Source organism: Sylvia atricapilla, chromosome 8 (genome assembly GCF_009819655.1).
Source record: "Sylvia atricapilla isolate bSylAtr1 chromosome 8, bSylAtr1.pri, whole genome shotgun sequence".
Classification (NCBI taxonomy): Eukaryota; Metazoa; Chordata; class Aves; order Passeriformes; family Sylviidae; genus Sylvia; species Sylvia atricapilla.
In genome coordinates this window covers 8,620,962-8,765,140 of record NC_089147.1, presented here as the reverse complement: position 1 = coordinate 8,765,140, position 144,179 = coordinate 8,620,962, and the positions used below count along the sequence as shown (strand labels likewise).

Below are 144,179 nucleotides of genomic sequence, written 5' to 3'. Positions count from 1 at the left end.
CAGGAGAGGAAGATGGTTCAGATTTACAGTGGTGAAAACTCCAACGCTTTTCATGCAAACAATTCACTCTGCTGCCTCAAAAACTACTATCTCTTCTGGCAACAGCTTTGAAATTAGAAGGAGCTATAGCAGAGCCTTAAGTGACTGCTGGCAGCACTTGTTGTTTTGTGACACCTGGGCTAGGAAATACATTGTGTGAAACTGAATTCCGTTCGGATGCGAGGAAGTGGGAGAGTATCCTGAGCACAGCCAGATGTGACCCTCAACCCTGCTCGTGCAGTAATCCACATACACACATCTCACAGATTTTCTGTCAGGTCCTGATCCTGAGGAGAATGTCAGTGTACTGCTGTAGGCTTGAGATATAAAGGACTTCAGCTGTTTGATTTGGGGTTTTTTGGTGGGTTTTTTTGTATTTTGGTTTTTTTTTTTTTTTTTTTTTTTTTTTTTTTGGTTGGTTGGTCGGTTTTGTTTTTTGTTTTTGTTTGGGTTTCGTTTTGTTGTGGGTTTTTTGTTGTTGTTGTTGGTTGTTTTTTAGGTATTTGGTTTTTAACTATTTTTCCCCAGAAAAGAATAGTCCTGCTGTGTAAGCCCTTCACTAGAAAACTAGAGTCAGACATGCTGCCTGGTGGGCTCTGACACAACTTGTACTTTTACTGAGAACTTGCCAAAAAGGCTAACTCAGGCAGCATCAAAATTCAACAGAAAAAAAAAATTAGGAAGATGAAGATATAAAATATCTTTTCTGTGCCTGTATTATGGAAAACAAAGTGACAAAAAACCATGCAGGTAGTATGGGAATGAAGGAAAACTACTAGACTTCTCCAAGGCTCAAAAGATGAAGATTTTGTGATAAGATGAAAGTTTTTTTGTGCTTACAAGTCACATGAAGAGTTGAAGTAAAAAAAGTTTCTCATGCAGCCATAGAAAACTATTTCTCCATTCCTTTATCTTTTTCTGTGTCTTTAACTGCACATCTTTTCACCTTTTTAATTTTAAAACGCATGTGTGTTAAGCCTAGAATTTCCCGTGGCTACGAGGAATGGGGTCTGATTGATCGTAATTAGGGACAGTCTAAATGAAGTGCTTGGACTTGCCCCGGGCACTTCTATCTGCAGGTGCTGGGAGCCCTTGCCAATGTGAATGACTGTTTGGAGCACAAGTGATTATTTACTGCTGAAGCAAGCCAAAGGCTATGCTTCTCCTTGCAGCTCACAGCCCTTGGCCTCCAACAGGAAATGTATTTCGTTTTCAAATCCCTCTCCGACCAAAAAAGAAATTCCAGCAAAGCAGCAATAAACATTCAGAGAGTCTCATCTTCTGGAGGAAAAAAAAACAAACTCATGAGCTTGGGTTTAAAATGAAATATCCTGTGACTAATCTATTTTAGGACCAGGCTGGGGTCAGTTTGTTGTATGTGGAGAGTCAGCAAGATGACCTGGGAGAAGGTTGCCACACCTTCTTTGTCACCCATCCCACTTTTAGAAACTCCAAGTATCACCAACACGATGTTTTCAAACAAGGATTGCAAAAGGGTTCGCTGTTTGATCCTCCTCTTCTCAGTTTGTCATTGATTTCCCCCATCAAAATAGTTTGTGCAACGAATCCCAGCTGTATTGCTGGCACTTTACTAGCCAGCAAATACAATCCAAATGTTAATTCTTTGGAGCCGGGAGCTGCGTGCCAAGAAAGGAATAATCTGTGGAAGGCTAAACAAACAGTTTATTGACGGGGTGGGGAGGGGTGCAGGTGGGGGGTGGCTGGGCTCAGAAGCATCCGAGCCCAACCAGAAGGACATCAAAGCTGCTTCTGTCACAAGACTCAGTCACATGTGATTTGTTTTCTCCCCCTGCTAATTCAGTTACATGTTGAACTACCAATATTCCCAGGCAAGAGTGTGAGAGCTTTCCAACCCAAACACAGCAGGCAGGCAAAGCAGATGTTTGCACCCTGCTCATCCCAAGTTGGCCTCTTTGTCTTTTTTGGGAGGTAAGAGTGCAATGGACACACTCAGGTCCAGCAGCCAGGCACTCTCCACTCTTGTGTCTGCTTTATAAATGGAGCACATGAGGCAATTTGGAAGTTAACAGTGGCATTCCTGTGGCAGCTGATGGGAGTGTGTCAGGGCTATTCTGATGAGATTTAAACCAATAGATTTCAATTACCTTGTTAAATCTTTGTACCTTCTGCCTTTCTCTCCCACATTATCCAGGAGGTCAAGACCAGAAGCAGGATTAAAGCCTAAATCCCCTGAGTCCCAAGCCAGCAACAGTGCAGACCACTCATTGGAAATGCTACTAGATCCTGACCCCAGCTATCTGCTGTAGTAATCCACTTTGCAAATTTTGGGCCAAAGCCAGGGCAGGATCCTGGGGATGCTGCACAGACAGGTCCCATTCCTCTTCCAACCTGCTGCAATGTTGCAGCATGCTGTCTGGACTTTCTGGACTTTTTTTTCTTTTTTTGCAGGGGTAGGAGAGAGGTGGGGGAAAGGACTGGATTGTACTTGAAACCTGAACCCAGTAAAATACACAGACAGAAATTCGAGTCTTTATTTTTAAAATAAAAGATCTACTCAAATTTACAAGAGCCACACGCTGAGGAGATTATAGGAACAGGCCTCTGCTTCTTATTCCACTTCCCAGATGCACTGTATCTCCACTTTTCCATTTCTCCCCATTGCAAAGAGGGAGTGTGCCTTCACTGGCAGCATCCCTGCTGGAGACAGTCATTGTGCAGATGGAGCTGCCCAGGCTGCAGCTCAGAGGAGATGGAGGGATTCCCTGGCCACCCTCAACACCTGTCATTGCACAGACAGGGGAAGGTGAAGGCCTGCAGCATGATGGTTTAATAAGTAAAAGGCAGGAAAAGTCACAGGTGAGGGCGTTGTGATGACAGGATATGGAGCTGCATGCACAAGCAGTTAAGTCTGTCGGGGTTAATCTAACACAGGTACTGATGTGGGCATTTAGATAGTGGATAACTCATGCTGTCATTAACCTGTCAGCATTACAGCAGGAAGATTATATCTTCACAAGTATGTATTGATCCGGAAAGGGACGTGTTAGGCATGACCAAGCTTTTTATATACTGTCTTTTACCACCTGCTTTTCCCCTGATCAAAGATGCTTGATGTGTGTGGTCAGTGCAAAGAAAGCCATGTTTTCCTCTAGGCTAGAGAGATGTTTTTCTTTGTCCCCTTCGCATTATCTTGGGTGCAATCTAAATATCTGGTTACTTACACAGCCCCTTCTTTTTCATGCTGATGGAGCAGAGAAGATGAGGTTGGTGTCTCTTCCACAGCACACCAGAAAAGAAAAGTTGATGACCTTAATTTGGGAGAGGCTGGGCAACAATGTGCATGAAACAAGGAGAAACAAGGGCTACAGCCAAGAGTTACAGCCAAAAATGTTGTCATATTTAAGTGCACCAAAAAGCTAAAATTAAGGACCATTGCACTGGCAATTCCACCTAGGGTAAATGGTCTTTCACAGGCAACAGCATTCTTCTGATGGCATAACATATCCATTCCCAACTGTTCCCAAACTAGGGCAGATGAACTAGAGATGGTCCCAAAACCATGGCAGAGTCATTTGTGCAGTGCTTTTGGCTCACTACCCAAGGACAGGACCATGTGGTGGCCCGCAGGAATGTTGGGCAGTTGGCAGATATACAAAGACTAAAAGTTCAGGAAGGAAACAGCCTTACCAACAGGATAATATGTCCTGCTATAGACTGGCATCAGAACTTCTCACAGCATAGTGGCATTAGCTAAAATTAGGGGTTTTTTCCCACCTTACATCATGTGCATTGGCAAACTTTCCAAAGAAAATTTTGCAGTATGAAATCAACAAAATTTGCTAGCACTGGCATAAAAATGCTGATATTGGCATTTCTTATACTGGGTAGGAGACTAAATTTCTGTGAGCCATGCTAGTGGAACTTCGAAAGGCAGGTAAGTTTTTCTTTCATTTCCTGGTTCCCTTGCTTTGGAGTTGGAGACAAAAAGGAAGGAGTTGTGCTTCCTTTCCCTATGTTCACCCCAAAGTGCTGTGAGAGATGTGAGCAGCATTTAAACACTTTCCTCTTTCATTTTCCTACAAGTGTCCACTCATCACAACCTTGTGCTTCCAGGGTCTGAACTGGAGATACCTAGGGAAACACGAGAGGCCAAAAAGTCTCCCAAGAACTGTCTAATCTGGCATCAAAATACTGACAGTGTTTACTGACAAATCCTTGCTCAAAGCATCCTGAGAAGAATTTGTTTTCAACACTGCAGTGGAAAGTGGCAGCTCTTGGATGGGAGGCAGGTGGGAGTTCAATGGATATGTTTCCATTTAGGACTGCTGGTCCTAAATCCTCCTGCCTTAGACTGGGAGTCTCTACCATCTGTTGGGTTTTGGAGAGCTAATGGATGTGTGCAGGGCATTGAGCACACAGGCATATAGGTGCACACACTGTTGCAGTGCTCATAAAAGGTGCCTGCCCTTCATTTATTCAAGCTGAACCACAGTTCTGGACAGATGACAAAATGGCTCTTCCTCTCCCCTTAAATACATCCACAGATTAGGACTTAATGTTGAGAACAGAGCAAAAAGTTCACTGACTCCTGTGTCTGCACAACACCCCTGGAGAAAGCTCCCCAAGCTCCCAGCTCCCCCAGCCCCTTTTGGGGAGGCAGCACTGCCTTACTGGGGGCTGTACAGTCATGGCTCTTGCTTGTGCACGGGCCACACCAAAAATGAATGGTGATATGACACCAAAAATAAGAAAAAAAAATTGAGGGAGAAAGAGAAACGATCATTCTTAACAAAAACACAATAATACGCTAAAGGCAGGGCTGTTTGTGATGTGCTGTTTGAAGGCAGGAGGGCACTGAGCTGTCGTTACCAGCCTCCATCATTTGAGGGCACCCCAGCCTTTGATGCAGGCTGCAATCGGCGGCGGGAGAGGGGCTGCAGCACCCACCCCTGGTCCTGGCAGGGCTGCCTTTCACTGCACTGCTCCCTTCCCTCCAGCCCTCCGGGTCAATGCTGCCCGGACTTGCCTCTTTACTGACGGCAGGAGCACATGCTGGGCTCGCAGGTCACCAGTCTTATTGGTGGGGGGGGGATTGGAGGTGAATTGCCTAAAGGAGTGATGCACTGGCATGCCAACGCTGCCATTGATTAATGCTAATTATCATTTAATTTAACCTCCAATTAGTTTTAATCAATTGCCACATACCTTCTCCCTGAGTATGGTTGCAAAGATAGTGTACAATAAGGAGGATAATTATCTTGAGCTTTTCCTTACTTGCCAGATGGCTATTTTCTATCCCTTTGTTTTTCTTTTAATGGAGCTGGGTGAATAATTTGTTTGCCAGATTTAGTTGCTGCTGCTGCTTCTTGTCCCTTGCTTCTTGTCTATCTGTAAGCATAGTTTGAGCCTGATGCCTGGTCCAAAATTTCTCATCACAGAATACTGGTTCTTGGTCTGTAGGATGCATTACAGCCATTTGATCCTGAAAAATCAAGCAAGGTGGTTTCACTTTAATCAGGCATGTGGTGGAGTCTCATGGCCCTGGTCCCACTGTTGCTGTCAGTCATAACTCTGGGGATCCATTTTTGCATTCATTTTCTACAAGTGTTTCTTTAAAAAGTGATCACAGTCATGTTTCTGTCACCCAGAGTGTTTCCCTTCTAAGGGGGAAAGCAGGGAGAAGGAGCAGTTACATCTATCCTTCTGGATCATCATCTCCAGAGTCTGAATGCAGGCTATAGCGATAAGAGAACGCCAACTCAGCTTCTTCTCCCAAGGGGCCAGCTCCTCTCTGTTACAGCACCAGCCCTCTTAACATTCTCCTCTGTGGTCTTCCCACTGAAGCAGGAGAGACTGGTTTCGTCTGAATATTGCCATGACAGCCTGGCCTTTCCATGTTGCATTTGAATGGATGGTCACAGAATATATATATAATCAGAGGCACTCGTCCAATGCTAATAATAGCTCTGTCTGTCCAAGAGAATTACAAAAAAAGTATCAATTTATTAATCACCCCCACTGTTTTTGTGTACATTACTGATGAAGCATCAGGCAGTGTTCCCTGAAGGTCAATAAACTGGGGCAGTTATCCAAAATTACCTTCTGAGATCTCTCTGAAAGCTAAGGGAAAAGTGAGCAGAGCACAGTCCCATCTATTCTTGCCGAGGATCAAAAGCAACTCAACAATACCTCAGGGCATCAAAGACAGCTGATAGATCTAACAATAACATCTTGGAGCCCTGATATTCATCTGTAACCTGGACTGCCCGTGCAGTGCAGTCTCTGTGCTCCACTCTGTCTGTAGCCAGACCAACACGGGTCAGGAAAGGCTGAAACTGTCAGGCACTCGGGGAATTCGCTTCCCTTCACAACTTTCTCATTAACCATGCCCACACTTGAAGAACAGAAACAACACAGCCCCATGGCCAGCATCCAGCAATAGCTTGTTTTGGCACCTTCTCTGCACCTTCCAGAGATGTCTCCCACCCGTCCTGTCGCGGTTTGAGGTGGGGAAGTTCCTTCCCCCAGCCCTGCCACCAGGTATCTGCAACGCTGATCAAAAGCCTTGCTGGACAATGCAGGTTCATTGCAGCTGGTGGGCAGGTCACGTCCCTGCCACCAGTGCCACTGCTCATCTTTGAGCCTCTTCTGTCACCTGAAGTGAGGCAGTGGCAGTGTGGGCAGGTGGATGTGGCCATGGCCCCTCTGCTCTCTGCTGGCCAGGCTCTCCACATGGGCACTTGGCCTCCAGGGCATTTCCTCCCTTCCTCCCTTCCCTTCCCAGGAGAGCCTCATTGCTGGAGTACTCAGAACCTCCCCTGCAACAGAAATCCAAAAGATTTGGGTGCTTTGTAGGAAACATATAATTCACCCCAGGATTATGATCTGACTTGGTTTTTTTGTTTTTTTGTTTTTGTTTTTTTTTTTTAAGTTTTATTTTAGAAAATAAAAGGACAGCTTATGTGTACAGCTGAGCTCTTCTTCCTCCTACCCAGCCCATTCTGTCCCCACTGGGTCAAGTGATGTGGGCTCACATGTCCCAGGCAGATAGTTGTGTCTTGGTTCAATGTTATTTTATTATAATCGTTTAAGTTACAGGAGAACTTCAGTGAAAAATAAAACTATGGTAAAGCAAATCCATTGCTCCATCGAAACAAAAGCTGACCCCTTGCTCGCCTTTGTGCATGGGCTGGATAACAAACCCATTGTAAGATTAAAATGAAAAAAGAAGGAAAGCCAGAGCTTGTTTTGTTCATATAAACACGGGACTTTCAATTTACTTTTCACAGAGCTTTGACTGGGCAACAGAAGAAATGTGAGATATCTCACAATGTTCCCTTGGCATAACACGGTGCTTTCAGTCTCATTATTATTGCATTATATGTAGCACATCTGTTACTGGTCAGGAGCCAAACTATTTAATTCTATTAGATACATCTATACAGCTAAGTGATAATCTACACCAGGTTTATGGAACAAGCACTTAATTCTTGGCAGGGAGCAGCTCAAGACTTGATACAAGAGCAACAGAATATATGCAGTGTAGTTGTAGATCAGTGTCAGAAACTGGCCAGAAATCATTTCTGCATTCTTCAGCATGCAGGCATTCCAGTGTGGGAAACTATTCATTCAATTTATTGTTCTAACATCTGTAAGTTATTGGGTGAGGGGGAGGGGAGAGGGAGAAGAGGAAAATGCTCAGAGGGAAAAACGTTTACCTAACAAAATACTAACTCTTTCAGGGGGTTTCATGTCAGCACTCTGTAAATAATAGGAGGCTTTTAATGCACATATGGTAGTATTTACTTTGTGGAGAGGTACACAGAATCTTGCCTTGCTCAGAAAGTTTTGTGCCCCAATGCTTTTTGCTTAACATATTTTGTCTTAATCCATCTTTTATCTTGCTGAACACAACTACCAAAAGCAAAGTCACGTTGCATCGCCTCTGCTCACAAGCAGCCCTAGAGCAGGCTGAACATCAGGATATGGGGTTGAAAGAGCTCAGCTCCTCAGCTCTGCTTCCCTTGCAGGGCACAATGCAGCTCCAATATTTGATGGCTGGCAGTTTGGATCCTGGTGCTTTTTCCCTCCCCTCTCTGCAAGACCCTTCCAAACTTTGGAAGGAAGAAGCCCCAAGCCATGTGTCCTTCCCAGAAACAAGTAAACATGGTTTTAACCCATTTTGGAGGGGAGGAGGAAGGGCACTGGGAGGTGATGACTTGCTCAGGGTTGCACAGGATGTCTGCAGCAGGGTGGAATAGGGGCCAATTCTGAACTGTCAACAGTTCCTCTAACTTTATCCACAGGCCATCCTTCCTTCCTTTATGCTGAAGAGTTGAAACAATTCTGAAAAGAAAAAAAAAGAAAGGGAAAAGAATAAAAAGAAAGAAGAAAAAGAAAGACAGAGTCTCCACCTGCAGACATTTCTGACCTTCCACTGACAGGGCTTTTCTTTTCCTTTCCTCCTTCCCCCCATCCATTTTTTGGTCTCTCAGCAGAATTAATTGGATCTATTTCTCAAGGAAGTGATGTCAGGAGACCTGGGTGTTCCAGGAATAGTTATTTCCATATGATTTGAGCAGGTTCTTACATACTGTGACACGTGCATTGTAATTTAAACAGATCTGCTTCTTCGGACTGAAGGCCATTTATAAGAGTCTCCAGCTGGAGAGGAATTCATTTACCCATGGCCTTTGGGGAGCAGCAGCATCCTTAACTCTCTGCTGTCTCCTCCAATACCTGGTGTCTGAAATTTCCCTGAACTGTCTTATCCTGAGCCTGACCCTACCTGGGTAAGAACACCTATTGATTTCAGAGGTCCTGCTCTGCTGTGGGTGAACGTGGCTGAGCTGCACATTGCAGGAAGCAGGCTCATAATACCAGTGAAATAATTCCTGGTCGTCACTGGTGGTACTCGAGCTTTTATAAGAAAACACAGTCCTTGCACCTGAATTGGCAAGCTGAATCCAGGAGGATAAAAGCAAGGCTCTGAATGAAGGCAAAAGGCTGTAATGCTGAACTGTATTTAGGCTGTGAGCTTTGGGGACAAGTGCTGCATTTATTTTTCCCATGGAGTCGTACAGCATCTAATACAGTCGGGTTCTGGTTCAGTACAGATGTCTGACATGCAACTATAGTGCCAAAATAATATCATTAAATACCAGTAATGACATCAGGAGGCAATAAATAGTAATAAAACCTTGGATGGAGGCCAAGTAGAAGGGTCTTCAAAGGCTGTACTGCCCCTTGCTACTCTTGATTCTGAATTGTACATGGTCTTCAACCCTAAGTGAAGTGGAGACGTGTCAAAGAAACAAGGCTCTTGCTTAGTGTGTGGTCACAGCACCTGGGGATGGGATGAGGAGAGAGAAAGGTCTGTGCCTTGCTGAGCCCCTACACCTTCCTCTTCTGCCCAGTACAAGGTCCTTCTGACCATCCAGAGCAGTGCCAGGTCTTGTCACTGGTTTGGGGACTTTCAGGGATCATTTTAAAATCTCATGATTTAGCATTATACTTGTATTTCCCAAGTGCTGCTCATGTCAGGGATGCCAAAAGCAAAGCCAGTGGCTTGCTGAGGCTTATTAGGTCTCAAACACAGCCCTGATTTGTCTTCTCCCTTTAGCTGAAGGCCTTGGGCAGGGCCAGTAAGGAGAAACAGATCACTGCTGACAACAGCAATTTGTACCACATTTATCAACACATGGACTTGGAGAAGTTAATTTCCCAGCACGTGGCTTTCTGTCCCTTAAACAAATGGCTCACAGCCCCACATGGCCTGGACACACCCTTCAGGGGACTGACTGAAGGAAGGAGTCACTGCTGGCTGAACCTCTGACTTCCAGCCAGGTTCTTCCAGGGGAGCTTCGATCTCTGTGGAGCAGAGAGCAGAACAGACACATCCTTTGTATTGACCAGCCTGCTCCCACCACTGATTCTCCGAGCCACTGTGGAGAAGGATTTATAAGGACTCCAGATACTTTCTTGAGAATGGGGAAATCAAAAATCCCAAATTCAAATGGTGAGAAAAGTCGAGTGTGTTTTTTACTCTTTATTTGCCATTAGCTTTGATAATTGCTCCAGAGTGCTGTACCTTGTGACAGTGTCCCCTGGAGTTACTGCTGCCCATGCTGAACGTGTATGCTGATATCCAGAGGTTTAGAGCAGCAGCTCTGGCATCACACAAACTAGCAGTAGTGGCAAAACTCCTATTCAAAATGTTGAAATCATTGCCAGTTATCCCACCATAATCACTCTGTGCATTTCAGCAACATTTCTCTCCTTCCTCCTTAGAGCTCTTCAACTATACCAATGAAGCGCCCTGAAGTTAGGAGTGAGCTGGCTTTTTGGAGTTACTTTTCAAAATAAAGGATTTTTTAAAAATTGATTTGGGTTTTTTTTTTCCTGGGTTTTGGGTTGGGTTGGTTTTTGTCCCTTTCGTGAAACCTGGTGAGATGCTGGTAGCACAGGCATTGCTTACTAAAGTTAGGTGATTTTTGCAGGCTGGGAAAATCTTACATTTCTTATAAAAATAATACCCACTATGCCCTTGAAGCCTGTTCCCCATTTTAAAACTACCCATGTGATGATATGAATTCCTGATGCTAGGTATCAAAGAAAGAGCTCTCACCCACCTTCTATGCAATCTTCCTTTTGCATGTTATTTGCATATACACTTGACAGACAGCTGTAATCCCTGCAAAAAAAATATTTTGTCTACTATTTTCTTGCCATGGTCCAGAGCAGAGGACTAGGGATGTGATCTCAAAACACCATTGCAAAAAGATGAGTAACAGGCATTTCATTTCAAGGGCTGCTCATTAGGTATTTTTTCTTGCTCTCTTCCCATGAGAGAGAAAATTATGTAAATGGAAAACCTTAATGGGAGTAGTTTGCGGTGATTTAGATTATGCCTGGGAAATGGACAGGGGTTCTAAGACACAGGTATTTCACCTAGCAGAGCTCACCGTGTTCCTGGAGCTGTAGTTGGATAAAGCCTTGGCTTTGATGCCATCCCAAACCCACCTTTGGAGACATGAAGTGTTTCTGTCACCCACTCTTGTCACTTTCAATCCACTGGGACCATTTGTAGGAGTATGGCCAGCCCCTGTAAGAAACATTAATCTGCCCATCTACAAATAACAGGACACGATTCCCCTCTCTAAAATCAGCATGAGACCGTGTAGGAAGCACCAGGACAGGAAAAGCCCAGCAGAACAACCCCTGAGGCCAGTGCAGATCTGCTGACAGTTCACACTGCTTGCTGCTAGTGATAGCTCATTGCTCCTGGTGTTGGACAAGGTTTTGAGAGGTCTGACTTTGTTTCCTGGTTTTCCATAATGTTTTAGTGCTCTAATTCCCCACTTCTGAAAGCAAAGTTGGTAGGGGAATGTGCATCCTTCTTGAATGTTGTGAGGGGTATGGCCCTATAAATCCCACTCATTTATAGGCTCAGTCACACTGCACTGTTCTTAGACCCTACAAGTTCTCCACATGCAGTATAAAATAACCATTAAATCATCTGTAATGAAGCCAACTTAACTGTAACTCTATAAGGCGTGGATTGAGGACATGTAACTAACAGATCTGGTTAGGAAATGTGGGAAACTTTTCAAGGGAGAATTAAAAATAACCTTACATTTATTTTTATCCAAATTTACTTGTTTGCTTTTAGTTAAATGAACTTTTCCTTCCTCCTTTAAGCAGACTTAATTCTGTCTTTCTTTTCTATTTCTCATTTTTTTCTTTAGAAAGAGTGTAGAAGAAGGGGATAAAAATTAATAGGAAAAAGCAAAAACCTGTAAATCTTCAAACCTTGCTGGTTATTTTTTTGAGGTCATTGAGTTTGGGATTTTTGTTTGTCTCAAAAATGAATATTTATGCAAATGCCAGAATTTTCTGTTTCATCAAATGGATTGTTTGTCACTGAAAAGTATGGCTGAATTGAAGAGGCTCAGGCTTTATCTTCTCCATTGGAGCTGGGAAACCTCAAGTGAAACACCAGGGTGAGGATCCTGAGGCCATGTGGTGGGGGTCAGTGTCAGAAAAGATATTTAGACCAGAGGAATCCCCTGGCTCCTCTCCCAGGTCTGGACCATCGCTGCTCACACAGCAGCTACGTGTGGTCTTCTGCTGCAACACAACCACGCTGTGCACGAGGAAAACCTAGAGGGCTTCCCTTTCCCTTTCCTCACAAAAAAAAAAGTCCCTGCATCTCAAGATTACTTTTCAGAGCCCCTTCTGCAGCAGTGTGGTGAGGGAGCACTCCAGCATGGTCTTGGTGATGGGTGTAGGAGGCAGAAGGCTGGTGCTGGGGACAGGTGGCAGGTGGGACAGGGGACCGGCGTGGGGCACAGCCGGGAACGCGGCGAAGGACCGCGCACATAGATCTACAGATGCCTGAATTAATTGCCTGCTGTTTACAGCTCGGGTTTATTGCTCAGCTTTTAATTAACTGTTTCCGGATTTAATCTCACAAATGTTCTGTCTTGGTCCTTGTTTAATCCGGCAGTCTAATGGCAGGCTGATTTATGCAGATCAATACTGTTTACAAACATGAAAGCCGCCCGTCGGCGTTTGAACTTTCGGCGTGATGGCATTGGTTATCAATAGCTGAAGCAGCCTCAGCAGGTGGCCTGTCAATATGCAGCCAGTCAATAAGCATGGAGCAGCCAAGATTAAAACTTTTTTTTTTTTTTTTTTTTAAGCAGGAGTAGGAGGGAGCTGCCTAAACTCCTCATCATATTCATACATTGAGGATTTACTACCCGCTCCTGCCCCTATTTTCTTTTATTCATTTGCAGCCATCCGAATGCAGCGCTAATGAGAATAATCAGGTTATTTGAGAACACAGGTGGTGCTGGAGGAAATAACTGTTCCCACAATCTGCTTCAGACTCTCCCTCTCCCTGAGCCAGCTCACCTGCAAAGGTGTTTCCCCTATATTAAACTATTAAAAGTAGTAGCAAGGGAGATCTGGCTTGGTCTTTGCACCTAGTTTACCATAGATTTAAATGGAAATTAACGAAGGTATTAGAGTATTTTCAACTTACTCTATTGACTTCAGTAGGCATGGAAGAACCATTCAGCAAATGCTTTCCTGAAAATAAAGAATGAAAACCCAGTGGCCAGGAACTTTTGGTGAGTGGGGGCACGGACAGAGCAGCTGCTGATGTGAACATGATTCTGCAGCCTTGTATCTCCTTGGACTTGTTCTTCTGCTTGTACCTTGGGCAGCTGTTGGCATAATTGTGAAAGGGGAAAAGGGTGTTTTCCCTCTGAATTTCACAGGTTTGAATAGCACAGATTCTGAACCCTTAAAGGACTGACCCATGCTCATCTTGTTGCTCTCATCTCTGTTAAGGTCAGTGGCCCTGTTTTTACCTGGCCAGGTTAATCATGTGCAAACCTCTGAAAGAGCAGAGCTGAAGTTAGTCACTAGTCAGGGCTAGTAAAAGCTTTCCGTGGTAAGAGTTATAGACCTAAGCATGGAACACAGAGCCTCAGCCTGATTTTATCTAATACAACCTTAACCCACCAAGGTAAATGAGATCAGGCTTGCCTGTGCCTTCTCTTTATTTGTGCAGTACTCCCAACACCAGCTGCATTCAGGGGCCAAGGCCCTGCTGTGCTGGAGACGGTACAAGCAAAGCTAATTGCATGTTGGCTAAAAACACAGCTCTTACACAGTTGTTACACCTTTCATAAATGCATTTCTAATAATCAGCAGACAATAGCACGGGCAAGCCAGAAGCATAACACAAAGCATAAGAATAAATTGCATTTAATTACAAGGAGAATCTAATTAAGCCTGATTTTCTTAGACCAGTGTTAGACTAGAAGTAACTTCATACACATTAATAGAGTTGTAACAAATATGACCCGTGGTATAATGACAATGACTACTCAGGGGTGGATTGTCAGATTGATGCACGGCATGGCATGAACACCATCCCCTAATTTCAAAGGTGCAGACTAGATCATTTTTATGCAGAACACAAGGGCTCCGATCCCCCCGTTACCTTTGTGCCTTGGCTTTATGCTTTTGGCTATTTGCAGCATTTTCCAGCTTTTCCCAGCCTGCTTGCTCTAGGATTCACTGTGGGATAAGTAGCCAGGAACCAGACTCTTGGGGCAGTGTTTGCAGTGGGGTCCTGTGGCTTCCTCGGATGGAACACCCTCCACGGCCTCCCAGGAAGGCATTTTGTCCTCTGGTTCAGAGGCAATGCCATGATGGTTTAATTTTGACTCTTCCCAAATGATTCACAAAAGGGGGAAGAAAATAGGACATGGGGAAGTGGGAAGTGTGGGGACACTGTGGGAATGCCGGGCCAGCCAGGCTTTGCAGAACCAAGCTGGGCTTCAAAGGGTGACGCACCCTTGTGTACAGGCGGGCTGCTTGGAAGCTGCTGATCTGTTCTCTAGCAACTCGTGGCACACCGCAGGCTTTGTAAGGCTGGCAAAGTCGGAGCAGCTAATCAATTCTGCTTTATTCTCCTCACCACAGACCTTCGCCTGCAAAGCACAGCGCCGGTTTTAATAGTGACATCTTGAGCGCCTTTCAGAGTCTGCTTGAAAGCAAATATAGGCCTTTTAATAGGTTATTTTAATGCATTAAACTATGGAGAGGAGGAAGAGAAGGGGAAAAAAAAAATCCCTGGCACATACATCTCTGCAAAAGTTTCAGAGTCTGGAAGAATCTGATCCAGAAACAAAAGCCCTTTGAATCTCTCCCCTTCCCTGCTCCCCCATGCCTGGCTCCCCCTCCCCTTCCTTCCTTCACTTCTCCCTCCTCCTGCTGAGCAGTAACAGTGCCAACTTATCAGATACTTTTAGCTGCCAGCTTCCCAGATACTTTCCTTTGAATGTGACCTGGCAGCAGCTCGCTGCAACTTTTGAACTGCTATGTATGTCATATGCTAAGAAGAAGAAGAAGAAGGAGCTGAAGTATAATGACTACTGGAATACGCGATTCAAGACAAAGTCAAAATGCTTTCAGTGGGGAGCGTGAGGCAATTTATTTTAACTCGTAAGGCAACTTTGCCATCCGACAGGTAGGGGGGGGTGGGGAAGCGAGCAGGATAATCGTCGTATTTTATCTTCACCTGAGGGCTGCGAGTCCATTGCCAGCATTCCACAAATTGCCCCTCCTGAGAGCCCCGAGGTGCCCGGAGGGGTCTGGGGTGAGGAGAGAGACGGGAGAAAGGGCATGGGCAAGGAGGAACCCGGGGACACCATCCAGCCCTGACCGAGGGGGATGAAAGGGGAAACTGAGGCAGACTGACTCCTGCTGCTGCTATAAGTCTGCACAGGGAACAGCTCCAGGCATCAACTAATTGAGTTCTCATTTTCTCAGTCAATGGGATCCCTTCTGTTATGTAGAAGAATAAAAATACTCAGAAATCCAAAATACACGTGGAAACAGACAAACAGCTGCGTTTCCCACGTCAGTACCAGCTCAGGAAAAGGTTATTATAGGATCAATCATCATTCAGTGATAATCAGACCTTTTTCTCCTTTTCTCGAGAAAACTATGGATTTTGACACGTTGCTTTAAAATTGCACAAATCAGTTATGGAGGGAAGCCTCTGATTAAAAACCAAAGCAAATTCCATGAACAACAACACCCTCATTTCATTCATTCAGCTTTGATTTTTGAAACAAAACATTTTTTTTTTTTTTTTTTTTTTTAGCAAGGTGGAAAGGAACAGAGAAGTTTTCAAGGCTGAGACATGGTGCTAAGTGATGTCATTTATGAAAAGATGTTTCAAGTGATTGGGCATTAATTTGTCAACTTTTGCCTGGAAGGAAATGGTTGAATTCCCAAGTTTTTTTGTTTCAGAACCGAGTGGATGTGGCTTTCATGGTCTGTGGGGTATTCTGCACAGAGGAGAAGCCGGTTCCTGAACAGCCCCTGGCTCTAATACTTTTAATGCCTACGGTGTCAGGGATCTTTCTGCCTATAGCTGCCAGTTGAAGCTCTTACTAAAGGAGGAGTGGGAATGCTGAGACTGGAGGAAGATGGTTCAAGATGTTCCCTCCAGCTCAAGGTTGTATTGCTCCAGGAAGCCCCCAAGTGCTCCGTGCGCCTCTGCTTAACCCTCCCTGAAACAGGTAGACTAGTAATTATTTGCCGTAAAGTTTATTAGTGTCCTTGGCACATTTCAGCAGACACAGATTAAGACCACCTTGGCCCCAAGGAGTTTGCTGGTACACTGCCACCCTCACCGGGGCTTGGCAGGAGACTTAATACAATAATTTCACAAAGCGCTTTGAGATCAGGGGATGAAAGCTGCTACAGAAGTGCAAAATATAATGATTAATTGCCTTTTCTTGGTGGGAAGTTGCTATCATCTCTTCACTTTCTATGGCTGGCAAACCGGAGGGAGTATTTAACTTTTAAAAAAACCAACATCTTTACAAAGTAACAAATTAAGATGCAAATCTGGAGGGGTTTTTTCCCCTCTTCTGGTTTTTTTTTCCCCTCCCTCTCTCTTTTTCTTTTTGCTAATTGGCAGAAAATTAATGACTGTGTTTCTGACTGAGCAGATGCTCTCGTCAAAAAAGGCAGATTTGGAATTTCTCTAACCCTCCTTTTAAAAACACATCAAGAAGGCAGTAGCATGTGGCAGGTCAGAAATTAAGCGAAGGTAACTGTACAGATTGTAAAGAACACAAAGGAGGTTTTGTGTGTGCATGTGAGTGAATGAGTGACTGAGTGGGGGCTGTTATTTCCCCCCCTCCATCTCTCCCTTTTGTTTTAACTTCCTTGCATCGGATTTTATGGGGTTTTTTTGTTTTTTTGTTGTTGTGGCATTTTTTTTTTAAACCCATATTCCACCGCAGCTCACAATTAGCAGCCAGGCCTCTGGGACCTAATTAACCAATTCAATTAACAAAAAAAGCATACAAGTCACCCTGACATTTGTCAGCCATTAGGAGGGATGTCAGGCTGGTAGGTTCTACCGACATATTAATGATGATTAGCTCATTTGCAGCTCACTTTTACCCCAGGTGTCCACCTGGAGAGACTGGCACAAAACACTCCACAGACAGGGAGAGGAGCTGGGGCTGGGAAGAGCTTTACTGCAACTGTGGTGACCCTCTAAGGGAGTTCTGACCTTTTATTGAACGTATAATCAATAAGATTTTTGCCTCAGTTAAGAGAAGCTGCTGTCCCCTCATCTGGCTCCTGCGCTTGCTAACCTTCAGAGGAGTGCTCGCCCAAAGAGCCAGGGGACCAGTGCTTGCCCCAGGGGCTGAAAACCCTTGTTTTTCAACTCCTTCAGTGGGAGAGAAGTCTTTATAAACATTTTCCTTGTCGATAGCGCTGTTTGCTTGCTTACCACAGCAGGGCTCCTTCACTTGGCTGGGGCTGTTCCTTAGTTCAAGCCAAGCTCTTTGTTCTCAGGATTGATTAACTACAGTACTCTATATAATATAGGCAGATATTTATATAGACGTTGCTTCCGTTCCTGCCTCTGATCTCCCTTAATTTAACTCCATTTCCCCAGCAGCATTGATTTAATAATAAGTGGCTGATTGTTACGGAAATGAAACCAAGAGAAACACCGGCAAAGATCACTTCCAGGATGGAGAGATGCTTCACCCCTTGGGGATTTTCCTATATATATATTTTTATTATTATCCTCAGCACCTGAGTGCAACTTTCCTTTCCTGCCCAGGGTTGACTCTGGGTCACCTGAGACTGCATCTGGCTCTTGCCATCCAGGGGAGAGCTGGATGTGACTCCCACTGCCCACAGGGGCTCCCTGTGGCTGATGGAGAAAAGGCACTGCTGGGATTCGCTCCTGAGGGGGCATTCATGGGGCTGGCCAGGTTCACGGGCCCTGTGGGGGCTGTGAGGGTATTTCAGGTGAGTGAAGAAGGGCACAGTGGTACGAACACACCTCCACCTTTGTGCAGGAGTCTGTGACCCCCATGGTGGAGACAGTGGGGTGCTACCAGCATCCTGCTTCATTCCCACACAGCCCTACTGACTTCACCAGCCTTCCCCAGCCTGCCCAGTCCCAGCTGGGTGCTGGGTAACATAAAATAAGGAAAAAACCTACATGGACAGGAGTCACCAGAAGTATCCATAGGGGTTCTTGCAGCTTCCCTCTCATTCAGCCCTGTCTGACAGTGCTTTTCCTGGAGGAACAGACCCTATCAGTTTCTTTCTCCTTGCTTTTTCCTCGTGTCCATAGCACTGCTGGCCAGCCCTAGCCAAGAACAAACTACAAACTGCTGTCAAGGAATAGATTTACTCCTTGATTTGGCAATTTGCAAGTTTCCTGCCCTCAGGGTGAACTCCTCACGTGCAAAGACAGTGACAGCAAAGTGTGAAGCCCGGCACACCACCTCCGAGCAGGGGAGAAAGCCCAGAGAGGAGTTCAAAGGCAGTCGGGTGCTTTCCTTAATTTCAATTAAATCCTAACTGCCCCTTCACATCAACTAATCACTGAGGGGCTGATTCAGCTCCTTCTGCAAAACAGGACATGTATCAATAGCCAGAGCCAAACACTCCTTCCTGGAAATCTGCAGTGCACAATAGTAAATACAGAGAACCGGGACTATTCATGTGCTAACAATGCAGCGGCAGCAGCCCTTTATTGTCACACACATTGTTAAACCCACAAAGAGCAACTGGTAGGTTAAATCTATTTTAGCTGGGAAAGCTTGACAAAAATCCTTGCCACCAAGCATTTGATACTGATCACAGTGTCACATCAGGGAACAGCAAGCTCAAAAGAACGAGTCATTTTTTTTTTTTTTTTTTTATTTCTGAACTTTAGAGGCAACGGCCTCTCCTCTTCGCTGGCTCCCCAGGTCTTAGTCCTCTTAGTAGGAGGTGGTCTTTTTTTTTTTTTATTTTATTTTTATTTTTCTTCATGCCACTCAATGAGAGCAAATTCGCAGGGGTGGGGAGGGGAGGGTAAAAAAAGCAGGAAACACGGAATGCTTTATTGAGGCAACCCAGGTGGATGGGAATGTGTGCACAAGCTTCTTTCTCCAGGGAAATCAAATCCAAACCTCGGGATGGCAGCAAAGGGTGTGGCTTGCGAGGCAGCAGGACCGCTGGTGGCAAACAATCACGGCATAAATCAGCCATCTCATACAGAGACAGCCTACCTAGAGCATCTCTCTGAAATAAACACCTTGGTATGAACACAAAAGATTAGACTCAGATGGATCTGTTTGAGCTGCAAACATTACTGTAACCTATTCATTATTCCTAGGAGTTTTCTATGCAATGGGGCCAGGTGTTCCTCACCCCCCCCCCCAACACAACCCCATCTGAAATTATGCTAATTATCACAAGCAGTCTTCATAACAGCCTCTTAAAAAAAAAAAACCACCACCCCCTCCCCCCCAAAAAAAACCAAAACAAAAAACCAAAACTACACACATTAAAAAAAAACACCCAAACCTGTGTCTGGAAAAGGACAAAGCTCCCATAAAAAAGATGGGGAAAAAAATTCTTATCCAGCAGCATTTGTCCCACTGCAGGGATCACTGAATACTGCCAGGAAGGCCCAGTGTGACAAGGGGACATTGCAGTTGTCCTGTTGGTGGAGTCTGTCTGTTGCCTACTGGAATATTCTTATTTAGATGATGGCAATGAGTGACTCTTTAAAAGGGTGATTCAAATCTTCCAAAGTAGGATCTCACACTGATTTTATAACCCATGTGTTGGTTTAATAGGGACATTGAAGATAGCTCTGTAGTTTTGGATGCCTTTCATATTAAGGTGTTCCTCTTAAGTTTTCCAAGTGGATTTTTAACATTAGTGTAAATAACAACTCACTGGGAGGATAAAGCCCAGAGCTCTCAACACAAACTGTCATTCTTTAGAACTTCCATGCCTCAGAGTATCAGGGTCAGCAGAGGATAAGAAATTGCATAGGCTGTATTTTCTGGGAAGACTGGATGACCTTGGGTCCCAGAAAATCCTTCTATGTATATATGGATGAAGACAGAGGTCTGGATGAAGGCCTTTGGATCAAAAGGAACTTGGAAAATGCCCATAGACAGTATTTTGAACTATCCACCAGAGGACATCGAGACTGATGTGTTGTACAGGGAAACCTGGGATTAAGGAATTTACCAGCTGAAACAAGCTTCACATTCCAGAACACTATAAAAGAATTTTTCAGGGAAAGAGAAAGGAAAAAAAGAAAAATCTGGTTCAAAACTGCATTGAACTCAGTGATCCTCACAAGCATCACCAGCTCAGCTTGGGCACCCAGGTGCCTTTCAGTTACCTCAGGGACAAAGGTAAACTGCAGCTGCACCTTGATCCCACTGTCAAACGCCCACGTGGTCCCTGGGCCAAGTTTCTCTGCTGTATGGCCACTCTTCTGGGAACCTTATGGCTCAATTTTATGGATGAATTTTATACCATTGAAAGTCAGCCAGGCAGTGTGGAGAGGCTGTTTGCTCAGCCATAGCAGGAGTATCTGAAAACACTGACATCTTGTGACAGTTTGGAGTGAGATGACAATAGAAAAGAGCTGGAGAGCTGGCAGGGTGTCCATGCCTCTTCAAGGACTGGAGATTTTAAAGAGGCTTTTACATTTATTGCCATTTTTCAAATGCCTTCTGCACCACAGCCCATTTGGAGGCCCTGCTGCTGCCAGTGTGAGCAGGTTCACGTGGCCATTGAAGGTCTTTAAGCCCTGAATTTCTGTCCACCTTGCTGCTGACTCACACTGTTACCCTTTATCAAAGGTTTGATGGTCTAAATCTTGCCATAGTCTCTGAAGCCCTGGCATGGGGGCAGGCCCATTACCACCCTCTCCTGCAACCTACAGCCTCTCCTGTTCCCCACAGACCCCTTCCCACCCAGTGATGACCCCCAGGAGTTTGTGGGCACACCCTGCACTGCCTCCCACACACCTGGACACCTACAGGAGCAGTGAAGGTGACTGACCCCCTGCCCAAATGCTGCGTGAAGAGTGGCAGCAGCCCCATGTCAACAAAACATTTTGTGTCTCAGAAAAACGGGTTTAGCTCCTTTAAGACCACAATGAGGAAACATCTGGCTGATGCTGCCAGTGGGGCAGGACTGTGGTGTGTGTTGCTGCATCCTTGCCCAAATTTTCATCGTGGCTCTAAGGGCCAGTTGAGTGGCTGGCCTCCAAACGAAACCAAAGGGAAATGCCAGAAAGCCACACCAAGTCCCTGGTCTGGACCAAGCCATCAGATTCTCCAAGGTTTCATCTTGTGTTCAGGTTTAGATTGAATGTTGTTTATTTATGAAAAAATAGACATTTTTTAGCCTAGTCAGTTAAACTGAGTCTTTCTAGCCCAGCCAGATTTTCCTTCCCCATGGGAGAAGTCTCCATACACCTGGGGACTGCCAACCTCAAATGTTTAAATTCCAGAATCAGGAGATTTGCCTTAAAATTATAAGATGAAGAAGGAATTGGAGGTGCTTGTTTACTCAGCCCTTTGCTTACATCTTTTGAGGAGTGAGTATCATGTTTTCAAACTTTACTGGAGACCACTGTGAAAGATTTTTTTTTTTTAAAGAATTGACAAGATTTTCATATATTCCTATGACTCCTGGACCTGACAATTTAAGGAAAGTTATAAGGACTCAAGATAAAACTGTAAAAGATGGTATTGTTGGGACTTAAATTGAAAGTTATTTTATAACTTAGCTACAGAGTAGAAAAGGAATAAAAAGAATGTAATTATAGGACATTATTTATTCCCTATTTAATAGTTATAGATATACTATTAAATGTAGGAATCTTACCTAATTAGTTCAATTCCTTTTCATTTGCAGGAATATGTTTATAAGGAGTAACAAATAAATAAATGTTGACAATTATGACAAACAACATAAAAGGCTTGCCGTGAAAATTTAAAATAAATTTGATATAGTTTGAAAAGAAATAGCAGTATTCTGGTTGAGAAACCAGTCAGCGCTTTCCAACTTCTTTTATTAAAGAGAAAGTAGACTGTTTTTAAATTTCTTTCTTTGAAAGATCCTGAGGTGTTACGAATAGTCTGCTAAGCAGAGTCCAGGTAAGGCTGATGAACTGCTTTAACCAGCTTCTGTTTCCAAAATTAAAGTTCTGTGGGCAGAAGAGGTCGTCAGGGTGGCTTGCTTTTTCCTTATTGAAGTCGTGTTTGGGCTTCACAGATTTTAAAGCCAGAAGGGACTATTATGATTCCCTTGCCTGACCTCCTGCATAACACAGACTGCAGAACCTCACCCAATAATTTTCGCATCAAACCCATAACTTCTGTTTGATCTAGAGCATATCTTTTACATCAAGACTGGATATCTTCTTAAAGACTTCAAAAGTGATGGGGAATCTACCAAGTTCCTAGATAAGATAGTTTGAATTTGTCTAACTTCAGCTTTCAATCACTGGATCTCATTATGCCTTTTTCTGCTAGATTAAAGACTCTTCTTCCATCAGAAACCTCTTCCCCATGTAGGTACTTGAAGACCTTGAGAGGGTGATAAGAGAGGATGAGATTTCTTGAATGGTTGAAGAGAATGTGTCATCTTAACAAAGATAAAAAGTTATCCATGGATATTCTTTATTTTCCCCCCTGTTTAGTGCTGGTAAAGGTGAAACCACTAGACTGCTCTGGTGAGCAAAGATTACTGCCAAGAATAAGGGCTACAGCATCAAACTGACTAAGTCATTGTATGTTAGTGTGAATTTGAAAATATCTGTCAATTAAATTGCCCTTCCTTTTTCCAGGTAGAGACATTATTATGTAGCAGAATGCAGCATCTGCCCATATGATTGGAGATCGTGTTTTTAACAGGCATTTACAGTTTTAATCCACTTAGGAATGATCCATTTCACAATTTTTTTATCCTTCCCTTTTAAAACACAAGCACAAGAATAGCGTCACCTCAGGCTACATCTGTTTTAAAAATGTTTACTACAGTCCCAGGAAAAAGTCTATTTTTTGTGCGTGTGAATCTACATGAAGGGCTAATTTTTGCTGTAGGCTAATTGTGAAATTACATACACTTAAAAAAAAAAAAAACAACAAAAAAAAAACAAACAAAAAAAACCCCAAAAAATCAACATCCAACCAAACAAACAAGCAAAAAGATACCCCAAACCCAAAATGCGACACCTCCATTCCCAAACAACTCCTTTCCTGCCCATCTAAAACAGTCTTATTGTTGTAAAATAGGACAGGACAAAGGAAGTACAAGAAAGCAATATATGCATGGAGGTCAGTGGCTCCAAATTCTCTCCATGGATGACCTTTTCCCCCCTCTTCAGGCCACTGACAAGAGTCCCAGTGATTATTTGGCTGAAGAGTTTACGGGAACACTGCACTGTGTATTGTTTGTCCAAGGTGGGTAGCGCCATAAAGTGTATTCAGCTGGAATGCACCACACCTTTGTGTGAAGGAACAAAGGAGATTATTAAAGAATAGTGGTAAACCACATGGTCCTGGATTCATAATATAAATTCTGTCCTGCATCCTCTTTGAGAGGACACAGCACTCACTTCCACACACAGAGGCTGACTTGAACAGAGTAACGTTTCCAGGCCAGCACTGCAGCTCCCAAGCTCATATCTGGTGCCTTTCCAGGACCATCTCTTTTCAAAGGGAATGTCCAGCTGTGTATTATCAATGTCTTTATGGTTAAGGAAAAATCAGTTTGGTTTCTTTTCCATTTCATTATGTAATTCTTGACTGTCCAAGGTGGAGCCAGGAGCTCTGCAGGATCAAGTCCTCAAAACAGAAGATGGATATGACAACAAGAATGAGTTTTTTTCCAGAGAAATTATTTTCTTACTTCTGAAAAAAAAAAACCCAAACCTTTTTTAACGTTGTGTTTCACTTTTTCCATTGTGCAAACATTAGGGATAAGGATGGAAATAGCTAATGGTATTTTTGGCCCAGCTCAGTGATGTTTTGGATAAAGATAAAATTCTGGCTGTTTCAGCAGGATTGGCTTTATCAACACCATGAGGTGCTCCAGCCTCTCCTGTGGGTTTAGCCACGTGCTGGCTGGGCAGTGGAGGTCTGGCATTCAGCCAGCATCATCCCAAGAGCTGAAAGGGCCTGAAGAAGCTGGGAGGGTTACGTGCACACAGACAGGTCTGTTCTATCAAAACAGGCAGGCCACACAGTTTACCTTTGGGGGCCAGCATCTGCCAATACAAACTAAACTCTCCAGTGTTCAGCTGGGAATTAGCCCACAGAACCCAGTTTTAAAAGCACTGCTGGATCAGGAGCTAACAAGGCCCTGTTCAGACTGCAGGCATGGAGCAGGGGCTGTTTGCTCTGAGCACACTGCCTGCCCCAGGCTGGCTGCTCACCTGGTGCTCTACTCCAGTCACAAGGATGTTTGAACAGCTCTTCAGCCTGACTAAACACCACTGTCTTTGGTGATACCCAGGCACTCTAAAGCAAGGAATGTTAAAGCAGCTTTGGTAAATAAATTTTTAGAGTAAAGGCTCTTGTAAAGGCCACTTGTTATCCCAAGACATTCCATCAGCTCCCTATGGATATGGCAACCTGTCTCTTCACAAGCAGGTGACACCTCACACAGCTTCAAGAGATGGAAGACCTTTTTGAAAATAGGTTTCTTCCTGTACCTACCAGAAGGTGTTTTGTACGAGTATGAGTCTTCCTCTCTTTTTTTACAAAGAAAATATGTCCCATACACCCTCACTACAAACGGAGTTGCAGGGTATATTTATAATATCTCCTTACACTGCCTCCTCTGAAAACATTGATTCCCACCATCAAGTAAAAGCATTCTATGTAGTTTTCTTCCCTGTCTGCTCCCCACTTTCCCAGGGCCTACAATATTAGTCTTCACAGCACATAACACTCACCCAAAATTCAATGTGCTATTCTGTAAAGGTTAGCACTCCCAGAGCTTTTTGGGACAAAAAACAAATGAGAGGTCACCAGGTATTGCCTCTACTGGATGATGCTTCAGTAGCTACCAGAAATCTGAATAATGGTCTTTCACCACTGGAAATACTGAATGGGAACCAGACTGAGGGGTGGCATTAGGACAGGCCCATATGCTGCATTAAAGAGCAGGCAGTATGCACGTGGTCCTGTAATTCATGTTTTTATTCAAACTTACATTTCAGGCCATGCTGCATGTTTACAACCCTATCCAGCCCCCTCCATGATATTAATGAAGTAATTTCTCCATGGGCTATCCTCCAATGTCACAGAAAGAAACATTCTCCAAGGTAACAAACTAGAGTTTGAAAATTAGACAAAAATTCTTATGCACCAGAAAAGGATCATCTAGGAGAGTAGAAATTCTGTTTGGCAATGAAATAGAAAACCAAAAAATCCAGCCAAAGTTAAAATAATGTGTAGCAAAAGCGCCATTCCTTCTGGACTGGGTGATCAAGCAAAGGCTGTGTTTTCTACTCAGTCCTTTCACTTTCTGTTAAAAAAGACCTGATGTGTCAGGATCATAAATATATGTTTTACATTATCTTCCCGGGCAGGATTTCTTAGTGAAAAAGAAAAACGAAACTGACTTCTTTATCAAAATTGGAAAGTGGGAGTAGATTGAAGAACTATTTGATCATTTCTGAAAGCAAATGCAAGCTTAGTGCTCCCAGGCTCCAAGATGAGCAAGCTCTGTGTGATAGCTTAGAGCCCAAAAAGTGAGAGTATCACCACTGCACTCAGTTCTCAGCTGCCTGCAGATTTCTTGGAGTCAAACCCATGTCATGGAGCCAGGAAAAGGATGGGGAGAGATATATTTTCCCAAGCAACATAACATATATAGCACGAAAGAAACAAAAATGGTAAAGACTACCCTGATGACCAGCAAGTTCCCCTGGGCCATCTCCTGATGCATCACCAGGCAGCAGGGTGACATCCTCAGGCAGGGCTTGTCATGTAGAATGTGGTACAGCTCCAGAGAAGGTGTTTGGGACAGGCTGGAAGGAAACTGAGCTGCTGCTGGAGGAAGGCTTCAAAGAGCATCACTTCTGAGGGGAAGAAATTTTGGGCTCAGTGGCTTGTGGTTTTGGATTTCCCAATGCAGACTTTGCTGAAAACATCCAAATTGTATCCTGAGCTAGTGGTCTTGGATCTTGAGCTAGGATCTTGCCTCATACTGGGCAAGGAAGGGGAGTTCCTCCGATGGTCTGATGCAGAACATGTTTTATCTTTCCTCTGTTGGGCTTGGCTGTCCTGCTGATCTTGCCATGCAGGAGTCTTGCTAAGGGAGCAGAGCCTTGGGGCTCCCTGCCCTGAGCTGGCAGCCTTTGTGAGACTGTAGCAGAGACCACTGCTGGCTACCAAACCCCCAGAGGTGTCAATGCACCTGCAGAGACAGGCAACCACCTCTGATGCTTCCAGCAATCAGCCTGGCGTCCCCACTGCCACTCCCTGGCACTTTGGGCTTCCCTCCCCGTGCACAGAGCAGCCTGTGTTGATGAAAGAGGTGGTCTACAGGTGTCTGCACCAGCAGAATCCAGCAGGCAGGTTGTGTTTGAGTCAGGCACTGCCCATTCTGCAGCTACATGGGCATCCTGGCTCAGCCCCATGTCCTTTCCAGTGCCCCTCTGTGGTTCCCAAACCTGCTCCACTACTCCCCACTGGGATTTACAGCTGCAGAGACAGGTGGACAGGCAACAAAAAGCAACACTGTGGTTTAATTTGTTCCCACTGGCACGTTAGAACCCTGAACACAGTTAGGAAGGTGGCACAAAAAGCCTCCTCTAAAGGGCTGGACTCCTCACCATGTCCTGGTGTCCCCCCTCGAGGCACACAAAGCCGTTGCTCAGCTTGGTTTTCATCTATATGAAGTGCAATGAGCAGAAGTAGCAACCCACTTCACAGGCATGCTGTGAGACCTCCTTAATGAATGTGCATGAAGGACCCAGGGTTGATAAATGCAAAATAACAAATAAAGAAATCCATGGAGTCCCAGAGCACTGCTAAAGGAAGTCAAGCATGTGATGAAAACAGGTTTTAATAGATCCTGACCAAACTCCCTGTGTTGCAGGCCTGTGAGCAAAATGCAGTCTGCCTTATGCCATGTGTGAGGAGACTTAGAAAGCAAATTAAAACTGTAAAGTCTGTAAATTTAAACTTCCTTTTTTTTTTTTTTTTTTTTTTTCTGGCATGAGATTTTTAGGCTGTTTAATCCTAGACACATTTGAGCTGTAAAGCACCTGTGCTGTGCTGAGGTTTGGTGATCTAGTGCTGATATCCTGGACAGCAGCATAAAATATTCACAAAGACAAATGTGAACTGAAATTGCAAAAACTCCCTCTACCAGCTGTGTGGACAAAAAAACCCCAAACCAAACCAAACCAAAATATATTAAAAAAAAAAAAAAAAAAAAAAAAAATAAAACAACCAAAAAAGCTCAAACCCCAGCCAGTTAAAGAAAATATGGCAAGCATTCAGAAGTGCCTCCACATATGTGAGTTTGTCTGTGTGCTTTAAAAGCCACATTATCAGGGTTTTATGAACATTGTTCTCCTGATAAGTCAGGTGAATTTTATTCCTTTTTTTCAGCTGCTCCAGTGAATTTTATGCAGCTCTCTAGAGACGCTCAAACTTACAGTGCTTCTTCCAAAATTGTCATCTTTTCCATCTTTGTTGCATCCTTCTCCTTGTCAAACTTCCACTGCTTCAGTCCCCAACTCTTTTAAATGGGCCTTTCCTGTTCATTTCTGTGCTTTAGTGGCTGCACATAGTCAAAAGTTTTTCTTCCTGTCAGACCTGAAACACCCATGAAGTTCAACTTCTTCTCTTTGACAAAAGAAGAGGGGCATGGAGACTTGGAAATCTGCTGAAAGGAGAGAATAAACAGTCAGGATGGGTCTGTGAGAGGCTGGAACTAGGGGTGTCCATGGTTAAGATGTCCCTGCAGACAAGCATCCTTCACAGTGCCTCTGAGGGATGTGCAAAGTTTTCCTATAACACATAAGGTTTGGACAACACTGGAATTACAAGTAGTAGAGAAGAGAGGGTGTGGGATTCAGGGTATTTTTTGGTGGTTTTGTTCTCCATGATCCCATAATATATAGGATTTGAGGCCCAAAGTAGAGGCAGAAGGAGCCTTTCCAGGTAGTGCTGGATGTGTCTCCTTGACAAAGGCAGGCACAGCAGGGGCTCAGACTGCTCTGTCTCAAACTCACTCTTCAGGGCAGGTTTGTTCACCCCTGTTCTCTCCTGGCTTCTCCAGAGAGCTGTGGCATTAATTAAAGCCATGTGGAATGCTGGGGACACCTGCCCCTGGTCTGTGGGGGCCCAGTGACCCTGCAGTGGCAGGAGGTGGTGGCTGCTCCAGCCCAGGGAGGACTGGAATGGGTGACACAGAAGCAAACAGCTCAGTATCCTGTTACTAATCCAGCATCCAGCTAGATCCCCATCTCTCCCCTCTTTCTTTCTTTTTTTTTTTTTTTTTTTTTTTTTTTTTTTTTCCTTTAAAGGGCATTTGCTGCACCAGCTGCCAGAAGATCTCAATTGCATCATGTCAGCAGACCCATCTCAGCCTGGTGTTTTATTCTAGGGAAGGTTGAGCTTAACTCTTCCGTCAAGCAATTAAAGCCATGCACACCAAACTCAAAACAGGCTCTGTTGGAAGAGAACAATAAATACTGATGGGTTGAGGCAAGTCTGGCTTGCATGACGTTTGATGACAAGTGGTATCACTTACAAAAATTACATCATAAAGAAAAAGCAATGAATTGCATGTCATCAGGCATCACTAAATGTCAGAAGAAATAGTTTATCCTTTATTTTCAGATCCAAATTCAGTTTTAACATTTAAATGAAATCTAGGACCATTTTGATATTTATCAGGCACCATTACAAAAAGTCTGGGGGTATTTTTGTTTGCTAACTTGCACATTGCCAAGGGTGGTGTGTTGTTTATGTTCCTGTTTTTTCAAGCCAATTTATGGTTAGTAGAGCATCCTCTGAACTGAAACATCCCCTTCCTCTTTACCCCACCCAGTTATTTTTGTCTATTCTCATCTTCTGGAGGATTCATGGGCTGGCAGCTTGTTGAAAACCTCAGCGTAATCAATGGCAGTACTGGGCCTGGAGTGAGATTCACAGAGGTCTGGTATTAGCAATAATCCATGGGTTTATTGAGATATTTGGAGATGTAAACACATTGTCTCCTGTTTTTTTGTAAGCTAAATAAAATTAGGACTGTCTGGACCACTACACCACAGCTCCGTGGTTCAAACAAAACAAACCCTCCCTCTGGACATGAACCTCAAGATCCTATATATAGCCAAGGATGTTAAAATAAATGCTATTATTAAGCAATGTCAGAATTTTCAGCTATTCTGAGTGCTTTAATATCTATTGCTATACACAAAAAAAACCCCAACCAAACCAAACAAAATGAAAACCCCAAACAAAACACAATAACAATGACAACAAAAAGAACAAACCCAAACAACAACAACAAAACCAAAAAAAACCAACCAGATAGAGAAACCTTAAAATGCATGTCTTAGTATTGAGGTCCTTTTGCTGGTCAAATTCTAAAAATTCATTCTTTTCTTTGCACAAAGTGGTAGATCACATGAGAAACCTGGCCTGGGGTTCATTACTGTTTGTTAAGTTTCACTTTTGATAATTGAAACAAATGTAAAAAAGTTACAATTCGGGGAGGAATTGGTAGAAGAAAGTAGAAATGGCACTCGGCAAGCACCTGGGAGGGTACAAATGTCATTTCTCTTTGAAACAGCAGACAACAGCATTCAGCACCTTTTACAGTAACCTACATCTCTACGGTGTCTGAAACCAGTGAGCTCTTTGAGCAGAAGAGCTTTGCCATTGCTTTCATTGTTAACAATGTCCCCTGATGTCTAATGTAGGGGGAAAAAATATGCTCAAGTTTTTTGACTCTGCCATAGTAGATGAATGTGTTCCCATTCTCCTGTAGCCCGTACACAAAAGGTGCAGCTGCCCCACGTGCACCTCCAAGGTAAACTGTGCACACAACCTCAGTGTCTTCTCAGACATCAGCCAGAACTTTGGATTTAAGCACTTGGAAGACTGGGTAAAGCCTGCCCTGTACCTTTATTGCAAGTTAAGCCCCCTGAAGACTTCAGTGTTTTTCATTTAGAAAGCTGCTAGAAGGGGTCGGGGGAGTTGCTTTTGACTCTGGGGGATCTAAACCCAATTAAACTATGCAAAAAGTACATTTCTGGAACAATTTTGCAGCAAAAGTTTCAGTCAAGTTTTACTTGTTGAGTTTTTGGCTCTTCCCTAATGAACTGAAAGAGGAAGGGGGAAATGTATTATTTTTTCTTTCCTCCTGGATGGTGCACAGGCTGCCAGTTCATGCAAGCTGAATAATCATTGCTGGGTGTTAGGTCTCAGATTTTCTGATGATTTTAAAGCAAGACAGGGGCAGCTGCAGTTGTTTTACACTGAGGAATTTCAAAGAATCATCATATGCTTTTTTCTTGTGGTTGAAATGCTTAAAATATTCCTGTTCCTAAAGTAAGCTGAATTTACACACATCTATATGTATTTATAAACAAACACATACTAAGGCTCTAAGTCTGCTGGGAAAAAAAAAAAAAAAAAAAAAAAAAAAAAAAAAAAAAAAAAAAAAGTAGCAGTTGAAGCAGGAATACATCTAAGTTATTCTGGGAGACTATGAAAGCATAAAAAGTAAATAAAACCTATAAAAAACCCCCCAAACCACACCAAAAAAAAAAAAATAAAAAAAAAAAGAGAGAGAGAGAGAGAGAAAATCAAAATCAAGCATTCATAAGGACTGGAATATATTCCATTGGCTTTGTTCATTTGCATGTCAATGCCACAATACCATGCCAGCTTGGAGCTGCTTCATAGCAGCACTGGTGTCTCAGTCCAAGGGAACAATGTAAGAGGTCAGAGTAGCACATTTGTAGGTTCACTGATTTCTTTTCAGTGTGCTTGGGAAAACAAAACAGAAGTGGAGAGACAGGATCCGTATCCTACGTGGTGATTTGTCACTGACCTTTCAGGTCTCCAGCACAAGCACGGTGGCTGGTTTTCCTTTACTCTGCACAACGTGGTGCAAGGAAAAACCGTGGAATTCCACTGTGGGCTCTGCTGCAGCTTCTCAGTGAGCACAGCACCCATCTAAGTGTGTGTGCTGTGACTCTCAGCTTTTCCATCTAGGTGTGCTTTGACTATCAGCTTCTCCATGCCTGAACTGAAGGTCAGTCAAGGTGCCTTCAGCTGAAACAGGAGCAGTCAGCTTTAATTATTATTCTGTCAAAGTCTCTAAAGCCTCGTATCTGAATGTTCCAGGGCATTTTATGGATGTTAAGGGGTAAACTTGGCTCTGTTACACACACAGAGCTTTCTTAAAGGATGTTGTATTTGTGGCTCTGATTTGAAACAATTAAAGAAATTTCTTACTATCACATCAGCAAGTGCTTTTTAGGAGGAGCCTCCGGTTCCTGTGTGATATGGAAGGCAAGCTATACTGATATGTGGGGTAAGAATAGGAAAAATACTGAATCTGAGAATGAGAAGGGTAAACAAGCCTGGTAAGAAGCTCTTGCTTCAGTAGTTCACAGGTTCACATTCTCCTGAAATTCTGGCAGCACCTTATTGGTATTACACAGGACTCCTGTATCTTTCCTCAGCACTTGACACTACTTTGTGATGTCAGCCCTGAACTTTGTGGTTCATGTTTTCAGGTGGTTTTGGTTCCCTTCAGGCTTAATTCTGGACTACTGCCTTCATAAGATGGTAAAGAATTTAGAAGTTGCAGGTCCAGGGCTCAATTTTCTTTGTGGAGCCAGCTCTGAGTTTTCTCACCATGCTTAAGATGAGTGCTTAAACAAGTCCAGCTGTTGCCACATGATAAACACAAAAGGCTACTCTGGATTAGACCTCCTGCTACAGCTACAACTGGTTCATTTTTTGTTTTCCTAAATGCCTGGGAACTTATGCTAGGACCCCACCATGCTGTACCAAAAGCAAGAACAAGAGACCTGTGGAGGAATCCAAAATCTCAAAACAAACTAAAAATAAATTCTGCAGCTGGAGGATACCAGGAGGAAAAGGAAGAGCTGCCAATACATGCAGCATTTTTCAGCCTATCATTATGTGCCAATTTTAGCTTGTCAACCATTGCTGGCAGTGGCCAGTGAATGTGAGTGATTTTCATTAATTACCATTTCCCTGCCAATGTAGATAACCAGAACTTTCTTCCACCTCATTGATGTGCAATGTGACTTTTCTTTCTTTTCTCTCTTTTTTTCTCAGTTACAAAATGTCCAATTATCTTTGGAAACAGGAACTTTCACCAGGCCTTAAGCCTGCAATTTTTTTCCTGGATTGAAGCTATGTCTCATTGATTTAAGTTCTGTTTTACACTTGCTTGCACCTTCTTGGACACTGAAAGTTGATGAGCTTTTCTGTAGTTTCAGCTGTTCTTAGATGATGGTAAAATCTTCTATTCTCTGCACTGGATTTTTTTTTTTTAAGACAATAAAAAACCTCCAAACTTTCTTTCCTTTGTCTTGGCCATGGGATAGGTGTGCAGAAAGCTGGATTGAAAGGGAGTAAAAATATCCATTTGGGGAAGATCAAATTGTGTTAATAATGAGGCAGAGTTTGTGGGATTAAACCAGCTAGAAAGATGGTGAAAGCTGAAATATTAGTTTTAATCTATCTCATGTTTTGTCATCACCTGCACAAATGGTGAACTTTACCTTCCATGCTCTAGCCACAATTGTCAAAATATATAAGCAAGGGCTACAAGGAGAGACAAAGCCATTTGGCCTTATATAAGCTAACTTCTTCCTTACTGCTTCTGTCTTGCTTGTATTTTTACACTAGCAGGACTACAGTGATGTTTATTCTTTGTCATCAACTTGACTTGAATTATTTTGTTCATGAACTAGCAAGTGATTTTGAAGGCTACAAGGGTTTTTCCTCAGATTTGCTGCAATATTCAGTGTTTAGTTTTTTCTCCTTGCGTGGAATATTTAGTCATAGTTGAACAAGAGAAAGTTTGAGAAAAGTGAAAGCTGATTTAAACCACTGATTCGAGACTGCTGGTAGACTCAGAACATTTTGTTTAATGTTTCTGTTAACCTAAGCAATTGAATCTCCAGCACAAAAGGCAAAAATGCTGGAGTTTTCCATAGCAAAGTTCTCAGCCACTCCACCACTTTCTGTGAGGCCAAATTAATAATTTTCCTCTCTTTAAAGGATAACACCTGCTCTGCCCACAAACTTAAGGCTCACTTTCTGAAATAATTCTTGCAGTTCTGTGTCTTAGGCTCTGACATAAAATACTCAATTCACTTTCTGTGTTAGCACAGAAGATCAGCCCGTGTTCCACACATTTTGGCAACCTGCTCGTGAAATCAGAAAAGTGTTTAGAACCAAACAGGTCTATCTCAATGGTGGGTAGATAGTGTTTAAAAAAAAAAAGATTTTGATGGCAAAATAATGTTATTATCCAGCTTTCCGCCATATCTTCTAAACATATCTAGTTTCTTCATAAGTTCTAGAGAGTACCAGTGGTCTAGTTTAATTTCTTTTCTTGTCTTAATCACATAGGCACTGGCATTTATAAAGAAAAATCTTTAAGATTGGATGTAATAAAAATGAAATTTTAAAAAGTAATAACTTCTGCATGTTTCTCTCATGTCTCCTTTATGGTATTCAAGGCAGTTCTTCAGCTTTGATTTGCTTTACCTGCAGCGTTTATCTTTCTAATTTCTTCTTAAATAAAATCTGATTCATACAGGAAGCATTGATATCCAAGTCATGACACCACGAAACACATATGTAAGCTCCTGATTAAGTTCCTACCCGAGGAGATGCCCAGATTCACCATATTGTACCTGTTGAGATCCAAAATACTATTCCCATTCTCCCATTTCTGAATGGGAACCTGGTCACTCCTTCATTTTTGTAGGCAGAATGAATCTCTGCTCTTATTCCTCTATTCTGAGGGACCCGAATCTTCTCTCATTCTTCCTTGGGACCCTGAAGCACTTTGTTTTTTCTGTCCTTCAGGCTGTACCACAAAGAAAAAGAACCTGTCTCAGTCTTGTAACTCACTGTCAACCTTTCTGAAAGTCTGTGAAGAACACTTCTAATTGTGCTTATGTGTTTGCAATATGCCTGATCATGTTTAGCTGAACTCCAGGAACAGTCAAGCCTCATTAACTAATCATACCTTTGGTGGAAATATTGGGTCTGACATCTTCATGGACATAAATGCCCTCTAGTCACTGGTGATCACTGTAAAGAGCTGGATATTGGGTACAGCCTGTGTATTCTTTGATAAATATCTTACATGTCTGTCTTGAAGGGTTACTTAGCTGGGCTGTTATGGGAAAATTCAATGAAGTTTAGGGGGTTTTGGGAAAACACTCACTCTTTATTCTTTAACTCCATGCTTAGACTGAAGATGTTATATATGAGAAACCCCTCTGACACCACTGTGTTTGCTCAGCCCTCTCTTCCTTCTCTATTTTTCAGATAACATGAGCAGATGATAGTTGTCACTTTTCCCTGACAACCCTCAGTGCCACGTTTTCCCCCAGTATGGAGCAGCAGATCTGCAACAAGTATTTCTGGGTCTAATTGTACTTCTAATTGGTTTTTTCTTCAACTGGAATAACTTAATTCTCCTTAATGAGCAAGAGAACTGGGAACAGGAGGATAGGGACTGCTTGGTCTGTTCCCAGCTCTTACTGTGAGATAATGTACAAGTAGATCTTTAATTTGTTGTTGTTGTTGTTTTCTTGAAGCTCTTGGACTCCTACATCCCAGTTTCTGCTTCTAATAGCTGAGGTTCAGAGATCCAAGGAGCACTCTTGCAGAGGAAGTACAAGATGCCCATTGCCTTTGCTTTTTAGCATGATAGTTCCAACCCCTCTGGAGAAGACCCTACCACTGCTGCTCATTGACCCATGGATGGATGGGTCTGCTCCCAGTCTGAGCTTTCACCAGTGGAGATAAAGCCCTTTGAAGCTGCACTTAACCAGAGCCTTGAATCTAGAGCTCATCCAAGTTGTCATCAGACCAAGAGATGTCTTTCACCCACTTGACTGGGAGATAAGAGGTCTTGCCCATTGGCAAAAGATGTGAGGGCCACCAGTGACATGATCAGAGACAGACACCCTGGCCAGGCTGCCCGTCTCTACCCGGCCCCCATCTCCCACTTTGGTTCCGAGGTGGGTTCACACCACTCCTGGAAGTCTCCCTTCCCCTAGTTCATCCTTATCTTTCTGTCTGGGCAGGTTTTCTGGCCCTGCTCTGCTGGCAGCCCCACCAGGTCCTGCTGATTTGCATGTGAGTGCATCGCTGGCAGCAAGCTGCTGCTCGGCCGCCTGCGCTGACCCTGCTCCCTTTGGTCTGGGTCTTGTTCCTTTTAATGCTGCTAATCCCCAAATCTTATGTAGGACGAATACAGGACAGCTAAAGGATGGGGTTTTTTTGGTTTTGTTTTTGGTTTAGGTTGGGGTTTTTTTGTTTGGTTTTTTTTTTGGTTTTTGTTTTTTTTTTTTTTACGAGAGAGCCTTGCGAAGCTCTATAAGTCAGCATGTGAATGCTATCAGGGGTGGGGAAAAAAAGGTTGATCTTGACTGTGTCTCAGGGTGGCTGAAGGTTTCACATTAGTCTGGGCTGGTTTGTTTGGAGCTCTTTCACACCAGGGTGCTTGCAATATCTGCAAGACGAACATATTCTGTGTGCTTTCATGCACGTGTGTTATTTTCCATGTTGCTCTTAAAAGGATTTGCCATTGCTATTCATATTCCTGTCCCTTTTGGGGTGTCATTTCCTTCTGCCATGATGACTAAACCGAAAAGGGGGAGGGGGAAGTAACCATACAAATAAAAACTACAGACTCGTCATATTTGACAAAGGCATCAATGTTAAAACAGAGGTTTTCCATACCGTGACTGCTTCCCTCTTACATCTAGCTAAGGAAAAATGCAACTGATGTGTTTTTTAGTGATTAAGTGGTTAATGATTTAATGAACTAAAAAAAAATCTCATTTGTTGCATCCCTTGGACTCAGAAAAAACCTCAAAGAGCTGATTTTCTGTGTACCTCAGTCCAATATTGCTACCTGCTGGGATATGAACACAATCTCTAAATAAATTGCAAGTGGCCTTGGGCAAATGGAAGAGTTTCACTTTGATCTTGCTAGAGAGAATGAACTCAAATGTTCAATCAATCAAATTCATAACTTCTAGCTACAATCGGCCTGACAACAGCCTATTATTTATTTTTAAAATCATATATTTCATTATTGCAAAACACACAGTCTCTTGTGGGGGGAAAAGCCTAAATTATTGATAAGCCTTGTATGTGACTGAGTTTGTTGGTTTTGACATGCTTGTCACTAACTATTGTCAGGAAGAATTTACTAAGATGTTTAGTCTGAAAAGTTGGCCAGGAGTGTGTGTTGTGCCACATTTAAACTGGGTAGAGAAAACTTTAATAGCTGCTTTCTTCTTGAATTCCTAGTTGGTAAAGACAGCTGAAGGCAGACTGGGCTTTCTACTGTGAAAACAATGCATTAGAACAAGCACTCTTTGTTTTAATTGCTGCAAACCAGATGATTCAGGTTCTGAAATTATCCCTGAGTTGGGGATATGAAACTTTTACTTGATTTGTGTATTTCTGGAAATAACAATTCTCAGTCTGCAGAATATTTATGTGTACAGAAAAGGGAGAACAATTAACCCCATACCTCAAGAGTCTGTTTTCACTAGTGTTTGCCAAAAGCATCTGAAGAGTGGGTAAGGGAAGAGCGTATCAGGGAAGTCTGTAGGGAGAGTCATCCTGTTATACAAAAGCATTTATAGAGATGTTATAATGAGTATTTTCTTCAGCCCAGCTGGAGTGAGTGAGGAGGCTGTGCAGACACCTGGATGCAGCTCCCACATGGCTCAGGGGACCCCAGGAGTGACCTATCGCTGTGTGCCTGGGACTGGATAGAGTTTTGTAGGAGAACTACCCCCCTCTTCACTCCCCACTGCTGTTTATGTGACCCTTGTGTGCCTTACATATCTGTAAATAACTACTAATACTTCCTTCTTGCTGGAAAGAACAACTTTTACAACTCTGGAGCAGATTGAGGGGCACATCTGATCCATGAGTATAATACAAGTAAAAATCTGCAGAATTGTCTAAAACTCTAATATGCCACACAGCCATAGGGCTTGACAGAGAAATCTGAAGATAATTTTAATGGGAAATATGGATGGTATTACAAAATCAAAGTGATTGAAATAATACTTACTTTTCTTTTAAATACTGGCTCTCTCTGCAGAGTTTAAATGTCATTTTATTTCAGCTTAGTATAACACTGATCTATTTTTCTCCTGTTTTTGGCTTGATTCAAAATGAAATATTTCAGGTCACTAAAAGAAGAAAAATTAAATGTTGTTGTAATCCCCAGAATATTCTTTTAGTCCGATATTGAAATGATAATTTTATTACTTCTGGCTGCACTTGTTCCCAAACAATTTGTTCCATGAACTTTTGGATGGTATTTCATCATTTTCTATTGACTTCACAACAGTGGAGTATCCCATGGGTTACAAGTTCCATGAGAAGGTAGTGGAAAAGCTGAGCAAAAGGATGGATTGAACCAAACTAACAATCTGAAATCTGTGAATCTCACCCAAGGTCTTCCAGGGTGCCTCTGCAGACCCTGCAAAGAGAAGCCCTTCCAGGAGATGGTTTGTCTTGTGCTGAAGCAGTTGAGCACGGACAACCTTTCTCCACACAAATGGAGGTTACTATTGTAAGTACTATTTGCGCTTCTGACATCTTTCCTCATTTCCTTGTTTTAGCTGCCAGTCTTACATGGTTGTCAGAAGCAACAGTGCAAAAAATCCCCAAACCTTCCCAGGTCCCTCTGTTCAGATGTGTCAGAAACAGCACTGCAGGAGCAACAGACAGTACCAATAAATCTGGGTGGCTTTGGGAGCTTCTCTTCCTGGAGCTTGCTTGGCAACTCTGAGCATGAACTCACACCATTTGTCTGGTCTGTGTCACATATGGCAGTCCTATTTGCACCTAGGCTTGGGTCCAGACTGTGAATGCTTTTTAAGCCCCACACCAATTCACACTTGTTACAAAGCCTGGAAAATTAAACCTTTCTTTAGGCTTTACTCCTGTGGCATCATTGTACCATGTAATTATAGAGACTGTAATGTTATTTTATTATGAAGGTTTAGCAAGATGAGCAGTTTGGGACGCACTTAATGCCTAACATGCAGTTCAACTTGGCTTTGATTTCCGTTATGAGATTTATTATCACAGGGAATACACACTTCACTTGACACTGCTGTGCGCCTGTCTAAGCTGAGTACATAGACTTTCTAAAACTAGAAAGATTTATTTGTTCTTTTTAATGTCTGGGACTAAACTTTTGCATGGAAGGAATGTGTTGCCTAAATATAATGTGATCCTTCCAGGTATATAGTGGGATAGAATAATTTGTTTCATATCTGGTTTTGTCTGAGGAATATTTCAAAGATCTTTCCTGCCCAGGTTTCCATAGGGCTCTAAGTGACTGTTGTCTGTTTTCAGAAGTTCACAGGTCTATCAAAATGTACAAATCATATCTCTTCCCCCTTAGCACGCACACAGGCTCAGATCATTGTGGGGAGACAGTGCCAGCGTTGTGTTCTTTGCCAGATGCTTAGCTGCTGTGATAATGAGGGTTATTAAGGAAACAGGGATATTAGCTACTGCAATCCGTGATAGTGGGGGACTGTGCCTGATGACTCAGAAAGGTCTCCTCAGCTGCTGTGTTCTTGTGTTTAAGGAAGGTGGTGTTTGTTACCTGCCAAGCAGCCTCTGATTTACAATCTCAAAGCACCATGAAGTGTCAACACCAAATTAATTTCTTTGTGTGTCAGTTGTGATCTCAGACAGTCCCTTCTGATACATGGTGGTTATGGAAGAGTGGTAAATTCGGCTCTGAGGTTGTTTTGGTTTTTTGGCTCAAGTGAACATCAGAGGAAATCCTTCTCTTTTTACTCAACTGTGCTATTGAGAGGAGCAGAGAAATGGCTCAGCTATGCAGCTGGAGTCAGTTGGAAGTGTTTTCAAAGGAAAAACAGCACTTGAAAACTGGATTGTCCTGTGATTTCTCTTAACCAGGTATATTTTGCTGTTAACTATAATCATGTAATCCCAAGCAAGCCACATACCATCTGTTTGTCAACTCATCCACTTGGAAATGAACACGCAGCAGGTAATTCTGCTGCTGTAGATGGCTGAGCCATGGTACCTCTGGAGACAATAATTTTCAATCACTTCTGTCTGAATTAAGATACCCTCTGCACCAATTCACAACAAGAGCAGATGTTGAAAGTTAACCACACATGCCTGCACAGGGGAACATTAGAAAAAGTTTGTCACACAGGATAGGATCCTGTTGCCATTTTGTGTGTCAGAAATTATTCATTGACTTCAGTGGCCACAGAGTTTTGGCCATGGCTTTGAGTGCACATAGCAAGAGTTTGTTTATGAAGACTTTGGATAGCACAGCAACATCTACTGCCTTCAGGTTTGGGGAATGAGACAGTTGGACATTTTTCCAGGGAACCTGTGCAGGTTACTGCCTCAGCCTGTCTTGGTTTTCTTTATCATTCCAGTAATTTATCACAGCATTTCATGATTTTGAAACCTGGAGTTCAAGGACACCTTTTTGCCCAGGCAAGTAATTGTGTGCTTGCTTTATGCATACACCATATGTGGGCACTTCTGAGAGAACCAAAGGAACCATCTGATTGTTTTCCTCTGGAGTTTGTATGTGAAGATCCCTATTTGCATCCTGACATGTTCACATACCAAAAATAAAAACCTGTCTCCTGAAAGTAGAAACCCTATAGACAACCTGATGCTTTCTCCATATGCAAAATAGAAGTAAACAAACCAGACAGTGTAGGATGGTTCAGTTCCTTGTCCTTGCTGTGACAATTTTTCTGATCTAATTTCCTCAGGTTCTTGAGATACTGCTCGTCTGCATCACATGCTGTATCAACATTTAATTATAGGCAATTATCTGTTTCCTCAAAAACATAATTATTGATGCATTTAATATCCACCCTTATAAAAGCCTGGCCACAGTAAACTAGGGAAATATCCCTTTATCCCTAAGGAGAGGCTGATTTATTCTACCAGTGTAGTTGCAATGGGACTCTGTGAACTAACAAAAGGACAAAAAATGAAGCAAGAGGATGATAATCAGTACACACAGGCTGGAAGAAAGGTTTGGATGGCAGCTGGCCCAGGCTGGCATAAAGCAATGGGTGAATCAGGGTGCCCAGGTTCCCAGCAGAGCTCCAGCTACCCCTGCCTGTGACTGCATGGGCAGTGCTGAGCTCTGCTGTTCAGAGCATTTCCAGCTCTTGTCCTTATTCTGCTTTTTGATACATACAAGAATTCAGGTGTGATACCTCAAGCTGGTCCATGAAGCTCCCCTGGAAATCTTACTATGCTGCACCATTGCTGATGCTGGTGGGTTTCCCACTGTTAAGTGGAACACCTCAGGTTTTGCCATGCTGTGGTATGTTTGGAAGTGTCCTGCACCCAAGGAGAGCAGCATCTGAGTGCAGAACCATCATCAGTGTCCATCCTGATCCTGGCACTCACTTCACTGTCTATACGTGAGTTTTAGATTCCCTGTGCTGGTGAGGAGCTTGATTTCACAGGGGCAATGGAAGAGAGTTGACTCCATGATTGACTTTCCTCAAATGACACTGACAATGGTTGATGCCCAATTTCTGTTTGTCTCATTGTGCTATTTTAGTTGAACTTCTTAAACCATAAAGTGCTTATATTCCCATTTTTATCCTCATGGTAGCACAAACTGCAACTCATCTTCTGGATATAAGATGTGGTTATCTGTAAATGCATGGGAGAGAGTGGATTATGCAAATATGCTTATTACTCTGTCATGGTGCTGGTGGTGGTTTGTTTGTGCTTTTTTTGTCTTTGGTTTATTTTTAATTTGAGCTCATTAACACTTGAGGCAACTTGTATTTTTCCTGCAATCTGAAGACAAAATCATAGCAAAAAAAATAGTTGCCACTGCTATTATGCCTGGGGTGAGACACAAAAACAAAGAGGCTGCACATTGTTGACCAAGCCTCTCTTAAAACCCCCCAGCTCCCTCTATGTCAGTCCTTGTTTTCTCACTCTTGAGCTCAAAGTATCAACCAGGAGCAAACACACAATGTTTTTGTAGTTGTTTCCTTAGAAATTAGGCAGTACTTCTGCTACACCTTAATTGCATATGTGGCAGATCCCGTCATAAGTCATTCTGACAAAAAGGCCAGGGAATGTTAATATTTTTGTTTACACTATGTTAAACAGATGTTTTTTTAGTGTAGAGATAAGACTACATTAACATGATTTTATAAATAGAGGCTCTCACAGCTCAGCTTCTCTCGGGACTGCTCTGATTTGCTTGTTGGATGATTATAATGGGTTTTTAATTACACCTGTTAGCCAAGGTGTATATCAGAACTAAATTACAAAGCACCTTACAGTCAAGATTTTTCCAGTGTACAATGAGCTGAAAAAGGCTTTTTGTCCATAAGGACAAAGAAATTATTTTTCACATTATCAAAATTCAGAAGTTTTCTGGGCAAACATAGTGATAACACAGTAGATTAAGACAGACAAACTTTTTCTCTCTTTATTTTTATTATTTGTTTATTTTGGAAAATGCTTAGTAATTACACCCAACAAGTTTAACTCCTTGTGAGCAGCTGACTAAGCCTCGGCTGGTTTTGATATTTGGTGAAGTTTGCAGCAGGTTATTTTGTGTTGGTTGTTTTTCTTTTTTTTTTTTCCATAAGAGTGAAGAAGCCCAATGGTGACATTTAAAAAAAAAAAAAAAAAAAAAAAAAAAAAAAAAAAAAAAACACCAAAAAAACACCTACCCAAAACTAAAAGGCTTGTGTTTAGAAGAATGAGGACAAATGGGTTTCATCCTTGAAAGAAAAACATTTAAAACAGTTCAATCTTTTCTGAGTCATATGCAGCTGTCACTTAGGCTGAGAGGTGCCTCTAGCTGGCATGAGGACATAAAGGAGTGGCTATTTTGGTCATATGTGGATGCTCGGTGAAGTAACAGGACCACAATAATTCCATATAAACAATGATTGATGTAATATTTAGAACAGGCTTCCCTAATGCAGGCTCTCAAATACATTATTTCAAACATAAGATGTGTTTGAAAATGCCCTGTAAGCAATGATTGATTGTTGGATGATTATAAGATGCTTGTTGCTTATCCTTTTTTAAATGAATTTTTCCACTATCACTCTGTATCAGGGAAGCCATCGTACACCTCCCAAATTTGTTTTTCACCTTCCAGCAGCATTCCTGGGTGTGCCAGCATGCAGGGACACTGCTGGTCATGGGAATGACACAAGCTGTGGTACCTGGAAGCCCACCTGCACTGCTCCAAGAACTTATGTTTGAAGAGCGTGAAATGGAGTTCAACTAACCTTTCTTGACTCCTGACTTGTGTCAGGAAGAGTCATTTCACTGTGCAAGTGAGTCTTTAGGTCTGTCTTTTAGAAGAATTTTTTTGACTTATTGGTAGTTTTATTGAACTGATCACAATAATTATGTAGGTCTGAACTTCTCTGAATAGCACAAGAGCAGGTGCTTCCATAGTTTGTCTCTTAAATGCAGAAGTCTGCTCGGAAAAGGTGCTTGTCTCAGAGTGTAAAAAGACATTTTTTCAGTTGTTATAACCCGGGTAATGCTGACCCCGACTGTGTTCCCCTTCAGCAGCTCAGCACTGCCTAAGAGAAAAGAACAAGAAATCTCTTTCCCCGACGTGTTTTGAGAAGGGGAGGGGTTGTTTCTTTATGAAATTTTGGGAAACTAAAAAGTTTACTGTAAAGAAAGAAAGAAAGGTGGATGTCAAATGAAGGAATGGTGTAATAATCATCTATAGATACTGCTGTTGAAAATCTGTGCAGTCCAAAGACATTAGTCAGGCATAGGAAGGGAAAAAGTGCAAAAAGCAAAGCTGATTGCCATGTTTACCCTGCCTTGGTAAACTTACCCACAGGGCAGCCTTCCCTGTTGAGTTTACTGCCCATAAATGTGCACATGCACTAAGCAGGCAGTATCTCTGTTCCTGCCTCATCTATCTTTCAGAGAATGAACTTGCTGTGTTTCTGAAGGTATTGCTTAATGGCCAAGGGGTAAATGGACCACTTGAGATAAGCCATATTTGAAGGAGCCTGTAGGCATGATGTTCATGAACTTTAATTTTTCCCTGAGTGGAACTGGAAGACAACAAGCAGAATGTTGAAAGGCAGTGATGGAAAAGTAATACAAAAAGAAAGGGTAGGGGGAAATGCAGGGCATAAGAAAATAAGAAGAGATGAGTAGATGGGAAAATTGAAGAAATGAAAATGAAGAGAGAAAGACATAGTGAGGCTGCTGGTACTAAGTGGTTGGTCTTAGGATGAGCCTCCAGAGGAGATTTTATTACCTGTTCTGCTCCAATCATGCAGAGAGCAACTGACCATAGATATTGGCTTGGACACTGTTTTCAGACACTGGTTTCACCCAATACAAGTGTTAATGCTGGTTTGAATTAAGCATTTTAGAGTTTCATAGAGAAAAACGGAATATGATCCCCCTGGGCTCGAATCTGATGGTGAGCAGTGGTGTTGTCCATTGTGCTGATTCCAGTTCTAGTGAAATTCAGAGGGCTCACTCGTACAGGGTGTCATCAAGCTTCAGCAGGAGCTCATTTAGCACCAGGTCAAAGGCCGACAAAAAGAGAGACTAACTATGCTTCCATGGTAGCCTCCTCTTTTGGAAATGCCAAAATAGTGGCTGAATCTTGTTTGGTTTAGATGTGGCACACTAGAGCCAGCATGGCTGCAAGTGTCAATCTGGTTGGTCTGGGGAGTAATACTTATTATACACAGTTCCTGATAGGACCGTGAACACAGAGTAGAGAAGGCCAGGTCTGTAACAGGTATGAATTTTCTATGCAGACATCTCTTCTGTTCCATTGAACCAAAGAGCTCTTTCACTTGTTAAGTGTCTGCCACTTCTTGCTGGATGTTGACAGTCAAGACTGTTCCCAAATGTTCTCCTCACTGCTCTGCTGACCTTGGCCAGCGTGTGATGGCTGGGACAGCCCCTCCTAAGTGAACACAGCAGGACTGCCACTTTCTGACTTTTTCTTGTTTTTACAACAGGGGTGACAACAGTGCAATAACTGTATCATTTCCCTGATGTTGCTCACTTGAAATGAACCCAGGTAGCACATTTATCACAGATCACAGCTCTCTTTCAAAAATCAAATTACCTTTGATCTCCAAATCCTCCATTTATTATCACTCAGGACCAGAAAGGCTGATTCATAAGAATGAAGGTACAACCATGTTCAAGGAGCTGGCCATGGCCTCTGTTGCTGCTCCTTTCCTCAGGTGTTTGAGCCCGTATGAGGGGACTCACATGCTTTAAGGACTCCAAATGACAAGAGAGAGAACTGGCAGTAAAAAGAGACATACTGTAGGGCTGTGGCAACTGGAGTACACAGCGTTATAACAAGTAGCTCTCTAGTTGCTATCAGCCTTGACAAGTACCCTATTGAAATGCAGATGCCTCCTTCTTCCACTCAGCCAGCAAATGGTTCAGCCAGAGTAAGTTCCTCTGGCTCTAATGAGAAAGAGGGGAAAGGACGAGCTTTTGATAACACAGAATCATCTCAGCTTGTCTATGCCACAGGGTGGGGCTGTATCATGCAGGTGCTCTCCACATTATTCTGTTATGAAATTTAATATTTGGCCTATCCTACCTACACCCCAGCCAGGAGCATGCAGTGGTATCTGAGGATTTGTTCCCTGTTCTTTGACTTTGTGGCAGTAAGTGAGAATGACCTCAACCTTGTCAGAAGATGAAATTTTATAAGCATTTACCTACAGGTGGATGTTAATAAATATTTCTTGCATTCTAATATCCTTCCACTTAAACATTAGTAGTAAAATCTCCCTTCCTCCTTTAATCACCAGAGCTAGACATTTCTGAGCTTTTGAAAAGAGACATACACGCAACAAATCACGCTTGACTAATTTTGTTAAATTCTACAGAAAAGCAAATGTGAAGTCAAGTCTCTAGAGGTCGGGTCTTTGGCAAGAGGAATTCATAAGCGGAGTACTATTTGTTCTCTGATTATTTGCTCCGCTGACAGTAGATGAAGAAAAGACGAAGCAGAAGATTTGTGCTAATTTAGAAAAATGTTTGAAAATGTTTGCCTTGCAAATCCAAATATATTAGCTAAATGTTATTGAATAATAATGAGAATGGGCGTTTATTGACTGAAGGACTTTGGAACTATGCAAAATTAATTTGTATTTATTTAACACTGCCTTTCAATGGATCTTTGTTCATGTTTCTGCAGCTTGGATTTCCTTGCAAGAGCTGATCTCTTTTTATAGCACTTCTTTATTTTAGTAACCAGCCTAAGTGCCTTGGTTCCCTAACAAAGCTTGAACAAGAAACGAAGTAAATATACAAAGCAAGGGCTTGCTTCTCAGAGGTGCTATTGTTTGTACAATGGTGAAGTGCCGGCATCTCCGCTGAGGCCTGGGCCACCTCTTGCTGGATGTGCAGTAACCCCAAATCTTCCCAGACAAATGGCTGAAAGAAAAGAACTCTGTTATCTTTGACTTGCAGGCAGAGAGCTGAAGTGGGGAGCAAGCAGGAGACCCATCCCAGTCTCTGGTAGCAGTGATCTGGGCTTCCCCAAGCCACAACCCCTTACCCCAAGCACGATTCCCTCCTCTCATCCTATACGAAACTCTCCACCTGATGCCTTTTTCTTACACAAAGGGAAACGTTTCATCAGATTAAAATGAAGAAGGATGAGAGTCATAGGTAAGGAGATCTTAGAAGGACGTACTAGTAAAGAGTAGCTATTAAAAGTGAAAATTCAAAATCTCGATAATGTTTCATACAAAGGTGGCCTTGTCCAGTCCATGCCCGCAAACATCATGTGGGAGATAAAATAAGTTGAATGCATCCTCTTCCTCACTCTTCCAGCACCCTGGGTGCCTTCCTGGTGTTTATGCATCCCATTCTGCTGTATCCTGAAGCTCAGCAGTGCTCAATCCTTCTGCTGAAGTACATACATCTGAATTCCATTCTCCCGTGGGCCAGTGTGGATCATGGCCAGGTGTTGGTTTACAGACTGGGGCTGCAAAGACCCTCACTTCCCTTGCTGCACCCCATGAAAAGGGCAGCTGGGCTCATTTCATCCCTGTACATCCTCTGTGGTGCAATCTCAGGAGCCTGTTTAATTCTTTTTGCTCACTCAGATGGGACTGAGTAACCCCTAAATCCTTTCTGATATCTTCTATAACAGGTCCATCAAAGGCACACTACAGCTTCCTGCTGTTCCAGGGGGCTGGTGGCCCAGACTCAACATATCTTTACGTCTCTGTGGAACACAGAGGTTTGTAACTCGTTCCTCTTTCATAACAGTCATTCACGTGTGAAATATTTTGCCCTCTCTGCCTTTTTCTATAGTTCTAGACTAGCCAAACCCATGGGGTTCTTGCCTCCAATGTGGGTGAGGATTCTCAGAGCCCAAGTGCTTCCATCTGTCACCCCTCCATCACTTACAGAGCCCTGTATCTCCCAAAGAGGTTAGGATCCCCCATCCTCCTCATTTTGGAAATGTCACCAAGGACTTCTGGAGAGGCCAGTGAAAACGCTTCACAATTTTTCTGGAAATCCAGAGAATAAGCAGCATTTGTCAATAGGAACAAAAATAGAATGTCATATTCCTTTTCTCTGTGGGTGCGGAAGTGTTAAAGGCTTTTAAGCTCTGCAGAGACAAGGTAGAAGAAGTCCCCAGCACATCTGTAATAGTTGCACCATTGCCTGCATGTACACGTATTATCTGTAGTAACACAATACTTTTGCAGAGGGCTTTGGGAAGTGTGAGAATGAAACAGACTCTTTTTAATCTCATTTATTTCCTCAGGCCATCTGGATTTAGTAAACACTCAAGACGACTGACAGGAAAAGGTTGAACCTTAGCACTAACAGGTTCATATGTGCGTTAAAAGCCAGGACTTTCTGCACTCCAAGAATTGGTTGGATCATTGGCTTGCTATGAAGCCTTAATAGCTTTTCTGCAGTTTATATGTCTTAAAGTAGGCCCAGCTCTGACTTCTTGCCTCATGGGATGTTGGGAATGTTTATTACTTATTGCTGAGAGTGGGCAGCATTACTGAAAAAAAGCTATCGGTCTTATCCAAGGTTCATTAAAACCTTGAGGATTTGGCTTTTGAAAAGTCATGCTCAGGAGTTACCTGTTGAAGTTGCTTTACACCTTCTTGTGTGAGAATGGCAGAGCTGAGCCTTTCAAATGGGTTCCAAATGAATCTGCTCTCAATGTGGAGAATCTTTAGCTGGCTTCAGTGGAAGCATGGGATGTGGTCCAAAGTAAAAGAATCGGCACTCTGGGAGTTTGAATGAAAACTAGTAACTAATAAATGAAAAGTACTTTTGTTTATCCATGCTGGCAAGCAGCCTGTCTGTAGTGGGAACACCAGTGCCCAAGTATGTTTTTTATCCGTTTGGATTTATATGATGCTAAAATGGGAGCCTGGCCAAAGCAGGAGGTGCCCCTGCCACAAAAAGCAAGCTTAGCTCTGAGGGCCATTCGTGAAATCTGTGTGAAACAGAGCTCCCAACTCCATGAAATCCCTCTCTTTGCCTGACCCTGTTTGTGTCTGGCTAGCACAGACTTCCATTAAAATGCTGCTACGTTGCTGACCTCTGTGTGATGCTGAGAGTACGGTGGGAGTATTTGGATGCAAATTGTGCAAAACATCAGCTAGAGGCCTGGAGGTTTTTGGCCTCATAGTCCTTAAAGTTCCTTCACTGGGAAGATTCTCAGATGGTTTAGTCATCTTGGCTCTTTTGCTGCCTTGAAGTAGCACCAGGTCCAGCCCACCAACACTTGTGTGACCCTGTACCTACCTCTCTATTCACTGGTGTCAGAAAGGGGATGAGTAAACCATAAGTTTACTTATGGTTTCTGGGATTTAAAAGTAAACTTATAAACCTTGATTTATTCTTATGTGAAGGCAGCAGAAGGAAGGGTTAAGTGGTATTTTTCCAGTATTGTCACCTATCTGATGCTTACCCTTATCTATAATCCTACTGTGAGTCTAGTGTAGATTTATTGAAATTTGTGTTATGGTAAGTGTTGTGAGAAGGGGGATGTTCCTCTCTATTGTTCCTGATCCGGAAAACTGAGGATGCAAATATTCTACTTGGACTTCAAAGTGTATTTTAGCATTGGGAGAAAGAGCTGTTTAATGCCTTTTCTTGGGGTTTGCACTCGAGATACTGGGTTAAATGATAAAATTTGGTCTAATTATTGTATGAATGAAAAGCTGCTGGAGGGAGTTTTGAGGAATCATTCAGCTGAGCCACACCTTAAATATCTTCCTCATTTTTGTGCTTGAGAACACTAATTTACAAACCCTCCTCCCACAGCTGAAACTTGTGTAGAACATTTTATTCAAGTCAGGCATATATTAATAGCTGCTACAGCACAATACAATGTAATGATAAGACAACCTCTAGCTCCAACATCATGGAGAGGCTTTTTAAATTGCAGACAAAAACCTCCCATCTATTGCAAGGCATCTTGGTCAGCTGCTTCATGTTTTCCACTGGAGGGGGAGTGGGTGGTTCCATGCAGGCTGGTAAATCTGAACCCTGGTTTGACACCACCTCAGCCTGAGGTTGAGCCATTTGAATTTCACGGGCATGCAAAGTGATTGGGATGGAGGGTGTGGGGGGAAGAGGCTTTCAGCTAGTTAGAGCCTTACACTGCTCTTGGTATGATGCCTCCTGATGGGAAGCAGTCTAATAAAGCTTCCATTTTCAAGTTGAGATGAAAGCATTACCTATCCAATAGATCTGTGTGTAGAGACTAATGCCTCTCCGCTTTGTTTTCACGTATTATATGTACAACTGGCATTAATTGTTACATTTTCCTTATGTTTTTCCAGTATGTTTTTAATCTCTGCAGGCTGTATTGATTTTTTTCCTGTGTTGCTTCTACACTTGCCACCAGGACCTCCTTGTAGATAAGGTGTTTCAATTCAGTGTGTGATATTTCTTGGGAAAACACTCTAAAACACTTTTTTTTTTAATGTGGTTTTTTTTCTTCTCTCCCCCCTTTTGCGATGTATTAAAAGGAAGATGCTGGAAAAGAATTCAGAACACAAAGCAGGGACTTGCAATGCCCTTTCTCTTTCAGCAAACTCTTTTATTCTACTGTGAGGAATGAAACGCTCCTGTTACAGCAAACACAGACTTGTGTTTTACAGCAAAAGCTGTTTAAAAGGTTATACACAGACTGTACACAGAGTTGAGCTTGGTAACAAGAGTCTTTCTGTGTTGCTAATATTGAGAAGAGAACACTTATTCTGAAGTCACAGCTGTTATGGAAGGAACCTTCCTTTTAGTGCTTCTGTCATCTCTGTAATTCAGAGCTGAGGGGATTCTGGTTGGAGAAGTAGGAGTGAAGGCAACATGTTAAGCTTGTCACAGAATTAGCCTTGGGGGCTACAAAAAAGGTGTCCTTGCCTGGCAGATGATGATGGGGAATAAAGTTTGAGGTGGGGTGGGTAAATCCAGTGGCCCCAGATGGAGAAATCACAATATTTTTTAGGTTGTTGAGGTTTCTGATGCATTCCTAAAAAAAAAAAATAAATAAATAAAATAAAATAAAATAAAATAAAATTAAAATTCTTCATTACCTCAGCACATACAAACAGCAGACATGAAACAGTCTGAAAATACTGTGGAGGTGGACTCAGCTGCCATCTCCAGGCAAACAGAGCTGCCAGAGATGGTTTGTGGTATATCGTGATCACCAGTGTTGTGCAGATGGGATTTAGGTCCCTGTCACGCATCTCCCACCATCCCAGGCTATCCGAATGGTGCTGTCAGAAGGCAGCTTTCCTCTCAAGCATGCTGCCTCTCTCCTGCCAGCCCCCACCTATGCCCTCAGCTGCCCAACTATAAACTGAGTTGTTGAAACTTGGTACGAGCAAAATTCACCTCGGCACAGCACGTTTAAAAAATGTGTCATAAAGTCCAGCTACAGCCACCCTGGCTGGGAAGGTCCCGCAGAAGGGCAGTGGTGCTCCTGGTCCCCCACAAAGCTGGGCTGCCAGCTCCTGTGGCAGCCCTGATCCAGGGGAATGGGAGTCACATCGGTCAGTGACAAGTCCTGGGAAATCCAAACCACTGTCGAGCCCTCTTCAGTTATGAAGTGAGTGGTTTCCCCTGTCTTGGGAGGCAGGACCTTGTTCTGCCCTATGCACTCCCCTGCACACACAGCTGCTGTCCTCTCTCTTTCCTGGGGTGGACTGTGTGAGCCTGCTGCCCTGCCTGCTGCCTGGACAGTATCCTGCTGGTTTCTGGATATGGTATAAACAGGCTAACCCAGATTTAGCAGTTAGAAAACTGTGCTTGGAGCATCATGCTGTGCTCTTCCCACAGCCTGTATGATCTGCAAGCCAGCAGCCTTGTCTGCCTCAGCCATGCATCATTATCTGGGCCCTTCAGATCCACTGCTGCTCATTAGGTCTCTTCCCTTAGCACAACAGCATCCATCTGTGCATCCCAAAATGTCAGGGACCCTCCTGGCTGGTGCTGCTGGGGTGATGACACACACACAAAGCCAGTGCTCACCAGAGGTGATTTTGGTAGACCACTAACTGCTAGTCCAGCTCCAGACTGATGCTGCTCTGGGGAATGGAGGACAAGGAAACACAAGCTACTCTTGTTATCAGGTGCAGTAAAGGCTCAAACCTGTTTCTCTCCTCTGTCTCCCTTTATTTATGCCCCGTGTTTGGGTGTGTTTGGCTGCTTATGGACCCCCCACAAATTGTACTGGGGGTGACTGCACTGCATCCACTACTTTTGCCAATACTTATGTGGTGATCTCATTGTTCTGGCTAAGTTCTCAGGGCAAGATAGGGCAGAGGAAACTCCCCTTCAAGGCTCAGGGTTCAAAATCAGACCAGTATCTCCCATAGCACTTTATTGCCTGGGAAGCCTATTTCAGCTGTGCCTCATATCCCATCAGCCTGAGATGCTCCAGCACAGAGCCTCCCACAAGCAGGAGAGGGAGAGGAGATGAACTTCTCATCAAGCACCAGGACAAGGGAAAGAGCAGCAGGCTGAGCATCTCCCAGTGTTGCTCATTCTTTCATGTGCAGTGAAAGAAAGTACCACGACTAGGTCAAAGAGCCTATGCTCTGTTGTCACGGGCTGTACCTCAGGAAAAACACAGCTGAAGGAAAAATCAGAAACCTTCCAACCCAGTCAGCTTGGATTGTAAGTGGAGTGAACAATGTTAGAGAAGGGCTACATTTCCATCTCATGTCCCTAAATACAAGTGATCACTTTAGAAAATAATTTAATATTAAAAATTCAGCCACATCAATTAGAAATAAACCCTGATTCAACGCAGATGTACACAAAAATGTTTTGGATTTTTAGGTCTACACCCCAACCCCAGAGAGCTAAACACTGAATCGTCACTGCTCTGAAATGCATGTTGTCTCCTGGAAAGCTCCCCAAAAGGTGAAATGTGTTGTGGTTTGTTTTGCTTCCAGACTGATCTAACTGTTCGAACTTTCAAAGAAACTGTGTAGGAGTCTGACATTTAAAAGAGTGGGGGGGAAAAGAGAACGAGGGGGGAGAAAGTCGAATTTTCCTGGCGAATTTGAAAAGATATTTTTCTGCCCCCCTCCCCGAAGGAGTGTGTCTGGAGCACTGTTGGGCTGGCATTTGCTCACGGGGGGCAGGAGATTGCTCCGTGTGTGTCCCAGTACTGCAGGAGGAGAAGAGAGGGCAGGTAGGGTGCCAGGTTTGCCTGGCTGGGCAGTCCGGTGGGAGGGGAGGGCTCAGATCCGCTCTCCCTGCATGGCGAGATGCTGCACGGAACAATAGGAAATGTTTGCACAGACTTTATGGGCCACAGGAGATTCAAAGCTGGAAAACACAGACCAGTCATCTGCCCAGGAGCCAGACAAGTCTTGTACTCCCCTTAGTCAGTACAACCAGGAATTTACTCAACAAAACTGGGGCGCATTCCCGGTGTGTTGTTCCCGCTCTGCAGTGTGCAGAATTCCCAAGCTTGCATACACATACAGATATATAATACAATCATACAGAATATATACTGCTATGATGTATTCAAGGATTTTTCTGTTTAAGTATTTCTTCTATATTTTGAGACACATTGTGGATGCAAATCAGCTGTTTCGAAGCACAATAGAAAATTTGCCAGAGCCTATGTATAAGCCACGAGAAGGTGCCCCTAGGTACAAGCTTTCTGAAATTTAGCACAAGAGAGGAAAACCTGTTTTTTTCTGAGGAAACCATCACCAGGCAATACATATCCTCGGAGAAAGTTTTTTTCCCCCTTACCATACTGGCATAAACAGACTCACACAAATGATCTGGATTTAGATAAAAGCTCCTGAGGTCTAAATGTTGACATATAAATGGCAAAGTTCCCTGTAATCCTGTCGAGCAGGTGACCACAGGTTACTCAGCACAGCTCCCCTGCCAGGGCCCTTGCAGCTCCTGATGGACGGTGCAAGTCCACACTGAGTGCCAGAATGATGCTGCTATGACTGGTAAGAATTTAGCTCTCAGAAACTGAAATAAATGCCTGGTTCAGGCGGAATGTGGTGGATGTTACTGAGGCTCGTGGCCGTGAGGTGTGGGAACAAACTATTAGGTTAAGTCCTCTTCCTTGTCAGCACTGAAGGTGGACTGCTGTCCTCCAAAACTGTGCTCTCACTAATTCTTCTCACTTATGTCATGCTTCCCACTGAAGTAAAATCAAACTCCAATGCTATTCCGTTCTCTGGGCTTCCCTGTACCTCCTGTCTCCTTTGTTTCTAGCAGAGGTTGGGAATGCAGGCTGTTCAGGGTCGCAGCTTTAGCACCAAGACTTAAACTGAACATAGTGCCTTACTGCTGAGGTGAGAGACAAAAAATACCAAATGGAGATTAAAAAACCACATTTTCGGGGGGTTTGGTGAAAAATGCAATCCTAAGAGAGCATTAATTGATACAACTATCTGCAGAAATTATTTTTTAACTAAGTTAGTGTTTGGATTTATTGGAGAAATGCAAATCAAGATCTCTCTTGATTTGCCTTGAAGAATTTCAATTTTAACATTTTTATTTCATACAGGATTCTTGTATCTGTAAATCTCCTAGTTTTCTTTTCCTTTTTTCTCTCACAGTAAGATGAGCAAAGAATTCTCAACAAAAATTTAAAAAGAAACTTAATTTACATGAAGTAAAATAAAATGTGTTGTGCAAAAATAGAACAGTAACAGACTCTCTTTTCATTCTTTTTTTGATTTTTGGTTATCTCCTGGTGGAAATTTTTCTTGATGAAAAATTTAGGGGTATATTTTGCTAAAGTTGTTTCAGTGCTTACATCTTGCATATTCCAGTTACATTTAAAACTATTTCATATTATCTTAGTGTCATATTTTCAGTTATAAAGAATGACAGTCACTCACCTCTGCACGTTTTTAGTGCTGGGGTTTCTTACCTCTGGTTTATAGCTAACAAAAAGGTGTGAACTGATTTGCACCAAATTCCCTCATAACTGCAAGAGTTTACAATAAAAAGTGATTGTGAAAATGAGGGAAGAATTAAATATAATGGCAGAATAATTCTTTTAATCACTCAGGATAGGATAAGCATGAAATGCAGCTATAATATGAATGATAATCTGAAGGGGGAAGTAACAGCTGAAAGACTGAAAGAATTTCAATTAAAATATACTAAGCTTAACTGATTGTGCAGATAAAGCCCACCGATACAGCAATGATGGGCACTCCATACGCGTCAATGTAGATTCCCCGAGCACACCAAACAGTTTAATTAAAAATGAATTTCGATGCAATTATTATTTTAGCCTGACAAAACAGCTGCGGCGGCGAAGTCTCGTTTCATCATCCCGAGTTCCCGGCGCACAAAGCGTTCCATCGGCGGGTGTTTACCCGGCCCGGTTTTGTTTCAGACCCGGTAAAAGGGGCAGCGGGAACGCTCCGCGATGAGCATATCCTTGTGTTGATCCTTTGTTCTGGAATTTTATCTAAAGCTATAAGGAGAGGGAATAAGCCCCCGTTCGGCGCGGGAGCCGCGGCGCTCCGTCGCTCCGGTTGTGTTTCAGTGCCCTCTCGTGGCTCCCGCGCCGCGGGGACACGGGGGACAGGCGGGGACACCGCCACCCAGGGATGCTCCTCCGAACCCCTGGCAGCCCCCCGCGCCTTTTACTGCGTCCTCCCCACAGCCCTGGGGGACACCGCCGCCTTGGAGCGTCCCCGCGGGGTGGCACCGGCAGCCGTCACCCCGCTGCCGCGCTGTGTGGCCCGGGTGACACACTCAGGGCTCTCGGCGGGGCCGGAGGGGGGAATGCTCAGAGCTGAGGCCGGGTCGCGGGGTCCGGCCCCTCGCCGAGCCGCCACTCACGCTCCTGTCGTGTAGCTGCGCATCAAAGGATGCTGCAGCCCGAGCGGTACCTGCCTGCATGGGGCTTCTGTAACAGGCAGGGGTTATGGACTGTGTGATGGCTACTTCAATACTTAATCGAGCATTTCAAAGTTCCCCTGTGATCTATACATACGTGCCATTTAAAACATCTTTCATGTCTGTTTTGTTCTCATAACATCTTTTCCTTTTCCCGCCAGCTGCTTCTTTCTGCCCCTTGCTCTCCTCCCAAAGCGAGCGGTGCCTCCCCCAAACTGCAGCGTGGGGGCTGCAGGCTCAGGGGCAGCCAGGCGGTGGGAAGCTGCCCGGGGAGCATCCCACACACATCACAACTTTCTGTCAGAAATTAAGTTTCTTGTTCTCCCCTAGTCCCGAGTGTGCTGCCAGTCACAGTGATTTGTACCAAACCATGCAGTGCACGTGCTCTGATACAGAAAATTGTGCCTAATTCTGAATCTCAGTCACTTATCTAAGACTGGTTAGGAGTCAAGCTGTGACCATTACATTCAGATCACTTATGACACAAACTCGATTTAAACACGTATCTCAAGAAGCATAAACCTGTGTCTTCTGACTTTACTACAGTTTTAGATGATGGTAAAAGTCAAAACCACCACCGTAATTACCCATCTATTTCTCATTGTGTTTTCTGTAGTGCCCATCACTGTAAAACCTAGGATATGATGTTTGAAAGTTAAATAAATGATGTGGGACTTAGATCTTTGTTTCAGCTAGGCATTTTTTACAGCATCAGAGCTTGAGTGCAGACTGCAAGCCTTGTCTGTGCACCATGTCTTTTATTGCTTCTTTGCTCGTACAGTGCAGCTTGGGAATTTTAAGGCAGAGGAGGGTGTATGAATTGCACAGCTCTGTGCCACAGATGGAGCAGTTCCCTGATGTAATTCTGCTGAAGGTAGGAGAGCTGTAAATGAGAAAGGGTTTTGCTCAATGTTTAGTATATCCATTTCACCAAGTGGTGCTCTGCCCAGCCCCTGAAGCCTCACGCTGAGAAAGAGACAGCTGGTGGAGAGCACTTGTAGGTTAAAAAAAAAAAAAAAACAAAACTGAGAAAGGGTCATATTTCCTTCTTCTATTTTTTTGTGTCTCTGTGAGACTATATAGATATCACTTTTTATTTTCAAGAACAGCAAATTAAAGCCATACTAGGTATGGGTAGAGTTTTTCCTCTGATGCCCTCCAAAGGTGTGGAAGTCTCCCATCAAGTTGTTGTTGAATCACTGTTTTTATCTTCTGCTGATACTAAACTGATATTCCAAGTGTGGAGAATATCTTATAAAGATGTTTTTGCAAAAAAAAGGAGGAGAAGAGGCACGGTGACTCTCTGTATTTCTGTGGGGTTCTTGCTGGTTGGAGATTATGTATCGGTGGAACTGAGGCAGCTCATGGAGGTAGCTGCTACTTCTGCCCGCTTTCCCAACTTTATCAGCCATGTTCAAAAGAAAAGTGTCTGGTCTTTGAAAAGGGCAAGGAATGCAGATCGGGTCACAGGAGCAAGTAAAACTTCTACTGGGACCATCCAACACATCTGGTCAGGCAGCTCTGCTACATTATTAATATAAAAGCGTGCACTGGCAGTTCTCAATCTTCTACTTTGTGAATCATTACATGGTACCTTTCAGTACAAACTAGGATACCTTCTTTTCAATCTTCAGTGTTTCAAGTACCTCTAGCATCAAGTCTAAAGATGTGTGGAGAGGAGTTACTCGTCTTTGCGACTAAAATCCCAAAGGACCAAGGGATGTTGAGGACCCATTTCAGTAGGTGTTCCCACTGCAGACCCGAGAAACCTGCAGTTCCTGCCACACAGATGTCAGGTGTGTGCCCAGTGGTGAGAGGACCTGAGGGACTTTGTGGCTGCAGCCCCTTGCTGTGACTGGGAGTTGAAGTGCAGCTCCCTTTGCGCAGACAAAGCAGTGAGAGGGAGTTTCTTTATTTGCCTGGACTGGGGTGAATTCTGTATTGCCGTGGTTTTGCTTTTCTGTGACTCCTGTTCTAGTGAACCCTATCTTGTTTCTCACTGACATTTTCTTGAATGCAACTGTTATAGTCAGAACAAAAGGTGAATGCTCAGAGATGTTTTTGGAAGCTGGTTGCAAAGGCCAGGTTAATGGTTACTTGTGTGCTAACACAGACTCTGACCCACATGGTGCAGCCAGAACGATGGAGAGCATTGCTATCATCTGCTCACACAGCACAGGATGGCACAACACAGAGACGACCTGGAGTAGTGCTGTCTCCTCACTCTGCCTCATCTCTCATTAGCAGCAGCCTCTACAGCCAGAGATGCTTCTTTCGAAACTTAAAAAGTGAGCGTGAATGCTGTTCAAAAGCCTGCTTGTTAGAAGACTAGAAATGAGTGGCAGCCTGAGCCAGAGAGATATAGAAGACTTTAAATACATATATATGAATCATATATGCCAGCCTATAAGCTGGGGTGTATAGAAACTGACCTTTCTCTTTCATCACTGCAGAGTAAACAAACTGCATAATTTGCTCCACCCACGTGTACTTGTCCCCTCTGTGCTGTCTGTCCCAATGTCACACGCTGCAGCTGCATTTGGCAGCTTGACTCCCTCCCTTTTCCCTCTATTCCTTCTGTCCTCTGTCAGCCAGCACAGCAGGGTGCTCATTCCTCTATCTTCCCTGTTTCTTCACCAAAAATATGGTCCAGTTCGTTCAGGGGCAGGGATGAGCCCTGATCAGTTAGGCAGGGGCAGTGTAGATCAAAAAAAAAACATAGAAACACCTTTTAGGAGAGGTGTCAAAGCAGTCCCAGTTTTACTGGGACAGACAGTACTTCTGTCTCAAATGCAGAGGTTTAGGTGGCTGGATGCTTATCTGAAAAGGCAGGGATCCTGCTTTTGGTGGAGGAAAAAAATTATGGCCAAGGAGAGAGAGAACAATGTAAAGGTCTACCATGAAAAATGGACACGTGAATGGAGTGCTCAGATCTGGTCTAATACATGTTCAGGTATCAAGATTTGAGTTCATACTCAATGTCAACACATTTTTACAGTCTTTTTTGAGGATGTATCTGCTCCAGCTTGAAGAAATTCCTCAGGAGTAGGTATGGTTTCACATTTGCATTCTCCAGTGCTGGGGCACTTTAAGATTCAGTTGGAAAGAGTGCTGGGGAACGTTGTGTAGAATGTGCTTTTGCCAGCCAAGGTTGGACCAGGTCCTTAATGTCCCCTTCTATCATGGTATTTATGATTCTATGATTTTGTGGTTTGCTAGCTAAATTGCACAAAAAGTTAATGTTCTCAAGGCTGAAGATCTACATTTAGTTTTTCCTTGAGGTAAGCAATCTCCATCAGAAAATACATGTTTTTCACTCACAGAAGCAAACAAATATTCTCATGAAACTGATGCATAAAATAAGCAAAGAAAGCACCCTCCTGTGAGTACAGCAGCCTGCTAGAAGTTCTGAGTAAGCAGCATTAGAAATCTATTACTTCATGGAGACTGGAAAAGGTTTGCTTAATATTTTTTGCCCAGTTGACAGTTTTGCTAACCTCTCTCCCTTTAGAACATTTCTCATGTAAATATTTTTCAACAGTAAGTTTATAGAAGCAGAGTAGTAAAGGGGGAGGGAAATATAAGAGGAGCAGGTGAAACTGCCAATGCAGGAACCGAGACCTATAAAATACCAATTCTGCAGCCTGATCTCCATCTGCTCTCTAGTGGATGCCCACACAAGGAAACTTCAAAGTTCCCCTGCCTACACGTAAATCTGATCTCCTCTGGGCTGCACACACATACTTCTTACCTCCAACACACAGCCCATCTCAGTGCATTCAGCTGGGAGCCCTGGCCCCTCAACGTGAGAACTCTGACCCCTGAACACGACTGAGAGGATCCCACATGTTGCAGACACACATCTCAATGGTGCCTCTGAGCACCAGATCCATGGTGCCTTTTGTGCCCAACTCCAAATGGCCCAGGTGCCACTCATGATAACTGGCTTCATTTCAGTGTAATGCTGAGATCTAGTCATAAAATAGGAGTGTGAGCTCTTTATTTGTTCTTGACTGCTGATTTCAGGCATTCACTGAGGGATAACCATCCCAGAAGATGATAGGCAGTTATTTAATCAGCCTTTTTCTCATTTTTCCAAAAGAGATTTTTTCCTAAAAGTTTCCAGATAAAGGTGAAACCATGGCCACTGAGAATTACAGATTATAGAAAGGTCAGGCTGCAGGAACACTCCCACCTGCATGCCCTGAATCTTACACAACGTATTTCCTGAGCCTAAAAAGCAGAAAGAATGGTAAAAACTCACTAGATTGGAAATTCTGAACATGTATTAAACCACCAGGTGTTAAGGGTGGCTTAGGTGATGGGACTGGAGAAAGGCATTATTTGTGGGGAAGTGATGTCATGACTGGAAAAATCATCCCTTTCCTTTCCTTTGTGCTGAGGTCCAGCCTTGCAGCAAGATCAATGCTGGAAGAGGCTGTGCTAAGAGGCAATGCCTCCACTGCAAAATGTCCCTGAGATCCAGCTAGAGAATATTCCAGCAGTGCTAGAGCCCTAGCAGGGGACAGACTGGTGAAAATCACGTGGATTTGTGTGACATTTGCTATTTTCTGACAGGTCGGGTTGTTGGATGATTCAGCTATGCATAAATCTCTGTCTCCTCCCTGCTGTAACATCAAATTACCTTCACTTCTCCTCTCTCCCTTCCTGTGCCACACATTTGGATGGAGGTTAGGTGACCTGGCATCCTTTATTCATGAAAGGAGCCCTGTAATATATGTACATTTGTTCTACGTACATGGGGTTAATTTATTTTTCGCAAAAAGTGCAGACAAAGAGCCCTGAAGATAAAAATCCTGTATTTTCCTTCCCAGAAACAGACGGTGTTGTCCATGCTGCAGTGGCTGTCCTGCAGAATGTCTCCTGCCTCGTCTTGAACACCACAGGGAATTTCAGCTGCTTGTACACTCCTTGGCCTTACTGAGATCAGAATAACAGTGCCAGCCTGGTAGATTTTACAGCTTCCCCTGCCTCCTCCAAGCTATAAATCGGATTGGGGGAACCAAATTTTTTTCTCTGGGGAACCACAGGGGATCACAGTTGGTGACTGATGTCATCCTGTTCTCACCACCCAGCTGTAACCCATGGGCACAAGATTTGCTGTCTTCAGCAATTAAAGGGTGATTTAAAAACTGGTTATCTATCCCTCATAGCAGGAAGTATCTCCAGTTTAATTGTGAAACTTAACTCTATCAGAAAACTCCTGTTTATCCCACATGAGCTATTATGGAACTTCTGAGAAAGAAACTGCATTTGTCACTGGGGAATAATAAGTCTTCTTTATAGAGTAGCCCATGCATGAAATCCTCTGGGCAACTAACAAAATACAGTCTGGTTTAAAAAAAAAACCAAAACCAACAAGTAAAGTCTGAAAAAATATCTCCATGTAGGCCAATAAATGCCAAGAGGGGTGAAATAATTTCTTAATGTTTCTAGACCAAACGTGGTCAGCAGTAAATGAGTGTCAAATGGATTTTTAACAGACATTTTCTGGAGTGGCTTGCCTATCCTCTTCCAAGCAGTTGGTAGCTGTGTGGGATGATCAGAAAAAGAAGAGAGAATACAGCTGAAGAGGTGACGATGTCTTGACCTTCAGCTCATCAGAGCACCCCTTCGGTCTCTCAGCAACTTTCATCTAAAACTACTGAAATAAACTAATACAGAGATGGCTCTGCTGAGCACCAAGTGGCATTAATTTTGCCCTCAGATGTGGCAAATTAGGAGAAAAGGCTGCCTGTTTAAAATATTTCCTGGTTAAGTCTTGAGGTCCCATCCCAAAGGAGGAAATTTGGAGTTTTGCCTTCAATTCATGTGAGCGGGGCAGTCCCTGTTCTCTGAAAGGGCTGAAGTCACGAGGGGATCTGAGGAGACCTGGGCCACCCTTGAAGATCTGGTCCCCAGTGTCAGGGGGGGATGTCACTGAGCATTACACAGGGACAGCACTGGGGGAAAAGTGTGAGAAAGGACAATAATATCCAGACCCTTTTTACCCCTGGCTGGAATATGTGTGAAGATCCAGGGAAGAGACTGGGGACCAGAGCCAGAGATGCTCTCCATGTCAAGATTCTCATCTCCACTTTCTTTTTAAGGAAAATAAGAGTGAATTCAGGGTGCTATAAAAACCAGACGATAATTTATGCAGGTACAATACGTCTCTTAATATCTTCCTTCCAACCACATTTTCTGTATGTTGCAGCTTTTATTTTAATTATTGCATTCCAAATGACTTGCCTTTCAGTCAGCAAGACCGAAAGATCTTGAAAGACCCCAGAAGTAATTTATGAGCAATTATCTGATTTTCATTTTTAGCAGCCTGTACTGTTCCGATTTCTGTCACCTTGGAATATTCTTCGCTGCAGTGTAGATAATTTAACTAATAGGAGGGACACCCATTTAAAAGGGGGCTTTCTAATGACAGGCCCTGCTGAGCCTGCTGACACTGGTGCTGGTAGTTGGAATTATTATGGTGATTCTCAGCATTTTCATTAATCTCTTCTGCATTCTCTGGGGTTTTTGAGTTGAAATTTGCCAGGCAAGGTCTTAGCAAAGTAACAACTTTTATTCTCTTTCCTTAGGGCCTTTCTTCCTGTTGTGAGAGTCTATTAAATAAGTTAAAAGTAGTTCACAAAACTACAAATGAAGATGGTGACAACAGGCTGAAGGCATATATAAGGAGAGCAATGACTGTCTGCTGGAGCAGTGAATTCCCCCTTTCTCATACTCTTCACCTGAACATCTGGGTCGAGGAGGGTGGTGGAGTGCCTGTGTGTTGGGAGAGAGGAATGAAATGCATCCAAAGAGCCCTGTGAGGGCTGTCAGATGGGTTTCCCCACCTGGCAGGACATGCAGAGCAGGATGCAGAGCACTCCCCTTCCCTCTGTGCTTGTCCAGGCACAGCTGAGGTGTTCTCCAGCAAGGGTGGGAGAGTGGGGCAAGATGGTCAGTGGGGCAACACAGTCACATCCATTGTTCACTCTCTCTGGCCACCAAGTGGCCACTAAGTGCAGGAACTTGTCTGGTCTGACGGTGTTTGACCAGCCCTGAGAGGACAGGGAAGAGCTGGTGGAACCAAAGCTCTGGCATTCCTGAAGCACAAGGCCTCCGAAGGGTTCCCTCTTGGACAGAGAGCCCCACAGAGGTGGTGGAACCCAGGAATCTCTTGTCATCATGTCACCAGCTGGGGAGAGGGTGCCCACAGCTCTTGCAAACCAAGTTAACCAGAGATGGCCTGCCAAAATGAGCATTACCTCATTCTGGTCTCTAACAGAAATAATCTGTTTCCATCCCCCTTGGGTTAAATTTGCTTTTTGAGATTGCCAGTGATTCAGAAGACAAGAAAATTCCACTATTTGCCTGTACAGCACTGACTGCAGAAGGCCCCATTTTTGTGTGGAGCATTTGGGTGCTACCACATTCCAAATCACAAATAACACTTTTGTGTTTATCTTGCCTTCCCTTTGATCTTTCCCACACTGTGATTGCTGATAGATTCAGCTAGCTTAGAAACAAATATTTATTGCAGCTATGCTCTTCCATAAATAGAAATTGTATACTTTTAGGGTTTTTTTTTCGAGTGTGTATCTGGAAGCTAAAGGGAAGGAAATCACAAGCATTTAGAAAGGCACAGGATGTAAGCATGTGCACGTGTCCCACGTCTGCACTAGTGCCGAGCTGAGCACAAACACCACTGCTGCTCTCAGCAAACATCAGAGTCTTTAGACTTTCAAACATTCAGTATGCAGAGGAAGAAAAGGCATGGCAGCTACCAGCTAACTGGGAGGTTTTGTTTTATTTCTTTCTCTGTTCCTCCTGAATGCACTTAGAGGGGGTGGCTCAGAGGATTCAAACTTCCTTGCTTGCTTGTAGGGGAAAAAAAAATATCATCCGTGCTTTGGGAACCCAACTTCTCTACCCAAGTAAGAAGTCACAGATGTAACACATCAGTAGGTAAGAGAAATGCTCACCTTGCCCCCACCCGGGCACATCAGAAGTGAAACCTAGGTCAAATCTTTTCATGTGTTGCTCATAGTTTCTTTAAAATAGTGTTTCCACTGATGCACACCAACGTGATGAACATTTTTTTTCATGTATTATTAATGCATTTCTTTGTACCATGTTCCAAAAAAAAAAAAAAGTTTTGATTTATTCCACACCTTAAACCCAATGTGACAAACTAGTGAGATGGCAGCAGGCTGCCTCTTTCTTTCTCCAAGATTTGAAAACTGAACTTAAAAGTCTGGAATTATACTCAGATGCATTCCACTCTTGTCATATTAACATTTTTTTTATTACCTGAACTATTTTCCCTGTCTCCCTTGACTCCCACAGCAGGGACTCTCATATTATTTCCTGCAGTGTTCCACCCCCACTTTCAGAGACCTGGATTTGAGGAGCTGCCCTACCGTTTATCAAAGCTTTTCCCTTGGTCATCAGAGAGAGTCTTGTCTGGTTTGGGCTCTATGAAATTGTCTGCTTCTACTTTTTTCCTTGCTTTTTCTTCCTCTTCTTTGTATCGAGTTATCTGTTCACAGCTGAGTAATCTCAGTAGAACTGCGGGGATGGAGATCTTCTTGCCTCACGTCAAAGATACAGAACCTTTTTCAGCTGAGCCAGGGATTGGTGATACAGACAGGTATTTATAAGTGCTCACACAAAGTAGGCATGAGGTGTCCGCTGTGGCAATTCCTGTGCAATATTGTATTGATCATATATACCTCTGACCTCCTTTTCTGCCCTCTAACCGTGCAGTTCACCTCCACCAAGACTAACTGCTTTCAGCCTCCTTTACTGCTTGGTGCCTCTCAAGCAGCAACCATCTTTCTGGGAAGAAAAAAAAAAACAAAAAACCATAGAGCACACACAAATCAGAAAAAGAAGGTCTTTGTTTCTTTTTCTTCAAGATGTAGGATTTTCTCCGAAACCAGGGATGTAAAATAAATAATATCCATTCCTAGGTGAGCTGACATATTTTAATCTCAGTGGATTGTAAAATGCATTAAATCATCACTGTATTTATCCCACAGAGATTTGGGAAATGTTTGTTTGACAAGAGAGAAAAAAAAAATTAAGATTGAGGTAGGTTGCGAGATAATAGATTTAAAATTGCCAGTATTGTTGTGCAGATAAAAATCACAGATCATTCCTCAGTGAAACCACTGCTACTAAATTTGTAGACAGAGTCCATCATCAGTAAATATTTTAAGGATATGATATTAGTTTAGGTGATCCAGCTGCAGAGTGGTGCGATAAGGCTCTAAGCAAACATTTTGGTTAAACTTGCTTGGGGGGCTAAATTCTTTGTGAGCTTTCAGCTCTCCTGTTGGTGATCTTTTCCTCACGATGCAAAGCCCCTTCCCTGCCCATGCTTTGATTCTGAAGCTCTTTAAAAACACTTCTCCCTGAAAGGCTTTCTGTGGTGCAGGGAGTTCACACAGGTGGAAATTTTCAGTTGTCCCTAATCTCTGTCCATTTGTGTGACCATCCCCTGCGTGGGAGCTTCTCAGAATAGAAATCAGTTTCTTCTTCCTGAGAGTTTGAAAATCATCTAGCCCAAATCAGCACATGTGATAAAGACGCTGACAAAATATATATATATCTATGTATATTAAAACTACAGATAATGGGAACATTATAAACTTCACTAATCAGGTCTTTAAATATTTGTTTGAACAGAAAATCTAAATCTCTATTTGTTTTTCAGTTATTTGGGGAAAGAAAATGCTTTTTTTTTTTTTTTCCCCTAATATAATTGTCTCATTTTCTTTTTTAAAAAATAGAGAGAAAAGACCCCTCTTCTGCTGTGTTTTTATGTCACAGCCCTTTCCAAGACTGGGCACTTGTGGGGAAGCTAATTGCTTTCTGTGGCTACTCTAGGTGACAACTGCAATCACAAAACACTGATGTTTGCTTGAGATTCTGAGATATAGGCAGAAAAAAATTTGGAATGCTAAATGGAATGCAAGGAAACAAAATCTCATTCTGAGAGTAACACACAACCTGCTAGCCTGACAGTGAAAAGGAAACCCATATGAGCTATATATACCAAACCAGGATTTACCAGCCTCACTCAATGCACCCTTACCAGAGGGTTGTAGGGGACTGTTTTGCTAATGGTTACAGGACACAAAATCTTCAAGGTATTAGTGCACGTTTTGTAAACATAAAAAGTGGGCAAATCTATAGAATAATTTATACACACTTTTCCCCACTTTTCTGACAGCATAACTCTGCCCATACTGTGCTGAAAAAAGGGTTTTGCAGATTTATGATGTTAACTGTTGAATCTATATTTATGAGTTTCCGTGATGTTTCTGTAATAATAAGATTATTAACGTTCTTTTTACTTAGTATGAGGCACTAAGGCAATCAATGCATGAAACTCACCCGCCTGTAACAGTGGCTGGTTCATTAGCCAGGGACTGCTGTAAAGACTGGGGTGAACATTAAGAAGTCTGCATTTATTTTTGGCAGAGACTCGATATTCTGTGCAAATCCAGCATGAGAAAGGGGAGTGCATTTCTCATTGGCAAAGAATTCTTTCCAGAATGGCCTCATTCAAACACTTTATACCTTTTCTTTCTAGTCCTGCACCCTAAGGTGCTGGTGAAAGAGCATGAAAATCACAGAGAGGGTTTTTTGGTGAAACTGGTCCTCTGTTTTGAGTGTTGTCTGCTGAGTGTGCTTCTACCAACAGCTGTGTCCATTTAATGCTTTGTCTAGTTGCCATTTTTGGCAATTAGCTCATGAGAACCTCATGTTGGGTCCTTTCAAAAGCCTCACACGATCTTCAGACATGCCTTGCTCGTGCTGAATTCTGCTCTGTCCTTAGTATCTCTTTTCCTTTCAAGTGAGACCAGGTTAGATGGGGAGGCAGTTCCCAAAACCTGGATCTTGCATCCTTTTGAGAATCCCAACCTTGGTGACACCCAGGTCCCTTGGTGGGCATTGAGTGACCTCACCATGGATGTGTGGTCCAAAAGGCTCTGATCCAGCACTGGAATCCCACCCTATGCCTGCTGAAAACATGGCCTTGGCAAGGACAGGCTGTGAAGATATTCACTTCTTAACCCTTAATTAATCAGATTGGAAGTCCACTTGCTCAACTGAAGAGCTTGCAACAGCATGTGAAAGTGACAGCTATGGAAAATGCCATCATTAAGGGTATTTCCATAGTGTCTATAGCTCTCCAGCAGCAGGCAGACATCCCAAAGCAATGCACACAGTGTTTTCAAATTAATATAAAGTGTGTATGAGTCGCCTTTGTAAGTTTGCTGTATATTCAGGAAGCTCAAACTGAGGCTCTGACCTGAATTTGGAACTGAGTGGTCCTTTCAGTTAAGTAAAAGCTCATTTTTCATGACTAGAATCCATTTATTAGGTGAACCAAAAACCCCATAAGCAGACAGTTTTAGGATTTCAAAGTGCCTTCATACAGGTTCTAGGCAACAACTTGCAAAACATGCAGGAATTTATACAGAGATGTTTAATAAATCAAAGAGACACTTACAACAATGAACATCACTCAGTTTAGGTGATTAGTTCTTTACAGTCATTAGGATTGGAGACCAGAGTGTGTGGACTAGTCTCTTTTTATAGATGATTGATGGGATGAGAGAGATCAGAAACAATATTGTAGACAACAGATGAACAGAGAATATTAAAAAAGCAATGGGGGGAGGATTGAAGCCCTGCTGAAAGATTAAAGAATAGAAAGAAGTACAAATGAGCAAATCAATTATTGTGTGAAGATTTCTAGGATGTTGTTTAATTCATATTGGCCTGTTCTATATTTAGTTTCCTCACAGTTTCTTTTTTTATTGATGTTTCTTTTAGTTCCCTCTCTGGAATCTGATTCTAAGATGCATCATTGAATCATCCTTTGAGAGGAAATGTTACAAAATGAGACTCAATCTAGCAAACATTTTTCTGACAAGAGCCGTCTTGCCTTAACTAAGCAAAATGCAATGATGCTGTTTCAGAGCATGAAAATCACTCAAAGGAGCAAAAAAGTTTGGAAATACAGGCTATGGAGGGGGTACATCTTTTTTGGGAAGGGCAGAGAAGGAAGGGGATAGGGTAACTTCAGACATGCTTTTTGCTTCCTCTGGAATTTCCTTGAACACCCAGTATATGAGGCAGTTTGCTGGAAGAATGGACCCAAGAATGTCCAGAGCAAACAGGATTTATGTGCAGGGTCTGTCTGTCAGACCCCCTTGCTGGATGCAATGTCAGGATTTAGGCAGCTCCCACCTGGGAACATCTGTTCAGGACCAGCTCCAGGGGCCAGGGAAAATACTCCTTCTCCTGCCTGAAGCCTCCTTTTCCAAAGCATCCTGTACATGGTATGAAAGATCCTTCCCTGAAGCGGGTTGTTTGTTTCTGTTTTTTGAATCTCACTCAGGTGCATAAGTAAGGATGTCAGAGAGGACTAATCTTTGTGCTAGGGAGGCACCCTGGTAAAGGGAAAAGGGCAAATAAATACAGATTTTAAAAATCATGTACTGTTATAACAGACCACAGACTTTAAAATAATGTAACCATATTGTTTTGCTGTCTTCAACATGTCACTAAAGAGCTGAGATCACGCTGTTCAGGAATCAGTTCCACTTTGGAGCACAGTTGCATTAGTTTTAACAATAAATTATTCAGTTTTTCAATGCCTGGCTTAGGAATTATTATAACATATCTGTAATTTCTTTTAACGTAAACACGGGTACATTCTGCCACCCATACCAGCACCTCCACATTCAAAATTTGCAGGGAAAGTTTAGGGGCCTGTCTAAACCCACTGTATGAAAAGTGCTGCTTTACACACAAAATATCAACATTTTATCAGAAAGTTCTTTGTAACAATAGTCAAAAGAATTTACTGATATCCTACTTGTGAAGCATTTCATAGGAACATAGTGACTCTTGAGTGTTTTCTTCTTCCTGGAAGACTGTGATGCATTACAGGAAGATTGTCAACCAGGATGCTCATGTTACTGCCAAGGGTTAGGAAAGGAGGAACTTGACAGCTGCTATCATGAAACATTGTCATGGTAGGCTCATATAAAAATTTCTCAACCTTAAAAATGCTCAGCTTTTGGCTTAGGAGTCTGAAGCAAGAAAACCATGGTGGCTTTCCTGTGAGCTGATACAGTTGTCAGTTGTTAACAAGAGAAGCCTCACTGGACACTGTCTGCATTTCCCTTTATGAGCCCCAGACTCTGATTTTTCGTGGTGCTGGGTCTGTCCATCCCCAGTCTGGCCCTTTGAAGATTGTGCTGGTGCTGTGGGCACAGAGACCCATGGGGCTGCAAATACCTTGCTTCCATCACTTTCACTGCATCTGGCTCTTCGTACCTTCCATCAGTGTATCTTTAAACCCTGCAAGGTTTGACTGCAATGAGAAAAGAAATTGGAGATTGGAAAAGGTGAAAAAAGAGATTTGGTAACTGCTTGATCAAAAAAGACTGGTTAAAGAGGACCAGAGGGAAGCAGGAAAACTGTGCTGAATGTAGTACACTAAGGGGAAGAATGGTGGTTGATGCTTTCAGAGTAAGGTAAGGATGAATTAAGTGAAAACGGGACACAAAATCCCTTAGGATCTGCTCACAATTCCAGTGACTAACTTACAAACTATTACCACTGCAGTTAATTATCTGGTGCTCCCATTTAGCATTGCTGCTCAAGAGACAACTTTCTGAGAAAGTCTGATAAAAACCATGAGCAGTTTTACTTGTGGTTACCACTGCTACATGGAGAAAAGTGCAAACCATGCTGTGCTGTTTCTGTTACAAGTTTCAGAATCTTAAACAGAAAAAAAAACCTTGTTTGACTCCAACACTGTTAAAAATGAGCTTGAATACTGGAGCAATGTCTACCGAAAAAATAGCTTTTCAGAAAGAAAATCCAGGTCAAAATATAGATCTGAGATGAGGGAACAAAAAGAGGAATTGTAACCTGGGGAAGCTGAGCCTGAAATTAATCAACACCCTCATGCTCAACAAAATTGGCTCTGCTTATCACAGCAGGCTGAGTTCAATGTGAAGCCAAGATAAACATGGCATAAGGCATCTCATGTCATCTCCTCCACAAGGAGAGCAAGAAGCTGAGGCAGGGTCTACCACCACATACAACTGGGAATAATTCTGTCCATACATTACAACATATGAACAACATTGGACAATATATGAAATTTTGAAATCTGCCTTATGTGCTTATTTAGTGTTCTGCACAAGAAAATCTAAACATTTTAGGAAAAAAATACTTATATAGTTCTTACTGAAAATTCTTTGGCTCTGGTGGAACTGCATAGTTGTGCCCATGACATTTGTGTATCTTTCCACCTGAAGTTACTTGTCTCTGTTATTTCAGTCATTCAGACAATTCATTGAACAGCATATTAAATTATTCTGCCAGAGAATTCACAGATATTTAGTATGTGGATTACTGTATGATTGCCTGTTGGATTCCTTTCCTGAAAACAAATGATGACTCAATGAAAAATGTGTGACTCCTCTTTAAAGTAACAACACTACAGCGAATGGGAAGAAAAATAATTTTAAAATTTCAGTGATTATTATTTAATGATGTAAGTTGGAGGCATGCCTTGGAGTTTTTTAAAACTCAGGTGTTTCCTAATCTGTAATTGCCTCTAAATGCATGAAAAATTGCGTGAGGGTCATATTTTATTACAACTTTGCTTGTACGAGTTCCCTCAGATTAATGTTCTGCTCTCTTCTCTGCCTGGAGAATGACCAATGGGGTGGAAGAGGTGTTTGAAAACTGGAGCAGAGAGACTATATTAGCTCTACCTTTGCAGTCTAAAAATATCTCTTTTTTAGGATGGTTGGACAGAATTTGGCCCTTGGGATTTGTAGCCTAGGCAGGTTAAGTGAGTGCTGTGCACATTAAATTCAGACTTTGAGGTAGGCCATCGCATCTTTCCTAAAATGATGTTACCCTACGGTCAGATTTTGTTTGTTTTTAATACTCTGTAAATTTACTACAGGGGCTTTGATGCATGTTTTTCAGCTTGAAAGCAAAACTGTCTTCCTTCATCCGCCACTTTACAATTTTAATGCTTTTAGCAGGCAGCTCCAAGACACAGAAATGGGCTCAGAAAGCAGCACAGCCAACAAGAATATCTGGAGCTGTTCTAGGAAAGATTTAAAAGAATACCCAAGAGGCCAGGAGAGGATAGAAAATCTCTTAGCCAGGTGTCTGTCAATCTTTGACTGAGCACATGGACGAAGCTCCACCCTGGCAGGTTGTTCTTCAAGGTGGTGTTTGTGCATGTTCAGAGGAAGAGTTTGATACCAAATCAGTGTCAGAGAGAGGTTGTTGGTCCTGGTGTGCATCCCTGGGGTGGGATTGCCTCTTTCTCCAACAAGCTCAGCTTTTTGCATCAGCTTTGAGCTTGCATAAAGCCTTTGAGGAGTTACTCCTGGGTCACAGCAGAATGGACAAGGGATGAGCCCTCTTGCACATCCAGCAGAACTTTCTGCTGTCTGCACTCATTCTGTTCTTTGTTTGTTTGATTATCTTGAAATTTTTAACTGTGCTTTTGATCTGAGCCCAAGAATTGAAACCATCACTGGGAATGTGCTGCTAGAGAGAATTACGAAGCAAAATGCAACCACAACACTTTAAATGTTGATTTAAGGGATGTCTAGACCTCACGCTGGCTTTCTGCACCAAGATGAATTTCTCATAGAGAATACCCCTCCTCCACTTTCCATATTTTATATTAAAAGTCAATCACCCATACTCTCTCTCAACTCCAGCCCTTCTGTATGAAGAGGAATATTAGGGCTACTGCTTTCTCATTCTCATTTGCTGTTTGAAAAGGGTTTGTATTTAATGGAAGTGGAGGGAATACTAAAGAGGAAGCACAAACATGTAGGGCTTTTGAGTTATTAGGTTAATAAAAGAAAGTCACAAAATAGTAGCAGTGTAAAAAACCAAAGTCAAAGCTTCCATGCATATTCCATGGCATTGCTGTTGACTCTGAAGAAAATATTCATACCCTTGAAGGGCCTGGCTTGTGTTTCTGTGGGCTGATGCCAGCAAGTACTTCTAGAACTTCTGCTTTTGTTAAAGTCACATAGTAGATGTTTTTATCTTGCTTTTATCTTTGGAAGTTTCTCTCTTCTCTCACATCTGTGGTGATTTGTTTATTCTGGTGTTAATAACTAGATGTGCCGTTAGTGTGTCTAATAGCATAATAATCCACATACACCAGACACATAGAGGTTGATCCAGCACAGAATATTCATTTGTGTTGGTGGATAGAGAAGACTTATCAGCCAGGAAGGGTTTGAAATGCTTCCCAGGATCAGAATTCAAGTGATCTGTACAGTGGCAGAAAAACATCCAAGAGTAATATTTTTCCACTGGAAATTCCCATTTTAGGGGGAAAAAAAGGACGAAGTAATGTTCCTGCTGTTTATTCTGGCAACCAAAGCTGCTCAAGCATTATAGAGTATAATACTCTACTGAGTAATTCCAAATAAATCATTTGAGACTACAGTCTTTTAGGTTATTTTTTCCCTTCCTTTATAGTAGACATCACAGCTAGGACAGGGCATGTCTTTTGCCTGGAGCTGCTCATTAATACACAAAAAAAAAAAAAATAAAAAAAATAGTGAGCCATAAGATTTTGTTAATTAAACAGACAGGATATAGTGAAAGTAGAGAAGATACTAGCCACATTTTTGTGTAGGAATGAAGGAGTATTTAGAGAAATCATTTGTTCAAGGCAGTGTCAACAATGATGCAGAAACCCCCCAGCCCATCACAGTCCTAATCCAGTACTTCCAAGTTTTGTTTTCATCTATTCATTCTCAATTCAAAAGCTTTTGATGGTTCTTATCTTTTTTTCCTCCATGTTTGTTGTTGGAAGACACCTAAATTGTCACAGAGAAATGCTTCATGTCTGATGTGCAAGACATGATCACTAGGATGGGCTTGGAGATCTAGGGAATAGCCAATTCCCCCCAAAAAATCCACCTGTACCTAAGTCCTGCCCCACCCCTGAAGCCTTTTGCCATGCACAGCAATGCAATATACTTTATGCATTTCCTTGCCCAGAAGGCGGTGGCCACATCCTGATGGACAAGGAAAGCAATGTGTGCATGTGGGCTCACAGCTTTGAAATATCAGTATGGTTCCAAAGCCTCTTTTCAGTTTCTTGCATCTCCCCACTGACAAAATATTTCCATATATAGGAAAGTGAAAGAAAGATTTTCACTTGTTTAAGCTTCTTGTATAATCTTCAGTCCATCTCCTAAAACCAGAAGAAGTTGCAGGGAGGTTTGCCTTCCCATTGGGTCTGACATGAGGACCACTTTGCCCATTGTCAGAGGCCAGAATAAAAATGGATCCGCTGGACATTCTCACTGGTCAAAATCCTCCTGGCAACAAAGAGACACCAGCAACCTTGAGTCTTGCATTTTATTGCGTGGATTTATGTGGTATAAAGGACTGTGACCATTGTGCTGACTCTCTGCACATGGCAGGATTTCACTCAGCTGCTTGAGAAGGTCAATTAAGTATTAAATAGCACCCAGGATAACAGGGTAAGATCACTAGGTGCCATGTAACATTTTTTTACATATCATGAGCTGTGCACAAGGGCATATCTAAATAAAATGCATAGGAAATAGCATCACACAAATATGATCTACATTTTTTCTTGATCAAAGAGGCTGAGGGAAAAAATAATTAAAAAGTAAAAGCCTTATGCAATGAGATTTAAAAGAAAACTTCGGAGGCTGACAAGACGCATCTGGCACAACTTCAAAGTCCATCAAAGTACATATAATCAATGTTTGTCAATAGCAGTTTTGCATCCTTTAATTTATCTTTCATGGATATAAAGCATGATGTTATTAGGATCCAGTCCATACCTTAATTCTGTTTGAGATTTGATGAATCAGGGCTCTATTAAAATTCAGTGCAAATCAGCTTACTCAAGGACACATTACATAAAGTCGTGTGTTATCTAACTCCTTTTATCTTGCTGTCTTTCTAACTAGTTAAAGAATCTGGAATTTCATAAACTTGTACTTGTGACTGGCCACCAACATGCTTTCTCAAACACATATTGCTTGTAGTCACCTGCTTAAGGTATGCATATGTGGAATAGTCAGGATATCAAAATTCTTAGTGTATTTTTGGTGTCTGAAATCTCCTTTAGCAATATTCATGCTCCACAGTTGGGAATCATCAGAAACAAGGTTCTCTAGCATCCAAATTTCAGCACCTGTCACTGTAATCAAGCTCTCACAAGTGTCTTTCTCACCATAAAATCACATTCAGGATGGGAAATTTTGAAGTCCTTGGGATTTCACTGTTTTCTTCCTCATATTTCAGCATGCAGGCACTATTTGTATCACCACCTTCCTTTTCAGGCTCTAAACTGTCTTGGAGAAAGAATGGTCACTTCACTTGTTTCTGTAACGTGAAGCACAAACAATATCTGTTAAGGAAAAGTTTGTCAGCATTTCCGCAACAGAGGGTTGTTTATTCTTGCAGTAATACTCTGATTTCCTGAGTTGTTACTGTTGTTACAAATGCTTCAGCCTCAGGAGAATAGAGGTTACTCAAGAATTTAGATTTTTTATTAAAAAAAAAAAGTCCTAGTTCTCACGTAATTGGATGAAAACTTGAGAATATGAACTCTAATTCATGACTGAAATTTAGAAAATAATCAAATAACACACTTTGATACTTTAAAAAAACATATATTGTGTAACAAGATCTCACTGTTTTTCAGGTGGGAGAGAAGTATAATTCATACTTTTTTCCCCATTTAAAATAATAGTTGAAAAATAATTCTAATACAAGATTAATGTTTGTTTTTATTGGTAATTTATACAGTTCCCATCCTCGTTACCTACTGATTTGAAATATTTGCCAATACAGTGATTGTCTGGACAGGATGCATTTATTTGATCAGGGCAATCTGTTGAACATTAAACAATATTTGAAACACGGTTAATTATTTGCACTGAATTAGCTTGGCCTCAAAAGATTGTGGCTTGTCTGAAAAAACATAGGCAAGAAGAAAAACTCATTTCAAGAAAAAAATGAGGATGGTTAAGAGTTCTTCGACTCTTCAGGTTCTTCCACTGGTTATTCTCCTAGGGACTACATGTTTGGGCGTGAGTATGTTTTTATTCTCCTTTTCTTTCTGTGTGCCAGCTCTGCTGTATCTGCATTTCAGGCTGCTGAGGGGACCAAATTAATGCAACATAAGGGGGAAGCCCCATGGGTTTTTTTGGAGCAAACACCCACAGTGTCAAGGAATGGCTCATCTAAGTACACTGAGTAGCCAACAACAATCCCAGTGGCCTGTTGTGGGGAATGTGGTGCCTCTCCTAGCCCTGGGCACTAAGAAATGCCCCAAAATCCTGGGCTCCAGCATGGGCAACGCATCTTAAAATCATAGAGTGTTTTGGGTTGTCAGGCACCATAAAGATCATCATGTTCCAACCCTCTTGCCCTGGATAGAGGCATCTTCCACGAGAGCAGGTTGCTCAGAGCTCCATCCAGCCTGGCCTTGAGTATTTCCATGGATGGGGTATCCACCATCTCCCTGGGCAACCTGTGCCAGTGACTCACCACCTGCGCCGTAAAAACTTTCTTCCTTATTTCCAGTCTTCCTTCTGAAGTGTCTAAATATCAGATTAAAGAGGTCATGCAGTTTTGCAAACTCTTCTGTAAAAGGTAAAAATTCCACTGGCCATGTGTTTAGAATGTCTGAATTTTCATTGTCCTAACGTGGGAGGAAGGTTAATGGCAAAATATTCAACACAGCTAGGGGTGACCAGAGCTCTGCTCTGGCAGAGCTTGATATACTTTCCTACATCTATTCATCTCCTCTTTAAAGAAGACTGGAAGAATGCCTTGTAATCAAAGGAAAGTTAAAAGTCAGTTTTAAAAAAATTTCTTTTGTTCTTCCAAGCAATCAAGTAGATTTTCTCATGAAGGAATCTGAGGGTCTTTTAAATATCTGCTTTCTTAGTGACTTTTCCTATATGTGCAGGTTCATATTTACTGAAATGCATTGCAAAAATTCAGATGTTGACATGTTTAAATTGAAATCTTTGGGAAAAATATATAGTGAGGGGGCTTAATGGTGCATAGATTTTTTTAAGAAGTCTGGAATTCTAGATCAGTGATTTTCACAACTCAGTAGAGTAATTATTATTTAGTGTATCACCAGGACCCATGTCATACTTGGTCCAGTAGTACATATGGTATCTTACTGAGGGGATCAGCTCTAGGATACTTATATACCAGTTTCACAGACTTTGTGGGAGCACCATCTAATACAAATAAACTCATAATGAATTTGACAGTGTTAATTCATGTTCAGTTAGAAAGATGTGGGGCCAGTCTTAGACAACATGAAGTCTTGCCCAGATTTTTCTAACTAGTCCTAAGTGTTAGATGGATTCAATGCTTTGACAGTCCTAATCTGACTTTGCTTTAAAAATTGCAATGGAAAATGTTGAGTACGTCTCCCTCCCGCCTCTGAAAATTCATTAACATTGCTAAAATGCAAAAGCAATTCTGCTGTCACTGAAAAGCAGCACGACAGAATATTCAGCAGGCTAGTTTTTAATAAAACATGCTTTTTCTTCATAATTAATATAACAAGGTTTTCTGGCTTAGTACTTGGCATGGATCCCAGAAAGAAAAAAAAAGAGGGGCAGGAGTCGCCATGATGCGACCATTGCATGACAAACAAGTTATGAGAGGATATTTTTGTCTTAATGATTTGTCCTGAACAAAACATTGCACTGAAATGGTTTGAATGAAAAATAATAGATGCTGCACTTTGCTGAAACCACAGAAAACACCCTTAAATTCCTATTTTCATCCTTTTCTAGAACTAGCTATCTTCATAATTTTTATTTGACTCTGGTTTTAGAAGTTTTCATAGATAATAAGGTGAATAACAAATATTACTGGTGAAATGTAGCCAAAGTCAAACATGGGTTTAAGCAATAGTTCATGCTGAGTCAGTCACAGTAGAACAAGAAAATACTTGGACATTCATGGATCTGGCAGGGTTGGGGCAGAACCCTAAGACAGAAATTTTCATTCAGTTCTTTCATACTACCTGAAAAGAAAGTGATTCCATCTGCACAAATCCAGATTACTTCCATAAAAGACATAAAGCTGCATGGTGAGCACTGAATTTGGTCCTTTACTTTACTATATGTGATGCAACTGCACCAAAGATTGTCTTCAGACATGGCAAATCTTCTTAGGTTGGAGGTTTTTTCCCTGGTTTTTCGTTTCCCTTCTGCTCAGCAAGATACTGTAGTAGAAATACATTGTATTGTATTGTTAAGAATTCCTTAATTAGTCAAAGAGAAAGCCAAAGAACTTGGCTGCAACTGAGCTGTGTATCCTCAGTTATCCAGACTTGTACTGAAGCAACTTTTCTGGAATGCACTCATATTTAGATGATATTCTTAGATGATGTGCTGAGTTGGGCTAGAGAAATCTGAAACAGGACAATAGAAAGTTGTGCCCCACAACAGTCCAGTGACAGCCCTTCCCATACACCAGGCTGCAGCTCCCACTTAACAGTGCTCTAAAGTGATTCAGCACATGTCCACAGGAAAAAAAGTTATTTTTAAATCTACCTGTGTCCAGGTCAGGCCTTTTCCTTGTATCAGATATCCCTGCAAACTCAACTTCCCTGGCAGCAGGGAGGAAGATTTACAAGGGTCAGAGTATCAGAGGTAACCCTTCACTGAATATTTTGGGACTTCAAAAAATTGATGTCCACTTACTTGTGATGGAAAGTGTTTTGAAATCACGAGCCTTGCCCAATCCAATAACCAAGTGCACTTAGTAGTGGAAAGGGAAAGATAAAAGGATCACATCAGGATCAAACAATTGCAAAAAAGAAACTCTTATCGTAAGGGTCTGCCTCCCTCTTGGCCCACAGCAAGCAGTGGACACTGTTGCCAGCAGTGCAGGTCCTTCTTTGCCTCAGCTGCTTGGAGACCAACATTTTAGGGTGTTCCAAAGTTAGCTCTGTCTGACATCTTTTTCTAGCCCACAGTGGATCCATTGCTGTTGTAAAATCCCACTGCTGCTTCCCTCACCCTCACTGCAGGGCTGCACCACACACACAAGGGCTTCACGCTCCGCCGTGTTGAACAATGATCGCTGCCAAGAGAAGAGAATGCTGCCAAGCCTGCCTGGATTTGTGGCCCATCAGGTGTAATACCCTTCTGCAGTGCTCGCCTAAATTCGCCTGATGAAGCAGGAAAGCAACAAAGCCCTGGGAGCGCCCCCAGCTAATTTTGCACCGCGCTCTCAGAGAGGGAAGCGCTCCTCGCTGACCCCCGAAGGCAATCAGCTTATGCCCTGCAGCGTGCAGGTTGATATCCCGTGTAACTAAAGGGACTTAATGACTTTGCATAAGCTTTAAGTCTAGCAGTATAACCTGCATTCCCAGTACTGGCTGCAGGAGCGTTTGATGGTGCAGACACGCGTGTTTGTGTGACTGTCTGGCTCCTGCAGCCCCCTGAAACACATTTTGTAGCTTCCCTGTTCTGTGGCATCCAAGGCTGACCCCATTTTCCACCTAGGAGCATGAGTGCACTTCAACCACCAGTGAGCTTTAAAAACACTCAGCTGCTACCAGGCCATCTCTTACAGAGCAAAGATTAATTTGGAAACTTTGATTCCTTGGAAAACAGGAGCAGGTAACTCCTGAGCAGAGGACCAAGCTGGTTTCAGCAGCACCTCTGGAGGATCTTGCTTTTTTCCTGGATCCCTGCGGGTTTTGTATTAGAGGCTACCATCAGAAAGATTAACCACTAAATAGTCCGCAGAATAAGGATTTTAAGTGTGAGCTTCTCTGGGTACTCTGGGACTGGTTGATAAGGAGCACACCATTTACTCTGATGCACGGATTGCAGTTCAGTGTGGAGGCAGGAGATGCCTTGTTAGCAGAGAAGTGAAGAACTCAGAGGTTTTGGTGGAATCCTTTCAGAGAATGGTTTCCCAGGCTAAAAACACAACAATGTGTTGCATGTGTGCTCCAGATGATAATATGCCCTGCTTTCATTATAGTGCAACCATGGCCTTGGCTGAGAAATACAATGTCATTGCTGGAAAAGCCACTTTCCCTTGAAGTTCAAAGACTGTCACTACCCAAGATGGTTGCAGGCAAAAATCTGGCCGATTGTAAGAGCATCAGAACTGTCGATTCCCTCCTCCTTTGGCAAGCAGCCCAGACAAAGGTTCCTACTGAGAGCTGTCAGCAGGATCAAGGGGTTCACTACGAGAAGGCAGTAGCTGTGTCTGCCCTCGTGGCTCCTTCATGGCTTGTGTCACTTGTGGATGGAAGTTGATCAAATACCCATCTTCATTCTCCAGCTCAACCCCATCCCACGTCCTTCTTGGCTGCAAAGCTGTGACTGCACAGATGAGCAAATGAAAGCATAATCTTTGTTTTTCTGCCACAGAGGCCACTTTGTGGCAAGTTGCAGAAGAATTAGAAGGACTTCATGCAATTTAGTGAATAAGCCAATTCCTACCAATGCAGTTCAATACTGCAATTCCTGCAGTGCTTTGTTGCAGTGTGTGTGTATGTATAGAGCTACTTTTCATCTGTCTTGCTACTCTGTCATGCAAGCTTGAGTAGTTACAGTGTTTTCTCTGCCAGTCTGTTTTGCACACATGTAAATTCACAGCATAACCCTGGGCTGTCACCTTTCTGCTCTCTTTCTCCACCTGCTTTTGTGGTTTAGTGATTCATTTTTATTGTAATAAGAGGTAACATTGTACCCAAGACACAATAAACAGTTCAATTGCAGAACGCCCTTGGCAGCTGTAAATAATTTCCCTTGAATTTGGGGTCAAATCTTCCTGGGTTTATTCAGAAAGAATTGCCAGAGATTAACTGGACAATTTTGTCTGAGAAAGAGTCATAGGATTCCATCCTGAGATAAAGAAAGCTCATGGTTCTGTCATTCCTGTTTGAAATCTATTATATTTCATTAGACTCCCTTTCTTAAAGAGTTGAAATGGAAAGAAATTTGGTGTATCATGTGTCTGCAATATTTAATATTAGTAAAAAATCTATTTAGCAAAATTTTGAAGGCTTTTTGGAGGAATGAAATTTTAGTGACGTGCTAATCATTACAGTGACAAAAGACAACAAAGGTCAGGTGAAATTAGGATATTTTGAATTTCACAATTTTTTTCTAGGAGCCCTATAGATGTAGTTGCCTCCATGGTCACCACTGCACTAGTATCCATTTAAAATGTCCCTCCTAGCTTATTCCCCCCCCCCCCCTTTTTTTTTTTCCCCTTTTTTTTCCCCCTTTTTTATTTGGTACTATTTCTTTTTTATGAGCCTGAAGTAATAAAATTTAAAATTGCTCTCTGCAAATTCTTCCAGCTCTGTCCCTCATCACTGCAGAACTGCTACGAACAGAATCCAGTGATTTTATTCCCTCTTGAGAGAGCACACAAAGTATCGGTGTCGAGCTGCAGCAAGGAGACCGTTTGGTGAAACCAGCCCCACAGTCTAATTTCTTCTTCCCCCGCCCCCCTTCCTTTTGTTCAAATCCTGGTCCTCGTCGGGCTCAGAGTTGCACCTCGTCGGAAGGACAAGATCCTCCTCTGCTGGCCACGAGCAATACGGCACTGCCGGCAGGAGGCCCAGCCTGCGCTCCCTCCTGGACCCCCACCCTGAGCACCCCTCCCGACAGCCGCCTTCGGTACCCGTGCCTAGCATCCTGCATCCCACAGCCTGCATCCCACACCCTGCATCCCACACCCTGCATCCCACACCCCGCATCCCACACCCCGCATCCCACACCCTGCATCCCACACCCTGCATCCCACACCCTGCATCCCACGTCCTCTCCTGGAGGGGCTGGAGGGGAGAGCTCCAGCACACAGCAGGGAAGGAGTGAGCTCTTCCTCCTCCTCCTCCTCCTCCTCCTCCTCCTCCTCTGCTGCACACTGCCATGGCAAGCTTCATGCTAGGAGTCAAAAAGCTAAATTTGACCCTGCTGGCTAGTGGGGGTGAAAATGCTTCAAAAGCAGTGTGGTCTGGTGAGTGGTCCAGGGGATCTCAGGGCAGAGGAGAAAACTACATGCTAAGAAGTCAGGTCTGCCAGAGGTTTTGTCCCCTGTGGCTCTGCTGCTGCAGTTTGTGACAGGCACACGAGGAGGGAGAGCTGCAGCACAAAAGGAGATACAAGAGCCTTGCAGTAAAGATTCTGTTTAACTCCTGGACTCTCTATGCTGGGTGCTCCAGAAGCCTTTGTTCCCAGTAATATTTATACTGTGCCAGCAGACAGAGGCTTTCATCCAAAAGCAGGAATCAAAATCTGGGACTCAGTCACCAGCCACTTCATTGCCCGCTCTGAAGGATGATACTGTAAACCCACACACTGTTGAGGGCATCACTTTATTGCAAGATAAATTTTGCTGCCATTTTACAATTAATTACTGGGTTTTTGTGGTCAGCTCTACCCATGTTTGGACAGAGCAGCAGGTGGATAACCTGGGAAAGAAAGTAGTGTAGCACAATGCTGCATTTCTCATCTGTCTTATTTCCTTGGGGTATGAACATTGTGAGACTGTCATCTCCACCCTACAACTGGGGAAACTGAGGCACAGAACAGCCTGGTGCACCTCATTCAGCCTGGGCTGAAACCAGCATTCCCTGGGGTGCCAAGAGCTGCCCCCTGCTTCAGGGGCAAAATCACCAAGTCAAACCTTTCAGACTCAAACCCTTTCCAACCCCATAAAGCAAACACCACAACAGGGCAGCACAGAGAGCTGGAGAGCGAGATGAAATGCTTCTTGCATCATCCCACTCCCAGTGCTGCTTCCTTGTTCTTTGTTTCATCTGTTCCTCCAAAAGAAAGGAGTGCATTTGCAAGGTTTGTTTTGGTCTGTTGTTTATGGATGAACGCTACCACTAATTGTAAATGGAGCAATTAGACCTTTGCTTTATATAGTCTCCTTTGGGGTCTGGCAAAGGATCTGACGAATGCTGTACCTGCACTCAAGAAACATATACACCAAGGACAGAGCTTTTACAGCCTTCTCATTTGCCATCATCTCCGCACTCATTCAGGAGGGGCAATTGTGTGTGGTTGTGTGTCCTTCCAGCTGCAAAGGATTTAGTTCTGTATGTGTGTGGCTCTCTCAAATGCACCTGGGAAGGGGCTCTGCTGAGTGGTTCAGGGGACATTGCTCTCATTAAAGTCAGTGGGGAAGGGGAGAACTGGAGTGTCTGTTCTCCCTGGCTCAAACACAAGAGGGACGCAAACGTGCCTGAAGCAAAAGCTCATTTATATATTCCAGATAATATTCACAAACGTGAATTCTGAGCTTTTTATTTTGTCCTGTTTCTTATTCATTGCTTCTGATTCATTTGTTCTGAGTCTCAACCAGCGTTATCTGAGAATGTCTTTCTTCTATTTATAATGTGTGACTAAATAGGGCATATATTTACAGTTAATTGTATCTGTAAGCAATGCATAGGTGCACATAATAATTGCACGTATGCTGTCCTTACTGTGTGTGTTATATTGTTTGAAAATAATTTTAGGGAATAAAATGTATGTGAGGGATGAAGAATAGCAGCTTCAAATCTCCTTTATACCCACTGTTAGCATGTGTATCCTCACTGCAGGCAGGTAATCCTGTCCTCAGCTGGGATTTAGAGCAAGAGGCAAAGCAAACGGAAATTGTCACGCTGGGGATGCGCCCTGGTGTAGAGTCAGTGCCTTTCCTTTCAGACAAACCTCACTCGCACTCTTCAAAGGCTAAGAGCTGTTTTCCGTCTTCTTCTGTTCCCTTTTGTTGCTTGTCCTTGATCGTGAGCCAAGCAGGAAAGGCTGGAGCCCCACGTTGGAGGTGGGACACATGGCATTTCCTCCTGGAGAGCACCAGAAATATTCTCTTGCATCCAAAGATTGTTGACAGTATTCCAGCTCAGGGGTCCAGGTCCTACTGGTTGTACCAGGTGTAAGGTCCTGGGCCATGCTGCACTGCCCAGCAGCTACTCTGCCATGCCTGGGCACCTCCCAGTCTCCAGCTCTGGCAGCCAGCTGGAGCGTGGCCTCAGCATGTCAGCATCTCAGAGAAACTGGAAAATAGCCAGTGTGCCATCACCTCATAAGCAAAGACACAACTTAACTCATTCAGGTCAAGTTTGCCCCAAATCAGACCAGCCCAGTAGCTTAGGCTGTATGCTTAGAAAATCCAGACCTTTCCCATGGGTTATTGACCGTTTGTTACTCTTTTCAAAGAGCTCTTAAAATCTAGGTCACTTAGCTCCAAAGTGGGGAAACAGCCTTATCTGAATGTCCAGCATAAAGGGCAAACAGAATCTTTGTACTGTAAGCAAAACTCTGGGCTGGCTTCTGGTTTTTTTCCAGAAAATGACTCTCTGACCTTTATTATCTCATGCAGGTTTCCCAGTTTTCCTCCTGGGCCAACATGATGACAGGTAGGTGGTTTCAGTTTCTTCATTTCAGGACTTCTGCCTGCCACAAAACTGAAAGGCTGGCAACCTGATTCATCAAGACCCTTCACTAGTGCCCAGTAATGAATTACATTAACTTCATTGACAGCCTTGCTGAGCCTAGAAAGTCTGTCTGACTTTGGACAAGTTATGTGGTGAGTGCTTTCACACCTCCACATGTGCCGTGCCAGTGCAGGAGACAATGCTGTATCATGCCCCAGCCAGGAGGGTGTCTGACACACTGGAGCCAAAATCAGAGGTACAGCAGCAGTCCCAATGTGCAGCTGATCACAGGGTTCTCCTGGACCACACCTGGAACTCTCAATTTTGTCCCAAACCAGGACTTTTCTGCCATCATGTGCTTTGGGGACCCCTGAGTGACACAGTGGGCCACAGTCTGGAGGAGAGGTCGTGGTGCTGGGCTGCAAACCTCACAGAAGGATAAGCAAAGAGCCTAGCTGGGGATGAGAACTGGAGATCAAATAAATGAAGGCTGACTTTCCCTTGCAGCATTCTACTAACTGTAGAACTTATTTCTGCAAGGCTTTGTCCCAAGTGCTAGAAGATTCAAAAACAAGCCCATCCAAGTAAAAAATCATTAAAGGCTATGTTGCATTAAGATGTTGATAAGGAAAAAGCTGTGATGAATATTGTGTGAGGATGTGTAGGATGTGTGAGGATTTATATATCCTTTCATATATGTGGTCCCTGTAGAAGATTATGGTTTTATTGATAAATTTAGTATTCTTCAGGTAAGCCTTGCTCTTTCTTTTCTTGTTTTCAATGACTCTTAGACTTGAGTTTATAATGCATATCTAATGAAATATTACAGTAATTATGCTCATTTTCCTGCAAAAAAATAAGGTGAGTTTTAGTATGCACTCGTTATTGATCTGCATTCCTGTTCATTCCAGTGGTATTTGGGCTTTCAGGTCAAACCAGATATCTTGTCACTCATACAGCAGTGCCCAAATCAATGTTGCTGTTCTAACAACATGTGTCTAGGAAAAAATATTTCCAAATAATTTTTGTGTCTGAGCTCAGTATTTTGGTTCTGCAAATATTTGGCCACAGTCATGCACCTGATTCAGTGTTTACACACCTGTTTACACAGCCTTGTGCAAACTGGTTGGTCTGCCTTTTGATGGTAGCTTATCACTTTCACAATTTCTTAATTCATTCCCTGCTTTATGGTGTATGATCATTACCTCTGTCCCTCCACTGTTCCTACAACCTCCTGCTGCCCATCCCCCTTAAAGTCTCCACTCCTTCAGCCATCACGATTCCCCTTCACCCCACATCCATCCCTCAGAGGAAAAAAGTGCTGCAAAACTGCTTTTAAGTAACAGCCACAAAACTATTTGAAAGGCTTTCTGGCTTTGTTGTTAGCTGGTCTCCCTTCTTTCTGAAGCTGCAGATACTCCCAGCCACAGCCCGCTTGGAAGGGAGGAAATACTGTGAGGTCTCATCTCTGTAGAAGTAAATGGGGAATATCTCATTATTTAAAATACACTCAGGATTTCAGCCTCATAAAAATAACGCTGCAATAATCTCAGAGCTGGGGACAAAAAGTATTTAGAGGGGTGGTAGGAAAATTCACCCTGCTTAAATTAGGCCAGATTTCAGTCAGTCTCCAGAGGTTCAGAGAGCTTGAATAAATGCTGGGTACTTTCTGGTCCTCTTGATGTGTGTTGGCAATAGGCTTTAACTCTGCACATCACTCATCTTGACAACTGCAGTCCAACAAAGTTACCTTGCAATTCAGGTCACCCGATGGCATCCTAATGCATCACTTTCCCACTTGGAACATTAGTCATCACTTGATCCAGGGAAGGTTTTGAAAACAGTGTGACTGTCGGCATCGGGGTATCTGTTCTTTCCATAACAGAGAGCCCGTGTAAGCTAATGAACAAGGGGATATTGATCAGAAATCCATTGCTTGATTGACAGCTCTTGGCAATGTGAAAAACTGCAGATGAAAGCCTGTGCAGTTTAAAAGATCACCCAGACCTCAAAGCTGATTTGAAGCTTTAAAAGTCAATCTCTGTCTATCAATTATGGGGGGATTTTTTGTACTACACAGAGGAAAGTTATTCTTTGAAAATTTGCATGCAGGATGTCTAATTTAATTTCATGTAATAGTCACATTTCAGTGACAAATGTCAGATCACTGCTTTTTTTAAGCATGTTAAGGTTTTCCAGCACTTACAAAGAACGAACACTCTGATTTAGTAATATGTTTAAATCAACCAGTGTATCAGACTTTTTGCTTTAATTATGTGCTCAGATAAAAAAAAGTGTTGTTTTTGCTTTACTAAACCTGTGGCTTGTTATGAATAATTAAAAAAATTGGAATGGGAGCACTTCTTAAATAAGAGATGTGGAAGCCAAATAGTTACTTAGTGTCAAAACAGTGATAAATAAGACATCTTTTAGTTTGATATCATATGCCCCACTGAGGGTTTTCTGGTCTTTGTTTTTCACTGGTTCATGCAGCTGGAGATGACATGGAACAGCTGGGAGATGGGAAACATCACTCACATGACCTGTAGGGAGCTATGCGTGTTTCTCAGCTTCATGAAGAGGGATAGCAATGGGGAAAGCAGGGACACTGGTCCTTTCTCAGATCTGTTGCACTCTTACATCACCTTGGCTGATCTCCTGGCCGGTAAACTTAGATTCCTGGCTCCCATATCCACATGGGGGACAGGATACCCAATAGGGTTTGCTGATACCTTCTGAGACCTTTCCACATTCACCCTTAACTCCATGCCTTGGCCATTAATTTTCTTGAAATGGTAATTGCCAACTCTTGAGGGGATTGCTCAGGCTCGCCTGCCTTACCTCAGCCCTGGCTACCTGAAGTTGCCCTCTTTGAGTGGCTTCTGGGTGCCAAACTGGCCTCAGGTATGCTATAGCCTCTCCCAAAACTGTCCCATCAGTGCACGTGGGGGATTGTGGCCCCCAAACCTCTCAGGGCCACCAGAAAAACATCTTGCAAAATGTGAATTGCATCTTGGCCATCTTGTTTACAGGAGAGCTGAACTTAAAAGTAGTTAATAACATGTCAAGTAATTACGTAAATGCTCTTAATAAATGATTAATCTGTTGCTGAGAAATGCCAAACAAAAATCAAATGACAGTGGCGTAATTTCTTGACAACACACTAAGCAGTTGGTTTAAAAACCAGGGTGGGTGACTCTACAATGGGTTAGCCATTTGTGCTCATCTAGGGCACTTATGCTTCCTCTGTTGATGCAGAAGAGTCCTCAGTGGCCTCTGTAAAGCGTGTTGGCATGTTTGCAGTCCGCCTTTCACAGCCGTCACTCCCCTGTTCATCCTTTATAACTTTTAGCAGGTATATTTTACCATAAAAAGGGATACCCCATTCTTCAGACAGTATCTGTGGAAAAAAAGCCAGCAAGCCCCTCAAAGAGTTTGAAAATAAACACGGGATACAAAATCAGACTACTTCAGACAGTTCCCTGAACCTCAAGTTGTTTGCAAAATCTCCTCTCCGACAAAGTGAACTTGGAGGCTGCATTTCAGGCAAAACTTCCTTTTTGTTTTTCTTCCTTAACTACATCACATTAAATTTAATTTTGTTCAGTGTAGACAATGTCCTTATCTTTCAGCAAGATCCCTCTGTTCCTCAGCAAGGCGTACACTTCTGCAACACTTGCACATAGTCAAGACTCGGCTCCTGTGGAAATAATGAGCTGAGGAAAAGGAGTCTTGACTTGACATAGCAATAAATGAGGTGAAACTTTCCTCTTTTTTTTTTTTTTTTTTTTTTCTTTTTTTTTTTTTTTTTTTGGTGAGAAGCGAGAGTTGGCATGTAGGAAAAAAAAAAGAAAAAAAGACTGTTCTATTTTAATACGAAATATAAAACACCCATTGTACAAATGTGGAAATTCTTTCTTTATTTCAGAAGCAAAGAAAGAATAAAGATAAAGGCTGCAAGTGAATGAATGAGGAGAGAAAACTAAGATAATGCAGTTGATAATCAGTTCAAGGCAGAGCATTATCCATGGGGCCATTGGTCCAGCCTTAGGGGAGAGCTTTATAAAATGTCTCTGTACGTAGGTGAGCTTTGCTCATTACCATAGCTTGTCTTTGAAACACTGGAGTAGCTTCCACTGGCAAGAGCTGTACCTGTGCAAGGAGCTGCCAGTCCACTTTAATCAAACAACCCCCCAGCATGGCTGGCGAGGTCGTGGTCCCCACGGGCTCCATGAGGACACTGGCTCCCGTGGCCATGGGCTGGCAGAGGCAGGGATGGGCTCCTCAGCATGTCTGCAGTGCTGGGCACTCGCTCCTCGAAGGCTGTTCTGTGGGTGAGAAGTCACAAAGTCATGCAGGTGCCTCGGGCCCTCGGCTCCCCCTGAGTGCTCTCTGTGTCCCCACACACAACAAGGCACCTGGGCTGGGGAGGGCCCTGCCTCCTTCTGCAGCAGCTGTGGTGATGGTCAGCAAAGCAGCTGGATAAAGAAAATCCCTTCTTCTTACAGGAACCTGGATCTCTTCTTGTGCTGGCACCAGCCTCAGCATCTGCCCTGGCTGTGGTGCCACACGAGGGGCACCTTGTGCCTTTGCCTGGAGAGCCCTGTTCTGCATCCACTCTGGGGCATCCTGGCTGTCACCACAGGGGTCAGCTGGGCAGCCAGAGCTTCAGTGCCCCTCAGGAGCATCCTCCAGGGCAGCACTGGGGCCATCTGGGCTCAGGGTGGCCATGCTGAGCACTAGGTGAGCTCTGCCTAAGCCAAGGAAGAGCTGAACAGTGTCTTTGGTCCTCAAGGTGGTCTCTAAACCCACTGACATCCCAAATGAGCTGAAAGAGAAAAGTACTCTCTGTCTCAGGAATAACTTCTTTCACTTGTCTTCTTCTAGTTTTAATTCCTCTGTTCTTCCCTCTCACCCCTCCCTGCAGATGAGCCTGATGACTATGAGAACTACTACTATACAGATGTGGATCGGAAAACCAACCTCCAGCAGGAGATCAGGGACACAATCAGCTGGCTCGAGACACTTTTAGGTGACATCTTTGCCATGAAAAATACCTCTCAGGGGTGGGCAGAAAGGCAAGGAAAGGGTAAAATCCCAACCCTGTGCTTGAAGCATGAGCGTGGCAGGTCTGGCTGCCAGCCTGCTCTCGAAATGCCTTCATCAAAGGGATGAGTTAGGAGGTTTGCAGTGTTCTTCTTTGTATTTCCCTTGTAAGGATCCTGTGTTTTATCTCCAGGTTTCACAGGATGGATTCTGATCATGCAGAACATTTCTGATTGCTACTACAAAAAAGCACAGGCTTATTTGTCTATAGTCACTGTAAGATGTAATTGCTGTTTTCATGGGATATATGTTCTGTATTTAGGCTAGGAACCAAATGTAGAGCAGGTTTCTTTTTTCTTCTTCTTCTTCTTTTATCAGTTGCAGGGGTTTTATTTCCTTTTCTTTTTGTGTTTTGCCAAACTTCAGGACAACAGGAAAGGATCCTTGAGATTGCTCAGGGGACTCAAAGGGATAGGCAGGGAAGTTGCCTGTAACATTCCCTGAGTTATCCCCTGGTCCAAAGCAAGCAGAGCTGACTTTTGGCTGTCTCCAATACCAATTGCTCCTGGCAGCCTGTACAGCAGTGGAAATGTTGAGCACAGTGTAAGGAGCAACACACGAGTGACTTTCAGCAGGTGCCAGCCCCCTTGAGGCAACTCAGGGCTATGGTAGAGTCTAATGGCAGTGGATGGCTTTTCCAGGGGAGATTTATTGCTGTGTTCCAAACAGCCCCATGCCAAATCCACATCACTCCAGACTCAGTGCGTGAAGGCAGACATCCAGAGGCAATGCCACAGAGGCAAATCTGTCTCTGATCAAAGGAAGGCACTTGCCCCATTACAACTCTATAGTAGGGCAAGGGGAGTAGAAGATCTCCAGACCCAAAGCTATGAGCCACTGCAGCTTGGAATAAACTGTGCAGCAACTCATACTGCTCCTGTGGGTGCTGAGTTGATGCATAAGCACAGCACTTGTTACACAGGATGCTGTGCCCAGGAAGACAGACTCCTGCAACCACAGAATGTTAGAAGAAAAAGCAGGTGATGAAGTTTGAGAGGCTGAAAGATCTCCATCCTTTTACCTCTGCAGATTCCTGCTTCTCCAACCCCTGCAAGAATGGTGGCACATGTGAAGCCAATGGAAGGAGCTTCATCTGTAGCTGCCCCGAGCCATACAGTGGGACTACATGTGAAAAAGGTAATGGCTCTTTTGCTAATCTAGGCTCCTTCTTTTGGCCTTATTAATGCTACTGTTGCAACTTTATAAACCCACTATTTGCTGAGCTGAGTGTTCTTACAGCCCACAGCAGTCATAGTTCTTAGGATCTCATGTAGGCCAAAGTCTGTCTAAAGAGCATCCAGTAAAATAAACTTCAGGAGTGCAGAGAGTGCTTCTCTGCCCTGCAGGGTGGGTAGTGGGGAGCTGCTCATTGATAACACAGATTTTTTGCCATAAACACTGTGAACAAGAAGTGAGATTCCAAGTCCATATCTGCCAAATGAAAGCTGCCTTGGAGCATCAAGGGAAGGCATCTTCCCATGATCCTTGCAAGGGCACAGCCCTTGTGCACACACAAATGCTGATAATGTACTTTATGTGTGTTTTCCACAGTGGAGGACAGGTGTCTGGAGAAGAACTGCCACTTTGGTGACTGCCTGATTACATTAACTCCACCCTATTCTGAGTGCAGCTGCATGCCTCCCTACAAGAGACCGTCCTGCCAGTTTGGTGAGTGCTTAGCTGGGCACAAATTGTGTTAAGGACAGCACCATGGCCAGTCTGCGGTGGGAAATCACCCACTGCAGAGGGTGATCCTGCCCTAGACGTGCTGCAGCTCCCATGGGCCTGGCCAGTGATGAGTTATGACTCATTTGCAGGGTGGTGGTTCAGTCATAAAACAATGCCATTGGGCATGCGAGTGGCTGTGTAGTGTTCAGCACATTGACAAAGTTGCTCTGTGTTTTCCACTGACAGCATCCAAACAGTGCAGTCCAAACCCTTGCAGAAATGGAGGCACCTGCATACGGAACAGATACAGATCAAAATTCACCTGCAGGTGCCCTGAACCTTTCAGAGGGAGATTCTGCGAGATCGGTAGGTCACAGCCCCTTGGGAGGAGGAGTTGGCTTCCTCCTGCAGCCCAATATCTGATGCTATTCCTGTAGCATCCCATGGTGACTCCCTGTCACTGTCCAAGAGCCTGACTACACTGGGGCACCAGGCTCCTTGGAGACAAGGTCAGAGGAAGAGACCGATTTCTGCAGCCAACTACTGGCAAAGGGGCTTGAAATAGTTCTCATCTTTGTATTTCTAAGTGTGCTTTAGCAAGATCTCACTGGTATACAATAAGTGAGCATACATTTCCCAGAGGTCACACTTGTCACAAAGGGAAGAAGCATTGGGTTTTCCTTGAACACTCAAAATCTGATGTAGTGAGGATGCCTGTCCAGTTAGCTGTGGCTCCCCAGGCTGAGGGGACTGCTTCTGATGGGTGACATTGGATGGCAATCAAGCCAGAAGGTGGACAGATATTGGGACATTATTCTAATTTCTGGCCTGTGTACAATAGGGAACATAATTACTTGGCCCAGCAGGTTCTTCTGATCCTCCATAAAATGAATGTAGGACAAGGAAGGGAGGGAAGAGGAACCACTCTGAGCAAGGAACAACACCAAAGTCATTTTCATATGAGGATTGTCTTCCTACAGGACCATATGATTGTTATGAAGAGGACTCTTCTACATATAGAGGAAGAGTGAACCAAGCAGAAAATGGCAGGACCTGCCTGCACTGGAATTCCCACCACCTCTTGGACCAACCTTTTAATGCCTTTATGGAGGATGCTGACTCATATGGCATTGGTGAACACAACTACTGCAGGTAATATTGTGAAAAAGCATCTGTAGAGGTCTGTATCAAAGAGATCTCTGAGGACAAACTGCTCACGAATTTCAGGAACTGATGCTGTTAAGATCTCACATCCTTCTAGATGCATATAAAACACCAGAATGTCAGAGATGCCTTCTCTAACCATGCTGATGTGAGGCTTCCAGAAGTAGCCCTCTTTGTTTTGGACTAATCCCACATTTCCCTTATGGCTTATGATAGGTATGGGAATAGAAATATGGCAGTATTTTATGCCTTGCTCAGACATCTTCTTTGTCGAATCTTATGAAGTATTGGCTTTGGAAGTTCATCTCACACATGGGAGCATGAGGCTTCCCCCTAAGAATCCTCAGCTCCTTCACTGGTTTCATGGACATTTCCCCATTCCCTCTAGCTGATTCTCTCAACTGTTCCCTTCAGGAATCCTGATGAGGATGAAAAACCCTGGTGCTACGTCAGAAAAAATAAGGAAATAAAGTGGGAATATTGTGATGTTTCACCCTGCTCAGGTAAAGAATTAGAAGGAAGTGATTTGTCAGTGTGTAGGTGATCTAGAGTAGACACCCTGTTGCTTGTCTCTTCCAGTCTGATATTAACTCTGCATTATACATCTGCTGTCTCTTCCAATGCAGCTGAAGAGACCCCAACAGAACCCCCTACAGACCCCCCCGAAGCATTCCAAACATGTGGACAACCTGAAGTTCGTGGGACACTCAAGAGGATCTATGGTGGATCCAAGGGTACACCTGGAAAACATCCCTGGATGGCACATCTGCAGATAGATACTGCAGATGGGAATGGACATTTCTGTGGTGGAGTGCTAATTAAACCCTGCTGGATTCTTACTGCTGCACACTGCCTTGAGTAGGTGCATGTCCTATGATTAGGGCAGATAAATGTATAAAAATCAGGATGGTTAGTAAAGGCAGCTTGGTACCCAAATTTGCAATCAAATTGGAGTCAAATTGAAAGGAAAACATATATGTAGACAGAAAAAAAGTTAACACATACATAAAAATGTTTATGTACTTGAAAATTGTGCTTGCTGAAATAACAAACTCAGGCCCCGCTCAAATAAAATGAGCTAAAGAAGTTGTGTGAGAGGAAAAAAGGAGGAAAGTAGCAAGATTTTGTGATGTGCAAATGAAAAAGTCCATGAAAAACTCAGGGGATATTTGGATGCCATAAGCAACATCACATATTACATCAGAATTAATTTCTTCAAAACAGTCAAAATATGCACTTAGCTTTAATTTTTTTTCTGTGTCAGCTAGCTTATAATATTGCATTTCCTCCAACTTTGTATTGAATCAGTTGGAAACCACCACCCTAAGAAACAGGTAAATTACACACTGGAAATCATTTCAACATGGACTATTATAAATATGCTCAATGGCAAGCAACTCTACTCCCATGGCTACATGAGCTGCCACTCATCATCACTGCCACAGTAATAGACTGTGTGCACGCTGCTACTCTGCCCTAAAATGCAAAAAACATCATGTACCTGAAGTTTTAATCACTTTACTTCATGATTGCAACAAATAAAGAGCATGTGTATTTCCCAACACCACTGCTTTCCTATCTAAGCCTTCCTAAAATGATTTTAGGAAATCTTCAGGCCAAGCTTTACAACAGGAAGAAATATCTTGACTTCTTCCTACTAAAAGTGCAGGTTTTCACCACCACTGATAAAAAATGCCTGTATATAAATGTTGTTGGTTTTTTTTTTTTTTCCCAGAGACCCAGTCTCAAAGATCCAAGTAGCCCTTGGAAAGCAAAACCTCAATGAGAAAGAGGATCATGAGCAAATATTTGATGCAGTGGAAATTATTTTACATGAGGAATACAAAGAGAAGGGTGGTATCCTACACAATGATATTGGTAAATACTTTATTTGATACTCACGTGGCTCACCTCCAACCTTTGTTCTTTGAAGTGCCTCTTCCCACTAAAGTCACTGTAAAATTCTCATTGAGACTATGCTCTGGAAATAATCAGCCCAAATTGTGATCTAGACCCATTTGGATCTTGGGATGGAAACTTTGATGGGCAGGCAGAAATCATTGCTCTGGAGGAGCCAAACAATGGGAACAGGTCCAGCATAATGGGGCAAGTGGAATGTTGAGTTTATGCAGCTCTGCATAGGGTTGCATCACACACTGCTAACAATGGTTAGGGATCAAAATTATCTCCAAATACATTCTGTCATTGTTTATCTCCTCTCCAGCACTACTTAAACTGCAGCCTGTTGATGGTCACTGTGCAGTGGAAACAAAGTATGTGAAAATAGCATGTCTTCCTGACTTCTTCCTTCCTTCTGGGACTTCCTGCTTCATTTCTGGATGGGGCGAGACAGAGTCAGGTACTTTTGGGCTAATTGGATTTTGGTGGGTACTCCAGTGGCAAGGTGGGCATCTCCTTTCAGTAGCAATTGCCAGACTCAAATGAGGACCAAGGCACTAGTGAAACCAAGACATGGAATTCAAAAAATAAGGTCAGCTAAAACATGCCATGGAAATTACTCATTAGCAGAAATCTCCAGCTGCTAAAACAACCAAACCTGTCAGAGTTCTGATAAGATGCCTGATGCATATTTTTGCCTTCCATCCGACTCTCCATGTCATGGTTTCATCTGAAGCCAGCTTCAGAAGCAAGGAAGTATCAAGAGAGGCTATTGTATAGCTTGTGTGTTTCAAGACAGGACAAAGAAAGATAGGAAATTTCACATGGTTTTCCAGCCCATTGGGTCGGATAAAGCTTTTAATAAGCAGCATCTGGACCTTCAGATGTACTGAAAAATAAAAAAATCCCAAGCTTTTCAAGTTCAACCAGTTCTATCCAAAAACCTTTCTTGCTCACAGTAAAACCTAAGGGGAGAAATTACTATGCTTAAAAAAAGATAATGGCAATTTTCTGAAAAATGCATTTTCTCATGCTCTGATTGATGTGTTTGCTGTAAAGCAGCAGAAGGAAAGCCTGTCACTGAGGCTGCAGTAGGTGTCCTGGTGCTTTGTGACTGATACAGACTGATACAATACATGGGACTGAATTCTCCCTTCCTATATAACTCCCACTGAAGTTCATGAGAAAGTGTGTTCATCTGATCAGAATGCACCAACAGAATTTAATGGACATTTTTTTGAAAGTTCCAAATTAAAAGTCTCCCTTAAAAAGGCTAAGGGAGATTTTATGGGTTTTCCCCCACCCCAACAAAGAATATCAAGTACCCTGTACGTGTTCAAACTAGATGGCTCCTTCTTTGAGCAGAACTATTATTAGCATTTCAGGAAATCGCTGCAGAAATGAAATATTTCCTGAAACTCAAGCAGAACCAAACTTATAAACCACCTTTAATTATCTACAGATGTAGTACTTTGAAACTAAGGCTATTGCCTTTAGATGTCAAGTTATGTCTTTAGATTCACTGTAATTAATCATTGCCCTTAAATATTGTATGATTTTCAGTTTTCATCTGTTTCATTAGCTTGCATGTTAAAGCATCTAATATTACCAGTCTGAGAAGTGCTGAGCAGCTCAAATCCCATGGGGACCTCTGGGAGCTGCAGACAACCAGCACCTTGGAAAAGCAGGATTACATGGAGAGAGCTGATTGGAACCAAATTCTGAGAATCTGACTTCACATTTATTCAGGCAACAACTCGGTCCTGAGTGAAACTTCAGGCTCTAACTCACTGGAAACTTATCATTTCAGCCATTATCATTCCCTTCCCAGGCTAGCACAAGCATCCCCCCTGCTCTTCCCCCATGCCATCTGTTGGCCAAGCAAGCTCATATTTTGAATAAAAGACAACATGTAGCAGGAATGGGAAGAAAGTGACTTTATTTTTCGGTGCACATCCCATAGATGACCGATCCCACCAGCTGTTAGATGCCAGTGTCAGGCTGATTTCACAGAGGAAATGCAATGAACCTGAACTACATGATAACAGACTGGATGATAGCATGTTTTGTGCAGGAAGACTTCGGAAACCCGGAATCGATTCTTGTCAGGTCTGTTGCTTTTTCTGTGTTTGAGCACTTTTTTTTTTTTTTTTTTTTTTTTTTTTTTTTTTTTTTTTTTTTTTTTTTTTTTGTAAAGAGTAAGGCTATGCAGAGCTTTGGCAATGTGCTGCATATGTATCTATTCTCACATCAGTGTATTTCAACAGCCTTTCTGCAGCACACTTTGAGTTGTACATCCTCAGAGCTAATGTTGCCACTGTCACCCACAGGCAGATCTGTGGAATCAAGAGACTAGCCTGGAAAGCTTGGCTTCTGAGGCAGTTTGTCATAATATCCTGAAAACTTGCTCCTTTTTTCCTCAATTTTGTTATGGCCTCCACCTTGAGTGCCAATTCTAATCTGATTTTCTCTATCAGAGCTAGGACTTGCAGGGAGTCAGTATTGATGTTTCTTTTCATTACAGCTAACACAAATGTGAAACAAGTTCATATTTATACTGTTGAAAGGTAGGAAACAGTTTGAACACCTCCTAAGGTACAAATTACCACTGTAAAACATATTTTGTGAGAGAAATCAGAAATAAAAAAAAAATGAGACCAAGCAACTCAGAATAAGGCTATTTTGAGGAGTATGAGACAGCTTAAGTTTTCATTTATGCCAGGGATGACATCTTTATCTTTCTGAGTTCAGGCTCTGAATTCCTGGTACTTTCACGCCTGGGAAATTCCATATGACCTTGTCATATTTATGTCACAGACCACAAAAAAATTAAAACTTACATCCAAAAAGTCTAGTATCATTTGACCTGGTCACAAAACTGCAAGTCCACTTAGGGGCTAAGCAGCATCCGATGGTACATCTGTTGGGAAAAGAACATCATTACAACTGCAATGTCTTGTGATGAGAGAGAAGCATTCTGATTTTGCTTACTATTTTACTTCAGACCTTGATCATGTGTGCTTTCCTTCATCAGGGAGACTCTGGAGGCCCACTGACTTGTGTAAAAAATGGCTCCTACTACGTATATGGCCTTGTGAGCTGGGGTGAAGGATGTGGGTTAAAAAACAAGCCAGGAGTTTACACCCAGGTGTCAAAATTTGCCAGTTGGATTAAAGATGCAATTGAGGCTTAATCAAGGTTACATGATTAGGAGAGAGCTTTGGAATGACAAAAGGTAAGATTGAGTTTTACCATTTTTATTAATTCTCTACATGCCTCACCTTTGACCAAAAGTATTACTCATATTTTCTCATGGCCTGCATTCGGCATCCTTCATCAACATCTTGAAAATAGCCTCAAGAGCACTAGCTAGAATGTCAATGACAGTTTTTCTGCTGGGGGCTTTGAAATAAGCCCACATTTTTTACCTAAATAGATCAGAAAGTAAAGCTACTCCATTTCTTCCCCAAACAAATCAAAGACCCTGATATCATGTTTCTAGATCTGCTTTTCAAGCCACAAAAATTCTCCCAGTTCAGCTGCTGCCAGACATTTCCTCTTTCCCTCATGCTCCTATCTAAGGTGTGTTTTTTCTGCACCCATTGGACCTTGACACCTCAAAGCTATTGGTGTGTGGTCTTAAAGCCAGTACATTTTTCACACCCATAAGAATCACCATGTGCCTGAGTTTTCAAGACTGCAGCCATTGGAATTTCCTGTGGAGTGAGGATCAGGCAGGACAATTATTTTTAAAAGCACTTTTGTGCGTAAACAACTACAAATTTCATTAGTGATGCATTTCAGATTGAAAAACCAAACAAACTTTCAGTATACTAGAATTATCCACTTTATTCCCAACTAGAGAATAATTACATGTTGTGCTCCAGATCTACAATGGTTTATGTGTGCTTAACCAGAGAGATCTAGTAGTACTAAACACTATTAAAAAAAATCTGTCTAAAGCCACTGGATAACTCGGAAGTTCTCATAAGATGCACCTGTCAAATTGTGTAACTTTTGCCCAATGATTCTGCACAGAAATTTGAAAAACAAAGGACTGGTATTAAATCAGGATATAAAGAATAGATTTAATTGTGAAGAGTCAATTTCTTAAAATAGTAATGTCATTCTCACTTGAATTCCAGGGTGTACAACTTTCTCTAAACAGCAGCTAATTATCAATAGTTACCCCAACTGCAAAGAGCAATTCTGATTTTTTACTTTGGAAGGTTTGAAAAAAAGCTGAAGAACTAATTGTGACCTGAATACATCCTGATAGTGTAGAACAGATTCCCTGATGTCTGCTAGAAGACCTGCCTTTGGGAAGTCAGTGATAACTTTTCTCCCACTGGCCTTTGACTCATTCATCTCCTTAAACACCTGAATTGTGCTTTTTTATTCTCTTAGGTCAATGGTGCAATATTCCAGGAACATAAAAATCTCCAAAAATTATAAACATGGAATAAGAGTCACTTGATTTATTCATTACAAATTATTTCATAGTCTACTATCCTTGGTACAAAGCTGAGCCTGCCAGTCATCTAGTACTAATTTCATTTACAGCTTTAAATAAATAGCAGAATCTGTAATACATTCAGTGATAAATCACAAAGTATCCACACAAAAGTTATAAATTGCAATGTTTTCGTTGACTTTTAAAACAAAAATTCTTAAATGCTATCAATTGTGTTTCCCAGAAAACTGGAAAAGCTACAGGATTTGCAGTACAAGACGAAAATATATTTCTGTTATGTCATGTCTCTGTTTACTTCTGATACAGCTGCATTTGCCTTCTCTTGACTTGCAGAATTTCTGAAGCGTCAGGGTTGACTCCGACTTGCTGAGATCCTTCAGTCTCCAACTGGTCCTGTAAAATCACCCCAAAAAACACCTCAAAAAATTGTGAAACCAGGCAGTGGACAAGGGAGGGTTTTAACTATTATTCTATAACAATATTTTCATATTCAAAATTATGCAAGTGGAAAAAAAGGAAAAAAAAATATGGAGGAAAATCTGAATTGCTGTTCTGCACTGGGCGAATTTCTGCTGTGGAGAAGTGCAAAAAATGGACCTGTTCATGTACATTAGATACCTCACACACCAAAGGACTAAATGGGCTCAAGTCCTAGTTTCTATTTTGAACTCTAAATAAAAAGCAAACCAGCAAACACCTGAGTTCCACATGGATTGCACACCTGAAGGTTTCTCTGGGACCACCAGATCATTATCATACCTTTGACTTAAGAAGGCTTTGCCTGTAGTTCCCATTGCCTCCATTACTCAACCATAGTTTTCACTTATTTCCTGAGTAACTTTTCAGATGGGAATGTAAATCATGGGTATATACTGCTCCTCTTGGTCTGGATTATTGCCTGACTTCTCACTAAAGCTAACAATTAAATGATCGAAGTACTTGAAGTGCAGTTCTTCTCTTTTATTGTAGCTGAATGCTTCCTAACTGTAAGGGCTACGAGTTTCCTGTATGGACTTCTGCTCTCTTGTGCTGGGACACTGTAGACTGGGAGTCATCCCTGTGGAGGCAGGCAGAAGGAAAGCCTGGAAGATCCCTGCTTGTAATATCTTTAACCTTTAGCTGGACACAGGAAGAGGAGGCTGGAGCATTGCCCCTTTGCACAAAGCCTCCCACAGCACATATTACACTGTTAGGAGCCTACACTCAGCCTGTCAATACGGCTGCCAGTGGAGATTACATGGCAACATGGAATTATATGGCAGCACGTGGTTCCTGATGAAATTAGGAAAAGAGAATGGGAATTGCATGGGGAGTCCATTCTACCTCTGCTTCTGCTTTCCTCAGAGGTACTAGGACACTTGGAGATCTGACATCATCCACCAGCTGAGGAAAACATCCTGATATGACACCACTGACACTGCTGAATTCCCTTCAATGGTTCCTTCAAATTAAGATGCACACTAAGGCACAAAGCTTCATAAGGGAAGTGCACATATCCTGTTCAGGTAATAGGGATAACTGTAGACTCCAGGGAGCATTCAAAAGTATTAGACAGGATGTGTGCAGGTAAGGAGCAGAGCTGCTGGGATTTGTGAGAAGAATGGTTTACTCTACTTACAGCTTCAGGTTTGTACTGAGTGGAAGCACGCAGCAACCCCATTTCCCGAAGGTATGCCAGCTCAGCAGCTCTTCTTGCCATTTCAACTTTGTGAGAACCTGGGGGAGTCCAGCCAATGCCTCTGAGCCAGTTCAAGTCAGACTTGTATTTTACCTGAGAGAATGAAACGTGCACCAAGATGCATTATTTTGATGAGCTCTAACCATGTTGCATGCCCTGGGTATTCAAGAGAGAGCATACAAAGGAGCAGCAGAGTCAATAATATACAGATTGTTCATTTTTAGCAAGCAGAATGTGGTTCTTTCAAGGTGACTTTATTGGCAGGTAAGGTTTGCAAAGGAGATTGCACAGACAGCCCCCAGCCCAGGAAAGGACCGTGTCACTCAGCCACACTTACATCACTCTGGAGCTGGTAGGCCTGCTTTGCATGTTTCACATTTAGCTGCTCAGGGTCACAAGTGTATTGGTGCAAGGGCTGCCTGTAGTTAACATTGCTTGCAAGCTGCTGGCTTCTCTTGGCATGGAGGAATCCTGGCTGGTTGAGCTGACTCTGGAACTGTCCCATGTTTAGGGCATAATCATTCCTGTACTGGAGATCACTCTGGAGTTTCCCCACTCTGAGGACATGTCTGATTTTGGGATCATCATTTGCACTGAGGAATCCAATCTGCTGGCCTCTGTCTCTCAGGAAAGCTTCTCTGTATTTGTACTGCAGGAAGTGCAGAGGAAAATCTCATTTTCACATTCAAATTACCTTCAAATTCTGTTATGAAATAACTTATCCTCCTCTGGCTATCAATCATGTTTCCTGTAGTGCACAAAGACCAAGGGTTTGTTTGATATCAAACTACATCTCCTAATCTAACAAGACACTTTAGAAGAATTACCTTTGTGCTCATTTTTAAAGGAGTGGAAAGACTTAGGGGGCCCAAAATGCTCATCTCTCAAAAATAATCAGACATCCCCCTACTGTTGCACTCTTGGGTACACACAATACACAGCTCAACCAATGAAGCTCCTCCGTCTTTAGCTTTCTTGCCAGCTGTGGTCTTCTGTGTTCAAAGATAACCCACTTTATCCTAGACCATGCTTTAACTATTCATAGCCTGGTACCTATTTTATTTGATTAAATCATAATATGTCTTCTTCCCAAGAAAAACTCTTGGGACATATGACAGGTATACATACATCCAGGTATTGGACATTATTAATGGTAGCCTTTAGTTGGAAATCTTTGCACTTAACCAGCACTTTTTTTCATTGCACCACCGATTTTCCACACCAGAATAAAGTTCACTTCTGTCAACCTTCACCCATATTTACAGGATGGGGTGGCATAAGAAGAGGGCTGGGAAGTGTTTGAAACAGAACAATTCTTACATCACTAGCAATCTCTCTTGAAGCCTTTGCTGTCTGGAATGGGATGGCGTCAATCCTAAAATCATAGCCAGATGCCCTTGTCTGTTCCCAAGATGTTTTATACAATTTCTGTGTTGAAAAGAAAAGAACAAAACAGTCATTTCCCCCCGCAGTTTCTTAAACGCAGTCCCATAACTGCAATAATAAATGTTTTATCCTACTGGGCTTATTTGTATCAAGAGTCATCAGTACCATCTCTGAGGTTTTGATCCAGTTCTATAGCACTTCAACTTCTTTTCTACTCACCATAATGATAAAATGCCTCATCTGAAAAGTGCCACCAGGGTTTCCTTTTGTACTTGAATGTGGTTGTTTTTGATGTGATTTAATTTCTATTAGAAACTGTGATGCATCAGTCACATCAATATTGCATTGATATTGCCCTTATTCTCTCTTTTGATGCATCCACTCACAGTGTCTTGGGTTTCCTGGCATCATAATTTCAATACTAGTTATTTCAAGCTTTTCAAATGATCCTCGCCTCTATCCCCAGCCACATGTGGCTTCATTAACTCATGTGGAATAACAGTCGGTTCTAACATATTTAATGTGACTTTGAGGATGTGAATCACATTTACATCCTGAAGAGAAATTGCTCTAGATTTGGTTCTTCTTCTATAAGTAGCTTTCTTAAAATAGCTTCCAGTCTGCAGGTCCTACTACACAGACATGGCATCTCAGCTGACACTTTCAGCTGTTCTTTTCTGATTTTATTCATTTGTTTTCTATAAGTCTTTGATTCCTCCCTTCTGGGGTTTGTGACCATACAAAAAAAAGCACAAAACCCACTCCACATTTTCAGATAATCTGTTTCACTGGTGAATGTAGTGGTAGGTGGTGATAAATTTGAAAGTAAACTGAGATGCCAGAAATCCTGCAGCCAAGGCAGAAGAAGTGTAAGCATCACTGTACACCCTGTTAACAGGGCTGACCTTTCATTTGTGTGCAATCCTTGCACAGAGTATTTGCCTTTTTACATTTTCGTCTATTGCTCAAAAAATGTAATTTCTGTTTCTTCCACCTATCTCAAAGCTCCTGACAAACTAAGGTCATTCTGACCCTACAGGTAAAGACAACAGCTATTTAGTCTGGGAACAAGACATTAAGAATAGACTGAGTTTCTTTGTATGAGATAATGTGGAAACAAATTCTCTTTAAACTAATTCCAGTCACTGATTTAGTTACATCCAGATTGATGTCAACGATGCCTAAAGGATCAGTCCAACACAGTGTTGCAGAAAGTTCTTCAGAAAGGTAGTATACATAGTCTAAGAAAGAGGGTTCTCCCTTCTCCCTCGCCCAAACAAAACCAAAAAGATTTTAATTTGTAACTAATCATATCTATAATGAAGGCTTGAAATCCTTAATAATAGCTGACTGCTCTAGAAATTTAAATGAATGCTCAAATGGAAAATTAGCAGACTTTTTCCAATTTTTCCAGCCCAAACCTAGCAACATATTGGCTGTTCACTGCCTCTGGCTTCTTTTAGTTCTGGTCAGGCTCAGAGAGATTGGATTCTACATACATGAAAGTTTTTATTCCCAAACAAGTTTACCGAGTCAGCTCCTCAAAGGAGAAGATTTACTCACATCACTGATGTAAAGGGCATTCTGGCGGGCTCGGATAAAATCCGGATGATCAGGAGGCAGGGTGTACCTGTGCCTGTCCTCAGAACCTCCAGCCTTGTACAGTCTCTGTGGGGCCAAAAGTCATTGAATGCAGATGATACTGGAAGCAATGTCAAGATCAATTCTTTTATGCACTATGGTACAGCAAAAGTTAAGGTCACTTATACATTAGACTGAAACCTACATCATTGCACTGGAGGTAGCTGGTTTTGGCATGAATCAAACTTGGAGAGTCAACCACAGCAGTGAACTTCAGACTTTCTGGCTTCTGACGGTACTTTATCTGAGAGGGGCAGGAGGCAACAAACACAAACAAAGGAAAAAAAATACAAGATGTTTCTGTTAATGACATATGACACTTCCAAGAGTGTGATAACGGGGGTAAAGTATAAAAGATGCTTTCCTGAAGCCACTGTTCTGCTTTAGTCTCAGTTGCTCTTTCAGCTAGGGACTGGGGATGCCTTTATATCAGGCACGGAACTTTTGTGTGTGTGTGTCTGTATGTGTGTGCACAAAGGACTTCCCACTAAAAATTCACATGCAAAAAGCTTTTGAACACTACACCTTTGACAGCTCATAATTTTTCTCCATTAATGCATGATACTGAGCAGGCAAATGCCCCTTCAGTGTGGTTGTCAGTGCTGTATTTTTCTATACAACTTCCATAACCACCTGCTTAGAATTTCATAATGGAGTTTCCTGCATTTATTTATTACTACATGTTTTGCTCATACTCTTGTGTTTCATTTGGAATGGAAAATATTCAGCAGGTGTCACACAGTGGACTTGCGTCTCCTGTACTGCTTCTTGGTAACTTACACCTTGTATAAACAGGCTCCCACATCAAAAGGAAATGATAAGCTACATTCGTAAGTGTCATGTAACGAGGAGCCTTGATGGTAAACAATTCCTACAGACTTGCTATCCCATGAAAGATTTATCAGTTACCTCACTGATGAGCTCTCCAGCCTTCTTTACACTTTCTATCTGCGGAGATCTCAGAGCCATCCAACCAACTCCTTTCATGAAGTTCAGGTCTGATTTATAGCGATGCTGTTAAAAATGAAAATCATTAACTATCAGTTTTGTATCCACAGCTATTAAGGTTTTTATAAAAATCTCCCTGGTTCATATTCACATTTTGAGGCTTTTCATTTGACATGCACATATCAGATCGTAAAGCCAAACTGTTTGCATTTGTTCGTTCCACCAGGAATTAAATAATGTATCATATGCAAGTTACAAGAGAAGGCCCCACGAGTGAATTAGTATGACTCAAAGCAGGAAGTAATAACCTGTTTGTACTGGGCGTAAAAAAATCTCTTTTGAAATAATTTTATGAGGTGAGTTCCAGTCAGGAATACTAATTATTTTATCTGGTTCATGGTTCCTCGTTAACCCCATTTCTAGGAGGACAGATTACTCTTTCTTTACTCACATTAAAGGCTTGTTTTACCTCCTAATCTATTAAAGAAAATCAGGCAGACCCAATAAAAAGTGAAAGTCAGCAAAGTGCCTGCAATCCCAACAATCCTGACTACACTTCAGAGTCATGGTGTTGCACTGTGTGACTTTAATCCAGCCATCCATTTTTCATTTTTGTTCCCCCCTATATGTTAAAAGGCCATGACAATCAACTAACTCACGTGTGGTGTGCATTACTAGGCAGTGAGGGTATCAGGCAAAACCATCACCATTTGTCTGGACTCCTGACTTGGGGCTCTAAAGGCAAGAACCAAGCCCTGAGGTTCTCCCTCACAGCCTATCCTGTCCCTCTCTAGCAGGCTCAGGAGTACATGCTGGTAGGGTCCAAATGAAAGATTTTACCTCACTCTGTAGCATGTGGGCTCTTTTGGCCCACTTCATCTTCATGTCTTCCGGGAGTGCTGTAAATTCATGGAGCCTCTTTCTGTAATCTTGATCACTCGCCAAGGCCTGGGCGTTCCTGGCATGGACAAGGTTGACCATGTCCATGGGGAGGTGAAACTGAGACCACACATCTTGGGATCCCTTCTTATACTCTTGTTCACTCTGTAATTTGGCAGCATGCAAGCAGTGCAGCAACCTGGCGTCATCCATGACACTTCTGGCGCCAATGCATTTTCCTCTCTCCATCACAAAATTGTGCTTATATTGGTACTAAAAATTTTAGGAAAAGGGTAAAAGTCAAAATTTGCCAAACTTAGACCAGCTATTCCAGATAAGATAAATTACTGAAACATCAATGTTTTCTGTAAAGCCAGTGAAGGTACGTAGCACTAGAAAGCAATTGTTTGTACATCTTACTGCTCTCAAATTTAAATACTACAGGAGCTGCAACATTAAAGTGCATCTCATTGCATTTTCTGAATATGCCCAAAACACTGATCATGTTTAACCTCAAATCATGTATTTTCTTATATCTTTGGGAATTTTATTCTCACTGCTAGGAATGAGAATGTCAGAGAAACAAACAAAAGACAGAAGAAAAAAAGTCTATACAAAAGCGAAACACCATGCACTCTGTAGCCTTCAGGTTTGCAAATGCCACCCAGCTATTTTAAAGAGTAAATTCAGTTTTCCTGGAAAGAATAAGAACCAGCAACTCCTCATTCTCATCTTAGCTGGGACTATGACTCTCCCTGTGATCTTGCATTTATCCTCTCTGTGAAATAGTGATGATGAGGATAATGCTTATTTATACAGCATCAACAGGGTGCTTAGAACTTTAAAGGGAAGTCCTGGGCCCTGAAGAGTTCATAATGTAGTTGAAATGGGATAATAACACTTATCTACCACACAAGAGAGTTGCAGGGATTAAATTACAGCATCTAATGTTTATAAAGTGCTTCCAAGATGAAGGGCCAAATTCAGATCTGTTGTAAGTGGATGTAATTCTATTATGGGCTTGTACCCTCTAGAGGAGATCTGAAGCTGTAACCAAAAGCACTCTTCAAAATATGGTTAAGTATATATTAGAAATTACAACTAGAAATGGTTGCTTCATACCAAACACATGTGAAATATATTAATATTTTATCACATTAGAGATAAAGTATGCAACTAAATACTACACAAATGAAGACCTTTTCCATCTTCCTAGAATTTATTAAATACCTTGCAAAGGAGGGATGAACTTAGGCTTTCTGAGAAATGGGTACCACAATGTCTGAGTGTTTTGTGAACAACAATCCAAATGATAGGATATTTATAAAGATAAGATGACTTGTTTCCTCTATTTTACAAGTTAAGGGGATACATATTTACAGGAATTTGCATTGATTTTTACTTCCTAGCCATAAAGGTAACTCCTGATTTTTGGAGATTCAAAGAAATCTCAGCTTTTTCCGACCTCATTTCAATTTGGAAACACTAAACACTTCCAAAAGTCAGCTCAAAACAGAGTGGACAGAGTTAGTGGGCACTTTATAATAGCAGGAGCCAAAAGCCTGAAAAAGAGCAGAATCCCTGTTTTTTCTGTTTGCAAATACTTTAGTTCATTTGTCATTTCCCACTGGAAGATGTTTAACCTGGCTTGGTTCCCGATTAGCAGCAATTCTTCCTCTTCTTTTTTTCCCCTAATTCACACAAAGAATCTCATTCATAAGTAATATATTCTGTCTCACACTTGTCTCACATGGTTATGGAGTTGCTTTAATTCAGTAAAATCTGCTTTAGACATTGTTTTACATGAAGTTAACAGAAATTAGGCAAGAAGGGAGGTTGAATCATTCAACTCACATCACTAGCAATTTCTCTGGAGGCCCTGGCAGTCTGGAATGGGAGTGCTTCCATTGTCAGCTTGTAGCCTTGAGCACGTAGATTATGCCAAGATTCTCTGTATTTTGCCTAAAGTAGGAAAGGCACATGTAGACTGCTGCTTTACTTTTAAATGCACAAAGGAACAAACAAAGGAACCATCTTTCATTTGTTATTCTGTGTTACAGTCTCATTCTTTATAATCAAAGGATTTTTTTTAAATTATCTTTGGGAAATCCTACTAACTCAGACAAAACATGTCTCATTCTTTATGTAGATTTAATTTACTCACAACCGTATTTATGCTAATGAAGATAAATATCATTATAATAATATCAGGGAAAGCATAAATAGAATAAACCTCAAATTTCCTCTACTTATCCATCTTTCTCGCCACTGCACAATTCATCCTGCATCTGAAATAAGTTGTAAGAAATATAGAACAAATTCTTACATCACTGAGGTTGGCTGCATTTATTCTTGCCCGTGTAAACTCTGGCAGACCCAGCGTTGGTGTGTAGTGATGCCGACTGTCCTCTCCTGCTGCTTTATACAGGCGCTAGGAAAGAGATCAAAGAGACAACTGAAATTAATTTTCTCTCTTGTTTCAATAATACAACAGCAGTACTTAAGTTGTTAATGATTGTGACAACTGTAGTCAGCCGTCATTGAAAATAGCTGAGTATATCATTGAAATGACAAAGCTTTTTTCTAGGCATAAAGATGTGGGGCTTTTGCTGGGCATAAAGGACATTTACACTAATTTTTATAAATATATGATGATGCCAAACCACTACATTCTCAGCCTTGCATTGTTACATTCCCAGCACGGCAAAAGTAGACCTAAGAATGTCAAGGGCATCATGAATGTATGTGAAATAAAAAGGCAAGCATTTCTGGTAGACTGGGCATATTTTCTAGCTTTGATTTTTTTTCTTCAAGTTACTATATATAATTTTGATCATTTTTCTATAGGTTTGTCTTGGGTTTTCAGAATTTAGAAAAGTGATGCTTTTCTAAAAAGGAAAAGGATCTTTGAGGAGCCCTCAAAGGTGGATCATGCTATGCAAATGAGCTCCCTCTAGAACACTCCACAGTCCTGATTTTTGAGTCTCTGTTTTGTGCAAAAAACTTGATAATGGAACTCTGTTATATGGATACTATGTGAGCTTTTTGAAAGAGATTGATTGAAAATGGTAATAAACGTTTGGAAACAACAACAAAAAATCTAACTGTGAAAAAGCACAAATCAGTGATGCTTTCACTTTTTTTGATGCATTTTGCTTTCAGAACAGGGTTGTCTCTTTCCCAGTTCCCCATCCTCAGCTTGCTGCATTTTGAAAAGCGTATTTTCTGATTCACGTTAGGAGAGCCTACCTCATTAGCAATCATATTGCTGAATTTTGCATGAAGGAGGCCAGGAGAGTCTGTCACCGATGTGTACTTGAAGGAATGTGGCTGCTGACGATATTTACTCTGAGTTCACACACAAAGAAAAATGAGCAGCATAAGTAAATTGCCTTGTCAGATAAGGGATTTTTTTCCAGTTCCAGTGGTCTAGTTCTGTTTCTTGTGCTTAAAACTCTGGTTTGTCTATTAATCCTTAGACTAATTTACCTTTTGCCATTCTGAGTTCAGTGCATTCAAGTCTCACAGGGGAAATGAAAAGTAAATAGGGAATAAAACGTGAAAGGAAAAGTGCTGCCATGCTGAATATGCTGAAAACAGTAATGAGGTTATTTCATCCATCGGTGTCATTAGCCCAGGGTAGTAGAATTACAGCAAAGGCAATCCAGTCCCAGTCCAGAGACAGAAGGAGCTGGACAAGCCCACTGTATATTTTTTGTGAGGAAAAAAAGGTTTCATCTGGCCTGTGGTCTGATGTCAGAATTGTGAAAAAACAATTGCAAAATCACTGCAAGCAGGGATATTTTTTTCCCTAGAACACAACTCCTACTTTTTCTCATTTCAAATGTATGTGAATATGGACTAAAAAAAAGCAAGATTTGAAACTAGGAGAAACTGTATGAAGAGAACATGACAGATGAAATAGAAGTCCATTTACAGAGGGAGAAAAACAATAGCACACAAAAGCAGTAGGTGAAAGCTAGACTGACTGTGAAGCAGTAGAGATGAGGACCCTGTTATACTCTGGGCACTGCACAGCTCATTCTAATTTTGGAGAAATAGTACAAGGTATTTATTACAGATAGGTACATCTTTGTTTTTAGTTGAAAAAGCCCATTTAAATTCCTAAATAAATAACATAAAATAGTGACCTCCTGGGTCTGAAACACAGGAGAAAAGATTTGCAAAATAAGTTAGAAAAGTTTGCAAAGCCTAAAACTCCATCAGGTTCACCCATCTGCAGTTTGGACACAAGTGGAATGATCAAACATAAGGGGAGGGAGTCTGGCATTATCCAGTGAGTCACTTTGCCAGCCCAGTCTAATAGAAAGACATCTGGCAAGCTCTTGTTCGTAGTGGAGAAATCAAAACCCTCTTTTGTTACCTCACTGATGAGTTCAGAAGCTTTCTTCTTTCCTTCAATCTCCAGGGCCCCTGGGGTAATACATCCAACGCCTCGCATAAAGTTCATGTCAGACCGATATAAATTCTAAGGAAAACCAAGCAGAAGTAATTATGAGTTTGCATTTGAGATGCCCTATATTTATTCACCCAAAAATATACAATAAATCCATCAAAATTAGTATCTACCACAGAGAGTTCGTACACATTGCCCTAAGATCTTGTGTTTCTGGATGTGTCTGTGTGAATACAGCCCTGACAGATCTACAGCACAGATGCAGGATTCTGAGGACTACTGAGCCTCATGAACACCAAATGCTGCTTCAGCTCCTGTCTTCCATTTGTAACCTTGAAAAAACATTTTCTAGGTACATGAATTTTTTTCATATATACTACATAAATCACAGGTAGATATTATTGATTTATAAATATACATATAATAATATCAGATTATAAAAACATAAGAAAATATATGGGGGGGGGTCTCTCTTAAGTAAGAGGAACTGCAGACAAACTAGACTTGATTTTTAACAGTTCTGAATGGTCATAACATAAGCAAGGAACACTAAGGAAATATAGCACTGAACCACTGCACACACTTCATGAAAATATTTTCCAGGCCACCAAACCTAGCAGAGACTCACTGTAAAAGCTAATTTTTCAAAAGTTACCAATAGATTCCTGATAAACACATTACAACAATATTATTTCATTTGATAATGAGAAGGATGAGGAGTAGAATGGATGGAAATCTGCCTCGGAATCTCTGATTGCGTATGTTTCACTCAAATTATGGCAACACAACTGGCATCTGATGTTACACTTGTTTGGACACAGTCTGTCATCTCTAAGTCTGTTGGCTGAAAGTGTAAGGTGATATACAGTAGCATTTTGTGGCCAGGTATGTTTTTAAGATACAGCCCCTCCTGAGGTCTGCAGGGACAATGTGATCTATGAAAAGCCCTTGGCCCAAGGCTCTGCCTACAGATTTGTAAGGCATCATTTAGTTAATTTTACCCAAGACTACATAGGGATTTAGGCTTATCCTCAGAATTTCAGTGGATGTGTCTTGGGCCAGAGCTTTTAAGTGTCTTACAAATCAAATCCTTCTTGTGAAAGTACACATGAAATTTCACCCAGATCCAAACCAAGTTGTAAAGGGTTTACAACTCCACCAAGTTACCCAGTTGGTAAAGGGTTTGCATTGTTAAAGAGACCTTAAAAAGGGTATTTTTACCAACTGTCCAATCATCCTCACTTGCAAACCCTTCTCTACCCAATCACCAATGACTACTAGACTTTATCTCTCAGAGTGGTGTGATCACACATTGTTCCACTGCTCAGTAAGATAAATGTCTGATTCCTGCACATAATCAAGGGGGAACAGCCATTGCTTATCCCTCAGCTGGTGCTCTTACACACGCTACCAGTTGTCAATGAGTTGGAGCAGAGCTGTCTCGCACCAGCAGGGAGGTATCCCTGGGACACTCTGCAATTACCTCACTCTGCAGTTTGTAGGCGTTCTTGGCACAGCGCAGCCTCACGTCGTCAGCCAAAGCCGTGTACTGGTGCAGCAGCTGCCTGTACTCCTGCTCACTCACCAGCGACTGGGCTCGCCTGGCGTGCACCAAGTGCACCATGTCCAGTGGCAGGTGGAAGTGAGACTTGGTGTCCTCAAAACCTTGCTTGTACTTCACCTATCAGATGAGAAACGGATTACATAGATAACACAGCGCAGTAATTAAAATTCAGGTTTTGATCAGAAGAGACGTTCCTCGTATTTTCTTCCATTTTGCAGCATAAATTATTCTTTTTAAAACAACTTCCCCAACTTGTTTAACCATACTGTGAAAGATCGATTATTATAATTAGAATATGTGGCAGCCTATTCTTCATCAAAAAGTAGCCATCTATATTATATTCCATTAAGCTAAAGTTATTTCTTTATTTACTTTTTTGTTACTTGATGCATTGAATCCATAAAATTACCCAAACTGCCTAGAGAAGTCCTAATTCACTGCATTTTTAGAAAGCGCCAAAAAAAGGGACAGCTGCTGCCTGAGAAAAATATGCAAGCAGCCTTATTTATATTAGAGTTAGAGCAAACCCTCAGGTAAAAATATCTGTTGATTTGGCCAGTTTAGTTCCATAATTTTAGACTACTATTCAGTGCTGGGTTGGTTTTCTTCACTTCTTGTCTCTGTCTAGAAGAAGAAAGGTGCAGAGATCTTCAAAGAACTTTTTTCATATGACATTTCCCAATCTGATTAGGCAAATTTGAGATGTTGAGGCTGTCCATCAGGATAATGAACTTCCAGAGTTACTGGTGGTCATCAAATAACTTAGAGTAACCTGACAGATTAATTCTTTAGACACTTTCTGTTACCTGTTTGCCTAAGCCTGCCATCACTACAAGACCAGCACTTCTGAGAACCACGAGCACACTCCCATACATTTCGCTGCCTTCTGGATCAAGCCACAGTCTTCAAAGTGAATTAAGGAGTTACATTTCTTATAGGCAAACAACAAATGATGTGATTCTTACACAAGTCAAGACCAGGTGGGAACCATTCCCCAACCAAAATGTCCGACTTGAAATTCCATAAATTCATTCATCCATAGGTCTTTCAGAAAAACAAATTGAAAATAAACACTGGATAACTAATTTAATTGACTTCTGTACAAGGATCAGTGCTAATTCTCAATTAAACTTGCCTCAGAGTGATGCTTTCACAGAGTAAAATATTCTCTGATAGTCAGCAGTGGTACGAAGCAGGGGAGTGTGCTAGAGCACAGGCTTCTTTTACTGTCAAATTAATGTTACTGTAAATAACATAGAAGAATGGCAAGAATATCACGATTATATTAAAATGTCTGGAAAGTAGGACAGAAAGCCTTAAGTTTTAAATAAGTAGGCTATTCCACAGCTAGTCCACATCTTCTTTGAGGAATGATACACAGTTAGAAAACCAACTCAAGAATGCCTCCATCTTCTTCCTTATACTTACATCACTCTGCAGAGATGTTGCACGGACTGAATGTGCAATATGAATGTCACCATCCAGGCCACAAGAGCCAGCCATCTGCCCTTTCATTTTCTGAAATGCCTCCTTATATTTGTGCTAAAAAGGAAGCAGGAAGAAAAATGTGGGTAGAAGTAAAAATAAGTATTAGTCCAGCTGTTAAAACCTGAATAAAAGGGCTTTTATAATACAGTAAATTCTGACAATATTCAGTATGATAATACATCTGAATGAAGCTTTAGTGGGTTCTAGGAAGAACTCACCCAACTGCAATCCCTGTGATTGTTCAGTCACTGCAGCAGGGAAACTGCTCAGCTTTGCTTTCACAAACCTGCCTTTGCTTATTTACCAGTTACACCTCACTGTGGCTGCAAAAGCACTAACTAGTCTGAGGCCAGATGTCTCCCAGATGCAGAGCTGGTTGGACATGCTGTTTCCATCAGGAGTCACTCAGCAGGGCAGATACAGCCTGGAGTGACTGACACGTCCTGCTGGACAATTTCAGCAGCGGGTTCACGTACATCACTTATGATTTCACCCGAAGCCTTTGCTGCCTGGAAGGGGATGGCATCCAGTCTCAGCTGATAGCCACCATCTTTCATCCTTCTCCAGGACTCCTTGTAACGAGTCTAGGAAATATGGAACAGAAATAAAGAAGGGTTGCTGTTCAGAGGGCTGGCATTTGCAGCATTATTGAGACCCTAGAAAATTTACCACATGGGTTTCATTCTATTCCAATGCAGAGGGCAAACACAAATGAAATTATCAATGCACAACACGAATTATCACAAGACAAATGTCCATTTTAAAAGACTGTTTGTTCATTCTTAATCTTTCTACTGCAGGTGAAGTTGGATAAGAAAACTGAATTCCCATGCTACTTCAGAAATATTTAAATCATAGAATGATCATATACTGGGGAAAGGAAAGAAATCTAGTACAATTTCCTGTTTAGAACAAGCAGCAAAGCACTATCAACATTTACGCTTTCCTTTAAAATATTAAAGGTCAGGTTTATACCTCACTGATATTCATAGCATTTAATTTGGCCTGAAGGATTTCAGGAAGATCTGTCGTTGGCGTATACTGATGTTTTATACTCTCTCCATGCTCCTTGTACAGTCTCTGCAAACAGAGATGAATTTCAGTAGCAAGTACTCTCTACATGTTCAATCATTAGTTCAAACAAAAACATTAACAATTAAGTTTATGGAAAACAAACACTACAGAAAAAAGCAGAGGCATTAATAAATACAGGTAATTGTATCAGTCGAAATGGATTCAAAAGGCTTTGGGAGTCTGATATACTAATCAACTAAAGTATGCTAGAGAGGAGCTCCTTGAAGTTTTGAGTGTGTAAATCAATGTATATGAAAATTCAGATATTTGAATATCAATTTGATAAAACTTCTAACATATGTGAGTGGGGAGAAGAAAAATAAATGGTAGTGATTAAGGGTACAGCAGTGAGTAGCCCATTAGCACTTTGAAATTCCACAGAAATACAGGGAGTTGAAGATCCCCAAACACCTTTCCAAAGATGTTCAATTTCAGCTGATAAATGGGATGGTAGTTGTCTGTGCAATTACTCCAAATTTATTTCCAGAGTTAGTTGCAAAGAAGTGCTCAATAGTCAATGGGAAGAGACTTAAACACCTCAGAAGGTGATTTATCCCATCACAGAAGGGGCCTCTGTGTGTGCCACTCCCACCAACCCTTGGAGAAAGAACACAGAGCTGGCCCAGGACAAGATAACTTTCAGATGTCTGCAGACAGGTAAGAGGAGTTCTGTGCAATTAACTGAACTTCCCCAGCAATGGCTATGCAGAGTTCTCCTTCTCATATTGCTTTTCTTTGCTAACCTAGTTTTCTTCTTACATTGACACCATAACTTTCAGATGAGTACAGACAGACACCTTTATTTGGCCTTAGACATGACCCATGCCTGGAGCACCTGACTGGCCTTTCCCAGGCCATTATTTCTGCAGGAGAGTTTGAGACCCTCTAGATTAAAATGGAACCCTCCATTTCACCTATCTGACACTTTTTTAGCAGCTGGGCCCACTTGTATTGCAGCTCTGTAAGAGAAAAATTAATGAGAACTCCATGTGTAAAGAAGTAGAGCACCAGACTGATTTTGACTGTGGCTCAGTGGAACAAAATGACTTATATTTATCCTGCCTGAGATGTAAGCCTTTTGGATCTTATTAATTAAACCAAAGGCACAGACACCAAAAGTATTACAATAGCATGTGTTTTACACAAAGTCTTTCATCTTCTCCTTCACTTTAAAAATATCTATTTTCATAATAAAACATCCTCTCATGTTTGAAACTTGTCTTTTTTGAGTGACTTTTGCTTATTATTCACTTCTGTATTATCCCAGTTAAGTCTACAATATTTTTAAATCGCTCTTCTATTAAAAATAAACATGTTTAAACACCAAACAGCCTCAATTCTTCTCTTTAAGGTTTCCCCTCCTGGATTTCTCTCTCTCAGCAGGATGACAGCTTGAAATAATTTATTTTTCCTTCCTTGTCATGCTGCCTTACATTTTGTTTCCAAAGAATATGCAGAAACTGAAATTTGAAAGATGTGTTTGAAAAGGGGAAAGAACCCCAAACATGTTCTTCTTTAATGAATATCAAAAGGCCAAAATTCTTTAAAGGTCAAAGGTCGGTCTTACTGCTAAATTTTACTTCTGAAAATAAATGGGAGAGAAAGTGCTTTCTGTATGAAAATCCCATTAATTTCTGCGGTATCTCTTCCCAATCCAAGTTAGAAAAGTGCTCTTTGTGGGATGCACCACACCAGAATACAGAAGTTTCACGGTTCCCAATGATAATCTCACAGAAAGAAAGAGAGAGAAAGCCAGTGCTTCAATCAGGTCGTTCAAAGAGGATACCACTCTTATAATCATAATGTATATACATTATAACTTACATCCACAGCCTGGTTATAACTAATTCTAGCCTGGATCATCTCAGGAGTGTCTTTAATACTGGTAAACTTCAAAGCATATGGATGCTGACGGTACTTCTTCTGTTGAGCAGAAAAAGATCAAAGCTGTGAATTTTGTGCTGCTCTTTCATGCTATTTGAAAGAGAAAAATCATAGGTTGCTGGAGATTAGAGTGAATTTGTGAACATAATTATTATTCTTCTTTCCTCATCTTTATGTCTTAGGTACTTTCAGATTAATATTTGTTTCAATTTAACAATAACCTTTTGCCAATTAACATTAATCTTTAAATATAAGAAAAGTATTTCAAAACCAGGTCCTGCTTACCTAAATACTCCAGAACTCAGGATTTTAAAATCTTTTCTACATTACTTCAAACAGAGTATGACCTATGGTGTTTTTAATTTATAGTTCCTTTAAGCAAGAAATGATAGACATTTGTAGTGTGCTAATGGCAACTATTTGACTTATTGTTTAGGGGTTTAGGTTGCCTCCTTAAACCTGCAGAAAATCTGTGCAGTCATTGACACTGTACCTAATTGTTATGGCATATATTCTAGATAATGATATTAATTTTGCTTGGTATTAAGGACTCATAGTAGCTTCTGAGAGATTCTTGGTCCTGTTATATATACATAATTAAGGTGTAGGCAGTTCAATGAAAAAATGACACTTTTTTCCATTTGGCCAGGTCACTAAAAGCTTCTCTTCCTGCAGGAGTTGTCTTAAATCCATCAATACCCTTATCACTTCCCCAAATAGTACATACTGAAATTTCCAAGTGCCTGAGATAAACTCATGGTTCATCATTTTCCTTTAAACTGAGCTGTGGCCTGAAGAAGTTTATTTGAAACCACATCTTCACCCTTCAAAGACTAAAAATACCAATGTAAAACACATAAGGACTTTAAAGTATTGTAAGTTTTGGTTTCCAAAAGTAGTATCTTAAAAATGAGCAATCTTACTGAGTCTAACAGGGAACAAAAGTGGCTTATGCCTCATCTTAATCAGATTTGGAGACAAAGCAGAGCTGACCAGAACAGCTCTGCATAAAATTGCTAGAGATTATATTCTGGCAATTGCTTTTTAGCACTATTAGAAGGACTAGTCATTATATGTAAGAAACGAAAAGGCTCCTAGCAACCTAACGTTACTTAGTACTCACAATAAGGTTGAGATGAACAACCTAGGGGGTCAAATTTCTACTCAGCAGTTTTCACTACTCTAACATCCAGATGGAATACCTATACAAAGTCACAGTTACTATTCCATCTGGCCAGATTCACAGTTACTGTACCAGCTTTTATAAGGCTACCTTGCTTGACACTAGCTGAGGATCTCGTTTATTGTGTCTAAAAAACCATCCTTCTTCACAATGGATGATTACACGAGGGACAAAATAGTTTTAGCAACCAGCCAGTTGTGAAAAGATGTGTACTTTTCTGTACTTTTCTGAGATACCGCAGACTGAATGGACACATGATTCCTGCATCATAGCAATTGAAAAATCACAAGGTTCAATCTCTTACAGAAACAGATTTGGCCAGCAGAAATATCAGAAATAACCCTGAAATAACAGAAACAGAATTCTATGAACATTTTAACCATTTCTACCAGAACTTCATTTGAAGGTCTCATGGGACAGGCACAAAGTATTTATTCTAGAGTCTGCCTTCTACTGAAAGTGATATTGGTTATTGGGAGAAATAAGGATGAAAACTACTTGGGCTGATAGCTACAGACAGAGATATCTATATGAATTTCAATAGCTAGCATGAATATATATGAAAAATGAGCAAGAAGGAAACATGTATCTGTTATAAAAGAAGGTTCTGGGTCCAGTGGCTCCATCTTTTCATCATCTCTCCTGTTTTGCTTCATTAAAAAGGTGGGCTAGTGGGTAGAAATTGAGCACTGTTTGATTGCCATTATTATTCATAATATCATTTGTCACCTACTTTGTTTTTGCAAAGGCTATATGGACTCCTACTGGTATGTGTTTGGTATCTGGTTTCCCTCTAATTACCAGTCCTATCCCTGGTTTTGAGGGCTTTCATGTGGTATGCCTTTTTCTTTCCCCTTTGAGTGGAAATTATTTTAATTTTATACAGACATTTTGCACACATTATGCAGCAAATTCAGTTACATGCTGTCATGAAATCTCACCTCACTAATGAGTTCTCCTGCCTTCTTAGCCTGTTCCACATTTAATGACCCAGTGGCTATCCATCCAGCTCCTTTCATCCAGTTCAAATCCGCTCTGTATCGGTTCTGACAAAGGTAAGAAAATGTCCTATTGTTGGTGTTCGTACACTTAAAATGCCATTAAAGGATTTAGACATCTCCAGAACAACAATGAAGTCAAATTAGCGTCTACTTTTGTTTTATTCACTATTGCATAGCTGCAAGGAAAACAAAAAAATATAGAAAGAAATAGAAGGACTCACCAGCAGTTGTGCAATATGCCTTGCAAGGTAATTTTTAAAAGTGGTCTACATCTTACTGTTGTCTGCAATTCTTACTCTAACTTCAGTTTTATTGTATATGGAGAACTCTTTAAAAGATAATCCATGACTTGCTATAAAAAGAAAATGATGCATAGCATCTCCCAAACCATACCCTTTTGTTTTACTGGAGAGAAAACCCTTTATTTTGTTTGTTTTTTCATGTGTCTTTAAGGTAGAAGAGTACCGGAGCACTTCTCACTTTCCTCACAAAATCTCTCCTACCAACAGTACTGAATTTCAAATACTTGGCTGTAAGTCAGGTTTCTCTAAGATGGCATAAAGGTTTCAGCAGTCAACAATACCTGTGCACATTTCTATCTCTGTCTCCTTGATAAGTTCTGACTTACAGCCTCAGAATGGAAAGTCTAACTTCACTGTTTACAGTATCAGACAGTTCATCTGATGATTACAGCTGAACATGTGGTCTCCACATGGAATTTTATCACCAGTTTTATTACCATACATTATTTAACCTCCCTGCACATTAGGAAACAAAAATAAATGTACATCATATAGGAATCCTAGTGTTTTATTAGCATTTGAAGTAGGCTTTGAAGAAGCCATGCTCATAAATGGAGTTATAAGCCTCCTCAAAACACTGCACAACTGAAATATATCTCTTGAGGAAATAAGTGGTTAATATTTACTGTTAATATTCACTGTTTAATAGCTGAAAAATTAGATGCATAAAGATGCCATGGCATTACAAGCATAAATGTCTGAAGAAAGTCAGCCCTAAGTGGGGCTGAGGAAGGGCTGGGTGAGAGGGTATTGAAATATGTGAAGTTTTGGACTTACATCACTTTGCAATCCATAGGCCCACTTGGCCCATGCCACTCTCCTGTCAGTAGGCAAGGCTGTGTACTGGTGGAGAGATGTCTTGTATCCTATATCTGTGGCCAGATTCTGAGCCTTTTTGGCATGAACAAGGTTAACCATGTCCATGGGGATCTGGAACTGACTCTTTGTGCCCTCAAAGGCTTTCTTGTACTCCAGATCACTCTGCAACTTTGACATCTGCAGGGAATGAGCCATCTGAGAATCTTCCTCCACAGCTTTTACTCCAATGAGCTTACCCTTCATCTTCTCATAGCCTTCCTTATATTTAACCTGTGAAGAGGAAAACAGACCAAGGGTAAATGATTTAAACTGACAGACCTACTGGGAGTAAAGCAATGATCTGTCAGTGGCGTGGCACGCTGGGTCCTCAATACAAGCAAGTAAGAGGATCGTTTGCAAAAGAGAACTGGAATGCCTTAGAAATTAGTGTCTATAAAGAATAATCCCTTTCTTGATAATATTATGCTCACAAAAATCTGTAAGAAATATTTTCTTTTTGGTTCTCTCTAGGAAAAACAACATTCTTCAGGCAGAGAGGTCAGAGGGCTCTTTCAGGAATTTTCTGGCCAGGCATAGATGTATTAAGTTATGATGTTTCACAGGACATTTCCACTTCATTTTGAGTTCTAAAATTCACCCTTGGATCAAAATGAGAATAGGAAAACACAGTCAGCATGTGGGGAAAAGCTCTGAATTGCTCAGAGCAAACCTTCTGACTAATTACAGAATGCCAATCACCCAGACAACTCCTCCATCACTCCTTAGCATGAATCGAGTGAGGGTGGCTCAGGGCACTGAGACATATGTGACACATCCCCAACACCAGCAGCAACCTGGACTGTCAGCTGTCTTAAGAAAAAGAAGGCTGATGGAGTCCATACTCACATCACTTGCCAGATCCCTCTTTGCCTTAGCTGTCAAGAATGACAAAGCATCCAAACGAAGCACAAATCCCTTTTCCTTCTGCTTCTCCCAGCCACTCCTGTAGAGTTTCTAAAGAGATGACAACAGCACAGTTTCTTTATTACCATCAACCCATTCTGTTTGTTCTGTAGTCACAGTGAAAGCTCTCAAGTAATGAGTCCCTCCTACACTCCATGCCCAGAAACCTTATGGCTACAGATCAGATCCTGGTGTCTTCCTTTACATCCTGTAACTGTGGATTCTGTGGTTACTGCAAGCCCCCCAATATCTCACTGGTTCCACTGAAACTGTCAGTGTGCCACTCACCTGGAAGCATGTGAAAAGTGCACAGCTTCAAACTCTAGAAGTGGCAAGTCTTCAGAACAGCAGATGTGACTGCCGTTTATTAGGAGTATGGAATTAAATTTCAAGTTTTTATACCTAAAACATGAGGACCTTCTCTGAGAAAGAACATAACTTTTACCTACACAACAAGTATTTCACAGCAGCTGTGACTATTCACAGGAGTGAGGGAATCACACAGTACCTCACTGATATTGGCAGCATTTGCTTTGGCCAGCATGAAGACAGGGTCATCTTTGCTGATGGTGTATTGATGAAGAAACTGTTCTTTTCCTGATCTGTAGGCAACCTGACGACAGGGAGCAAAGCAGGGTCAACAAGCAGTAGTCAACATTTAATGTTGAAGGAATACTGGTTAAAACACCCCAAAAATTCAAGGATTTGTAAGAGTTAACTTATTTGAGAAAGTTATTTTTTAGCATCTTGAGCTTTTGTGTTAAATACTGAGTTAAAAACTGACATAGAGAGTAAGGTTGACCAAACTATTCATGGGTAAATTTCAGTGCAGCTGTGAAATAGCACATATATCAGGATACCTCAATTTTATTTCCCAAAGTTAGCCACTTATCTAGCTATAAAGCTGACAGCAGCTCATACTCTATATAAAATGCATGCAAGAACATATTTCACTCGATGTTAAACTGCAGCTACTTCTTGGGTAGAATGGAAGTCTTTAATAGGGCATAGAAACAGAGAATTTTAGGCATGAAATAAAGAACATTAAGCAATTGAATCTGCAGAGATCATTTGTGACCTAAATGTAATTGCTGACACAATACTCCAGTGAGGACTAAGATTATAACTTTGAATGAAAACATCAAGGACCTTTTATGTTCTGAGTAGAAATCATCTCCATTTTATATCCCAGGGCTACAACAGCAGAGAAATGAATTGTTCTGTTTTAGCCCATGAAGTTCTTGGAAGAGCTGTTGAAAAACTATGAAAATATGCCCCATTTCACAAAGTGCTACATTTCTTACATCCCACAGAAAAAGAAGTCCCTACTATAAAGCCCTAAATCTATGAGATTTACTATTCTGATTTCAGCACACACAGAAAGGCAGCTTGACCAGCACACGAGAGATAAGTAGCATGCCCATTCCAAATGGTGCATGATTTTTGTTCCTGTTGTTATAGTTCAAAGAATGCAAGGAGAGAATTAATCAAATAAACAAATAAAACCCTTCAGAATGAATCTGAAGAAGATTTATGTATTGAAAGGCTTCATGACTGGGGGCCGTCTTACCATCACCCTGATGTACATATGTCAGCAATGACCACATTATGCCTAAGCTGCTTGCAAAGAGACAAATTCAGTCAAGGACTCACATCACTTTGAAGTTCCTGGCTTTTCTTGGCATGCTTGATCTGAGAACTGTCAGCCACACTGGTGAACTTCAGAGCATCAGCCTTCTGCCTGTACTTTTTCTACAGCAAATTAAAGCAAGTTACACAAAATTTTCTACACAGTACTTGCCCTCCCCCAAAATATATCACTTGTAAAAAATACATGAGTGATAGTGCCAGAAAATTCCCAAGACAGTTTTAAGACAGGTTTCAACAAGATAAACTTCCAAGTACTGCCCAGTGCTGATATTTTGAGGTGAGGAGGGCAGTGCACAAGTGTGTGCCAAATGCACTGCTGCTGACACATGGATATCTTTGGTGCCAGATGTGCTGACAACATATCTTACAGGACCTAGGCTGCACACCAACCAGTGATTGGTGTTCACAACCTGGGTATGACTTAAGTCAGGACCCAAGAGAGCTGATAAGCCACACAGTCAGTGTTATTATCTCATTTCCCCACAAGAGACTTCTCAAGCACATGCATGGGTGGTTCAAATCACAGAGCATATGTTATTGAGATATTTTTAAATTATTAAGATGATAATTAAATTAGAACAAGCAATTTCAGAGCCCTGAAAGTAACTTGGATTCAAAATCTTCCCCATCCTCTCAAAACCTTTCTCTTTTCAAAGCAGAGCTAGGCATAGACATTGCAGTCAGGCCTTTCTGAGATGAACAGATATGAGAGGCCTCCACAAGGCTCAGTTGTCAGATATGGGAAAAAATATTGTCCTTTATTCATCCTCTGGTGCCAGTATTTCTATAAAATCCAATTGAATGGACAAATGTGTGTAGAGACTAAAATTTTTAGTTTGATAAATAAGACTGTCAGTAGTTTCATTCCCTTTTACACTTTGTTTTACATCTGAAAGACACTGAAGTGAATGGAAAACTTTAATTGACTTCATAAGGCTTTAGAACAGACCTGTTTTAAAGTAATGTCTTTGCCTCAACCTTTTGCACCACTCATTTGAGAGCGAGCTAAGCATTCTTTCTTTCTTTGAGACAGTACAAGGAAATGCAGGACTCTGTTTCAAGACCAGTGTGACAGGGGAGACCAAGCAAACACTTCTTGTATACTTTAATTGAATTCTTATTCTACCAGTTCAGTCATGAATTGGGGCATTCCACCTAGAATGCATTTTTTTTCATTATCTGGTATTTCAGGAGAAAAATTCTTCTGTTTGAACTGATGGGTGAACAGATCAGTTTACACTGTGTCTCTGCTAGGGGAACACAAAATAGAAGTTAAAAAAGCATGCAGCACTTCAAAGAGGTGCTCATCGCTTTATTTTAGAAACCTGGAAGGGAGGGAGGCAGATTAAAAACAGCATGTTTTGTCACATTGCACGGAACACAATGTAGTGACATCCTGCAAAGAAATGACAAAATACCAGGCTTTGTATGGCAACAGAAATCTCTAAAATAATATCCACCAGTCTCTAGTTTAAGTGACTGTCAGCTGTCTCGTGGCCTTGCACAGCACTGGCTGGAAAAGGCAGATCATTATGGATTAAATAGTTGTGGAAGTGATTATTACTACAGCACACCCCAGAAGCAGATGTCAGTCTACCCATAGCAAGACACCAGATCTGAGGTAGCTGCTCTTCTTTTGTTTCAAAGATGTATTTTTTCCCCTTGTAGGAGCAGTGAGAGGATGTCAGAGACCCAAGGTGTCAGAGAGTGTGATCGCCAGTAACTAACTGGCTTCTGTTCCTCCTTCCAGAACTAAGTGGGATTTTATCCTTCTTGTCAAACTTCCCCTAATTTATTCTTCTCTCTGTTCTCTAGCTTTCCTAGGACTAGTGAGACTGTTCAACCATAGCTAAGAAGCTGAGGAAGTTTACTTCCATAAGGTTAATGGAGTGCAAAGCCATGAATTAATAAAGCAAAAGCAATGAAAAGGAAGGAAAGCTGAAGTTGCCCGTAAAGTCACAGCCCCTATTTGACAAGGAGCAAGGAAATTTTCAACTATGGCTAACAAATATCTAATTTTTCAGCACTGCTCCCGAAAGCCTCTTTGTACTTCATGCAACACATGAAACTCAATGGAAATTCAATGCTGATCTGCAAAATAAAATAGACAGGAGAACGAGAAGAGGTGGAAGCATAACTACAGGGATTCCTACCTCACAGGTAATTTCGATAATTATATAAAGGGAAAACCCAGGATCTTCTAAACTATAGAATAACTAAATTATGCCCATCAGTTTTTTGAATTTCTCAGACATTCCTTGTTAGGAATCCCTTACTTATTCCACATAATGTAATGGAATATATGTGCATGAACCTTTGAACGGACAACAGACCAAAGCCTGAGAACTTTGCTTACCTCACTGATTAAATCTCCTGCCTTTCTGGCTTGTTGTATATTAAGACTTCCTTCTGTGATACATCCAGCTCCTTTCATCCATGTCAGATCTGCCCTATATTGGAGCTGAAGAGGAAAATTACATTTATTGGCACGGGGAACACAAGTATAAGTGTTCTTATGAAACAAGAATTAACATTAAATGGAAAAAGTTATAATCTCTTGTAATGTTTTTTAACAGTTAAACTGGGTGCACATCATCTTACATCACTCTGGAGACCATAGGCCTTCTTTGCCCACTTGGTCTTCATGTCTTCTGGAAGAACTGTGTAGTCATGGAGTCTCGTTCTGTAATCCAAGTCACTGGCAAGAGCCTGAGCCTTCTTTGCATGCCTCAGGTTTATCATGTCCATGGGCAGGTGGAAATGGGCCTTGCTCTCCTCAAAACCCTTTTTGTAGGCAATCTAGAAATAGGGAGGAAAATAGATTGTCTGTATCAGATATTACAAAGCTTAAGTCACCCCTCTTGTTTGGGTCCTTGGGCAGATTAGGCACAAAAAACCCCAGACACATGTAGAATCAGGTCCTGTAAGACACAGAACAGAGGCCAGGGTAAATTTTCAGGATTCTAGAGACATTTTCTCTATTACAGTACATCTTACTTTCAAACATACCCTTACAGACTTGAAAGTTCTGTGCGAAAGTGTTTATACTGAGGTTTTAATATGATGATATTTTATTCATATTGAGGTTTTAACAGGATATTTTACAGGTTATTTTAACAGGATATTTTCCTGCCCCCAAATAAGGACACCATTGCCCAAAATCCCCTGCTATGCAATCATTGCAGATTAATAGATGGTGAAGGAAACCAATTTTGTTAAATGCTTCCAAGAATTTCTTACAGTGAGAGCAGGAACAGTGGTAGACTGCACAGTGTTGCTGAAAGTTTCCTAATTATGAAAAACATCCTTTGAGAATGAGAAATAATTTACCTCACTACTCATCTTGGCCACCTTCAGAGAGTGTAAAAGTCTTGAATCCTTAGTCTCAGTTGCTTTTCCTTTTGTTTTTTCATATTCTTCTTTATATTTAATCTGTAAAAAAACCAGCATAAATCTAAGAATATTTCCAATTACCCATGCCATAAGGAATATGTTTCTCATTGGTTATTTGGATGCTCAAAATTTAGAAGAGCTTAGTCTGATTCTCTCATTGTCACTTCAAATTTCCCAGATTTTCTCAGAAATTCCAAAGATGCAAGGTCAGTCTCACTTATGAGGTCTTTAACCTGATTGTTTTTATACACATGTGTTTATGTTAAGGAGCAGACTAAAGAAATATGCATTCCCTTTGTAGTAGTTTATAATACTATTTTTAAGGTCATAAACAATTCAAAACACTGAATTTCACTAGGGGTTTATTGTGTAAATTTTGCTTCACTCTGTCCACATGGCTTTTAAAAATAATTTTTGGAGAGTGAAATTTTACAGCAGAATCTGAGAAAGTTTCCAACTGTTCATCAGCAATTGAGAAAGATGGACAGCCAAATGCAGGATTTAAAAATCCAGGTGACGTGAGCTATGCTTTGTATCCCTGTGTTATATCTACTTATATAAAGAATAACTCCCAGGTAACTAAATGTAACATACATCACTGGCAAGATCCCTTGAAGCTTTGGCAGCAAGTAAAGGCAGAGAATCAAGTTTCATTTCAAAGCCCCGGCCCTTACTCTTCTCCCAGCCTTCTTTGTACTTAATCTGAGAAAGGAAAGACGGAAACATGTCACCTATACATAAACACATAGGATTTACAAACAAACATGGAAATGACTCAGAGAAAAACAGAAGCATAAATATGCTCAGTCCACAAACTGAGACCTTCTTAAGTCACAGTTCACTGTCATTTTGAGCTAATTAATCATCTAGGATTAAGTCAAAATTTTCTTCTTGGAGTTCACAGGTGCTTAATAATGTCCCAGAACATCCACCAGTAATTCTCAATTTCAAACAGATATGGAGGAAGGAGGGTTTTTCAAAATTGCCTCTGGTTATGTCTACCTATGCAAATAGTATAGATCTATAGGAGCTGATCTATAGGCAGAAGAGCTGGTGCTAAGAACCAGACAAGACACCACTCATTGCAGGATTTTCTCACCCCCAAACTATAACCAGGCAAGTCCCATGCACTGAATTGGAAGCTGCAGCTCTTTACAGGAGCTCCTGGAGAGCATTCCAAAGGAATCCAGCTCATGTGCTCTGAGCCCACCCCGCAGTGAGAAGCAGAGGTCAGTGAAGCAGCCCTTGTGATCAGGAGATTGTCTTCAGAAGAACACTCCTGACCCACACTATCCCACAAACACCCATGAAATGCATGAGAATCACATCTTCAACTACTGAAAGTTAGTGGAACTTCAAGTAATAGTCTTTCAAGCTCTTTTTCAAGATTCCAGTTGAAATTCCATTAAAGCAGGATCAAGTATGCCTTCATCCATACTATGCATGCACCTACATGAAGGCAGAAGGTTTTCAGGAAGCCCCAGTTTCTGGATTCGGCTTTTTGCATGTTTACGTTTTACCAGTATCTAACAATGAGCACTCATCCCAACACAGTACAGTCCACAACACTCTGCCAATGCAACTGAAATAAAACTTAGGGGAAGAATACAAGACACAAAAAACTTGCACTAATGACAACTCAGAACCATGAAAAATCATGAAACTGGTTAAAAAATAGAAGTCACACCAGTAATATCTAGAGGTTTTTTCCTCATTTTGCACTTACTTGTCTTGGAGTTTTTTCCTCCAAAATTATCTATAACACTGGAGGTTTCAAAAATATTCTAAAGATTAAATAGAAATCCAACTTTTCCTGCAAGCACTTGGTTTTAACCCACAAGACTCTAAGTGAATCACTATTTATTGGGAGGAATTATGAACGGAATAACAGTGGGCTTGATCCAAGCTGGCTGAAGTCACTGTTCCTCTCCATTGACTTCAGTGGACTTTGAATTACTAGAACTGTGCAAATGTTGTCTCTTCATACAAGTGTCACCTAAGAAGCAGTTGGTTTTGTGGACTGAATACCATTTTACTGATTTTAAGAAATTCAGATCATCTGAAAATGTCTTGGGGAAAAAAGTCTAGAGGTTTCACTGTCCTTGAAATTGTATCTCTATTCTGGGCACTATATTTCATCTTCTTTAGTACAAAGCCAAATGATAAAGGCTAAATGCTTCCAGAAAAAGTGTCATCATCTTTATAATCATTTCAGTCTATTAAGAGCATCATGAATGCCAGTATTTCCCCAAGGTTTGACTTACCTCGCTGTATAACTCAGCATTGGCTTTTGCTTTCACTAAGAGTGGAACATCCTGAGGTAGAGTGTAATTTGTTTTTGTCTTCTCATACTGGGCTCTGTAGTTCAACTGCATATGTTGAAAAGGTCAGCAAGAAATTCAGTTATTTTTAACTTAATAAAAATATAACCATTAGATTGATTGATAGCTGTTGAATTTCAGGTTATTTGTGCCATAAATTATAAATACACTCATAGGAATTTGTGATGCAAGTATGAAGGCAACAAGGCTAACTTTTACCTAGGCATAGAAAGCAGAAACCTATTCTATAAATAAAAGAGCTACTGATTATCTTTAAATACAGAATATATAATTTAAAACCTTGCCTTAATAAATACACAGAAAATAATTTCTTAAAAAAGGACAGTGGCACAAATCTTAAAAGTGGAGACAAATATTAGATCTACTGGTATGCTTGCCACATTTTTGAAAGTGATTTCATTCAACATGTATTCTTGGTTTGGCTATGAATCTGCTGAAGAACTATCAAGAATAAAACAGATAAGGCTACAAATGCTGTGAAATCAAATTATCTCATTATTCTACTAAACAACAGTGGCTAATGGTGGCAGAACTTACATCGCTGAGCTGCTGAGCATTTATTTTGGCTTGAGCAATTTGTGGAGTGCTCGCAACAGAGCTGTACTTCAGCTTGTCTATGCTTTGCCTGTAGTTTACCTAATTTAAATAAAATAAAAAAAATATTTAGTAAAGGAAGAAGTGGTCAGACTGGAAAATGAGTGATTGCATAGATGAAGTTCTGCTAACTAATACTCTGGATAAAATATTACTTAAACCATAATAAACAGAGCTAAGGAAAAATGCCAGAATCTCTTGGATGGGGTCAGAGTTAGTGCTCTGAAAGTTTTCTTGTCTGAGGTCACAGTTTTCATCCCACTCTGAAAATTACTACACTTATAATCTCTTCCTGTGAACCCACAAATTCTCGCAAAGATGCAGCACCAGCTGAAAATCATTGCTATAAAGTTCCCCAAATCATTGCTATAAAACTCATATTCTTCCCCAACACTTTGTCCATTTTTATCCTTATCAGAAAATAATTACTGTAACTGTCTATGAAGAGATTTGTCCAGTGTAGCACTGGGTAGAGCAAATGAACTCTCCTATACTCAGTCTTTACTGAGTTTAAATGTAATAAATTAACCACAGAATTTCCCTGTGTGGTCAGAGTTTTGTGTGGATGTTGAGGAAAGAAAAATATGTACTTACAGTACAAAAAAAGTCATTTTAATGTCAGCCATCAAGGGGACTGGAACCCAGTAAACTACTAACACATTAATATGGTAGCAAAAACAATAAGTTATAAAATAAATATGTTAAAGCCCCAAATTATGCATGATTTAAAAAAATCATATGAAGCTTCTTTTCAAACCTGTTGCTGCAAAAGGACTCATTGCTATACTACAAACCACAATTATTATTCTCTGTAGGCCCTCATTAATATTCACTGTAGTTAATCATCACTTTGCAAACATTGCAAATCACATTGCTTAAAACGAGTTTCTTAAGAACACTTTTTTCCAATAAAGTGGATCATATTTCTGGAGACTTTGAGTTACTGAAACTATTTCAACGCAAACCTTCTAATCTCCCATATCCTCACATAAACTTCCTCATTTTGCAAGAATGATAAAAGCTAGGAAAAAAAAAAGGTCTGAATTATCTCACAGGTCCAAAGCAATCAAGTGCATTTGCTTCATCAGAGAGAGAGATAATTTTAATTCCATGGAATTAAAGGGATCATTTCTTTTAAACTGAAACTGTGTATTTATTGCTACCTGTGATAGCTTAGTGTATGAGAGTTGTATTCCTAAAGGGGTTCAGAGTAAGCATGTTGGTTATTTGGGAGCACACAAGTCCTGGGACTAATTTGAAATCCTAGATCAGGTGCATTGGAGTCTGTGTGGTCAGTGAAATTATGAGTTTCAAACTCTGATGCTATCGACTGTAGAGCCACTGGAATTGCTGAAATATTCTTCACATTTTGGACATGAGTTTATGCTTAACCTTAACTCTTTAAGAACACAGCTCTCTCACACAGTAAGCAATCAAACACTGAATTTTGCTGTTCTCAGGTTTTACAAAGTCAAAGCTGAAATTACTTCTGTAGAGGCAATAGTTCATCTTAGAGTTGAAGTATACCAAATATTTCCTCAAAAGCATCAGGGTTCACAATTCCAGCTCAGTGTATAGGCCCAGATAATTCTCACATAATGTTATTGACCTCTCTAAGGCATATTGCTCCTGGTTTATTGCAATTTCAGTGTAAAGACAAGGTGCATACACTTTAGGAAGTCAGAAATGCCCTGCAGAGCTGCCGCTTTCTGACTGTTAATTTTATAAGCAATGCCTGGTGACTGTGCTCCTAAGGCACAGGGTAAGTTGCCTTTGGTAGAGGAGATCATTTAAGCTTTTAATGCTTGTGGGAAGTGAAAGTTTCATAAGCTGTACAGACTGCCATCCTTCCTTTGTTTGAAGGACACACACAACCACAGCAGTGCACAAACCTGCTCACACTGCTCCCCCAGTAACCCAAGCCCAGGCACAGGGGCTCCTCTTCCACATGGACCACAGGAAGGTTATGTGACCAACCAGCTCCCCTTCAAAGGGGAACACCTGTCCTCAGGGAATTCACAAAGGACTCACGAAGGCTGCTTTGGTCTCCCTGTCATTTCAGTGCTCTCAGTGCTTGCTGCTGGAGCTGCCCCAGGATGGGGAGACTTTCACAGCACAGAGCTGGGACAGGGCAGAAGCCACTGATTTCACATCACTCTACAATCTGTGCTGAACTGAAGGATGACAGGATGTGGCAGCACTTTCTACTGCTCTGAGACATCTTAACACTGCACTGCTTTAACTTTGTTAGCAATGGCTGTTTGCTCCTATCATTAAATCATCATTTGACACAAGCAATCTATCACAATCTCTTCTACAGAGAGAGATGATGTTGAGCTGTGCAAGTCATAAGGAAAAAACAAAAACAAAAACAAAACAATGAAATTATTTACATCTTTCAAAGGGACCAACTTTCTTGTTGTCTGGTATGAAGGAGTGAGAGTAGCTGGGTAATTGTAGTCAACACCATCGTGTTTGTAATCAGATTTATAGGCTATCTGAAACACAAGGAGAACAAAAAAAATCATTCCTTTTTTTTTTCAGCTGTCATTTGTTTGAATAATTATCAGTCAAGAGGAAAGGAGAAACAATAATATTAATATTAAATACAAGAAACAAAGTAAGTTCAATGTCATGAGTGACAAAGAAAATGAAATTATTTGCATAGTTTAGCCACTAATTGATTCTTTTTCAGCTTCTCAATTAATCCAATGCCAACAGTGGCAGCATTAACTTAACTTCCACCTATGACACATCTCTTTTATCTTCCTGCTTAGTTCTCAAGCTTCTTACAGATTTGTAAATAATGTACTTGAAGGAATGGTATGTAATGAAATAGCTTCTTGACTAACCCAGTAAATTAAATTGGAATCCAGAAATCTTCATTAAAGACTGTTTTTTCCAGCAAAGGTCTGACCCTGGGGGTGGTGGCAAACAACCTTCAGCATCCTACTGATGTCAAAGAAAACTGAAGGATCTCAGTATGTTGCCAGATCACTGAAATTTCTTTTTTTAACTTCTTCAACACAGTGAGCCATAAAACAGTACAAAAGGGTTTCCAGAATTTCCCCCCCTTCTAAACTTATCTATCCATCAGATCCCCAGTATAGTATGATCTAAAGTTTTCTGTCAACTTAATTCTGGAAAAACTGAAAGGCAAGGAGGTAACAACCATACGAGTGTGATTAAAAGGGACTCACATTGCTTGCCAAGCTGCCAACTTTCATGGCATGGAGCATCCTCTTGTCCATGCCAATACCCACATAGTGACCTTTCATTTCATTCTGGTAGGTTTCTTTGTATTTAAGCTGAAAAAAAAAAAAAAAAACCCTCTGAGAAAATGTATTCAACTTCTCTACTGAAGAGTTTCAGCTTTTCAGAGTTTCCCTATTTTACAGCAGAGCTGTAAAATTGTTAAATTGTTAGAGCTCTGGCCTACTAGTGTTGCTCCAATACAGGAACTCATTAGTCCACAACAGTCTTGGTACTTTAAAAAGTAAAAGCTAAAACCCTCTGTGAGTTTCTTGTTCTAGAAGATATATTTTGCTTATTCACCTGAGTGCCACATAAAGAAGATACCTCTACATTTCATCAGAAATAAATACTCAAACAAAATCCCAGAGAGACAATATTCAGGCATTAACAAATAAACAAAATTGGATTGTTTTGGTGTATCTTTCACCAAACCCAGAGCAGGGGATTTGACAAGAAAAATTGATCATTTGACCATCTCAGCTGTATGGCAAAATATTTATTCCTCTGGGATTTCAGAGAATGATAAGAGGCAGTATGAAACAAAACTGTATTTCATGAGAAACAAGAGGTATAATTATTAACGCTGATTATTTTCACACAGTAATTATGTTCCTCTCTGGCATGAACTCTGGTGAAGCACCTTCTGCCTAACTGTCCAGTCAGGAAATGGACATGCACAATGAAATAAGTAATAATTATGACAGACAACAGTAACAACAGTCTGCTACTTTTTTGGATCAGCAGTAAATGGTAAATTAACTCTCTTCCAAATACCATAAGAGTACTTTTCATAATCCTAAATAAAATAAGCCCCAGCTATACATCAGGACACACTTGGATAAGCGTTGTACGAAAACGAGCTACAGTTAGTTACAATCACTTTCCAGCACACATTTGTCTGAAACAAGCACACAACAGATGACCTGTGATTCCAGCAGCTACCAGGGCAAACAAGCCACACATGACATACTGGAAACTTACATCACTGGTGAATTTTGAGATCTTGCTCATATTCTTGAATTGTGGAGTGTCACAGTAGTTCATGCTGTAGCCTTTGTTGTTTCCAAGATCCTTCTTGTACTCCACCTTAGTGACAAAAATGCACAACGGGAAGCTATGGTAAAACCCTAATCTGCTTTATCAGGTTCCTTCATACACTTTTTATTAGGCAGACCCACTGCTTAGAGATTTTGATATATGGTTTTCATCAGATGGCATATGATGAAAATTATTATGAAGAGAATTTTCATACACTCAATTCTCATTTTATAGGCAAAAGAAATGCAATTTCATCCTCTGCAAAGTATACAAGACAGTGACAGGAGGAAAATTATTAAGAAAACAATGATACACAAAGAAATCCTAAGGTGAGTGTGGAGCAAATGAACATGTACAAATGTGCCATGTACCAGATTGCAGCAAGACCTCAGCAAGAGCTTTTTCCTCTTACAGTAATTCCTTATTTAAGGAACATGTACTCAGCCTGTAACAGCTGCAGTGAAAGACTGAGAGATGAGAAGAACTCAGCTTGCTTAGTCGAGGAAATCAAAGGCAGAGAGAAGAAAATGGTATATTTGTAAACCTCTCAAAAAAGTACCCATGCAGGGAGAAGAACTTCTTAAACTAAAGGGCAACGCTAGCACAAAACACAGTGCTAATAAAGTGGACAGGAATAAATGTAGGCTAGAAATTGGAATAGGAGGATTATAAGATGCTGTGTCGAACCAGCAGGAGCCAGGAATCATTGGCCCAGGAGGCCCCTTCCAGCCCTACTTCCAGGGTTTTTCATTATTGAAGGTTTTATACTTTGACATCTCAAGAGTATAAGTTTTTAAACTGCCATGGGGAAGTTCTAGAAACTCACATTTATTAATAGTTTTATAGCTGATATGACACTATAAATAAATTAATAATTCAGAATCTACTGAGAATTCTCTTGCAATCTTCCCTTACCAAGCAGAAAAAGAATCAATTATCAGTGACTCATAGTCTTCCATATGATGGGAGAAAACAGAAATCTACGTAAACAGAATGGGATAAATTGTGTCTCTGTTCTTCTTAATTTTTTATTATTAGAATACCCTTTGAGACTCTCTAAGGTACACACCCAATTCATCCTAAATCGTTATATCTTAACATCATATTAAAAACACAATTCAGGTTTGGGGTGGGGTTTTTTTCAGATTTTCATTCTTCATGTGGTCAGAACTAGAATCACTCTCGTGGGGTTAATTTCCCACACTTTCATACAGATGACTGGAAGGGCCAGAATGCAGCACCTGAAGATGTGCTCCTGAGCTTTTCTCTCCAGCTGCTGTGCTGCACACAGATGATTTTTGTTATGTACATGCAGTAAGAACAACAGCTTTTATTTTTTAGCTTTCAGTCCTTACTCATCAAACACAAATGTTTGTGTGAGCTGCTCCCAAACTTGTTAAGAGATCGATTCAAGCCCTTACCTCGCTGACAAGCTTGTTAACACTTTGGGCTTGTTTAAGGACCAAGTTGTCTTCAGCTGTTAGGGAGTGAAAGTGAGCTGCACCTTTCATCTTGGAAAGATCTTTCTTGTATTTTATCTGAAAAGAAGTAGGGAGAATTATAAAATAGATGTGTGCCTTTTCATCCTTACTATTTAGACTGGCTTCATAAGTCAGGATAATATCTTCCCTGTGCTTGCTTTGATAAGTAAATGGAACTTGCCAAGCTGAAACACTGTATTTACTGCCTTGAATAACCCAAATAACCCATAGCCATTCACAGTCCCTCTCAAGACATTTTACTAGACAGGGGTTTTTTTATAAATTTTTGACATAGACTGAACAGCACTGGTTGTTGTTCATAGTTTGAACAGATTACCAGCAGATTCTTGGCTGGAGCTTTTGTGCTCTTCTATTAACAAATTTATTCCTCGGTGCTTAATTTAAGTCAGGGAATTACAGATAGCCATCAAGTGCTCTGAAAACCTTTCCTTTGGAAAAAATCTGCTTTTTTAAAAAGCTATATCCTTTTGTATTTTTAGTGTGTTTAAGGGAATTATGTTTCTCTACAAAAATCAAGATTGAAATAAGGGATTTCTAAATTTAATTTAGACATCAGGTTATTGACGTAAATTGGACTTGGATGGCTGAAGAGGTAGTACTTGGCCTTTTATAAATTACTTTACATGAACTGAAATGCAAAGTGGTTTGGTTTTTTTTATTTTCCAAGTCTGCACACATTTCCTCAGGCTTTGAAACCATAGGCAGATTGGTAAGTACTGTAGTCTGCAAATGTTACTGCCATGAACCAATCCTCCTCTTCACTCTACGTATTATAAATTAATGAGGAAATTACTGACCATTAGCATTTTCAAAACCCATGAAGTTGTGATCTTTATCTGGAAAGGTTAAATATTTCATGTTTAAACAGGAGATCACTGTTTGTCATCAAACTGGGATTGATCACAGAGGATTTGAGGTGTTTTATATTCTCTCAATGATAAGCTCAGGTAACAGAACATGACTGATCCTTTCACTGCAGTTTATTGCTCATGTCTAGCCCAGACTAACACAAGCTGAAAGACTCAACCATCTGTTAGCTCCCCAGAAGACAGACTGAGCTCATCAGCTCAGACAGCCCCACTGGGGACAGGTGTCCACACTACAAAAGTTGTCACTCACAGGAACTCTTCAGAGCAGCCACAGGGTACTCCCCTACAGACTGACCCATTTTTTGTCACTGCCAGAAATGGTGTCCCCAAATAGGGTTGAGGGCCTCTAATGGGCTGGAGGCAGGAATCACACACCACCACCTCTTTGCCAATCCTTTAGTTCCACCCAAAACCAAAAATCACATCCCAGATATAAGCTCACTTTTGTGAAGTGACAGTGTCATACTCTATGCTTTTTTTTTTTTTTCTTCCATATGGCTTGTTTTGTGCTAGAGGCATGATACATCAAAATATCAAAACCAGTACAGTTCATTCATCCTCCATTTATTCACTACTGGGAATACCACAGTAGTGCTCAGGATGATTAAGGCAGTTGAAGGTTTCATTAATAATACAGGTGCAGATTTGCCAGGAGGGTTAACCTAACAGTAGGGATCCCCATTAGTTGCTACATCCATCTCCTCCTTCATGCAAGTTGGAGCTGTGCCCCCTTCTATTAATGGATATTATTAATCCCCTGAGCCATCCAGTTCCCAGCAATGCAGAGAAATGTCACTTTTGTTTACTTCTCAAGTGCAGTTTTAGTATTCTCCTCCCAGGCATTGCTCTGACAAACTGCTGTTTTTAATTGTTTATGAATTGTATTGATTCAGGTTTCATACTTACATCACTTGCCAATTCATTTGCTTTCTTGGCATTTTGATAAGCTGGAGTGATCATAGCAGGAAAGCTTCCTTTCCCCCTGCGTTCTTCGAACTCATCCATATATCCCTGAAGAAAATTCAGAGTGTTTACTCATCACACAAGAGCAGGTGGGGCCATGGGTTATTTTGCAAAGCCCTAGTCTTGGTTAGTAGACAGGTTCGTGGCTTCAATGACTTTTTTTTTTTTTTTTTAATGAAAAAATGACCAAAATGTAAGAACAAATTGACCTGTTAAGTTACCTATGCCTCTGAAGCTACTTATGCTGCATTCCAAGAGAAATTTAGGTAGCTATTAGCTGTGGTCAAGATAGCATTCAAGTGCACAATGGCATACACCCTTCTGATCTTACCTCATTTCTTACAGAGATGATATCTACTTGCCTCTCTGTTTGTCAATACATGTTTCCCTGGAATATTATAAAAATAGCTAATGGTTTGGTTAGCCAGGAGACTTGCCTAAAGTTAACAAGTTTAACACAGGATCAGCCTTCCTTTGTGGTGTTACAGAAGCTGTTTGATCTTTCCATGGTCATTTTTCACACCATAATTGACCAAGAATAATAGTTCTCTAGTGCAGTGATGTACTTTGAAGAGTGATTAATAAATGAAGCAGAGATACCTAGATACCAAAATGCCAAACTCCTTAGTGAGCAAAATCACAGAATTCCATTTGTCTGATTAAAAGAACACAATTGTAGGGGAAATAACACCCTTAAATCCATCTATAGATAAGTTTATGTGTAAATACTTGACAATTTGAGAGCCATTTAGGCAGTTTAACAGCAAAGTAGTGGACATTATTTTTTAAATTGTAATGGACAATAATCATCCCAAAGCCTCCTATGGCAAGATCTGGGGAGAATATGGAGTACAAACAAGAATACAAACAAGTAAGATACAGTGTAATGTGTCTTCTCTGCAATATTTTGTAAATCTTTTGTAGTAAAGAGGCCATTTGAGTGAAAATAGAAAGTGCCATGAATAGAATGCATGTCAAGAATGCCATAGAGAGCGCAGATAGGAAGGACTACAAATATCTGGGATATCTCTTTTGTATGTTCTCAGAGCAAAACCATCCATTGTAGGACATTTTGGGCACCATCAATGTCACATTTTAAAATAGGTCACGCCACAAGTTTGTGAAATATATGATGCCATGGTTAAAATGGCATTAAATTAGTCTATAAACAGGCATAGAAAAAATATAGTTGATTATTTATCTGAGTTCATTTCTTAAAATACCATCAATCAGTTTGAATCCTCCAGACCAACCTGTCTTTTGGTTCTAACTTTCTTAAATACATTTTAATATTAATTCTAATATTGTGCATATATCCAAAGTTTCAGAAAACCATTTTAGTCATCCTTAAGGTTTTTAAACACGAACAAAACAGATGTTAAACATAGGAATTTTATGGTAAGATTCCTTAAATTGTCTCATGTTATATATATATATATCCATATATATATGGATATCTATATATATCCATCTGATCCACACTCAATTCATTGTTGATGATCTCAACAGTTAGAAATCTAATATCTTTACCCATGTTAAGTCACCATTTACTCAGAAAGCTCCATTAATTTCAGTGACTCTGTGTTATTTGACTAATAATATCAGTATCCAATCTATAAAGATTAAAACTCAAATCGAATTTGAAGTCCATGACTGAAGTTTCAAAGAAGGAAAACTGAAATTAATTCTAAAACAGAAGTATTCTAATGCTTGGAAATGTAATTAGTGCATTTTCAAATTAATTTTATTTGTTTATTCCTATTAAAACTTGTAGCAGTTCAAAAGACAGAACTAATTGAAGGCTTCATTGCTACAATTCTAAACTCATACTCTTCAAGGATGGTTTGTTTTCCACAGAATACTAAATGTAGATTTAGACAGAAGAGGTGAAGAAATGTAAAACACCAAAGGTTTTAGGAAAGTACAGCCCCTGTTCCTTCATTTCTCCAAATTACATGGACCTACTGAGGAGCAGGACAAAACCCCCTAAGATTAACCATATAATTTTCTTTATACAACACCACTATTCAATTCCTTTCAGATTCCATTTATCTGCATTCAGATCTAATTAGCTGTGCTATTCCCCTAACCTAATTGGAATAGAACTTTGGGTGCATTTTGGGTGACAACAAAACCAATGGTATTCCCTTAAAAATGAAACATAAGCAAAAGGAATGCCACTGACCAAAACAGAACTAAAGCCTATTTGGTCCCACAAATGCAGAACTACAGCTTGTCAGGCTTATAATACTCCTTTTGTAGAGGAGGTGAAATCTAAGAGACCGTGTATCTCAGAGATTCAGTGCTGCTAACACTTATTTAGAGCTGCAAAGTTCCTAAGATTTGTGAAAACACCCCGCAGGGAAAAGGCACCTATCTGCCAACTTTCTATCATTTCACAACCCTTTTGCTTTTCTCCAGAATGAACTTCCTTATCCATGGAATGACAATATTTTCTCGAGTAAACACATTTCAGTGTGATACATAACAACACCATTATGGAAATGTAGAATGCATACATGCACCCAGATAAAACTTGCCAAGGCCATTTAGAAATGGCCCCACCATAAGGATCATGCAGTGACAGTGCACCACCTTGTAGACACATCTTTAGGTGCCAGTGACAGATACATTGCACTTTAGGAGCACAGTGCTGTTTGCACACCATCCTTTCCCCTGAGACCTTGTTTTCTCACACAGCAAAACAAAGTCAAAATAGATGTCACCAGTTTCTAAAGCTTTGAGCAATCAGCTGTAGTAATGATCAACATCAGCATGGCTATCTCTTGGATGTTGCATACCTGTCCATATTGATCTACATTTTCTCTTGCAAAAGCAACATCTGTTCCAGCTGTATGGCTGGCTTTTCCCTTGATCTCTTTTTCATATCTTTGTTGATACTTTACCTAACAGGAAAAAAGGAAACGAATAATCTGGGTGAGTTTAGTCTGGTACACAGATGCTGCACAATAAATAACAACCAAATGACATGCACATGTTGTCAATAAAGGATTGTCAAAATTCCCATTGCCACCAAGCTGCAAAAGTCAAATATGCCACTTGAAGATATAAAAACAGAACTAGTTGTGTAACTTTTAATAATGCACTAGGAACATGGGACTTGCCATTTCACCCCAGACCATTGGTTCAGTGTGTTCAGCACCACCTGCTCAGCAGTGGCTAATCCCTGATGCTCCAGCAGTTTAAAAAAATACAACTGATTGTAATGCAAATTCACAGTTACCACAGAGCATTTTTTTACCACAGGGTCACCTGAACTCCATCAATAAATGGGTTTGTTTCTGAAAGATGCTTTATCCCCAGTGATGGAGTTTTAGGCAATCAGCTTTCAAGTTTAGACCAAGATTTGCACTACATTTCCTGAAGCCAAAACAATGCCTGTAACCTGATGCTGCCCTTTAGTCACCGTGTGTGTTTGCTGACAAAAGTGAAGGGTTTTCCACAGATCAAAGGCAAACAAAAACATGTAATTGTTTTAGAGTCAGTTGCTTTTACCTTCAAAATTATGGATCTCTTATGTTCCTCAATGACTCTTAATAATGTTTTAAATTCTCTTTGAGTTATATGTTCTTCAATATGCTATCTTCTCCAACAAAAAGAGCTTTTCTTTCAGTTTCCAATAACAAAGCACAATTAACTGTACATTTTGATTATGGGGGTTATTAAAAAGTACAGGGGTGTTATGGTTTTATTATGTTTGGAAAGGAAAAGAAAGCCAGTGGAGATCAGTATACCATGCTCATGGAATTTCTGCCAATAAAAATTTCTGACAGTTTAATATTTTCTTTCCCAAAAGAGACTTTGCTTCGGACACTTACATCACTGGCTAATTCATTTGCTCTCTTGGCTATTTGATAAGCTGGAGTGATCATAGCAGGAAAGCTGCCTTTTCCCTTCCGTTCTTCGAAGTCTTCCGTGTATTTCAACTGTAAAAATTCAAGACAGTTCAGGGGCAATTAGAGCAAATGTATCTTGATTGCACACATAATCAACCTGTAAAGTTGCAAAGTCAGGCATTCCATGGCTGTCATCTGCCAAAAGGAAGATGAACCATGAAGTCTGAATCTTTGCAGTTTGGTCTTTAACTACACGATCACACATCTTCTGCATGGCCCCTTTGTCTTCTTCAGGGTGTAGGATGAAAAAAGTTGTTTAAAGAAAATACTTAAGGTGCCTGCAAGATGCCTGCTCTATTTACATTAGAGTCAGGCAGCTTTTTTCTTTACTTTGCCTGGCAGCCAGTTGCTGGGTATGGAACAGACTGGCTCCCCAGCTTCTGTTCTGACAGCCTAAAATGGCCTCAAATTGAATGTGGTCTTCGTAACTGAAAGTATTAAATGATTAATGGTAAAACGAGTCTGCCTTTAAAATATTATTTTTTTATTTTTCTTTGTGTTCACATTTTCAAGAAATTTATAAATACCCTAGGAATCACTTGCAGAGCCAAAAACAGATCAATCTATTTTGTTTTACTTACATCACTTGCAAGATGTGCTCCAGCCTTTGCATGAAGTATATCTGGAGTGTCTACAACAGAGGTGAACTTTGAAACTCTCTCTTCATGTCCACGCTTATATTCCACCTGAAAAAGGAAAAAATATATATCCATATTACAAACAATAATTAGCAAAAGTGTATTTCCTATCAGAAGGCTTCAAGAGAAAATGAGCAACAGGATTGTGACACTCTGCACTCTCCACAGTCAGGCTATCAACATATTTAAGGCCAAATTTCCTTAAAATGAATACCAGAAACAAACAGAAATGGACTCAGATATTCAAATTTTCATTTGATTTATGTGAGCCATACATTTGATTAAAATGCCATGAGAATAGTCATTAATGTCCCAAGATCATACTGCAATGACAATGTAGATAGTATCTGCAGAAAACAATTAAATACTTTAAAATAATTTTATTGGATTTCTTGTTACTTATCTTTTTCATGTGAATTGTTCTTTTTATAAATAAGCAATTTTCTGTGCATAAAATTAAAGTAGCTTGTATATTAATTAATTTCAATATTACAGCTATTTGATGTCAAATAATAAAGTGAAAAATGTCAAATGTAAATATATAGATGAACAAAGCCATAATGTGAAAGCAAAGGTAATGAATTAAATTAACATTTCAGTGTGAGTCACAATCTTTTTCAAGTTGTGCTAAATTACAGCAAAAGTTGCTACATTTTCCAGGAAACATCTACATTTTTATTTATTCTATATGATTGTCTTTCCAGGCCAAGTAGTTTATTAACCCCGTTTTCTGCATCATGTTAACATTTTCTCACTTTGTAACAGTATAACAAATATTCACCATAGAATCTAACATCTCAAGTGAATGGCCTGAAACCAGGATTCTCCAAATTCAGAAATGTAAAATAAAAACCTCTGTGACTTACATTACTGCTTAGCTGGGTGGCTCTCTTAGCAGCCTGATAACCTGGAGTGATCATAGCAGGGAAGCTGCCTTTGCCTCTTTGTGGCTCATATTCTTCTGTATACTGAAACTAGAAGAGGAATTTGTTTATTAAAGAACGTAGCTTAATTTGATTCCTCTTTTCATGCCTGCTTCCTAAAGTTATGTATCAGTTTAATTAAAAGCAAACAAATTAAAGAACTTACATTTTATGAGTTTGTTAGTTACAACTATTTCCTACATACAACAGAAAACATTTCTCATTCCTATCAATTATCCACTGTTAATTTCCTATGTTGATTAGGTCATTAACCCTAATTGTATGGGCACAGTCATAATTCAGAAGTAATTTTAATCAAGTTGTGGAAATTCAGTCGATGACAAGTCTGGTCTGTGGAAAACATGACACATTTTCCATCATGAGTTCTGCTCTACTGAGAGGAAGAGCACTGCCTGCTAGATCAGATCACCTCAGTTTGGTCAGCAGCTGACCTGTTTCTGAGTTACATCAATACATAAATGTGTGATGGCAATAGAACTCCTATGTGACTTCAATCGCTTACATGGCAAAGTATTGTAATTGACATAAATAAACACGTCAGTCTCTCCTTTGGCAACACCTTCACAAAGATCAGAGTGTAGACAGACCCTCCAGATATTCTTCCTGCAAAAAGCCTGGAGGTGACATCTTACCAAAGACTGACTTTGATGCATTTGTGAATCTTCAGAATATGATAGACCACGAAAATAAAGCCAAACATGAGTCCACTTACATCGCTCAGAGCCTTCTGTGCCTGTGTTATCTTGACCATCTCAGGATCTGGGATTGTTCCTGGGTACCACGCTTTTCCTTCCTCATAGGCAGCATAGTAAGCATTCTACAAAACAGGATCTAAATAACTACCTATCTTCACCCTGGTTTTAACACTCAAACAGCTGATCTGACAAGGAAAAATAAAAGGAAACAGAGTGCTGTGGAAGTGAAATTGTGCAGCACAAGGCCTACATTCCACATCCCTTCAGAGTGCCAAGGCAGAAGTTGTATAGCAAGAACTGACATCAAGATGACAGGATCTCGGATCCTGGAGTGAAACTCAAACAACACCCCCTGGGAATCAGATCACCTGCTGTGAAACTCCAGTGCCAGTAGAGAGAAGACACAGGGAGTATGGCTGTACATGCAGCAGCCCCAACAGCTGACTAGAGACACACTCTTCCTTCCTTACCTTCTGATTCTTCTATCCTAAGCTAAAATTGAGCTATTTTGCCTTGAAAAGTTTAGCCAAATGAGAAGCAAAGGGGTTTTTTTTTTTTAAAGTATTGAAACGTCATGGTTAAACTCCTAATAATCAGGACAGCCAGATCCAATCCTTGGTGTCCTGCAGGCTGCTGGCTTGGAGACTCAAGGGATATTCCTTACCTGGGTAGCCAGTTGTTGGGCTTTATAGACATTTTCAATTTCTCTGGACCTTACATCCCACTGAAAGACTGATTTGATTTGTTCACTCTCTTCTCGATATTTTATCTTTGAAAAAAAAAAAAAAAAAAAAAGATAATGACTCATTTGTAGTAGTTTGTTAGTGCTCGGTAACACACTCCTTCTTGGAGAAGAATAAGAGGGGAGACAAATAAAGCGACGATTACATTTAGCCCTAAGGCCAAAACTCTGCTTTCTAGTCCATGCCCAGTTTCTACCTCAGATTTCTGCCATCACAGGGGTTGCACATCTGTAAAGGAGCAGCATATTACACCTGAAACCTGGCATGACATTCTGAAATAAAAATTTGATCCTTAGATAGTACTTTTGGGGGAAATAATCTATGAGAATTGAAATGCCTAAGAAATCTTAAGCAGGATGTGTCAATGTATTAGATGAAGAAACTATTACCAAGTGAGCAATATTCTACTCTCCTATTTCCCTGCACAATGTCCACAAAGTGTTATATCCTAATTGTGCATTAGTAAATGACTCCTGTATTTAGCCCTGGGTTATTATGTTCCTCCTGCTACTTTTATCATGATAGCATGTAGAAATCCAACTGAAATCACAGCTCTGTTATACAACTCACTGTTCAGACCCAGAACAGGAAATTTAAACTGACTGGAAAGAAATGTTACTGAGCACACCTACAATTATTCCCATTTACAAATAAAGCAGAGGTGCAGAGAGCTGAATAATTTGCCTGCTAACACTGGAATTCTGTAGAGAGACACCTCATGTTTATCTTTGCATTCCAGTTGATGTCTCAACATAAGACTTAATGTGAGAACATCATGTTTGGATAGAAGAAACATTCCATTTCCTGCATTAGGAAAAAAAAAAATAAACCAATAAACTTCCATAGAAGCAAATGAAACCTTTTCCCAAGATATCATTATTTTATACACTTACTAGGGAAAAATTTTTCTGCTCTAAAAATTTTTACAGAAGTACTCCCTTTAAGCAGGTACTGCAGAATCAGCTTCTTTACTACCCTTAGCAATTTTCTCTCTGGAACAGAACCTCATTATGTGATTGAAAAGGACAGAAGGTCTTTAAGGTGTATAAAACAAGGGAAAGTGATCTTTGAGCTATAATTTCTCTGGCTTGTGTACTCACATGCACTGGAAGTATCAGTGTCATATCACTGCCTAAACCAGAAATAGAACCTGCAGTAATCCCAAACTCATTCCTGAGCAGATTCGTCACACACAGTTTAAAGTAAGTGAGATAGTCATTGCTGAAATTGTTGCAGCCCATGATACTGCAAAAACTGAGGCATAAGAATGCCGTACAAAAAGACAAATGATACCTTGCTTGACAAAGGATATTCATGTGCATCAAGTCTTTACAGCTAATACAGGATATCAGCATGAATTTAGCATGCCATAATCTAAGAAATACAATTTCCTTTGTTCATTTTAGTGATGACTAACCCCATCAGAGCACATTGCTTCGCCTGCGAAATATATTCACAACGAGTAGCGTTACTTCAGAATACAGAAAGACGCGACACTCAAGAAAGCAGCATTATGCAGAGAAGAGAGATGGCCATCGATTGCTGGGCGTTGCTGTATTTTTGTGTTTCACCACGTTCTCAGAAGCACGAGTTTGAAGGCGTGTCGGGAGGGAACAAAGCGGGACATCGGGAATGGCGCTGGGATCCACGGCGGGCCCCGAGCGCCCCTGGCGGCCGGCCGGGGCACAGCAGCGCCCGCAGGGACAGTGTTCCTCCAGCCCCAAAAAACGCCTCCAGCAAAAAACCCTGCTGAGCTCCCGCACTGCGGTTTGCCCACCTCGCTCCACAGAGTATTTACGGGAACTTGTGCCTGCGTCCCACCTAGTTATAATTTATCTGCTGTTTCCTAGCAGTTTCTGATAAGATGACAAAGCGAGTCAGTTCTTGCTTCCAGAGGTTGTGCAACCCTGCTTGGTCACTGAGTTTACACATCTCTGGGCAGTTTAGGTGAACTGTGCTTCCGTATAGATTATCAGATATACAAGTGAGGAGCTCAAATCAATTTTTCCTTCTGAGAACAGAAGCAAATCCAGATCTAAGATTTCTTTCACATGAGTAATCACGTTGAAAAAAAAAATTATTCAAAGCCAGCTGAGATCTTACTGATCTGAAAGAATCACAGGGAGGTAAGTAAAAAGCACATATTTATACTTACAAAACAAGAGCCATAAATATGTTATCAAAATGTAAAACAAACACGTTTGACCCTCAAGCTTCTTACCTCACTTACTACTTCTGACAGTTTTTTTGCATTCATATTTATTGGTGTTTCAAATACACTTGTGAATGCATTGTTTTTTGGATTGTGCCTAGAAAAGGGAAAGCATAAAAGGATATTAGGAATGTACCAGACAGCCCACCAGAAATGTTCTCTTATGGCACTCCAAAACACAATACCAGCCTCCACCCCTCTATGCAGAACTTTTCCCCCACTCACAGAGACATCTTAGATTACATTCAAGTTATTATTGTAGGGAGTAGGTGCCTAGAGCAAAATTAATTTTAATGATCATCATATCAATGCTGTGTTTCTAATAACAAAAGAGAATAATAGAATAAAAAACAACTGTCATCTCTCCTTTTTCTGCTGACAAATTTGACAGGAATTGATCATTATGAAATAAAAACTTCCTAGAACAAGCCAGCTCCGAAATCTGCATTTTATACATTTTCCTTATGATTAGCTCACCCTTGTTAACTCTTAACCACTGATTTGGAAAGCACTGAATTTTGCAGTTGATTTTATTTTATATCCACAATACTGAAATGGAACTTAATTTGATATCTTTTAACACACTGACCAAATGAGGAAGCTTTATGCATGGTGAAAAGAGTTTCCCACCATTTGTGATTTGGCTAAATCCAAAGATACACATGAAGGCTCTGAAAATACTGAATTTCACATCACACATGGGATAGACTGAGTCCAAACAGTGATCTTCCATTGTATTAAAAAGACTGGCCAAATTAAATCTTTCCTTAAAAAATAAAAAAGGAAGGACGAAAAGGAAATACACTTACGCTTGACAGTAAGGCTTTTTCTCATGGCTAACAAAGTTGTTTACTGTTAACATCATCTTGCATACTTCACAGTGAAAACAGGCTTTGTGCCACGTCTGGAAACGCCACAAAAGAGAAACCAAACAGACATGACTTGTATTTCATTATTATTCTGCTGATCCTTACCATTCATTTAATGAATTTGACCGCTTTCTTCTTCAAATTTATACATATAATTAATTCATTTCAGTTCTAAACCCAGTTATGAGCAAAGAACTTTCGGAACTGAGAGATTTGCACAGTGTTAGAAGCGCCAATCTGTACATTTATTATAGTCCAAAATTATAAAGAAAGAGAACTGACCTGATCTATACAGTTAATCTTCTCAGCAGGGTAAACCCCATAGCCACATCTAGCACACGGCTGCACATTCATCTTGAAATCCACAGAGTAAAAAATATATAGGTTTATACAAAAGGTTCAAAGAGTATGAAAGTGACTTTTTGGCCTGTGCAAAGCACACTCTAGACACTCCAGTCAAGGCCTTTTGCTGTGGTCAATGGTTCCCATTAAAGCTCTGAATTGAAGTCTGTTGCTCCCTTTGCTGACCTTCTGTTTCAAAGTCAGCTGCAGGCTGGCTTTTAAAGCTGCCAGTTAGTAAGAGCGGTTATTTTGGCAACTGTGTCAGTGCAGAAGGGAGGGCAGCAATATCTTTCTCTAAATAGAAGAATGAACTCACAGAAACAAATCACGTCCATGTGAATGTTAGAGCCTGATCATTTTGTATTTCAGTTTTGCTGTCATAAGCCCAGGATGAAGAGAAAAGTACTGTCCTGGTTTAGTGCAAATTTGGGAAGAAACTTCCAATACAACCTTTAATACAGAAGCAGCAGTATACCATTAGTTTCCCCTCACCCTGATAAAGAAGTGACCTCAAGGGGGGAGTATT

General features: G+C 41.3%; 2 protein-coding genes across 3 annotated transcripts; one reads left to right on the top strand and one right to left on the bottom strand.

Annotated features, from left to right (window-relative positions):
* The first annotated feature begins 73,585 nt into the window (after positions 1-73,585).
* Positions 73,586-97,430, top strand: HABP2 (hyaluronan binding protein 2). The gene is made up of 14 exons (XM_066323563.1): positions 73,586-73,801; positions 82,116-82,152; positions 87,098-87,202; positions 88,306-88,413; positions 88,828-88,944; positions 89,191-89,310; positions 89,925-90,096; positions 90,523-90,611; positions 90,735-90,966; positions 91,844-91,986; positions 92,333-92,467; positions 93,971-94,116; positions 95,042-95,242; positions 96,815-97,430. Exons 1-13 carry the CDS (start codon positions 73,727-73,729, stop codon positions 95,198-95,200), a joined length of 1,638 nt encoding a protein of 545 aa, XP_066179660.1. The 5' UTR covers positions 73,586-73,726; the 3' UTR covers positions 95,201-95,242; positions 96,815-97,430.
* Positions 96,471-143,855, bottom strand: NRAP (nebulin related anchoring protein). 2 transcript variants are annotated; one of them, XM_066323559.1, is made up of 42 exons: positions 143,594-143,855; positions 143,252-143,346; positions 142,452-142,539; positions 140,152-140,256; positions 139,505-139,609; positions 138,715-138,822; positions 137,792-137,896; positions 137,133-137,240; positions 136,095-136,199; positions 133,237-133,341; positions 131,381-131,497; positions 129,903-130,007; positions 128,867-128,974; positions 128,060-128,164; positions 125,610-125,708; positions 124,995-125,099; positions 123,325-123,432; positions 122,668-122,769; positions 121,939-122,136; positions 121,694-121,798; positions 119,341-119,439; positions 118,196-118,300; positions 117,631-117,738; positions 116,704-117,015; positions 115,565-115,669; positions 113,381-113,479; positions 111,458-111,562; positions 110,959-111,066; positions 110,423-110,536; positions 108,914-109,111; positions 107,398-107,502; positions 106,263-106,361; positions 105,340-105,444; positions 104,868-104,975; positions 102,975-103,286; positions 102,096-102,200; positions 101,332-101,430; positions 101,109-101,213; positions 99,480-99,587; positions 98,497-98,808; positions 98,100-98,252; positions 96,471-96,874 (listed from the first exon to the last, which is right to left on the bottom strand). In XM_066323559.1, exons 1-42 carry the CDS (start codon positions 143,663-143,665, stop codon positions 96,773-96,775), a joined length of 5,214 nt encoding a protein of 1,737 aa, XP_066179656.1. In that variant the 5' UTR covers positions 143,666-143,855; the 3' UTR covers positions 96,471-96,772. The 2 variants fall into 2 exon arrangements, with proteins under 2 accessions (XP_066179656.1, XP_066179657.1); XM_066323560.1 differs by having other exon boundaries at positions 142,461-142,539.
* Between the last annotated feature and the right edge of the window lie 324 nt (positions 143,856-144,179).

What these genes read in the sequence shown, in the direction of transcription:
- NRAP (XM_066323559.1), bottom strand. Translation starts at nt 143,665, where the DNA reads ATGAATGTGCAGCCGTGTGCTAGATGTGGCTATGGGGTTTACCCTGCT. An exon ending in CTTCTGAACTCATCAGTGAG is followed by an intron (nt 106,362 to 107,397) that starts GTAACAAAAGAG and finishes GTGTGAACTCAG; the next exon opens with AGTAAATATCGTCAGCAGCC. An exon ending in CTCAGTACAAACCTGAAGCT is followed by an intron (nt 96,875 to 98,099) that starts GTAAGTAGAGTA and finishes GTGATTTTACAG; the next exon opens with GACCAGTTGGAGACTGAAGG.
- HABP2 (XM_066323563.1), top strand. Translation starts at nt 73,727, where the DNA reads ATGAGGATGGTTAAGAGTTCTTCGACTCTTCAGGTTCTTCCACTGGTT. An exon ending in TAGGGACTACATGTTTGGGC is followed by an intron (nt 73,802 to 82,115) that starts GTGAGTATGTTT and finishes TATCTCATGCAG; the next exon opens with GTTTCCCAGTTTTCCTCCTG. An exon ending in TGATGTTTCACCCTGCTCAG is followed by an intron (nt 90,612 to 90,734) that starts GTAAAGAATTAG and finishes CTTCCAATGCAG; the next exon opens with CTGAAGAGACCCCAACAGAA.